The sequence below is a fragment of the Oncorhynchus masou genome, chromosome 13 (assembly GCF_036934945.1).
Source record: "Oncorhynchus masou masou isolate Uvic2021 chromosome 13, UVic_Omas_1.1, whole genome shotgun sequence".
NCBI lineage: Eukaryota > Metazoa > Chordata > Actinopteri > Salmoniformes > Salmonidae > Oncorhynchus > Oncorhynchus masou.
In genome coordinates, this window is record NC_088224.1 from 64,261,096 (window position 1) to 64,403,843 (window position 142,748).

A 142,748-nucleotide genomic window follows, 5' to 3' on the forward strand; every position below is an offset into this window, starting at 1 on the left:
GTGTCTGTCCTGACAGAGTGTGCACGGGAGAGATGTATTCTGACAGACTGGGTCTTGACTTACTTGACTTATTCCTTTCAGCTCCTAGTGGAGCAAAGAGCCTCGACGGTGCTCATCTCCAGCTAACTCTGTTCTGTTTTCTTGACCTCATCCCAGGCGCTTTTTGCCTTTTTCATCTCTTCCTCATTCATCCTCCTCCATGTCTTCTTTAGGCGGCCTGTGACTGTGTGTGGTGTTGTGGTATTCGGGGAGAGAGGTATGTAAACATGATCTGGTATATTGTTGCTGGCGGTGTCCCTGACATCACATGGGTGTTCTCTATGGTGTGGAACAGCTATGTGGGGTCAGGGGTGAAAGGTCATTAGAGTGCTGGGAGGCCAGTAGATTGTTATAGATGGTCTTCTTTTGGTTTGGTTAAAACAAATTCCCTGAAGATAAGTTGACTGAGAACAAAATATAATTTACTGCAACAACCTGGGGAAAAGATAGGCGAGAGGGAGAGGAGGGGTGATGAATGAGCCAATTCAAAGCTGGGGATGATTAGGTGGCCATGATGGAATTTTGCCAGGACACCGTGGTTAACTGTTACGATAAGTGCCATGGATCTTCAGTGACCACAGAGTCAGCGCACACCTGTTTAACATCCCACCTGAAAGACGGCACCCTACACAGGGCAATGTTCCCAACCACTACCCTGGGGTATTTGGATCTGTTTTCTGATTATTTTTACCAGAAGTAAGATTGACTGGCCCTCCAACACCACTTTCAGCAGCATCTGGTCTCCCATCCAGGGACCGACTGAGATTGACCTTGCTTAGCTTCAGAGGCCAGCCAGCAGTGAGATGCAGGGTGGTATAGAGTAAAGGCTTGGAATGCATCCCACATGGCACAAAACTAGAGCTTTGGTCAAAAGTAGTGCACTATGTAGGGAATAGGGTGCCATTTGGAATGTGAAGTAGAAAACACAACATGTGAGGTGAGGTGTTGACCAGCAGAAAATAAACAAACTACAAGTGGAGTGAAAAGAGAGCGACTTTCAACTAAGCAAATTCCCTCAGAGCAATTAAGTTTCTATTCTAATCCATTGTAATTGCATTTGTCTGTGTAAAAATAAACACGCAATTAAACGTTTCATAAACATTTTTTACGTTGTTTAATTAAAAAAATCTCGTCTCTGGAACTAAACTGAAGCTCAGTCCAGCCAGCTCTCTACAGCAGGTCTGGAGATCAAACCTGAGTCACATGGGCTCCTTCCCAAATGGCATCCTATTCCCTATATAGTGCACTACTTTTGATCAGAGCCCTATGGGGGTTCTGCTAAAAAGTGGTGCACTATATAGGAAATAAGGTGCCATTTAGGATGCAGGCATAGTTTTCAACCTTAAACACTAAGGTCATATAGAATAACATTACAGCCATTCAGACACACACAGCACTGTTAAAGCCCAGTAAAACCAGTTTACAGATTAGTACCGTATGAATTACAATAACAATGATGCAATGCTGGAATCAATATATAAGTTGTAGCATTAAGCCTTTCAAATATACAGTATATACAGCTAGTATGCTTGCATGTATGTTTTCACACACACAGATATATACAGACACAAGCGTGCACACACAGCATACCTAACATAAAGCATGACATTTTTACATGAATAAAATAACATACAGCTTCCCAGAAGCTTTGAAGAGCTTAAATGTCCTAGACATAACTGTAATACTAAATACTAAAGGACATTGGGAGCATCATTCTGTTCTCCTTTCGGTCATAATAATACAAATAATAATAATAATAGGTTAATTATAATAATTTTATAATAACGTCTTAATAACATCCTGCACCTAAGAAGGTCTTCTTGGGTCGTTGTGCAGAGAGTCCAGAGAAGCTCCATACTCTCTTCGGTCTCTGTGTTCTGGCATCACATGTCAAGACAGACCAACATGAGTGTTAGCCGTGCACAGTAACAGCAGATCACCTGCTGGGGTTCAACAAACGGTGGTGATTAAACATGTGGAATCGTCGGGAAATAAATAGAAAATGACTGATGTTCGGCGGTCAGATGCGATCGGGCAGCCACCCCCTGGTTTTAACCGTTCGTCAGCATGGTCTATTTTATTCTTTAACGCTGCAGCTCTGCCTATTGGCTTCAGGACTATGAATATATACTCCTCTAGCTCCAGACATGGTTGGCAGGCCATGGAAGGCATGGATGGGTCTAGCTCCAGACATGGTTGGCAGGCCATGGAAGGCATGGATGGGTCTAGCTCCAGACATGGTTGGCAGGCCATGGAAGGCATGGATGGGTCTAGCTCCAGACATGGTTGGCAGGCCATGGAAGGCATGGATGGGTCTAGCTCCAGACATGGTTGGCAGGCCATGGAAGGCATGGATGGGTCTAGCTCCAGACATGGTTGGCAGGCCATGGAAGGCATGGATGGGTCTAGCTCCAGACATGGTTGGCAGGCCATGGAAGGCATGGATGGGTCTAGAACTCCAGACATCATTCTCTAGTGTAACAGACGTCACTGTGCTTCCTTGGTATAGCTTCCTCACTCACAAATCCTTACTGGACCAGCATCTTGACAACGTCTTAGCCAACTTCGCTACCGAAAAGTTAGCAGTTCGATAGCACATGGAGACATTTCAAGCTGGGGAGTGAGGTTACAAATCCAACTCGGTTACACTAGTTCTAGGCTAAGCAAGGTTGGGTCTAGTTCCCTCCAGGTATGTGTGGGTCTAGCTCTATGGACGGAAGACTCTAATGTCAGATCTTGGTCTCTGGCCCCTCTGTGCTGATTGGTTGGAAGGAGTTGCGAATACGAGCAGCTTCAGCAGCACAGAGGTGACCAAAGGCCTTGTTGTACCACTCCGGACTCCTCCCCCTGGATCAACAACAACACATGGTCAGGTTCAAACAAAACCAACAACAACTACACAATCTTCTGAAAATAATTAACTATATTTATACAGTATATGCCAAGGTATGTTAGGTGTGGACTCACTTGAGGTCCACCCTGCAGATGTGAGTGAGTCTGGACTTCCCAGAGCCGCAGGGTTCTAGAAGGTAGTTGGACTCTAGAACCACGGCCCTCACCCCACCGACCCGGGGACAGTCCTCATGTTCTACAGACACACACATCAATGCGCACGTCCCCTTGGGAAGGTCAGTCCTCCACGACCTGACAGAAAGAGACAGAAAGAGAGACGGTCAGCTTCATTCAGTACAGACAGGTAGAACAGACAGGGCTTTATGTTGATGTGTGCTCTACAGAAACAACAAACATAGCATTTAACATGCTCTTGGGGATTCACCTTTCCTCTAAGTTGAAATGTAAATGTCAAACTTTAAATAGAAACACGCACACGCAAACCCACACACTCACCGTAGGACCAGGAAGTCTCTGCTGGGGTGTGGGGGCATGCGGTTGAGGACATAGTGGAACACCTCAGTGTGTCTGTCCAGAGTCTCAGCTACCTTGCACTGTAGCAGGTCCACATCCCACAGGTGGCGCTCTCGCAGCACGCGGTTCAACAAAACTGAGGGAGGGGCCTCCACTTCCACCGCCACACGCCACTGCCGCAAAGGGTTCCCATCACCCACCTTCTTACAGTAGAGCTCAGTGTTGTCTGAGCTGGTGCAGGACACCCAGCCCTTAGCCTTCTCTCTGGCCTCCTTCAGGAACTCCTGCAGCCTGCTCTCTATGTAGCTCTGGTACAGGTTCTGCGGTCTGGTCTCGGAGTGTGTCTGGCAGGGTCTGGCCTCTGTCTGGTAGGACGCATCGTCCTCCTCCTGCTGTCTACAGAGCTCCTCTAAGGTGGGAGTGTGAAGGTCCGCCTCCACGTACGAGTTCCTGGACTGAGTCACCATCTCGTGGGGAATCTGATTGGTCGGAGAAGAAAGATCAATCAGAGATCAGGTCGCTAAGGATAAGAGTGTCTGATAAATGACATAACATGTTTTTAAATGGTTCGATAACACATAAAAGGCAGAAGGAATAATGCTTCATATCTTACCTGTCAGCAGGTATGAGCCTTTATAATGTTTTATAATGAGACTCAGAACATTTTATGAAATCCAATGTATCTAAGGCATCTTAGTAGCATTGTTGATTAGTAATGAAGTATTCTATTCAGGTCTATTACCTCAAACAGTCGGTTGCACTCTATGATCATGTGGGCGAGTCCCTGCGTCGCGGCAAGGTTCTCATTCAGGTCCTTCTGGTCGGGCCGTCCTGTTGTGTACTTCCTCTGCATGGCCCTGAGGATCATGAATAACAGTTACTAACACAGCAGAGGACCATGGGTAATGAGACAATTATGAACACAGCAGCCAGAGTCCATCAGCCGAGGTAGTTAATCTCTTAGGTTGGGAGGGAGGTTAACAGAGTCCACCATGCAGCTGAGACACCCACTCGTCACAGCTCCTCGCCCTCTCTCTCTCCTGTCCATCGTCCTTCCCCGCCATCCTCTCCCTCTCTCTCCTGTCCTTCTTCCTTCCCCGCCATCCTCTCCCTCCCTCTCTCCTCTCCCTCCTCCCCACCACCACCCTCTCCCTCTCTCTCCCTCCTCTCCCTCCTCGCCGCCATCCTCTCCCTCCTCTCCCTCCTCCCCACCATCCACTTCCTCTCTCTCCTCTCCACCATCCTCTCCCTCCTCTCCCTCCTCTCCAACATCCTCTCCCACTCTCTCCTCTCCACCATCCTCTCCCTCCTCGCCGACATCCTCTCCACCATCCTCTCCACCATCCTCTCCCTCTCTCTCCTCTCCACCATCCTCTCCCTCTACCTCCTCTCCCGACTCCCCGCCATCCTCTCCCTCATCTCCCGACTCCCCGCCATCCTCTCTCTCTCCCTCTCCCTCCTCCCCACCATCCTCTCCCTCTCTCTCCTCTCCACCATCCTCTCCCTCTCCCTCCTCTCCACCATCCTCTCCCTCTACCTCCTCTCCCGACTCCCCGCCATCCTCTCCCTCTCCCTCATCTCCCGACTCCCCGCCATCCTCTCCCTCCTCCCCGCCATCCTCTCCCTCCTCCCCGCCATCCTCTCCCACTCTCCTCTCCACCATCCTCTCCCTCCTCCCCGCCATCCTCTCCCTCCTCCCCGCCATCCTCTCCCTCGCTCTCCTCTCCTCCCATCCTCTCCCTCCATCCTCTCCCTCCATCCTCTCCCTCCATCCTCTCCCCCCATTCTCTCCAGCCATCCTCCCAGCCATCCTCCCAGCCATCCTCTCCCTCCTCCCAGCCATCCTCTCCCTCCTCCCATCCTCTCCCTCTCTCTCCTCCCATCCTCTCCTCCCATCCTCTCCCCCCATCCTCTCCCTCTCTCTCTCTGCCCATCCTCTCCCTCTCTCTCCCCTCCCATCCTCTCCCTCTCTCCTCCCTGCCATCCTCTCCCTCCTCCCTGCCATCTTCTCCCTCTCTCTCCTCCCATCCCTCTCTCTCCTCCCATCCTCTCTACTCTCTCTCCTCCCATCCTCTCCCCTCCCATCCTCTCCCTCTCCCTCCCTCCCTCTCCTCTCCCTCCTCCCTGCCACCCTTTCCCTCTATCCTTTCCCTCTCATCCTCTCCCTCCCTCCCATCCTCTCCCCTCTCTCTCTCTCTCCTCTCCCTCTCCCCTGCCATCCTCTCCCTCTCTCCTCCCATCCTCTCCCTCTCGCTCCTCTCTCCTCCCTGCCATCCTCTCCCCCTCTCTCCTCTCTCATCCCTCCCATCCTCTCCCTCTCTCTCCTCCCATCCTCTCCCTCTCTCCCCTCCATCCCCCTCTCCCCTCAATCCCTCTCTCCCCTCCATCCCCCTCTCCCCTCAATCCCTCTCTCTCCTCTCCCTCCTCCCTGCCATCCTCTCTCTCTCTCCTTTCCCTCCCATCCTCTCCCTCCCATCCTCTCCCCTCCTCTCCCTCCCTCCTCCCTGCCATCCTCTCCCTCTCCTCTCACCTCCCTCCCATCCTCTCCCTCTCTCTCTCATCCTCTCCCTCCCATCCCTCTCCCCTGCCATCCTCTCCCCCTCTCTCCTCTCTCATCCCTCCCATCCTCTCCCTCTCTCTCCTCCCATCCTCTCCCTCTCTCCCCTCCATCCCCCTCTCCCCTCAATCCCTCTCTCCCCTCCATCCCCCTCTCCCCTCAATCCCTCTCTCTCCTCTCCCTCCTCCCTGCCATCCTCTCTCTCTCTCCTTTCCCTCCCATCCTCTCCCTCCCATCCTCTCCCTCTCTCCTCTCCCTCCTCCCTGCCATCCTCTCCCTCTCCTCTCACCTCCCTCCCATCCTCTCCCTCTCTCTCTCATCCTCTCCCTCCCATCCCTCTCCCCTACCATCCTCTCCCTCCTCTCTCCTCCCTCCCATCCTCTCCCTCTCTCTCTCTCTCTCTCTCTCCCTCTCTCTCCTCCCTCCCATCCTCTCCCCTCTCTCCCATCCTCTCCCCTCTCTCTCTCCTCTCTCCTCCCTCCCATCCCTCTCTCTCATTTCCCTCCCATCCCTCTCTCTCTCATTTCCCTCCCATCCTCTCCCTCTCTCTCTCTCGCTCTCTCCTCTCCCTCCCCCTGCCATCCTCTCCCTCCTCTCTGTCATCTCAACATCTCTCTCTGCATGCTGTCCCTTTGATCCTGTAATCCTTAAAGAATCACTTCCACCAGTTAGTTAAATGAGAGGTTTCTGTTTGTACACAGCGTGATGTCATAAAACACTGTTTTAAAGAGTACCCTGGAACTCCAGAACCTTCTTAATAAAAACAGGCCAGAACCAAATAGCCAGTCGGCTGTAGTTAGTTATTTCACTGTAGTTGACCCCTGATGCCTGAGCCAGACTCCCCCTGGTTAACATCAGTCTTCATAGTGACCTAGTTAGGAGGACATCATCACTGGCGAGTCTAAAAGGAGGGCATACTGTATATAGGATCATTATTTATTATAGAGCACAGCAACGTGACCCAAATACAAGACCCAGTGGGTTATAGTTGTATCAGTCTATTATACACACTTCTGGAGGAACAGTCCCTGGTGCCTCGTTTGGTCTTACTTTAGGGCTGATCAGGTGATGTGTGTGTGTGTGTGTGTGTGTGTGTGTGTGCGCGCACGTACCTGGGTGAGAGGTTGTCCTTCTTCAGGATGTTGAGGTGGAACAGGGACGGGGCCAGACACACAGCGATGTTCATGGGAGTCATCTGGTTCTCCTCCACAGAGGAAGTGACGTCAGACAGGAAGCAGAGCAGCATCTGGAGCACCTCCCTGTTCTCGTCTGACATCAGCATGATGGCCGTCTGCACAGCCTGCAACCGCTGGTCCTTAGGAACATCTGGAGGGAGGAGAGGGAGGAATCGATTGAGGGAGGAAGAAATAGAAGGAGAGGATAGGAGAGGAGAGAGAGGGAATGAGAGTGAGACAGAAATAGTGGTTGAAATGTCCAACCATGGGAGAGATACTGTAGTATGATTTGTCTGTGTGTGTCTGTGTGTATCAGCCCTTACACTGGTAGATGTGTAGGAAGGTCTCTCCCAGCTTGCTGGTCAGTAGAGGTTCAGGCAGGTCTCTGAAGAACTGTTTGACCATGTCTGCTACGTCGTACGCTGACTGGTCCTCGTAGCTGACATCATCAGGAGACGACTCATTCATCTGCCTCAGCGCCTGGATACGAGACTTCACACCAGACTTACGGAACAGACCCACCTACAGACAGAGTAGAGCAGAACATTTAGACAGACAGACCTGGTCTAGACACTGACAGACTGACCGGTTCTACGGAGAGAGAGACTGACAGTCGACACTCTACAGACAGTCTACCTGGTCTAGACACTGGCTCCTGAGGTATCGGAGGGCCTGCTGCAGACTGAGGGGGAGGGGCTGACCAGAGCGCTGGACGTGAACGATCAGAGGAACACCAAACACATTCTTGTCCTTGTAGTCTGGAACTTTCATCCTCTTCATGAACTTTGGAACTGACCTGACAGAGAGACAACACAGGATGAGTCCCATGTCTACTCACACACACAGGATGAGTCCCATGTCTACTCACACACACAGGATGAGTCCCATGTCTACTCACACACACAGGATGAGTCCCATGTCTACTCACACACAGGATGAGTCCCATGTCTACTCACACACACAGGATGAGTCCCATGTCTCCTCACACACACAGGATGAGTCCCATGTCTACTCACACACACAGGATGAGTCCCATGTCTCCTCACACACACAGGATGAGTCCCATGTCTACTCACACACACAGGATGAGTCCCATGTCTACTCACACACACAGGATGAGTCCCATGTCTCCTCACACACACAGGATGAGTCCCATGTCTCCTCACACACACAGGATGAGTCCCATGTCTACTCACACACACAGGATGAGTCCCATGTCTCCTCACACACACAGGATGAGTCCCAAGTCTACTCACACACACAGGATGAGTCCCATGTCTACTCACACACACAGGATGAGTCCCATGTCTACTCACACACACAGGATGAGTCCCATGTCTACTCACACACACAGGATGAGTCCCATGTCTCCTCACACACACAGGATGAGTCCCATGTCTACTCACACACACAGGATGAGTCCCATGTCTCCTCACACACACAGGATGAGTCCCATGTCTCCTCACACACACAGGATGAGTCCCATGTCTACTCACACACACAGGATGAGTCCCATGTCTACTCACACACACAGGATGAGTCCCATGTCTACTCACACACAGGAATAGGGTGCAGCCTTGACAGGCTTAGCTTGAATGATTGATAGTACTCACCAGGTCCATCCGTGTTTGTTGGACATGGAGTATTTCTCCATGATGGCAGTGAGGCGGAGGAGAGAGAACTTCTGCAGCAGGCTGAGCTGGCCTGCTGATTGGTTGGTGATCTGGAGCGAGGCCACTGAGTGGCTGAGCCGGTTGGACATCTGGAAGCTGGGCCATCGCAGACTAATGCCAGAGAGAGAGAGGACAACAGTTAGTATACGTTCCAAATTGCATCTTATTCCCTATATAGTGCACTACTTTTGACCAGATCCCCAGAGGAAAGTATGCAGGGAAAAGGTGCATTATGTAGTGAATAGAGTGCCATTTGGGATGCAATCTTGGACAATGATGTCAACTTGAAGATTTGTAAATGTATCAAACTACTGAAACTGGCCACAAATCATTCACTAGACTTCACCTCTAAAAGGCGGACGTTTTAAGTAAGTATTCAGCACTGTCAGTATGGAAATAAGGACAGGATAAGGATTTCTACAAGGAGCTAAAACCTGAGATGTTAATAATCATTTGAGGACTATGATTCTTACCGGTTGGGTCTGGTTAGTGATGCTCCCACCCCCGAGTCCCTCCTCTCTCTATGTCCTGTACAGTGAGTCTCAATGAGGGACACGCCGTCTCTGTCCACGTCACTCTGTCCACTCTGTCCCTCCAGAACGGACGTCCCCTCAAAGTCCAGCGTGATCTGGCTGGATGACTTCAGACCTGCAGGCTGGATCCCCTGTGTGTCCAGGCCTGCAGAGGGCAGAATGTTCTTGGACCAGCGGTCCACTATCTGCTGCAGGCCGTTGACGTGCTGCAGGATGTCATCCAGGTGGGGGAACAGGTCTTCCTTCTCCAGGTCCAGCAGGTCTCCAGTAGAGGCATAGAGGTGAGACCCAGGGACGTTGTCGTACACACTGATCCTACTGCCCCGTGGGCAGAACTGGGTGAGCGGACAGTGGTGGAACTCCCTGGGGTTGTAGGTAGGGTGGGGGTTGGGCTGGGGCTCCAGGGGGTTGATGTGGTCGCTGTGGCAGGGGACAGAGGCCCCCAGGATGGGGGAGAGGCTCTCTATGGACAGAGCCTTGGGGAAGGTGCCAGGCTTGTGGTCTTTGGGGATGTGGACCACCAGGTTCTCGTAGGAGCGGAACTCGTTACGCTGATTGTGTTCGGCCACGCCCCTCTTGCCCTGGGCCACGCCACCGATCCGCTGCAGGCTGGAGAACACGGCCAAGTCCTCCAGATACATGCCACTGCGCTTGGCGTCGGACCGGTCCGTCCGCTGGGAGTGGGGCTTCCTCTCCTGCAGACTGGGGGATGAGACAGTGCTGCCGCTGGAGTGGCTGCCCTCGCTGCTGGAGGGGCACTGGGGGTTTAGCCCTAGGATAGGTCCCCCAGTGATTACCTCCGCCCCCGACCTGTCCCCATTGGTGATCTCCACGCAGCGCAGCGTCTTCAGGGCCTGTGGCTCTGTCTGCAGTACCGGAGCACTGATCACCAGCTTCTTGCTATGCCCCCTACCCAGCGTGCCCCGGGAACGTAGGGTCTCCATGCGGTGCAGGAAGTCCTTGGCTCGGGTCCGTCTGGCGAGGCCGTTTTTGGCGGGCAGCGAGCCGTAGTAGGGGAGGTGCTTAGGGAGGTGTGGTAGGGTAAGGGAGGTGGAGTCAGGTTCAGGCATCGCTGCAGAGTCGTAGTAGTTCCTGTTAGAGCTGTCGGAGTCCTCTGTGCTCACAGCCTGGTGGCCACTCCCCCCACTGCTCTCACTGTGGAGAGATGAGACCTCTGGTTCGCTGAGGTCAGTTAGAACACTCTCGCTACTGGTGGTGGTCTGCAGGCCCTGCCCCTCCCCCTCCCTGGGACTATGCCCCTCCCCCTTTAGTCTGGACCAGCGGCGGCTCGTACACTCAAACGTCCATCTGTCACTGATGGCAAACAGGTCCTCCTCATCAGAGTCTTCACTCTGAATACACAGGAAGACAACACAAAATCAATTATCAACACATGATCACCTAGTCAGGTAGATATCTAAACCTGTTAACAGTTACATAAACACACTCATCCGAGTCTTCCCTCTGGACACACAGGAAGGGAGAAGACCCATAGCGCTGTCAGTACACCGTTATCAACACATGGTAACAAGATACGATCTGACTGATTGGTTGTAGGTATAAGCTGATGGGACAGCTGTATCTAGATATTTTGATTGTGAGATCTGTGAGGGTGTGACATCACAACCTGTCTGTATCTGTATCTGCTCCAGGAAGGAGAGGCAAATGTCATTTGCTTTTTTTCCAAACAGTAAAAAACGGAGCCAGAGGATGTGTCTGTTCAGTTATAATCACATTACAGTTCTATATCGATCACATAATCATTTTTATTTATTTCACCTTTATTTAACCAGGTAGGCAAGTTGAGAACAAGTTCTCATTTACAATTACGACCTGGCCAAGATAAAGCAAAGCAGTTCGACACATACAACGACACAGAGTTACACATGGAGTAAAACAAACATACAGTCAATAATACAGTATAAACAAGTCTATATACGATGTGAGCAAATGAGTTGAGATAAGGGAGGTAAAGGCAAAAAAAGGCCATGGTGGCAAAGTAAATACAATATAGCAAGTAAAACACTGGAATGGTAGATTTGCAATGGAAGCATGTGCAAAGTAGAAATAAAAATAATGGGGTGCAAAGGAGCAAAATAAATACATTAATTAAATACAGTAGGGAAAGAGGTAGTTGTTTGGGCTAAAATATAGGTGGGCTATGTACAGGTGCAGTAATCTGTGAGCTGCTCTGACAGTTGGTGCTTAAAGCTAGTGAGGGAGATAAGTGTTTCCAGTTTCAGTGCTTTTTGTAGTTCGTTCCAGTCATTGGCAGCAGAGAACTGGAAGGAGAGGCCGCCAAAGAAAGAATTGGTTTTGGGGGTGACTAGAGAGATATACCTGCTGGAGCGTGTGCTACAGGTGGGAGATGCTATGGTGACCAGCGAGCTGAGATAAGGGGAGACTTTACCTAGCAGGGTCTTGTAGATGACATGGAGCCAGTGGGTTTGGCGACGAGTATGAAGCGATGGCCAGCCAACGAGAGCGTACAGGTCGCAATGGTGGGTAGTATATGGGGCTTTGGTGACAAAACGGATTGCACTGTGATAGACTGCATCCAATTTGTTGAGTAGGGTATTGGAGGCTATTTTGTAAATGACATCGCCAAAGTCGAGGATTGGTAGGATGGTCAGTTTTACAAGGGTATGTTTGGCAGCATGAGTGAAGGATGCTTTGTTGCGAAATAGGAAGCCAATTCTAGATTTAACTTTGGATTGGAGATGTTTGATATGGGTCTGGAAGGAGAGTTTACAGTCTAACCAGACAGCTAAGTATTTGTAGTTGTCCACGTATTCAGAGCCGTCCAGAGTAGTGATGTTGGACAGGAGGGCAGGTGCAGGTTGCGATCGGTTGAAGAGCATGTATTTAGTTTTACTTGTATTTAAGAGCAATTGGAGGCCACGGAAGGAGAGTTGTATGGCATTGAAGCTTGCCTGGAGGGTTGTTAACACAGTGTCTAAAGAAGGGCCAGAAGGAAACAGAATGGTGTCGTCTGCGTAGAGGTGGATCAGAGACTCACCAGCAGCAAGAGCGACCTCATTGATGTATTCAGAGAAGAGAGTCGGTCCAAGAATTGAACCCTGTGGCACCCCCATAGAGACTGCCAGAGGTCCGGACAGCAGACCCTCCGATTTGACACACTGAACTCTATCATAGAAGTAGTTGGTGAACCAGGCGAGGCAATCATTTGAGAAACCAAGGCTGTCGAGTCTGCCAATGAGGATGTGGTGATTGACAGAGTCAAAAGCCTTGGCCAGATCAATGAACACGGCTGCACAGTAATGTTTCTTATTGATGGCGGTTAAGATATCGTTTAGGACCTTGAGCGTGGCTGAGGTGCACCCATGACCAGCTCTGAAACCAGATTGCATAGCAGAGAAGGTATGGTGAGATTCGAAATGGTCGGTAATCTGTTTGTTGACTTGGCTTTCGAAGACCTTAGAAAGGCATGGTAGGATAGATATAGGTCTGTAGCAGTTTGGGTCAAGAGTGTCCCCCCATTTGAAGAGGGGGATGACCGCAGCTGATTTCCAATCTTTGGGGATCTCAGATGACACGAAAGAGAGGTTGAACAGGCTAGTAATAGGGGTGGCAACAATTTCGGCAGATAATTTTAGAAAGAAAGGGTCCAGATTGTCTAGCCCGGCTGATTTGTAGGGGTCATGACGATATAACAGCACTTATCTGGTTCTACAGCCATAAATAAACCAATCGGAAACATCCTGAAGCCTAGAGGGTCTTCCCTGCACACTGAATGAAGAGGTTATGAGTGCGTCCCAAATGGCACCCTATTCCTTATACAACACTTCTTTTGATCGGGGCACTGGTCAGAAGTAGTACCGCCTTTAGGGAATACAACAATGGACAGATCTCACATATCACAGGATCTGAGTTAAAGGGATGGAAGGATAGAGGGATGGAAGGATAGAGGGATAGAGGAATGGAAGGATAGAGGAATGGAAGGATAGAGGGATGGAAGGATAGAGGAATGAAGGCTAGAGGGATGGAAGGATAGAGGGATGGAAGGATAGAGGAATGGAAGGATAGAGGAATGGAAGGATAGAGGAATGGAAGGATAGAGGAATGGAAGGATATAGGGATGGAAGGATAGAGGGATGGAAGGATAGAGGAATGGAAGGATAGAGGAATGGAAGGATATAGGGATGGAAGGATAGAGGAATGGAAGGATATAGGGATGGAAGGATAGAGGAATGGAAGGATATAGGGATGGAAGGAGGAGGAGTAGTTTTGTGTTGGCCAATATCTTCAGTATTTATTACCATAATACCTTAGAAAGGTATACATAATATGACTTGACTAAATTGACTAAAGCTGTTATACATTTATCACTGCGCAACTGAACAGGATCATAGCGGTCATAATATAGAATACTATAATAATAATTAAAACCTCGACTTACCTTTTTCTTAGGGAGGTTGACGTCTAGTTTCATAGAGGCACACTTGTTCAAGGTGTTGAGTCGCCTGGAAGAGAAACAAGCCAAATGGATGTAAACAATAACATCATCAGAGTTCATCCTTCTCTCCGAGAGAAGTCACCAGGAATAGACACAGTCAGCCAGTGGAGTTCGATCTGTTCTCCAGTCCAGGAGCTAAATGACTGTGGGGCTGACGACTACACAGCCAGGACAGTCCAAACCTAATCATGCCTGCTAACTGCGGCTAATAGCTTAATGGGCAGATGCTCTGGCCTCTCTCTCTATCTTCCTGCCTGTCTGTCTGCTTCTGGCCTCTCTCTCCCTGACAGGGACCTAATTGGTGAAGACTGCTGATGTCCTGAGGAGCTGAGGGTAGCCTGCTGTGGTAGTCATTAGTCTATTCGCCTGTGGTTCACAGAAATTCTCCAGCAACACCTAACGGACTAGTCTATGTTGCTTCCTCAGCTGCACACAGACTTCTTGTTCATGCTCCCTCTTAGTCCCTCTCTCCTTCTATCCAGTAGAATTCATAAACACAAAGGAAACTAAGTTCATGTTGATATTATCGGGGCTAACCAGCTCTAAACAGCTCCATAACTGTTAAAGTTGGTTTCAATTCAATCTCACCCACAAATTGCTAATGTAACAATGGGAATTTACAATATATCTCACAAACAGTAGGAGAGTATGGGCCTGTGGGACAGCTAGTCTGGCTGAGAGTAGGGGAGTAGGAGCCTGTGGGACAGCTAGTCTGGCTGAGAGTAGGGGAGTATGGGTCTGTGAGATAGCAAGTCTGGCTGAGAGTAGGGGAGTAGGGGGCTGTGAGACAGCTAGTCTGGCTGAGAGTAGGGGCCTGTGGGACAGCTAGTCTGGCTGAAAGTAGGAGCCTGTGAGACAGCTTGCTGGCTGACAGTAGGGGAGTAGGGGGCTGTGAGACAGCTTGCTGGCTGAGAGTAGGGGAGTAGGGGGCTGTGAGACAGCTTGCTGGCTGAGAGTAGGGGGCTGTGAGACAGCTTGCTGGCTGACAGTAGGGGAGTAGGGGGCTGTGAGACAGCTTGCTGGCTGACAGTAGGGGAGTAGGGGGCTGTGAGACAGCTTGCTGGCTGAGAGTAGGGGAGTAGGGGGCTGTGAGACAGCTTGCTGGCTGAGAGTAGGGGGCTGTGAGACAGCTTGCTGGCTGACAGTAGGGGAGTAGGGGGCTGTGAGACAGCTTGCTGGCTGAGAGTAGGGGAGTAGGGGGCTGTGAGACAGCTTGCTGGCTGAGAGTAGGGGGCTGTGAGACAGCTAGTCTGGCTGAGAGTAGGGGGCTGTGAGACAGCTTGCTGGCTGAGAGTAGGGGGCTGTGAGACAGCTTGCTGGCTGAGAGTAGGAGAGTAGGGGGCTGTGAGACAGCTTGCTGGCTGACAGTAGGGGAGTAGGGGGCTGTGAGACAGCTTGCTGGCTGACAGTAGGGGAGTAGGGGGCTGTGAGACAGCTTGCTGGCTGACAGTAGGGGAGTAGGGGGCTGTGAGACAGCTTGCTGGCTGAGAGTAGGGGAGTAGGGGGCTGTGAGACAGCTTGCTGGCTGAGAGTAGGGGGCTGTGAGACAGCTTGCTGGCTGACAGTAGGGGAGTAGGGGGCTGTGAGACAGCTTGCTGGCTGAGAGTAGGGGAGTAGGGGGCTGTGAGACAGCTTGCTGGCTGAGAGTAGGGGGCTGTGAGACAGCTTGCTGGCTGAGAGTAGGGGAGTAGGGGGCTGTGAGACAGCTTGCTGGCTGAGAGTAGGGGAGTATGGGTCTGTGAGATAGCAAGTCTGGCTGAGAGTAAGGGAGTAGGGGGCTGTGAGACAGCTTGCTGGCTGAGAGTAGGGGGCTGTGAGACAGCTTGCTGGCTGACAGTAGGGGAGTAGGGGGCTGTGAGACAGCTTGCTGGCTGACAGTAGGGGAGTAGGGGGCTGTGAGACAGCTTGCTGGCTGAGAGTAGGGGGCTGTGAGACAGCTTGCTGGCTGAGAGTAGGGGAGTAGGGGGCTGTGAGACAGCTAGTCTGGCTGAGAGTAGGGGGCTGTGAGACAGCTTGCTGGCTGAGAGTAGGGGGCTGTGAGACAGCTTGCTGGCTGAGAGTAGGGGAGTAGGGGGCTGTGAGACAGCTTGCTGGCTGAGAGTAGGGGAGTAGGGGGCTGTGAGACAGCTTGCTGGCTGAGAGTAGGGGAGTAGGGGGCTGTGAGACAGCTTGCTGGCTGAGAGTAGGGGAGTAGGGGGCTGTGAGACAGCTTGCTGGCTGAGAGTAGGGGAGTATGGGTCTGTGAGACAGCTTGCTGGCTGAGAGTAGGGGAGTATGGGTCTGTGAGATAGCAAGTCTGGCTGAGAGTAAGGGAGTAGGGGGCTGTGAGACAGCTTGCTGGCTGAGAGTAGGGGGCTGTGAGACAGCTTGCTGGCTGACAGTAGGGGAGCAGGGGGCTGTGAGACAGCTTGCTGGCTGACAGTAGGGGAGTAGGGGGCTGTGAGACAGCTTGCTGGCTGAGAGTAGGGGGCTGTGAGACAGCTTGCTGGCTGAGAGTAGGGGAGTAGGGGGCTGTGAGACAGCTAGTCTGGCGGAAAGTAGGAGCCTGTGAGACAGCTTGCTGGCTGACAGTAGGGGAGTAGGGGGCTGTGAGACAGCTAGTCTGGCGGAAAGTAGGAGCCTGTGAGACAGCTTGCTGGCTGAGAGTAGGGGGCTGTGAGACAGCTTGCTGGCTGAGAGTAGGGGGCTGTGAGACAGCTTGCTGGCTGAGAGTAGGGGAGTAGGGGGCTGTGAGACAGCTTGCTGGCTGAGAGTAGGGGGCTGTGAGACAGCTTGCTGGCTGAGAGTAGGGGGCTGTGAGACAGCTTGCTGGCTGACAGTAGGGGAGTAGGGGGCTGTGAGACAGCTTGCTGGCTGAGAGTAGGGGGCTGTGAGACAGCTTGCTGGCTGAGAGTAGGGGAGTAGGGGGCTGTGAGACAGCTTGCTGGCTGAGAGTAGGGGAGTAGGGGGCTGTGAGACAGCTAGTCTGGCTGAAAGTAGGAGCCTGTGAGACAGCTTGCTGGCTGACAGTAGGGGAGTAGGGGGCTGTGAGACAGCTTGCTGGCTGAGAGTAGGGGGCTGTGAGACAGCTTGCTGGCTGAGAGTAGGGGGCTGTGAGACAGCTTGCTGGCTGAGAGTAGGGGAGTAGGGGGCTGTGAGACAGCTTGCTGGCTGAGAGTAGGGGGCTGTGAGACAGCTTGCTGGCTGAGAGTAGGGGGCTGTGAGACAGCTTGCTGGCTGAGAGTAGGGGGCTGTGAGACAGCTTGCTGGCTGAGAGTAGGGGGCTGTGAGACAGCTTGCTGGCTGACAGTAGGGGAGTAGGGGGCTGTGAGACAGCTTGCTGGCTGACAGTAGGGGAGTAGGGGGCTGTGAGACAGCTTGCTGGCTGACAGTAGGGGGCTGTGGGACAACTAGCTAGCTGAGAGTAGGGAAGGCTGGCCTATTGTAGAGGTAAATAAGGCAGAGACACTCAGGTCAACAAGCTGCCCTGCCTAAAGCAACAACGACAACAACTACAGAGGAAAACATAACACATTCCTAACCAATCCCACGGAAAAAGGACAAAATAGTGCTCGATGGAAGATTTGTGGTATGATAGTCGTAACGTTTTACCACTCCAGATGCTGTCCCATGCAGGGTTCATGTGGATTCAGTGACAGTGAAAAGCCGAAGATGTGCATGTCAATTAAGGCAGCCCCCCGCACCTCTCTGATTCAGAGGGGTTGGGTTAAATGCGGAAGACACATTTCAGTTGAATGCATTCAGTTGTACAACTTACTATGTATCCACCTTTCTCTTTCCCTTTCCCAGATGTAGCAGAGTTAGACGAGGCTAGCCTCCTCCTGCTGCACTGGAGCCACCAGGATACAGTAGGGCTGGAGGTCTGTGTCCCAAATGGTACCCTTTTCCCTATATAGTACACTACTTTGACAAGGGCCCATTGAGCTCTAGTTAAATGTATGGCACTATAGGGAATAGGTTGCCATTTCAGGTTAGTTCCCATGGCCCTTACAGAAGCTTTTGGAGCATATAGAGCCTATAGAGAGTGTTGAGGGCCCCTAACTTCTTAAGACTAAAAAGCTTTGACTATAGAGCATAATAGAGCCTGAATAACCAGGGATCAAAGAGAAAACAGCAGTGGAGAATGTGACATACTGTATATATCTGTTCATCTCAGCTACCTGGTCAGTGTGAATGCAGGAAGTGTCACTCTGCTCACCACACAGTGACAGGCAGACAGCATGTTTAGCAGTCTCCCCTGGCTCCAGGTGACCATAAAGAAGAGTCAGGGATGGTGTATGGGGGTGACACTCACAGGGAGACAGAGTCACAGGGAGGTGGGAGCTGGGAGGCATTGTCTCCAGGGCTAGTTTGGAATGCAGATGAGTTGCTTAAGTGTTGTTTAGCGTCACAGTGTGTTAGGTTGTGAAGGCAGCCCTTCCCTCCTCCTACCTTGGTTTCATCCCAAATAGCACCCTATTCCCTTTATAGTGCACTATTTCGACAAATTCCTATGGGCCCTGGACAAAAGTAGTGCACTATATAAGGAATAGGGTGCCATTTCAGACGCAGACCTTCTCTCTGCTGACCGTCTCTGGGGAAAGTTTCCATAGCAATATAGGGCAACATGGGGAACTAAAGGGATGTTTTGAACCCAATCAGAGACAGTTAATGTCTTGGCATTGCAGAGGGGAAACAATGGTGAGGTTGAGCTTGACTACTAGTCTTGCCAGACAGAAGCAGGTTAAAATGGGCACAATTATAACTATTGACTTTCTGGTTCATGAGTCAATTAAACAATGCCTATTTCAATTTTATCTTACCATAAAATAAAAAGTTATTTCACTATATTTAAGTTAGCTGGCTAACGCATTGATCTTACTTTGCAGTGTACCCCTCTGGTCTGGCAGGTTGGCTAATCTGTTGTGTTGCTGTTTTTTCCTGTGACATCTGTTTAGTAAAGGACTCCTAGATGCGTGAGTGATGTGCTTGTTGTTCACAAGTGATTATCGCTCTGTCAGTTTCAGCGATGTAGATCCATTCCACGTCCCTGAGGCTCAAACACTCAGCTCTCTCTGGTGTTACCTTACTGACTGGCACACAATCTCACACATTCAATGTCAACTGAATGACACTGCAATCGGTATGGAAGCCATCTGGAAAATCCAACCAGGTTTAATCCAACTCACTAATCACCTGCAGAGAGGTTCCACCAGGTCGTTGTCCAGAAAGTCATGGTCTTTCTTCACAGGAGAGATGTCGATGGGAAACTGAGAGTCTGAGGAGGAGGAAACAGATTAAAGATTAAAACATTTCTCCTCTGTAGTTATCTAGCTCCTTAATAGGGCAGCAAGGCTGGAAACACGTGGCACTTTTTAACTCAGGAAGTGAAACAGAAGAGCTCTGCGAAGGAAAGCACATTGTTTCCAGAGAGCTATCCAGGGGCGAGAGAGAGAGAGAGAGAGTAATAAAGAGAGACAGGGTTTGCCCAAATAACGACGCTGAGACGTTGAGCAGTAGCAGCATTACGTCTGTCTCTGGGTATTGGCCTCCTGTTATGTAACACACAGCAGCGTCCCAAATGGCACCTCATTGCCCACATAGTGTACTACTTTTGACCAGGGCCCATAGTCCACTATGTAGGCAATAGGGTGCCATTTGGGATGCAGGCACAGATTCACTCCAGACCCTCCATATTACATTCCACTGCATTCATGTGGTACCATTAACTGTTTTATGAAAGCAACGTAGCGTAACGTCTGTCACATAAGGAGAAACACAGATATCAGAATACACTCAGACAGGTCTGGGTGCTGGGAGCCGCAGCCGGCAGGAATTTGGAAATGGTTTCAAAATGCAGTTATTTTATACTCAATATTCACGTCTACTCATCAGTGTCTACCTCAATACAACAGCTTCACCTGAATTGAAACACTACAGTCTTGGAAAACGTTGTTTCCTTTAGTGAGCAGGATGTATGGAGCTGAATACAGCTGAATACAGGGGGACAACATGTGGAAAGCACTTCTTTCCATACACACTTATCCAACCGCAGTAGTGGTGAGGAGAGCTGGCTGCTTCTAAACCATGATGATAAAACGTTTTCTCATGACCTCTTTGCTTTAGTGTGCTGGACATGTTTGGGTCGTAACTCTAGCCAGGAACTATCCAGACCAAAGCCCAGCCGAGTCTCTCTCTTTCTGCAGTCCCCATGTCTCTCTATCACTTCTCTCTTCCCTCCCTCCGTGAGAGGAAAGGAAATGAGGGGAGAGGACATGAGAGGAGCGGAGAGGAGAAGACATGAGCGGAGAGGAGAAGACATGAGAGGAGCGGAGAAGACATGAGAGGAGAGGAGAAGACATGAGAGGAGAGGAGAAGACAAGACATGAGAGGAGAGGAGAAGACAAGACATGAGCGGAGAGGAGAAGACAAGACATGAGCGGAGAGGAGAAGACAAGACATGAGCGGAGAGGAGAAGACAAGACATGAGCGGAGAGGAGAAGACAAGACATGAGCGGAGAGGACAAGACATGAGCGGAGAGGACAAGACATGAGCGGAGAGGAGAAGACATGAGCGGAGAGGAGAAGACATGAGCGGAGAGGAGAAGACATGAGCGGAGAGGAGAAGACATGAGCGGAGAGGAGAAGACATGAGCGGAGAGGAGAAGACATGAGCGGAGAGGAGAAGACATGAGCGGAGAGGAGAAGACATGAGCGGAGAGGAGAAGACATGAGCGGAGGGGAGAGGACATGAGCGGAGGGGAGAGGACATGAGCGGAGAGGACATGAGCGGAGAGGACATGAGCGGAGAGGAGAGGACATGAGCGGAGAGGAGAGGACATGAGCGGAGAGGAGAAGACATGAGCGGAGAGGAGAAGACATGAGCGGAGAGGAGAAGACATGAGCGGAGAGGAGAAGACATGAGCGGAGAGGAGAAGACATGAGCGGAGAGGAGAAGACATGAGCGGAGAGGAGAAGACATGAGCGGAGAGGAGAAGACATGAGCGGAGAGGAGAAGACATGAGCGGAGAGGAGAAGACATGAGCGGAGAGGAGAGGACATGAGCGGAGAGGACATGAGCGGAGAGGACATGAGCGGAGAGGAGAGGACATGAGCGGAGAGGAGAGGACATGAGCGGAGAAGAGAGGACATGGGAGGAGAGGACATGAGAGGAGAGGACATGAGCGGAGAGGACATGAGCGGAGAGGACATGAGCGGAGAGGAGAGGACATGAGCGGAGAGGAGAGGACATGAGCGGAGAGGACATGAGCGGAGAGGACATGAGCGGAGAGGAGAGGACATGAGGGGAGAGGAGAGGACATGAGGGGAGAGGACATGAGAGGAGAGGACATGAGCGGAGAGGAGAGGACATGAGCGGAGAGGAGAGGACATGAGCGGAGAGGACATGAGCGGAGAGGACATGAGCGGAGAGGACATGAGCGGAGAGGAGAGGACATGGGAGGAGAGGACATGAGAGGAGAGGACATGAGCGGAGAGGAGAGGACATGAGCGGAGAGGACATGAGCGGAGAGGAGAGGACATGAGCGGAGAGGAGAGGACATGAGCGGAGAGGACATGAGCGGAGAGGACATGAGCGGAGAGGAGAGGACATGAGGGGAGAGGAGAGGACATGAGGGGAGAGGACATGAGAGGAGAGGACATGAGAGGAGGAGAAGACATGAGAGGAGGAGAAGACATGAGAGGAGGAGAAGACATGAGAGGAGGAGAAGACATGAGCGGAGAGGACATGAGCGGAGAGGACATGAGCGGAGAGGAGAGGACATGGGAGGAGAGGACATGAGAGGAGAGGACATGAGCGGAGAGGAGAGGACATGGGAGGAGAGGACATGAGAGGAGAGGACATGAGCGGAGAGGAGAGGACATGAGCGGAGAGGACATGAGCGGAGAGGAGAGGACATGAGCGGAGAGGAGAGGACATGAGCGGAGAGGACATGAGCGGAGAGGAGAGGACATGAGGGGAGAGGAGAGGACATGAGGGGAGAGGACATGAGAGGAGAGGACATGAGAGGAGGAGAAGACATGAGAGGAGGAGAAGACATGAGAGGAGGAGAAGACATGAGAGGAGGAGAAGACATGAGAGGAGGAGAAGACATGAGCGGAGAGGAGAAGACATGAGCGGAGAGGAGAAGACATGAGAGGAGAGGACATGAGAGGAGAGGACATGAGAGGAGAGGACATGAGCGGAGAGGACATGAGCGGAGAGGACATGAGCGGAGAGGAGAGGACATGAGCGGAGAGGACATGAGCGGAGAGGACATGAGCGGAGAGGAGAGGACATGAGCGGAGAGGAGAAGACATGAGAGGACAGGACATGAGAGGAGAAGACATGAGAGGAGAGGACATGAGAGGAGAGGACATGAGCGGAGAGGACATGAGAGGAGAGGACAGGACATGAGAGGAGAAGACATGAGAGGACATGAGAGGAGAGGACATGAGAGGACATGAGAGGAGAGGACATGAGCGGAGAGGACATGAGCGGAGAGGACATGAGAGGAGAGGACATGAGAGGAGAGGACATGAGAGGAGAGGACATGAGAGGAGAGGACATGAGAGGAGAGGACATGAGAGGAGAGGACATGAGCGGAGAGGAGAAGACATGAGAGGAGAGGAGAAGACATGAGAGGAGAGGAGAAGACATGAGAGGAGAGGAGAAGACATGAGAGGACAGGACATGAGAGGAGAAGACATGAGAGGAGAGGAGAGGACATGAGAGGAGAGAACATGAGAGGAGAGGAGAGGACATGAGCGGAGAGGAGAGGACAGGACATGAGCGGAGAGGAGAGGACATGAGAGGAGAGGACATGAGAGGAGAGGACATGAGAGGAGAAGACATGAGAGGAGAAGACATGAGAGGAGAGGAGAGGACATGAGAGGAGAGGACATGAGAGGAGAAGACAGGGGGGAGAGGACAGGGGGAGAGGACATGAGCGGAGAGGAGAAGACATGAGCGGAGAGGAGAGGACATGAGCGGAGAGGAGAAGACATGAGAGGAGAGGACATGAGAGGAGAGGACATGAGAGGAGAGGACATGAGCGGAGAGGACATGAGCGGAGAGGACATGAGCGGAGAGGAGAGGACATGAGCGGAGAGGACATGAGCGGAGAGGACATGAGCGGAGAGGAGAGGACATGAGCGGAGAGGACATGAGAGGAGAAGACAGGGGGGAGAGGACAGGGGGGGAGAGGACATGAGCGGAGAGGAGAAGACATGAGCGGAGAGGAGAGGACATGAGCGGAGAGGAGAAGACATGAGAGGAGAGGACATGAGAGGAGAGGACATGAGAGGAGAGGACATGAGCGGAGAGGACATGAGCGGAGAGGACATGAGCGGAGAGGAGAGGACATGAGCGGAGAGGACATGAGCGGAGAGGACATGAGCGGAGAGGAGAGGACATGAGCGGAGAGGAGAAGACATGAGAGGACAGGACATGAGAGGAGAAGACATGAGAGGAGAGGACATGAGAGGAGAGGACATGAGCGGAGAGGACATGAGAGGAGAGGACAGGACATGAGAGGAGAAGACATGAGAGGACATGAGAGGAGAGGACATGAGAGGACATGAGAGGAGAGGACATGAGCGGAGAGGACATGAGCGGAGAGGACATGAGCGGAGAGGACATGAGAGGAGAGGACATGAGAGGAGAGGACATGAGCGGAGAGGAGAAGACATGAGAGGAGAGGAGAAGACATGAGAGGAGAGGAGAAGACATGAGAGGAGAGGAGAAGACATGAGAGGACAGGACATGAGAGGAGAAGACATGAGAGGAGAGGAGAGGACATGAGAGGAGAGAACATGAGAGGAGAGGAGAGGACATGAGCGGAGAGGAGAGGACAGGACATGAGCGGAGAGGAGAGGACATGAGAGGAGAGGACATGAGAGGAGAGGACATGAGAGGAGAAGACATGAGAGGAGAAGACATGAGAGGAGAGGAGAGGACATGAGAGGAGAGGACATGAGAGGAGAAGACAGGGGGAGAGGACAGGGGGGGAGAGGACATGAGCGGAGAGGAGAAGACATGAGCGGAGAGGAGAGGACATGAGCGGAGAGGAGAAGACATGAGCGGAGAGGAGAAGACATGAGCGGAGAGGAGAAGACATGAGCGGAGAGGAGAGGACATGAGCGGAGAGGAGAGGACATGAGCGGAGAGGACATGAGCGGAGAGGAGAGGACATGAGCGGAGAAGAGAGGACATGGGAGGAGAGGACATGGGAGGAGAGGACATGAGAGGAGAGGACATGAGCGGAGAGGAGAGGACATGAGCGGAGAGGAGAAGACATGAGAGGACAGGACATGAGAGGAGAAGACATGAGAGGAGAGGACATGAGAGGAGAGGACATGAGCGGAGAGGACATGAGAGGAGAGGACAGGACATGAGAGGAGAAGACATGAGAGGACATGAGAGGAGAGGACATGAGAGGACATGAGAGGAGAGGACATGAGCGGAGAGGACATGAGCGGAGAGGACATGAGCGGAGAGGACATGAGAGGAGAGGACATGAGAGGAGAGGACATGAGCGGAGAGGACATGAGAGGAGAGGAGAAGACATGAGAGGAGAGGAGAAGACATGAGAGGAGAGGAGAAGACATGAGAGGAGAGGAGAAGACATGAGAGGACAGGACATGAGAGGAGAAGACATGAGAGGAGAGGACATGAGAGGAGATGAGAGGAGAGGACATGAGAGGAGAGGACATGAGAGGAGAGGAGAGGACATGAGCGGAGAGGAGAGGACAGGACATGAGCGGAGAGGAGAGGACATGAGAGGAGAGGACATGAGAGGAGAGGACATGAGAGGAGAAGACATGAGAGGAGAAGACATGAGAGGAGAGGAGAGGACATGAGAGGAGAGGACATGAGAGGAGAAGACAGGGGGAGAGGACAGGGGGAGAGGACATGAGCGGAGAGGAGAAGACATGAGCGGAGAGGAGAGGACATGAGCGGAGAGGAGAAGACATGAGCGGAGAGGAGAAGACATGAGCGGAGAGGAGAAGACATGAGCGGAGAGGAGAGGACATGAGCGGAGAGGAGAGGACATGAGCGGAGAGGACATGAGCGGAGAGGAGAGGACATGAGCGGAGAAGAGAGGACATGGGAGGAGAGGACATGGGAGGAGAGGACATGAGAGGAGAGGACATGAGCGGAGAGGAGAGGACATGAGCGGAGAGGAGAGGACATGAGCGGAGAGGAGAGGACATGAGCGGAGAGGACATGAGCGGAGAGGACATGAGCGGAGAGGACATGAGCGGAGAGGACATGAGCGGAGAGGACATGAGCGGAGAGGACATGAGCGGAGAGGACATGAGGGGAGAGGAGAGGACATGAAGGGAGAGGACATGAGAGGAGAGGACATGAGAGGAGAGGACATGAGAGGAGGAGAAGACATGAGAGGAGGAGAAGACATGAGAGGAGGAGAAGACATGAGAGGAGGAGAAGACATGAGAGGAGGAGAAGACATGAGCGGAGGAGAAGACATGAGCGGAGAGGAGAAGACATGAGCGGAGAGGAGAAGACATGAGAGGAGAGGACATGAGAGGAGAGGACATGAGAGGAGAGGACATGAGCGGAGAGGACATGAGCGGAGAGGACATGAGCGGAGAGGACATGAGCGGAGAGGACATGAGCGGAGAGGAGAGGACATGAGCGGAGAGGAGATGAGCGGAGAGGACATGAGCGGAGAGGAGAGGACATGAGCGGAGAGGAGAGGACATGAGCGGAGAGGAGAAGACATGAGAGGACAGGACATGAGAGGAGAGGACATGAGCGGAGAGGACATGAGCGGAGAGGACATGAGCGGAGAGGACATGAGCGGAGAGGACATGAGCGGAGAGGAGAGGACATGAGCGGAGAGGAGAAGACATGAGAGGAGAGGACATGAGAGGAGACGACATGAGAGGAGAGGACATGAGCGGAGAGGACATGAGCGGAGAGGACATGAGCGGAGAGGACATGAGCGGAGAGGACATGAGCGGAGAGGAGAGGACATGAGCGGAGAGGAGATGAGCGGAGAGGACATGAGCGGAGAGGAGAGGACATGAGCGGAGAGGAGAAGACATGAGAGGACAGGACATGAGAGGAGAAGACATGAGAGGAGAGGACATGAGAGGAGAGGACATGAGCGGAGAGGACATGAGCGGAGAGGACAGGACATGAGAGGAGAAGACATGAGAGGAGAGGACATGAGAGGACATGAGAGGAGAGGACATGAGCGGAGAGGACATGAGCGGAGAGGACATGAGAGGAGAGGACATGAGAGGAGAGGACATGAGAGGACATGAGCGGAGAGGAGAAGACATGAGAGGAGAGTAGAAGACGAGAGGAGAAGACATGAGAGGAGAAGACATGAGAGGACAGGACATGAGAGGAGAAGACATGAGAGGAGAGGACATGAGAGGAGATGAGAGGAGAGGACATGAGAGGAGAGGACATGAGAGGAGAGGAGAGGACATGAGCGGAGAGGAGAGGACAGGACATGAGCGGAGAGGAGAGGACATGAGAGGAGAGGACAGGGGGGAGAGGACAGGGGGAGAGGACAGGGGGAGAGGACAGGGGGAGAGGACAGGGGGAGAGGACAGGGGGAGAGGACAGGGGGAGAGGACAGGGGGGAGAGGACATGAGCAGAGAGGACATGAGCAGAGAGGACAGGGGGGGAGAGGACATGAGCAGAGAGGACATGAGCAGAGAGGACATGGGGGAGAGGACAGGGGGGAGAGGACATGAGCAGAGAGGACAGGGGGGGAGAGGACATGAGCAGAGAGGACATGAGCAGAGAGGACAGGGGGGGAGAGGACAGGGGGGGAGAGGACATGAGGGAGAGGACATGAGCGGAGAGGACAGGGGGGGCAGGGCAGTGTAAGAGGGAGACAGACTATGCCAGATAATTTGCTCCTCATATAGAAACTCTACATTAAAGTTAAAATCAACAGTGGCTCATTTCACAACAGAGGTTACGTTTCAAAATAAAACTTCAGTTATTGTTTTATAGATGGTCTATTATGACTTTATTACCTTATTATAATGTGTCTGTTATGATCAAACTATTCTCTCCCACAATGATACATGACTGGAGAGGGGAGCTGACAGTCAAATGTGTGTGTGTGTGTGTGTGTGTGTGTGTGTGTGTACCAGTGTTGCATTGTTATGGTGTGTTATTGGCTGATTGAGTAAACTACCTTCAAAGAGCTGAGCGTATTGGGGGAATCCTGCCGCTCGTAGCCAATCACACGCCTCCTTTGCCTCGAGTTCTGAAACAGATGAAGATAACATGTCTTGTCAGTCAGAGTAACAGAAATAAACAGTATGTCCAACACAGAGTGGTGGGTAGGGGGTATTCACTGAACAATTGAACTTTTATGCACTCTCCATGGATGGTTGTTCTCTTGGAAGAACAAAAAACAGAAGCAGAGTTGAGATTGAAACCATAAAGCTGTTAGATAGTATGCAAGATAACCATTTCACTGTACTGAATGTGACAATAAAACGTCAACTAGTACTGAGGTCATAAATAGTTGGTCCCTCAGGTAGACCGAGATAAAACCTTATTATATGACTGTCTGAGGTCTGGTCTCTAAGCTTCTAACTCTCCTAGCTTGGATTATAGGGCTATAACCTGACCACAGAGCTCTGTGAGGGGCGGCAGAAATACAAGTCAGGATACACTGCTGGACAGCAGAGGGATCAGGACAGGAAGACATTGGATATACATTTCTAAAACTGCACCTTAAAAGTCATATCTATCATTGTTATCGTCTCAACACTGCATTTTTGTTGTGTGTTTATCTCAGTTTTACAAAATATTAGACTTGTCAAACAGAAGAAATCTACAAATCATGCTAAATATAGGTATCGTAGCAAACCATAGGCAGCAGATCAAACAGTCCTGGACTGACGGTCTTATGTTCTCTAGATACCTTTGTATAGTGTATGTGGACACCAATTCAAATTAGTAGATTTGGCTATTTCAGCCACACCTGTTGCTGACAGGTCTATACAATTGAGCACACAGCCATGCAATCTCCATAGATAAACATTGACAGTAGAATGGCCTTACTGAAGAGCTCAGTGACTCAACATGGCGCTGTTATAGGATGCCCCCTTTCCAACAAGTCAGTTGGTGCCAAATTTCTGCCCTGCTAGAGCTTCCCCAGTCAACTGTAAGTGCTGTTACTGTGAAATGTCTAGGAGCAACAAAGGATCAACCGTGAAGTGGTAGGCCACACAAGCTCACAGAACAGGACAGCAGAGTGCTGAAGCGCGTAAAAATCGCCTGTCCTTGGTTGCAACACTCACTACAGAGTTCCAAACTGCCTCTGGAAGCAACGTCAGCACAATAACTTTTTGTCAGGAGCTTCATGAAATGGGTTTCCATGCCCGAGCAGCCGCACACAAGCCTAAGATCACCATGCGCAATGCCAAGCATCAGGCTGGAGTGGTGTAAAGCTCGCTACCATTGGACTCTGGAGCAGTGGAAACATGTTCTCTGGAGTGATGATAGCCTGAGGCTGTTTTTCATGGTTCGGGCTAGGCCCCTTAGTTCCGTAGCGTTCCAGTGTACACTACAGCATACAATGACATTCTAGATGATTCAGTGCTTCCAACTTTGTGGCAGCAGTTAGAGGAAGGCCCTTCTTGTTTCAGTATGACAATGTTTAATTTAAGTATCCAGCCAGCCTCCTGACAGAGCAGCTGTCCTGTAATAGAGCAGCTGTCCTGTAATAACCCTAACCCTGTCCCCTACAGGTGACCCCTAGTTGTGACCCCTGTTGTGGGGTCATGACCTGACCCTGCTGACACCTGAGGGGTGACGTCCCCTCTCTGGTTCCGAACTCAACTCACAGGACAAGAAGCAGACAGACCTCTCACGTCTAACTAACAGAACAGACCCCTCTCTCTCTTCTCTCCTCTCTCACTCCACCCTCTCCTCGCTCACTCTCACTCCTGCCAATCCTCCCTCACTCTCACTTACTCTTGTCACTTCTCTCCTCTCTCTCTTCAACTTACACACACACACACACACACACACACACACACACACACACACCACTCTCACGATAGAATCGATAGGCTACTATAGCAAACATGGAGAAAGAAGATGACCTAGTAAAATTCAAAAACACTTTCCAATTCTCTCCCATCTACTATGAATGAAAATATTCTCACCTACCCGGGACTGGCACTACAGACAGGTCTGTTATAGAAGTCTATTCAGATCCCAAACCTGTCCTCCTGTTCCAATATGATCCCAACTCCACAGTGAAGCTGCGACAATAGCCTGGTGCATTGAAGCAGTATACTCCAGGCAAGTTGGTGTGTAGAAGGACTAGCTAGTGTTAATATCACAGCAGATCAACACAATAGGAACATCCTTCAGCCCATATCCCTCGACAGTCACCTCAACAATATGTCTAGTGTGAATAAAGAGGACAGAGGACCACTCCACTCAAGAGAGGTATCCCAGCATGTCTGTTCCCGCCCGTCTTTGTCTGACGCTCCGTGACGCACTAGTCATTTATCACAGTTCATCCCACCTGGGTCTCCATATAGAACTGTCTGTGACAGAGATAACCTTTCACTGTAACTTCATCTGTCCTGTCTCTACCCCACCTTTCTCCAGACCCCGGCCTGTGGCTATACTGTACCCCACCCCCTCTCTCCAACACAGTGACCATCTTCTCTGTGACTCACCTGTGTTGTGTCTAACCTGTATCATTACAGCGCTGTGTCCACACGTCAGTGACTAGGGACTTTGGTCCATAGACAGACAAGTCTGACCACCAATTGAATAAATATTAGCAGTTCACAGAGGGAGAGGGTATGCACCAAATGCCACCCTATTCCCTATATTTTAGAGCACTTTTGACCCGAGCTCTATGATTCCATATAGAACTGGTCAGAAGTAGTGCACTATAAAGGGTTTAGGGTACTATTTGGGATGTAGAGTGTCCTTGGATGACAACGTCCATGTTTACCTCTACACCCACGTCAGATCCCGGTTTACTCCAACGGCCTCCATAACAGGGTCACATCACAAGTTGAGTCAACATGGGAAATCTTCCATAGATAACTGACACTAACCAGGCCAACTGGACAGTTCTTAGTGGAATCAAGGATCCGCGTGCTCAACTCTATCTCAGTACAAGTCTTTGAGTGCAGTGTTGTAAGGATATATGATAGAAAAGGAAAACCTCCGGTCACTGTCAGTTCAGGTCTTCCTCTCTTTTCCCGACTAGCCTGTCCTGCCAGTTGTACATTGTATTGAGTACAGTAGAGTTCAGGTCTTCCTCTCTCTTTCCCGACTAGCCTGTCCTGCCAGTTGTACATTGTATTGAGTACAGTCGAGTTCAGGTCTTCCTCTCTCTTCTGACTAGCCTGTCCTGCCAGTTGTACATTGTATTGAGTACAGTAGAGTTCAGGTCTTCCTCTCTTTCCCGACTAGCCTGTCCTGCCAGTTGTACATTGTATTGAGTACAGTAGAGTTCAGGTCTTCCTCTCTCTGACTAGCCTGTCCTGCCAGTTGTACATTGTATTGAGTACAGTAGAGTTCAGGTCTTCCTCTCTCTTCTGACTAGCCTGTCCTGCCAGTTGTACATTGTATTGAGTACAGTAGAGTTCAGGTCTTCCTCTCTCTTCCGACTAGCCTGTCCTGCCAGTTGTACATTGTATTGAGTACAGTAGAGTTCAGGTCTTCCTCTCTCTTCCGACTAGCCTGTCCTGCCAGTTGTACATTGTATTGAGTACAGTAGAGTTCAGGTCTTCCTCTCTCTTCCGACTAGCCTGTCCTGCCAGTTGTACATTGTATTGAGTACAGTAGAGTTCAGGTCTTCCTCTCTCTTCCGACTAGCCTGTCCTGCCAGTTGTACATTGTATTGAGTACAGTAGAGCCATATTGTTCTCCTGCACCACATGGTGAGAGTGCCTCCATCTCCATTCTCGCCGGAGGTGGGACTGTTGGCAACAGAACAGGGAATACGATCTGGGAATTCCACTGTCCTGTCCTGGGCATTCTGTAACAGAATCTCGAGACATTCTGTTCCAACCGACGTTCCGACGTACCTTCTCCAGGGAGAAAAGGCTGGTCTGCATCCCAAATGGCACCCTATTCCATGTATTTTGCTCTACTTTTGACCAGGGCCCATCAAAAGTAGTGTACTATACAGGGAATATGGTGCCATTTGGGACGTAACCCTGGTCTGGCAACGAGTCAGGACGGGAACTGCTTGTTACTACACAACCATGGCTGTACAACTGTGTACAGTGTAATGTTGCATCGCAACAATGACATGAAACCCAGCACGGTGGAGGGACAAAGGTCCAAAATGCCACCAGCAGTACGTTTGTTACTAAGGTGAGGGTGTGCTTGTGTGTGGCCGACTAACCTAGCCCTACAGGGGATACGACTTCCTCTCCTTACGCAACATCATTCCCTTTATAGGAACATTCCCTGGCAGTGTCCCAAATGGCACTTTATTCCCTATATAGTGCACTACTTTCCCTATTGAATATATAGTCCATACATCGCTTTTTGGGACACAGTCAGTGCAGTAGGAACATTTTGTTATGGAACGAACATCAGATCTACGGGCAGATAGCTAGTGTCCTAAGGGGAAGTGATGGCACACTTGGTCTGTGTGCGTCTGAAGTGGCACCCTATTCCCTATAATATAGTGCACTACTTTTGACCAGGGTCCATAGGGATGCAGACTTGGAGAGTGGCTGGTGGAGGGTTGAGTTGAACCTGCTATTGCAAGCCCGAACCATAACCATAACCCTAACCCTGTCTGGCTGGCTGCCAACAACAATGCTAACTGGTTAACTGTTAAGTGCGTAGATCAACGCCTATATAACAGCATATAAAGAAACATGCTCCTTGTTAAAATAAATACAATCACTACACGTGTCTAAATTCTAAAGAAGTAGATTAAATTATCCCTATATTAGTCCAATCCTAAATATTAATCCGTAATGATGTAACAAACAGATTGTGGTTTACTCACTGGTTATCTTCATCATACAGTCATTAGGATGTACACATTCCAAAACAGTGGTTCTACAGACGTTCTACAGACGTATTAGAGACGTTTCAGAGTTTCTGGGCATCTTTCTCCTCTTCCCACGCAGCAGTAAGTAGCGTTAGACTCCCTCCAGTACCACAGCCTGCTGCTCAGAGATACTGATCTCTACTGATCCCTCTCACATCCAAACCTCCCTTCTCTCCCTCTCTCTTTCCATCTACCCCCAAACAGCCATGTGGCCACCCCCTGATATCTCTTCAACTCCACCCCTTTCTGGTGCTCCCCACTCTTCTCCCCTCCTTGTACCCCTTATCCCTCCACTACACCACCTCTTCCCCTCCTCTACCCCCCGGTACCCTCCTACCCTACTCTGCCCACTACATCTCTTTCAGCACATTTTTTGGCAGAGAACATCATGCCAGGAGCCAAGCAACAGGAGCCGTGTGCAATGTGGGACTTTTCTCTCCAAAGATGTAATCCCAATGAAACCTCATCGCTACAATCAAACGCTACATGAGAAAGAGTATAGTTTGGATCCGTGGCTTGAGAAGCCTTTACTCATCCCAGACCTTCCATCTTACCCCTCTACCACCTCCTCCCTGTCAAATGGCCAGAGAGCTGGACATTGTTTGCTTTATAGGGGGGAGTAAGTGAGAAGGAGGAATGGGAGGGAGGGAGGGAGGGAGGGAGGGAGGGAGGGAGGGAGGGAGGGAGGGAGGGAGGGAGGGAGGGAGGGAGGGAGGGAGGGAGGGAGGGAGGGAGGGAGGGAGGGAGGGAGGGAGGGAGGGAGGGAGGGAGGGAGGGTTTCTTGGAGTCCAGATGTTTTTCCATTAAATGGACAGAAAGGAAAAGCGTGGGCAGCTAAAGTGGGGAAAACCAAAGCATGACATAAAACCATGACATAAACCGTCAACAATCAGCAGCCATGAATCATACTGGCATCCTCAGGCAGCGTCTAACATGGCACGAGAGAGAGAGAGAGAGCGAGAGCTGTGGCTATGAAAACACGGGTTTGTTGCACTGCTCCCCTGCTGTCTGACTACCCTGGGGAAAGCATCAGGAGTGGCAGAAGCCTGGTTACAGACAGACGACTGCTGCACACAATGATGATCACACTACCTTACAGTAACAGCCCGAGGCAGACAGACAGGAGGAAACAGTGTGCCACTTCTAGTCAACCACAACCTCACGTCTCATGTCTGAAACAAGCCTACATTTCCTCCTGTCTCTGTCTAACATTTCCTTGTCTAACAGAGTTCAATTGTGCATGGACAATAGGAAGAGCTAAGTGAGGCTTCAATTATTGTCTATAAAGACTAGTCTGTAGCCTCAATGGAGAGAGCCTGAGTGACTGGTTGTACTTATGTAGTTGTACTGCACACAGAACCAGGAATAGGCAGTAGTAGGGCCAGTGAGAGCCTAGCAGAGTGCTGGCGAGGCAGTAGATGGATTAATAATATAGCCTAGCCGCAGGTTCTGCCGGTAGCCCTCACCCTCCTCCTGTGTCCCCTCCCACCCGTCCCCATACCCCCTACCATCTTCCAAGCCCCGGCTTCAGGCTCAGCCCCAAGTCACTCTGCCAGTGTCGTGGGAACAACGTGGGTCTATTTTTCCATTTCAGGTTTTAATTAACCTCCCCCCATGTCTCCATCATGGTCCCCTTGCCACCCTCAGGGCTACATCCTAAGACCTCTCCACCATCACTACACACAATATCCCCCTCATGCCCCCATACCCCAGCCCATACAATACCCTCTATCACAACCGTACCAGGAGGTGCCACTGCCACTTACTCGCTAATCCACCCAACACCATGTGTGGCGAGAGAGTGGAGTGGGAGTGAGATAGAGAGTCAGTGAGTGAGTGAATGAGTGAGAGATAGTGTGTGAGTGAATAAGTGAATGAGTGACAGTGAAAGGGTGTGAGAGTGAGAGAGAAACAGAGAGAGAGCTTATTGATTGTCAGTGTCAACAGCAGGATAACAGGAGGACATGAGCTACAAATCTGAAGGATGCAGGCTGCTGTTGTTGACCTGGTCTTGTCCCAAATGGCACCCTATTCCCCAAACTGTTAGAAAAAGATTTGCTATCTAGAACCAAAAAGGGTTCTTCGGTTATCCCCATAGCAGAACCCTTTGAAGAACCCATTTTGGTAATCCTTTTCAGTCCATGTAAAAACCCTTTCCACATAGGGTTCTTAATGGAACAAAAAATGATTTTTACCTGGAACCAAAAAGGGTTCTCCTATGGAGAGAGCCAAAGAACCCTTTTGGAACCCATTTTTCTAAGCGTGTATATAGTGCAATACTTTTGACCAAAGCCCTATGGACCCTGGTTAAAAGTAGTGCATTATGTAGGGAATATGATACCATTTGGGATGCATACCTGGCCTGAAGCCTGCCAACTGGGTCAGAAGTCAGTTTCTCTGAAGGGCCTGTACTGTATGTATGGAGCAGAGTATGTGAGCAGAGTTGAGCTGTCCCGCTCATTGCTCATAGAGCATGTCCTTTCCAACTGCTCCTCTAAAAACCGCTCCAACCTAACAGGGAAAAAGAACAGCCCCACCAAATCCGCTCTAGTCATTAAAATCACAATTCAACCAAAACCCATTATTTTCTGACTACCTAGCTCTACCATTTGGTTTTGAAGTATTGAAACCAAACCATATGATTTGAATGAAGAGTCGTTTAATAAACATGAAAGGGTAAATGTAAGAAGCGAACATCATTTCAAATAGGCTACATGTCATATTAAACAGCATGTGAACACTAAATAGGTCAGGAGCAAGACATTATTTAGGCTACAGTGCCTTGTGAAAGTATTCGGCCCCCTTGAACTTTGCGACCTTTTGCCACATTTCAGTATTAACTTAAGGGGGCTGAATAATTTTGCACGCCCAATTTTTCAGTTTTTGATTTGTTAAAAAAGTTTGAAATATCCAATAAATGTCGTTCCACTTCATGATTGTGTCCCACTTGTTGTTGATTCTTCACAAAGAAATACACTTTTATATCTTTATGTTTGAAGCCTGAAATGTGGCAAAAGGTCGCAAAGTTCAAGGGGGCCGAATACTTTCGCAAGGCACTGTATATGAATACAATTATTTCAAGGCTATTCCAGAAAGAAATATCCCCTCCACACTTGCAGAGCCACTGGGGATGTTTAACACCCTTTTGGCCACTCTTGACAGGCTGGGCAGAGATGCAGAGTTGTTGTTTTTATGTTCCTATAGGTAGGATTTTAGGCAAAATACCCAAATCAGTATGGAAAGCTCCTTGACAGTGGCAATATGCCAGGCCTATAGAGTCAAAATCAATTATGGCCTATAGAGTCAAAATCAATTATGGCCTATAGAGTCAAAATCAATTATGGCCTATAGAGTCAAAATCAATTATGGCCTATAGAGTCAAAATCAATTATGGCCTATAGAGTCAAAATCAATTATGGCCTATAGAGTCAAAATCAATTATGGCCTATAGAGTCAAAATCAATTATGGCCTATTGAGTCAAAATCAATTATGGCCTATAGAGTCAACATCAATTATGGCCTATTGTGTAGATAATAAAACAGAAATGAACGCAACATTTAAGAGATCTGATGTTTAGTTTATAAATACTTTGTTACAATGACACACTTATCTATCCACCTCGTTCTTTTCTTTAGAATGTGCACGTAGTTTGTACACCATCATGCTTCAGGATACCTTTCTCTTAAGATTCCACGATGGTTATTTAATTATGGACACTACATCACCTCACTCCCTCTCTTGTTCTTGGTCCTCATCTTTGTCACTTTGATTTAGTCACATTGCACCTGTGTGTTTGATCAGTTTCTTCATGAAAATATCTAGTGAACTCCATGACAGTAGCTAAAGCAAGGGGATATAGCAGCACACAAGTAGACTACAAATGCATGCTGGGCCGGGAATGTCCTGAGCTGGTGAGGTGAGTGCTACTGGAGACAAAATTGGAGCTGGCAAGAAGGCTGACGCTCCAGCCTTTAGGAATCTCGCTCCACTCCAGCTTCGCTAACATACTCTGGTATGGAGTTGAAAGAAGAACAGCTGTAGCAACACTGCATTCACCCTGTGGAACAGCTCAGAAGATCACCCAGAAAGACCAGCCTTTCATCACACAAGATAACAGCTCTTAAACTGACTCTATCTTCCAACATAGTCACCAACCCTTTCACCCAGCACAGAGAAGACCTCCAATGCTGTTAGAACCATAGCTACCTTAGACAACACAGTGACACATACTATGTCTCAACTACACAAGACACATACAACAACATACCTGGGCAGTCAGTCACACACCTACCACTCTCTACTATGACAACAGCACCAAAACATCCAGTGCCCACAGATATGTAAAAAACCCTTCTGACTGACTTCCCTACATGGCTGCTGCCCCTTTAGTGTAAACCCAGTGAACCTTCTAGAATGATGTTTCCTCAGGGGGCTAAAGACATGGGGTGTTACTTCAAGTTGTTTTCAAAACGCAGACATCACATATGTTCTAAATCAGTGCTGCTACACAGTGAAGACTGGTCCTAATCTCAGAGCTATACCAGGGCTTTCCATTTCCTCAACCACCACTGTGATTTACAGACCTGTTCCTGGCTGAGAGAAGGATGGGGCAGTGGTCTGGTCTCACAGGGTAGTGGTGTTCCTGTCTCCCCACTACTCCTGACAATAGTACTGCCCATATATAAACCTCACCCTGACCCACATGAACACATTTCTCACGTCCTGGAAGAGAGGCCTGTATCAGGAAACCTCATGACCCCAGGCAGGGCAGAGAAAACACCTCTACAGATCCTGTCCTTCTACACTCTCCACAGCCCCTCACACCTCTGCCCCACTCAGCCAGCAGCTCCAAACAGAACACAAATCAATCCGCCATGCATTCTAACGGAAGACATACAGTGATCACTCTCAAGCTTTAGCCCCCAGCTCCAGTGTTTTCCCCCCAACCTCAGCCCCAAACCCCAGCCCTCAGCTCCAGTCCATCCCCCAACCTCAGCCCCAAATTCTACATAAACACTTCCAGGCGCTGGAGCAGGACCATTTTCCCACACATGCTAAAGTTGTTTTGACAGCTATCTTGGAGGCCCTTCATGGAGGAGAGAAAAACAGCAACTCTGGCTTTTGGAGATTTCCTTTTTCATTTCAACAAGTCTGTCACCCCTCTCAACACACTGTGTACCAACACCACCCCTCCTCTCTGTTCAGGAATCAGACCATATGGCGCAAATGGCACCCTATTCCCTATATAGGGCCCATAGGGCTTTGGTCAAAAGTAGTGCACTATGTAGGGAATATGATTCCATCCGGGATGCATCCAGAGCGTAAGTTGTTAACGTTAAGAGATAATCTTAGTAGTTCAGCATGAGGACATAGAAACACTCCCATACCAGATGACTAAGTTCCAGAATAGTGACATAAGAACTAGCTTCTTAATGACTCAGTAGTTCTTCTCTCAGAGGAACAATAACATCAAACAGCCTTTTTACCTTCTGTTGTTTTTTGTCTACGAGACAAAGAGCAGATTTCTTCAACTGAACATCAGCATGACAAATCCACAGACCTGTGTGAGGCCAGAGAGATATAGAGTAGAGAGGTGTAATACCTGTGCCAGAGGTACTGTATAGAGCAGGCTGTAGAGAGAGAGAGAGTAGAGAGGTACCTGTTGGCATTGGTGGGTCTCTGGGTCCAGATACAGGGTGAGGAAACAGACTCCAGGCAGAGAGAGCGAGATGGTCCCCACACCACACCACCGCAAGCCTGGCTGTCCTCCTGCTACTGCTGCCACCACCACAACAGCCTTACTGACTGTCTCTCTCTCTCTGTTCTCCCTCTCTCTCCCCTCCTACCTTCCATCCTCAGTCCTGTCTGCTCTGGGATTTATCAGATGCCACTATCCCCCTATCCCTTTCCTCCCCCTCCAGTGCAGTCTGTAACACAGCTGGGTTCTATGTAGTTAGTAACCTTGTCCTCCTGCTAATGGACATGCATGTGCTCCACTTTGACAGCAGCCCTCTGTAAATCAGTCACCTATTATAAGCAGTGTGTGTGTGTGTGTGTGTGCGCACAAGGTAATATAATGTTTGTTTCTGGCAATACTGTTTCCCTGTCATAATGTAAGCCTGTATGCTGTAATTCTCCTGTCTTTGATTGCATAGCAAACACTGTCATTTGGTTTTCCATGCGCTGTGTAATACAACTGGAGAAAGATCATCATGAATTACTGACAGACAAACAGACTCTGTTAACTCTGTCCCAGAACCACAGCTATCACACAGACAGGGCTAGGAGGAGACACACACACACACACACACACACACACACTCTCCATTTGGTAGTGCAGTTACACATTAATACCAGAGGAGGGCAGCAGAAAGGATGAACCCAGTGACCTAAGGAAACCGAGTGGAACATTGATTACAGGCTACTGAATCACCAGGAGGCACAACCAATAACCTCTCATCTAACATATTATTCCACTCGAATTGCCATGAAAACACCATGTTTATTTTCAAACACACACAAATACAAACACACACTCCAGCTGAGGTTAATGTAAAGATCAACAGAGCTCTGGACTTCATTTTCAACAGACACAATCACAGTCCTCAGTTAATAAATAATCTTAATAAAGCCTTATTTCAATAACTGTTACTGAGATATGTGTTAATTATATACATTGTTATTGACTTGATTTGTGCCACTTTCTATTGGGGAATTATTTGAGCATTTCCCCTCAGGAATGTGATTGACCTTTGAGTTGAGCTGAGCAGTGAGAGTTTTCCAGCCTGGTTCTGTTAATATATGACTTGTGTGTATTGTTGCACTGGATGTCAGGTATGTAGTCAATCATTAGCCTGCTCTATGACTGGGCTGGTCTGCACATGACAGCTGTCAGGTTAGACACCCTGTCGGAGAGGCAGGACTGCTGCTAACTGGGACCAGGGTTATCATTTGGGCCGTAGCCTGTGCGTCACATCACTTTCCCTATAGAAATAGATAAGAAGTCCTGGGTCTGCCACCATCGGGGTCGTGTTGAGTAGGGCACAACGTAGGCTCTGTCACAGGCATTCATGTCCCCTTGGAAACCTGAGGGGCCCAAGGCTAGGCACATCAGCATCAGAGGCAGCACCATGCTCCACTATAGTCATGAGATCTGAATGTGACATCTGCATACCAGTGATGTGATCATACAGATTTACAGTCTGTGTCGTCACTAAGCAGCATGGAACATGATCCTCCCTGTGGGACAAAGACACTCTGAGGATAACGTGTTTAAAAGTTTTCCATGTTGATGGTCACTTAAATAGGTCCTCAGGGAATTTCCCATTAAACAGAACACATCTATGCTGTACCATGAACACATGTGGGAGTATTAGACCATGTGTACATGATCGAGCATTTCATCATGACTCTGGACCTCTGGGTAAACGTGGAGATGAAATAGGCTACTTCCTGCTAAGGTATCATTAATATGATCAACATGGCTGTATTTTACTGGGGCTCATCGGGGTGTCTAGCAGGCCGGGAGCCAGGTTCTATGATACATAATAACCCAAGTCATATTGCTGCTGTACACAACCACCAAGTCATGTAATGTACACAACAACCTTGCACCTTCAGTCCAGGCTGCTAGTTATCGCAGTCCTCCTGAGGAGACAGACAGATTCACTCCAGGATATTACAATACAGCTGCCAGGCTGTAACTCCTACAGTGTCCTGAGCCCTGAGACAGAGGGAGAGAGCTAATGGTCTTCACAGAGAGAGAATGGAGGCCCTGGCTGCAACAAGAGATTCGCCGGGGGGGTCAGAGGGCTGTTATGAAGGGTCACTAGAGGGTCAGGCTCGGGGGTCTGCTCGGAGGTCAGACTGAACAGGAAGACCCGTACCAAACATAGACCCCTCAGTGAAGACATGAAAACAAACGGTGTCAGCGAGCCAGCCTTTCGTCATGGTTTAGTGTTCTACCACAGTAAAGCACCATTTCAGCCAGTCTTTAAAACCCAGGCAGCCATCTACAGTATATCACCACTGCAGATACAGGTATAGATATAGACATAGGTAGAGATTTAAAGAGATAGAAATATGCAGACAGTTTCTCAGGAATTTAGTCTTGATTAACATACCAGGTCCAAAGCCCCAATGTCCACTACTCCTGACATGATCAACGCTAGAGATCTAACAATGACTGTTGCATTAGCTCTGACCTAGCAGTTGACCAATCTTCTGGTTTCCTCTCTGCTCTGTGGAGACAGATTATTTTAGAATGGGTTTGCCAGTAGAACAACCTCCAAGCATCTTGGAGTTAGTATGAAAATTACTTTGGGTGTTAGGCTGAGGAATTTAGCAAGGAATTCAAGTAAGCAAATCAAGAATCTAGCAGGAAATGTCCCTCCATGGTGGCATGAAAAGGTCATTGACTGTGGACAGAGGGTGTAGTGTGTACTGGCAGAGGGGGGGGAAAGGGGCGGACAAGCACGTGTGTGAGGGTCTGTGTGTGAGTACAGGGGAATTGGACACAGAGGGCCTATATAGTTACATTTGGGTGTGAAGTGTTGGGTTTTTCCACTGCCTTAGTAGCAGAAGCAGCAGATACAGGGAGAGATGCAGTCAGTCTGCTGTACAGATCTAGAGAGACAGAGTTGGGCTGCAGTAATATTGACAGGAAAGAGACACATTCCTCTAGAATAGAACCCAGGCCTCTTCCCTCATGCACATAGGCTGAGTTCCAAATCCTTCATCCTCACATCCTGCTGGAAAGAACCTGGCCTCATCCTCATTCCCTGCTGCAGTGAGGCTGGCCTCATCCTCATTCCCTGCTGCAGTGAGGCTGGCCTCATCCTCATTCCCTGCTGCAGAGAGGCAGCTTCATCCTCATTCCCTGCTGCAGTGAGACTGGCTTCATCCATATACCCTGCAGCAGAGAGGCTGACCTCATCCATATACCCTGCAGCAGAGAGGCTGACCTCATCATCATACCCTGCTGCAGCGAGACTGGCTTCATCCATATACCCTGCAGCAGAGAGGCTGGCTTCATTCTCATTCCCTGCTGCAGTGAGACTGGCCTCATCCTCATTCCCTGCTGCAGTGAGGCTGGCCTCATCCTCATTCCCTGCTGCAGTGAGGCTGGCTTCATCCTCATTCCCTGCTGCAGTGAGGCTGGCTTCATCCATATACCCTGCAGCAGGGAGGCTGGCCTCATCCTCATTCCCTGCTGCAGGGAGGCTGGCCTCATTCTCATACTCTGCTGCAGTGAGGCTGGCTTCATCCATATACCCTGCAGCAGAGAGGCTGGCTTCATCCTCATTCCCTGCTGCAGTGAGACTGGCCTCATCCTCATTCCCTGCTGCAGTGAGAGTGGCCTCATCCTCATTCCCTGCTGCAGTGAGGCTGGCCTCATCCTCATACCCTGCAGCAGAGAGGCTGGCCTCATCCTCATACCCTGCAGCAGAGAGGCTGGCCTCATCCTCATACCCTGCTGCAGAGAGGCTGGCTTCATCCTCATACCCAGCAGCAGGGAGGCTGGCCTCATCCTCATTCCCTGCTGCAGGGAGGCTGGCCTCATTCTCATACTCTGCTGCAGTGAGGCTGGCTTCATCCATATACCCTGCAGCAGAGAGGCTGGCTTCATCCTCATTCCCTGCTGCAGTGAGACTGGCCTCATCCTCATTCCCTGCTGCAGTGAGAGTGGCCTCATCCTCATTCCCTGCTGCAGTGAGACTGGCCTCATCCTCATTCCCTGCTGCAGTGAGGCTGGCTTCATCCTCATTCCCTGCTGCAGTGAGGCTGGCTTCATCCATATACCCTGCAGCAGGGAGGCTGGCCTCATCCTCATTCCCTGCTGCAGGGAGGCTGGCCTCATTCTCATACTCTGCTGCAGTGAGGCTGGCTTCATCCATATACCCTGCAGCAGAGAGGCTGGCTTCATCCTCATTCCCTGCTGCAGTGAGGCTGGCTTCATCCATATACCCTGCAGCAGAGAGGCTGGCTTCATCCTCATTCCCTGCTGCAGTGAGAGTGGCCTCATCCTCATTCCCTGCTGCAGTGAGGCTGGCTTCATCCTCATTCCCTGCTGCAGTGAGGCTGGCTTCATCCATATACCCTGCAGCAGGGAGGCTGGCCTCATCCTCATTCCCTGCTGCAGTGAGGCTGGCTTCATCCATATACCCTGCAGCAGAGAGGCTGGCTTCATCCTCATTCCCTGCTGCAGTGAGGCTGGCTTCATCCATATACCCTGCAGCAGAGAGGCTGGCTTCATCCTCATTCCCTGCTGCAGTGAGGCTGGCTTCATCCATATACCCTGCAGCAGGGAGGCTGGCCTCATTCTCATACTCTGCTGCAGTGAGGCTGGCTTCATCCATATACCCTGCAGCAGAGAGGCTGGCTTCATCCTCATTCCCTGCTGCAGTGAGGCTGGCTTCATCCATATACCCTGCAGCAGAGAGGCTGGCCTCATCCTCATACCCTGCTGCGGTGAGGCTGGCCTCATCCATATACCCTGCAGCAGAGAGGCTGGCCTCATCCTCATACCCTGCAGCAGAGAGGCTGGCCTCATCCTCATACCCTGCAGCAGAGAGGCTGGCCTCATCCTCATTCCCTGCTGCAGGGAGGCTGGCCTCATTCTCATACTCTGCTGCAGTGAGGCTGGCTTCATCCATATACCCTGCAGCAGAGAGGCTGGCTTCATCCTCATTCCCTGCTGCAGTGAGGCTGGCTTCATCCATATACCCTGCAGCAGAGAGGCTGGCCTCATCCTCATACCCTGCTGCGGTGAGGCTGGCCTCATCCATATACCCTGCAGCAGAGAGGCTGGCCTCATGCTCATACCCTGCAGCAGAGAGGCTGGCCTCATCCTCATACCCTGCAGCAGAGAGGCTGGCCTCATCCTCATACCCTGCTGCAGAGAGGCTGGCTTCATCCTCATACCCTGCAGCAGGGAGGCTGGCCTCATCCTCATTCCCTGCTGCAGGGAGGCTGGCCTCATTCTCATACTCTGCTGTAGTGAGGCTGGCTTCATCCATATACCCTGCAGCAGAGAGGCTGGCTTCATCCTCATTCACTGCTGCAGTGAGGCTGGCTTCATCCATATACCCTGCTGCGGTGAGGCTGGCCTCATCCTCATACCCTGCTGCGGTGAGGCTGGCCTCATCCATATACCCTGCAGCAGAGAGGCTGGCCTCATCCTCATTCCCTGCTGCAGTGAGGCTGGCCTCATCCTCATACCCTGCAGCAGAGAGGCTGGCCTCATCCTCATACCCTGCAGCAGAGAGGCTGGCCTCATCCTCATACCCTGCTGCAGTGAGGCTGGCCTCATCCTCATACCCTGCTGCAGTGAGACTGGCCTCAACCTCATTCCCAAATGCAGAGTCAAAGACTGGATAATTCCTTCACTCTGTGGGACAGGACAAACCTGATAGATATTGGACTACAGTCTCTGCTCTATAGGCCTACTCTGCCAAACATTTATATAATGCATAATGGATTTGGGAATGGCGTACACTGTAGCAACTCACTTGTATGGTATGGCTGCAGCAGTTGAATAGGACCCACACACACTCCCACAAAGCCGTAGCTGGAGTGTCACTGCAATGCCAGCAGATGGGAAGCATGACTAAGATCGCTGGACAAGCTTCCCTGGAATTTGGGGTGAAATTATACAAACTTCCAGTAACTCCCAGTCACTCCCTCCCACAGTCTGTTATACTACCCGTCTCTATGGCCGGGTAACCCCCAGACCTGGTTTCAAATAATATTTGCAATGTTTCCAATACTTTGAGCGTTTGTTCTAGCCTATATGATAACCTGCAAACCTTGTCTTTCTGCACTATTAGTCCATTAAGCCAGGTAAGCTCAATCAAGCACAGATAAAGTATTTTAAATGATTAAAATAGTATTTGAACCCAGATGTGATAGCACAATCCCTCCCTCTCCTCGCCTGCTATGTGAATGGAGCTGGTCAGCTGGAGACAGGCCACAACAGGGCATGGAGAAGGTCAGTTCACTGGACAGACTCTAACACCACTGTCTGTGACAAAAAGGTCAGTGCATTCATACTACCCCCAATGAAGAATCTCCATTGAAACAGCGTTTTAGTCCATGACTACGCTAAATCCATGTCCAGGAAACCAGCCCTATATGTTTGTAATGTGTGTTATGTAAAGCCCGTGACATCTCGATGGATCAATAAAGTTCAATGAAATTCCATTCTGGGGACAAAGTCAGACCTTTATGACGTACCGTGGGGACCGGAATTATTTGATCCCTTGATCATGAGGAGCAAAAAAACGGTATTTTTTTTGTTTTATGTTTTATTGTCACATACACTGGATAGGTGCAGTGAAATGTGTTGTTTTACAGCAGGGGTGTCAAAGTCAAATGGACGGAGGGCCAAATAAAAAATTTAGCTACAAGCCGAGGGCCGGACTGTTCGAATGTTCATTGAAAAATTTTTAAATGACGCATATAGTCTAGTGAACCTAATTGAACCTACTGAAAACCTAACAAATATATTCCAATATGATCAGATAAATAAAGCAATATTTTCTTATGGCTCTGTCAGTAATCTTTAATTTTCAACAGACACAAAAGACAAATTTCCTTTATATAAAAATCCCCATAACATGAACATTAAATGAAAGAAACCGGTATTCAAGGCACCATCAGTAGCCTATATTTTCTATTTTAGCAAAAGTGGGCTAAATTTACTTCAAAGAAAAAAACAATAATAGCAATTTTCTATCATCCACTCAACTGAAATATTTTTAAAATATAATTGGATTGAAATACAATAAAATAAAGTGCAAAAATCTATTAATCAAAAACAACACTTTGTTTAAGGAGAAGTAACATGCAGTGAAAACAAATATTAAACTTTAACTTTTAAACTTGAACTGTGTGATAAGGCAAATCACCATGCTCCGTTTCTAACTCCGTCAGAAATGCCTTGAACTGGCGGTGATTCAAACCTTTGGCTCTGATAAAGTTAACTGTGCGCGTGATGATGCTCATTACATGCTCCATTTTCAAGGCTTTACCGCACAACGCTTCCTGGTGTATGATACAATGATAAGCTGTCAGCTCACCTGTCGCGTTTTCCTCTTGCATCTTTTCCCGTATCTTCGCCACCAGTCCGCTCCTGTGTCCACACATCGCAGGTGCTCCGTCGGTTGTCAAACCCACGAGTTTTTCCCAAGGCAGCTCCATCTCATTTACACATCTTGACACCTCTTCATACAAATCATGCCCCGTAGTTGTGCCATGCATAGGACGTAAAGCCAAAAACTCCTCTGTCACGCTTAGGCTGGAGTCCACTCCGCGGATGAAAATTGACAACTGGGCAATGTCAGAAATGTCGGTGCTCTCATCCACAGCCAAGGAATATGCAATGAAATCTTTTCCCTTTTTCACAAGCTGCTCTTTTAGATTGATGGACAACTGGTCTACTCTCTCGGCAATGGTGTTTCTGCTCAGACTCACATTTAAAAAGAGTTGCCTTTTTTCTGGGCAAACTTCGTCACAAACTTTAATCATGCAGTTTTTGATGAAATCCCCCTCCGTAAATGGCCGGGCTGATTTAGCGATCTCTTCTGCCAAAATAAAACTGGCCTTGACAGCAGCCTGGCCTTGTGATTTGGCTTTTTTGAACAGAGCCTGTCGAGATTTGAGGCCTCGTTTTAATTCCTCTGCCTTTTGTAGCCTTTGTTCCATGTCCATATTCTTGTTTTTGTCCGCGTGTTTCGTTTCATAATGTCGTCTCAGATTATACTCTTTCAGTACCGCCACACTTTCTCCACACAGAAGACACACAGGTTTTCCAGCTACCTCCGTGAACATATACTCCGACTCCCACCTTGTTTGAAACCCCGGTTCTCAGTGTCCACCTTCCGTTTTGCCATTTTTGATGGGTATCTGAAAGTTAATTTTACTGTGATGCTGACGACTGCTGTGCCAATAAATATTGAAATGAAGCAGCCTACTGCTCGGTGCGTCACCGTTGCATTGTGGGAAATGTAGTATTGGTGCGTGTAAAAGATCTGCGGGCTGCCGGCTTGCTGCGGTCTGCGGGCCGGTTCTAATAATAAATCAAGATCATCCCAGGGGCCGTAAAAAACCTTCTCGCGGGCCGGATGTGGCCCGCGGGCCTTGACTCTGACATATGTGTTTTACAGGGTCAGCCAAAGTAGTACGGCGCCTTGCTCAAGGGCACATCAATAGATTTTCACCTTGTCGACTCGGGTATTCGACCTCAATTCCTGGACCAACGTTCTAACCGCTAGGCTACCTGCCGCCCACACTGCCTGGAGTTTGATAAAAGGCATTGGCACTTGGATCAGAACCGGTGCTGTGGTCAGATGACATGAAAATAGAGCTCTTTGGCCCCACTAGTGGTGGGTTTGGCGTTGCAAAACAGAATCATATGCAGAAAAGTACCTCAATACCTACAGTAAAATAGGGTGGTTGATTTTTGATGTTACGGGGTCATTTTGCTTCCACTGGTCTTAGGGCCCTTGTCAAGGTCAACGGCATCATGAACTTTACCAAGTGGATCTTCCAGCATGTCAATAACCCCAAGCTCTAATCAAAATCCACAAAGAAATGGTTAATTGACCACAAAATGTACATTTTGCTATGGCCATCTCAGTCCCCAGACTTGAACCCGATTGAAAACGTGTGGTTTTAATTGGAGAGGGCAGTCCATAAGAAGGATGAAGGATTTCAAGGATCTGGAAAGATTCTGTATGGAGAAATGGTCTAAGATCCCTCCCAATGTGTTCTCCAATCTCATAAAACATTAGAGAAAAAGGCTCAGCGTCGCTATCCTCACAAGGGGAGGATGCTGGACTATTGACAACAGGGGTGCCGATAATTATGACCCATATCTTGAGGTTCTTTTGTATTACTTTCTCTGGGTAATTGTATTAGTACAAAATAATATCATTTTCCATATTTTGTTTTCATACAGTATCAGTATTTGTTTTATTCATTTTATACATGCCTTACAAGCGAATAATAATGTGTGAGGTTTACAAAGGACAAAGCAAGTATTACATTTCTAGGGTTGGCAATCTATTCTTAACCCTAAGCCTAAGAATATGATTCCACAAAGTAAATGCCTTCTCCTATATGTTGAATTAAGATACGACAGGTGTTTATAGCAGGAACAAAATGGTTTTCTTCTTAACAGAGAGAACCTTTAAGATCCTTTCCATGACTGTGACAGCCATGAGTCATATAAGGATTAGACTTATGTTGACAAAAAGAAAAGTTACATCCAATACGACAACATACCATATTTTCTGCTATCATCGTCTCTGACCTAAATAGCTGACACACACACACCAGACAGCTTTGATCTGAGCAGTCAGATCCAGACACATGATTCTACAGGCCTCTTCCTCCTCTACCCAAGATCATCACGATACCTCCACATGAAACAGAGTCGGAAAATACCTCCACAGAACCACACAGTCTAGCTGCGTCAATCAGTCAAACAACAATAACTCCAGTGTCTCGCCTCTCTATCTGTCGATCTGTCTGTCGGTCCACAGAAACAGCTAAACATGAATCCACTGACTCCTCTGAGACGTTAGAGGCCAGCTGCCTATGTCTCGCTGAGAATACAGGCAGTGTATATTCTGACTCCTGCCAGGGACAGTGACTAAATGAGGACTAAACTCTTCCTGAGGCTTTACTGCTGACTGATGGAGAGTTCTCTGCTCTACTCTGAGGTGAAATGTGGCCAAGCTTCGATTCAGTTTCTGGGCCCACAGCCTGCCTTTCACACCTGCAGGGGGAGGAGGAGGAGGAGGGGAGACCCGCCTATATCACCTCTGCTGTAATGCATGCCCCCTCTCCCAAACATGCTCCAACCCCAGGTAAGCCATCCACAGCACTCTGGGCAAAAGACAAAAGGCACATGGAGGAACAGGGAAGGATTGCCGCTCCTCTCCTCTCAGGTCAAACTCTCTCTGTGGACTCATGTTGGACATAATAGAACCCTAATGACAGACCTGAAGGCAGGGCCAGGCCAGGGAACACACACACACACACACACACACACACAGTTGACTAATCCTGTGAGCAGATAACAGCAGCAGAGTAATGAAGGCTGAAGGTCAAGTCAGTCATTGTTTGACCATAAACTCATTCATATTGCTTACTGTGCTGGCTATCGCCAGGGACATTATCTTCTACGCACATATATCTTATTGCTTAATCAGTTTGTTAGTTCCTCTATTGTATTGCTACAGTACCTTCAGAAATTATTTTCTTGCCTATGCTGCTCTGTACCATCACTCATTCATATATATCCTTATGTACATATTCTTTATCCCCTTACACTGTGTATAAGACAGTAGTTTAGGAATTGTTAGTTAGATTACTTGTTGGTTATTACTGCATTGTCGGAACTAGAAGCACAAGCATTTCGCTACACTCGCATTAACATCTGCTAACCATGTGTATGTGACAAATACATTTGATTTGATTTATAAGCCTTGACCTATTCCACATTTTGTTATAGCCTGAATTCAAAATGGATTAGTTTTTTATTTCTCACTCACTTACACACAATACCTCCATAATGAAAAGTGAAAACATGTTTTTCAAAATGTTTGCAAATGTATTGAAAATGAGCTACAGAAATATCTAATTTACATAAGTATTCACACCCCTGAGTCAATACATGTTAGACAATCACCTTTGGCAGCGAGAATCAATCAAATTTATTTATAAAGCCCTTCTTACATCAGCTGATGTCACAAAGTGCTGTACAGAAACCCAGCCTAAAACCCTAAACAGCAAAAGCAATGCAGGTGTATGAGCACGAACAGCTGTGAGTCTTTCTGGGTATGTCACTAAGAACTTGGATTGTACAGTATGTATTATTCTTTAAAGAATTCTTCAAGCTCTGTCAAGTTGCTTGTTGATCATTGCTAGAAAGTCATTTTCAAGTCTTGCCATATATTTTCAAGCCGACTGAATTCAAACCTGTGACTAGGCCTCTGAGGAACATTCAATGTCATCTTGGTAGGCAACTCCAGTGTATATTTGGACTTGTGATTTAGGTTATTGTCCTGCTGAAAAGTGAATTTGTCTCCCAGTGTCTGTTGGAAAGCAAACTGAACCAGGTTTTCCTCTAGGATTTTGCCTTTGCTTAGCTCTATTCCATTGATTTTTATCCTAAACAACTCCCTAGTCCTTGCCGATGACAAGCATACCCATAACATGATGCACCCCCCACCATGCTTGAAAATATGACGAGTGGTACTCAGTGATGTGTTTTGTTGGATTTGCCACAAACATAACAACGTTGTTAATCCAGTCCCCATTGGCCTCATGGTGAAATCCCTGAGTGGTTTCCTTCCTCTCTGGCAAATGAGTTAGGAAGGACGCTTGTATCATTGAAGTTAATGGGTGTATTGATACAACATTCAAAGTGTAACTAATAACTTCACCATGCTTATTCAATGTCTGCTTTTTTTACCATCTACCATAGGTGCCCTTCTTTGCGAGGAATTGGAAAACCTCCCTGGTCTTTGTGGTTGAATCTCTGTTTGAAATTCACTGCTTGACTGAGGGAACTTACAGATAATTGTATGTGTGAGGTACAGAGATGAGGTGGTCATTCAAAAATCACGTTAAACACCATTATTGCTCACAGAGTGAGTCCATGCAACCTATTATGTAACACGTTAAGCAAATTTTTACTCCTGAACTTATTTAGGCTTGCCATAACAATGGGGTTGAATACGTATTGACTCAATACATTTCAGCTTTAAATGTTTAATTAATTTGCAAACATTTCTAAAAACATAATTCTACTTTGACATTATCGGGTATTGTGTGTAGGCCAGTGACACAAAATCTACATTTAATCCATTTTAAATTCAGGCTGTTAAACAACGAAATGTGGAACAAGTCAAGTGGTGTGAATACTTTCTGAAGGTACTGTAGGTCAGCTATCAGGGTTCAGGTGGGGCTGATAAGGAATAGCGTGTCATGCTCCCAACACACTGCACTTCCTGTGCTGTTGCCTTAACTTGCGTATTTTATTTAGGATCAATACAACAACACAGCTACCACACCAAATGACACATTATGTCTTACATACCTAGGGAATTGTGCACATAGTCAACCCTCTGGTATGTAGGAACACTGTGGTGTGCTAGTCTAAAACAACAATATTATTATTATTTACACAGCTTGCTAAATGTGTTATTACGTTAAGCAACACTAGAGTTACTTCCTGGCTGACAGAGTACAGCACCTTGCCATGTCCTTACGCACTGACAGACTGACAGACACTAGCTAGCGTTCATGCCCTCACACACACTAGCAGAGTAGGGCTGCTGCTAGATCAAGCTATAGGCTGATTAGATAACCATGACAGACTATGGCTCCCTGTCGCTGAACTTCACAGAGGAACAAGGAACTATCTGATTGTCCTTCACAATGTCAGTCTACACCAGCCTTCATATGGTCAACATCCACCATCATAATACCATGAGTGTCCAGAAGTTCTCATACTTAGAGTTTCCACCACCACTCCTACTACAGTATCTACTCAAGTAGCTCTAGTCCTGGATGTTATGTGCTGCTTGCTGAAGCTTAAGGCTGTCAGCAAACAGTACATAACACCCTGAACCAGAGCTATCACTCCTCCTCCTACCTCCAGCTATCCTCCGGAGTAGCTGTTGCCGGGCAATGATGCGTCCCAGGCGGTATCCGGAGCGACGGTGGTGGTGGTCCATCCTTAGATAGATATCCTGGCTCTCTTGGGTCATACTGCCCAGACAGTCCTGGCTGTCTTGACTCATACTGCTGCCCATACACTCACTGCCTGGCCCCTGGGGCTCAGAGTCTCTGTCAGACAGATCCCTGTACATGACTACTACTACAGCACTGGCACTGCTAGATTGACTGACAAACACTACACTGGCCCCTGACCGATAAACACACACTCTCAGACAGGATCCAGCAGCAGAAGGCTTCACATCCAGGCGCTAGCAGCCCAGTGTGATCTGAAAGGCTCGGGCTCGGAAGGAGAGCTGAGAGGCTAGAGGGGAGGGAGGAGGAGTGCCAGCACAACACTACACCTCTCCAGATCAGGTGACCGGACAGCAGCCAGTGGCAGATCAGTACTTGGAGTACTGCCCACCTTGCTGAGCTCTATCCAGTGTCTGTCTGTGTGAGTGAGGGAAAGGAACCGACTGAACGCTGGTCTGGAGGGAAATATAAATACCAGAAGAATGCCTGTGAACTGAGTAAGCACAGAGAGGAGGGAGGCAGGAGGACAAGACAGAGAGAAGGAAATGGGAGGGCTTAGAAAAACAGTACTGTCAGGACCCGCCCTGCCCAAAACAATCATACGCTGTGGAGAGTGGACCTGCACACAGGTGCCAAGTTTAGTCAGGATAAGGGAGTCTCTTTGCCATGCTGAGTAGACAGAGGAAAAAGAATGAAGAAAGTGAAGAGAAGGAGAGAGATGAACGAGAGGGAGAATGCTAATATCTCCTCCCCACCCCCACCATTCCACAACAACCCCCTCTCCACCCCCAGGCCCCTTCCCACACCCATACTCCAACACCACTCCCCACCCGTCTCCATTCACAGTGGGGCTCAACAGGACAGGAAGCCTGTGGCACCTTGTGAAGAAGAAACCATTGAGCCTAAACACCTGGATTATAATGAATCTCAACTCTACACTGGTTAATACAGACCCGAATAAGGTGGTTACTGGTTAATACAGACCCGAATAAGGTGGTTACTGGTTAATACAGACCCGAATAAGGTTGTTACTGGTACTGGTTAATGCAGACCCTAATAAGGTGGTTACTGGTTAATACAGACCCTAATAAGGTTGTTACTGGTACTGGTTAATACAGACCCTAATAAGGTGGTTACTGGTTAATACAGACCCTAATAAGGTGGTTACTGGTACTGGTTAATACAGACCCTAATAAGGTGGTTACTGGTTAATACAGACCCTAATAAGGTGGTTACTGGTACTGGTTAATACAGACCCTAATAAGGTGGTTACTGGTACTGGTTAATGCAGACCCTAATAAGGTGGTTACTGGTACTGGTTAATACAGACCCTAATAAGGTGGTTACTGGTTAATGCAGACCCTAATAAGGTTGTTACTGGTACTGGTTAATACAGACCCTAATAAGGTTGTTACTGGTACTGGTTAATACAGACCCTAATAAGGTGGTTACTGGTTAATACAGACCCGAATAAGGTGGTTACTGGTACTGGTTAATACAGACCCTAATAAGGTGGTTACTGGTTAATACAGACCCGAATAAGGTGGTTACTGGTACTGGTTAATACAGACCCTAATAAGGTGGTTACTGGTTAATACAGACCCTAATAAGGTTGTTACTGGTACTGGTTAATACAGACCCTAATAAGGTGGTTACTGGTTAATACAGACCCGAATAAGGTGGTTACTGGTACTGATTAATACAGACCCTAATAAGGTGGTTACTGGTTAATACAGACCCGAATAAGGTGGTTACTGGTACTGGTTAATACAGACCCTAATAAGCTTTCTGGTTCATTAAAACAGCCCCACTACAATAGCCCGAGTGTCAGACTGTTTCTGCTCTCTAGAGCACTAAACAGATCTTGGACCAGGTTACCGCCACAACACTTGAGAATGAGATATGATGATAAGATACAGTTGTCAACAGTGAAGTTTAAACTAAATAGTAATAAAAGTATATCTTGAGACTTGATAACTTTTCAGTAGTGTTTTTGCGTTTGGAACAGGATGGAACAACAGAAGTCATCATTCACATTTAAAATAGAGTCCACATCCTAACAGAGCAGACCCACTCACTCCCCGTCACATCGGGCCACTCTGGTGGTTTCCAGCCTCTCAACACACAGCCTGCCTCTGTGTAACCTGCAGCACAGGGCTCCACATGGGACTGGAACAGGACAGGGGTAGGAGTGGGACTGGGGCTGCTAGTAAGCACACCACCAAGATAAACAGCCTCCCAAATGGCACCCTATTCCCTTTAGTGCTCTGGTCACAATTAGTGCACTATATGGGGAATAGGGTGGCGCCATTTGGGATGCAGCCAAACAGTCAAACAGCCCCTGTCCCTCTGGCTGGTAGGACCCTCCCAGGGCAACAAAGACCACCATTCACCCCTAGCTCACTTCAGAGCCCCCCAACCCTCTGCATGCTTTCATGCACTACCTCTGGCTTTGACTGGCTACACCAGGAGCTGTGACACTGTGGTACTGTGGATAAGCTGTTTATTCAGGTTGACTCCATTGTTAAACACACACCACACACACCCAGTGAGGGGGTGGAGGTCCCTGTCTCTGGTGTGTTGGGTGGCTGCACTGTTCTGAGTGTTCCTGTAGTCTGAGCTACGTGGTGATAGGTGCTCTGTGGTGATAGGTGCTCTGTGGTGATAGGTGCTCTGTGGTGATAGGTGCTCTGTGGTGATAGGTGCTCTGTGGTGATAGGTGCTCTGTGGTGATAGGTGCTCTGTGGTGATAGGTTGGAAGTAGTATTACTAGGTGGCTGAAACCAGGACTGATCAGAGAATAGAGTCAAATGGGTAAATGTTTAGGCTCTGGTCTGGTTTGATGTGGCGAGTGACTCAGAGATAGACGCTGGTAGCCCTGCATGGCTCTGGCTTTGGTCTGGCTCCTGTCCTATGGTAGCCTCAGAATGACGGATGAATTCCACCCCATGATCTAAATAATCAACCCTTTAGACTGGGTCTGATGCTGGGCTGCAGTAGGAATGTCCTCTTCGATTCTAAGAACTGAGGACATTTCAAAGAGAGAAACCCTAGGACAGATATGACTGTAGCAGGTGCTTTCACTTTGAGGACACAGCAAACACAGTCTTGTCTGGGAGTCTCTTATTCATGCCAAGCACATGTTCTAGAGCAGGTGCTAACTGAAGAGAGCCTATATCCCTCATTATAAACTGGGTGGTTCGATCCCTGAAGGCTGATTGGCTAACAGCCATGGTATATCAGACCAAATACCCCCTGTATGACAAAACAGCTCTAATTACATTGGTAACCACCTCGGGGAGTTGTGATATATGGCCAATATACCACGGTTAAGGGCTGTCCAGGCACTCCGCATTGCATCATGCATAAGAACAGCCCTTAGCCGTGGTATATTGGCCATATACCACACCTCCTCAGATCTTATTGCTTAAACGACCCTCAATGTCAGCCAGGTCTTCTCATGGAGCTGGATTATAGGACATGTAACAGATGTTAGAATACCTCCTCAGTAAAAACACAACCAACAGGCATCTCTATGACCAGACCATTGCCAAAGAGGTGCTTGTACTCAGTGGTCTCATAGAAATGTAATAGATGTATTAGAATTATGACTCATTATGACAGTTAAAAGCAATAGACCACCAGTCAGCAAGGTCTGATCGACGCATGCACACACACAGGCCAGACACTCAGCTGTATCCAGCCAAGCCCAGCCCACAAACGGCCCCTCATTGTTTAGAGTGCTTCTAAACACACAGCAGGCCAAGGCTAGGAGGAGGTCCAATGGCTGGGCAGCTAGATGCATGGCACCATGGCATATCACCAGGATACAAATATGGAATAGAATGTTGGATTCATGTGTCCACCTTTCAAACAACGCAGCAACAATGAAGCAACAATGCAGCCACAGGGCTCTAAAGGCAGTTAAATCAGAGAGGTGTCTCAGTACTGCACAGTTGAGATGGAGTGACAGGGTTTAAACAACATTAAATACGCAGAAACAGAGATAGACATGCTTCTAAAACAAGGACAATATTGTGAAGGATGATCACACATAGCACCTACAGTATATAGTGTAGCAATAAAATATGCTTATAGCGGAGGTTTCCCGGACACAAATGAAGCCCAGTCCTGCACTAAAAACCAAACTCTTATGGAAAATCTCCATTGAAAATGCTATATAGTCTAGGACTGTGTCCAGGAAACCCAGCCCATAGTGATGCAATAAGAAAACAGAACTGACACCAATCTGATTCAATTACAATCTCCAGGGACAGTTGAGGGCAACTTCCATCACATAACATAATTATAACAGTGAAATACAGATGGAGAATGGAATCCCTCTCAGATATTTCATGACCTACGAGACTACTGGGCTGTCCTACTGTATGGATAATTTGACTGGCACCACCTAGTGGTGTACTCGGCTCACTACACACACAGACCAAGCTTCAGGAGCTCCTTAGAAAATACAATATCATTCTCCCAGCAAGCAGCTCCAGCCATATTTTAAATCTCTGACAGAAAGGTACCTGAAGGAAATAACGCTCAGTGGATGTCCCAAATGGCATCCCATTCCCTGTATAGTGCACTACTTTTTTTTTACCAGAACCGTATAGGCCCCTGGGTCAAAAGTAGTGCACTATATAGGGAATGATATTTGGGATGAATAATCTTCACATTTGAATTATGAGGCAAACTAATCGAGGAAACATCCTATAACCATTAAGTACAGCCTTCAGCAGCAGTGACAGTAGGGGGTCTGGACTCTAACTCACAGTTTCAAACCTCACCTACATGCTTAGCTTCAATTCACATTGGGATAATAATGGGTCTTGCTTTGGAGCTACACGTGAGAACATTACTCACATATTTTGTGATATTGTTTTAATTTCATCCAAATGAATCAATAAAACCAACCAGCAGTGAATAAGAAGTCAAACTGTATTATAACTTGTTTTGGGAAATTCTAATTATTATTGTAAATTAGAAGATCTTTAAACGAATAATTAAGAGGGAGGTAAATCCCATGTGACACTAAGGTAAGTACACCTGGTGGACACGTGTTAATGGGTATGATTATTGTAGAAGACTAATTATGAGGACAACTGTGCAGAATGTATTCTGTACACATAGCCTGCGTTTACACAGGCAGCCCACGGATGCAAGGACTGACCATCCATGATATCAATTATAGTTGTAACCATGTTTTTAGGCTATATCGTTTTTGTTGACATTAACTTTGTTAACAGACATTGCCGTAAAACAAGCCTATATGTTGGGTTCTGATGCGGTGTGGCAGTTGAACAAAGCTTATATGAGGCATTTATAAGATACATTCTTCAAGAGTCAATGAATCTAACAACTGTTGATTTCCCCTTTACATTCTCTTGGTTCATTGTGATTAGAAAATTAACTACAACGGCCAGATTTGTAATTTAGTGGGCTTATTAAACCACTTGTTTAATAAAACTATGTTAGAAACCGTTCTGTGCTCAAATCTGTCAAATATATATTTTAAATATAACAAAATTAAGAATGGGTATTTTCTTACAACAAATAAAATCAAATAAATATTGTGTGTATTCAATACTACACCGATACTTGGAGACTGACCTGCGAGTCTTCGATCCCTGACATTTTTCCATAGTAGATCCCAGGCTTTCGACGTGGAATCGCGCAGCGTCTCACTGAAACACCGCCGCAGCTTCAGTTTCATCGACTTGCTCTTAGTTGTCATAGTAAATCCGTGAGTCCACCATAATAAATCAAATCCCGGTCCTCATGAACCAATTATTGGTTCATTCACCTGGATTTACCACCTGCGCTCGCGGCGATGCTTCCTCGCCTGATTAGTACTGAGTTACTGCCACAGAGTGTAACCATTAATTAACCAGCCATACATTTAACCAACGAACAGATGTTCCGTATTAAGTATCCATCTTTGCCAAGTCATTCAGTTAAACGATATTTAACTCACTCCCTAGAAAAAGGATCGACCGGACGATTCGGCAGCCCCCGTGCCAGACAAAGCTAGGAGCAGATGTGTGGCTGTTTGAAGTTTCCACCACGGTGACGGTCAGTCTGTATGCATAGATAGACTATACTAGCTGCTCTCTCTCCCTACCTCTATCTTTCACCCCTCCACTTCCCCCCCCTTCCTTCTTCCCTCTCACTCACCAGGCTACTCTCACTTTCACTACACTTAACAGAGCATTCACTCTTGTGACTAATAGGTAATGACCATGGAATGTTACAGGACAATTGGAATTAGGGCTACATCAAAATGGATTCATAAAGATGTTGGGTTTTATGTATAAATACAATTTAAACAAGTGAGTTAAAATGAAGTGTCTTTTTGTTTCTGATACACAAACCTATCAGAGGTCAAACCCGCCTGAAGGAGAGGAAAGGTTAACCTTATTGACTTTGCTGTGTCAATACCACACCAGACATCATAGTGACTTTGCTGTGTCAATATCACACCAGACATCATAGTGACTTTGCTGTGTCAATATCACACCAGACATCATAGTGACTTTGCTGTGTCAATATCACACCAGACATCATTGTGACTTTGCTGTGTCAATATCACACCAGACATCATTGTGACTTTGCTGTGTCAATATCACACCAGACATCATAGTGACTTTGCTGTGTCAATATCATATCAATTTCAACTCCAGATATTATTGTGACAGAGGACAGGGAGCAACAACCTGTTCAGTCTGTAGTAGAGTACTCCATGTGTCTTCAATAGCTTTCATATACAAAAACATAAACCGCTTCATGGAGTTAATGGCCTGGGGCGCCATGAGTAAGTACAGTGTAAAAGTAGTGTAATAACTGTCTTATTCCCTGTTAAGCCTATGTCTGACCTATCATATAATGGCAACCTAGCTAAACCTCAGCAGGCAATGATACAGTAATAAAATTCTCTCAGATATATAATACACAATGACCAGCTGAAAACTGACAGACAGCTTCTATAATGGATAGTTCTGACCTGGCATGGAAAACATGTTTACATTGCCAAAGAAAGTGAAATAGATAATAAACAAAAATTAAATAAATAATGAAATATTAACAGTAAACATTACACTCACAAAAGTTCCAAAACTATAAAGATATTTAATATTATGTCTATATATAGTGTTGTAATTATTTTTTTTCCCGAATTCTTTGAAATATGTGTCTCTAATATGGTCATACATTTGTCAGGAGGTCAGGAAGTGCTGCTCAATTTCCACCTTATTTTGTGGGCAGTGTGTGGTCTTCGGCTGCCTTTCTCAATAGCAAGGCTATGCTCACTGAGTCTGTACATAATTAAAATATTTCCTTTAAAAATTTTTTTTTTTTTTAATTTTACCTTTATTTAACCAGGCAAGTCAGTTAAGAACACATTCTTATTTTCAATGACGCCCTGGGAACAGTGGGTTAACTGCCTGTTCAGGGGCAGAACGACAGATTTGTACCTTGTCAGCTCGGGGGTTAGAACTCACAACCTTCCGGTTACTAGTCCAACGCTCTAACCACTGGGCTTAATTTTGGGTCAGTAACAGTGGTCAGGTATTCTGCCACTGTGTACTCTCTGTTTAGGGCCAAATAGCATTCTAGTTTGCTCAGTATTCTCTTTTTGTTTTCTCACGATTTGGTTTGGTCTAATTGTGTTGCTGTCCTGGGGCTCTGTGGGGCCTGTGTGTGTATGTGAACAGAGCCCCAGTACCAGCTTGCTTAGGGGGTTCCTCTCCAGGTTAATTTCTCTGTAGGTGATGGTTTTTTTATGGAAGGTTTGGGATTCGCTTCCTTTTAGGTGGTTGTAGAATTTAACGGCTCTTTTCTGGATTTTGATAATTAGTGGGTATCAGCCTAATTCTGCTCTGCATGCATTATTTGGTGTGTTACGTTGTACACAGAGGATATTTTTTGCAGAATTCTGCATGCAGTCTCAATTTGGTGTTTGTCCCATTTTGTGAATTCTTGGTTGGTGAGCAGACCCCAGACCTCACAACCAAAAAGGACAATGGGTTCAATAACTGATTAAAGTATTTGTAGCCAGATCCTAATTGGCATGTCACATTTTATGTTCCTTTTGATGGCATAGAAGCCCTCACTCAGATTGTTCACAGCTTTGTGGAGGTTAACTGTAGCACTGATGTATTTTTTTGTTTAATTTCATATTTTTTTTTACCGTCGTTCTGCCCCAGTCAGTCAGTCAGTTAAGAACAAATTCTTATTTGCAATGACGGCCTAGGAACAGTGGGTTAACTGCCTGTTCAGGGGCAGAACGACAGATTTGTACCTTGTCAGCTTGGGGATTCGAACTTGCAACCTTTCGGTTTCTAGTCCAACGCTCTAACCACTAGGCTACCCTGCCGCCCCATGTTAAGGCCAAGGTATGTATAGTTTTGTGTGCTCTAGGGCAACGGTGTCTAGATGGAATTTGTATTCGTGGTCCTGGCAAATGGACCTTTTTTTAAACACATTTTTGTCTTACTGAGATTTACTGTCAGGGCCCAGGTCTGACAGAATCTGTGCAGAAGATCTAGGTGCTGCTTTAGGCCTTCCATGGTTGAGGCACCAGATCATCAGCAAACAGTAGACATATGACTTCAGATTTTAGTAGGGTGAGGCTGGGTGCTGCAGACTGTTCTAGTGCCCTCACCAATTCGTTGATAGGGTGGGGCTTAAGCTGCATCCCTGTCTCACCCCCCGGCCTTGTGGAAAGAAATGTGTGCGTTTTTTGCCAATTTTAACCACACACTTGTTGTTTGTGTACATGGATTTTATAATGTTGTATATTTTTCCCCCAACACCACTTTCCATCAATTTCAATAGCAGGCCTTCATGCCAAATTCTCAAAAGCTTTTTTGAAATCAACAAAGCATGAGAAGACTTTGCCTATTAGGGTGTGCAGGATGAATACGTGGTCTGTCGTACTGTAATTTGGCAAAAATCTAATTTGTCATTTGCTTAGTACATTGTTTTCTCGTACATTGAAATGTACGAGTCTGCTGTTAATGATAATGCAGAGGATTTTCCTAAGATTGCTGTTCACGCAAATCCCATGGTAGTTTTTGGGCTCAACTTTGTCTCCACTCTCTCTTTCTCCCTCTCTCCGCGTCCAGCTGGGATAACATTACTTAATTTCCACCAGGATATTCACTGCTCATTTCTCTGCCCTGGTATAGGGTTCAGGCTGATTGACACTGCAGGGTCAGCTCCAGGTCCAGGCTATATCTTACTGGAGAACAACACACTGCAGAGTCAGCACCAGGCTATATCATACTGGAGAACAACACACTGCAGGATCAGTACCAGGCTATATCATACTGGAGAACAACACACTGCAGGGTCAGCACTAGGCTATATCATACTGGAGAACAACACACTGAAGGGTCAGCACCAGGCTATATCTTACTGGAGAACAACACACTGCAGGGTCAGCACCAGGCTATATCATAATGGAGAACAACACACTGCAGGGTCAGTACCAGGCTATGTCATACTGGAGAACAACACACTGCAGGGTCAGCACTAGGCTATATCATACTGGAGAACAACACACTGCAGGGTCAGTACCAGGCTATGTCATACTGGAGAACAACACACTGCAGGGTCAGTATCAGGCTATATCTTACTGGAGAACAACACACTGTTGCTCTCTCTTTGAAGGTGAATAACTATGCAATGCATGGAACTCCTCAGCAGTGACCTGCTTGTTACTATTTTCAGCTCCACTTGTTCAGGCCCCATTGGGCAGAATGCCACCTGCAGGAACACACACACACACATGCACACACTGAATTGACCCAAACCTTGGTTTGAAACCCTCTACCACCCAGAACAAAGGTTGTTGTTATCTCTGTAGAATATTATGGGTAGACTGAGACAGAGAGCGATTGTAGGGGTGGGGGGAGTGAGGGAAGCAGGGAAGGAGGAAGATGCAGGCAGAGGAAATATCAATCATCAGGAACAGGGCTTCCCCCTCTCCCCTCATCTCCTCTCTGACTCACTCAATGTTTGTTTTGGACAGGCCATTTCACAAACCACTCACTTCTCATCTCGTTGAGAAACTGGCAACTTCTTAGACAGCTAGTTTACTTCTTTGCTCTCTCCCTTTCATTCGTGTGTGTGTGTGTGTTCGGAATGTTGTCCGATCGGCACGGTGGGAAAATCCCAGATGTGGGGAAGCTGATTTTGCTCTGAGATTGGATGATGAGGTCCCATGCCACACCCCCTCAATAGTCGGGGGGATTACACTCCCAACCGAATGGAAACAAGACGCACCAGGGAACTCACACACCCCCAACTCTCCCCTCACCGCACTCTTACAGGCCCGTCTCAATCATGCACTGTACATTTCCTGAACATATATTCCCAAGATGCTATTTTTCCAGAGGAGCAACTTGTCGTCTGTATGTAGGTTAAAATGAGGAATTAGGGGTTAGAGAGTAGGAGCAGGGTTCTCCAGAGAGAGCCTACACACACACAAAGACACACACATACCATTAGTTTTGGTATTTTATTAGGATCCCCATTAGCTGTTGCAAAAGCAGCAGCTACTTTTCCTGGAGTCCACCAAAACATGAACAGTATGACAGTAAGTCAGCCTGCTGCTAAAGTATGTAACATTTAGTTGTACTAGACTGAATAGACTGTTAGTTTCAGGATTGTAATAGTGACTTTGAGTGACCACTCAAAGGCCTACAAAGTGGCCTCGAGAGAGAGTGTAACTGGCAAGCCAAGCTAACATGACTATTGTTTCTTCACTGTTAAACAAGAGGAGAATGACATGGCATGTAATGTTGTCAAGCCTGGATCTGTTAAGGCTCTGTTAGGCACTATATTCCATGGGAACCCATTTACTGTCTGCACCTCCTGGCTTTTATTAGCACTGAACCCCCCACCCCCCTATCCCAACACATGCACGCAGACGCACATATGCAGCATACACACACCTGGAGTGGTGAGAACAAGTATTTGATACACTGACGATTCTGCAGGTTTTCCTACTTACAAAGCATGTAAAGGTCTGTAATTTCTATCATAGGTACACTTCAACTGTGAGAGACGGAATCTAAAACAAAAATCCAGAAAATCACATTGTATGATTTTTAAGTAATTAATTTGCCTTTTATTGCATGACATAAGTATTTGATCACCTACCAACCAGTAAGAATTCCGTCTCTCACAGACCTGTTAGTTTTTCTTTAAGAAGCCCTCCTGTTCTCCACTCATTACCTGTATTAACTGCACCTGTTTGAACTCGTTACCTGTATAAAAGACCTGTCCACACACTCAATCAAACAGACTCCAACCTCTCCACAATGGCCAAGACCAGAGAGCTGTGTAAGGACATCAGGGATAAAATTGTAGACCTGTACAAGGCTGGGATGGGCTACAGGACAATAGTCAAGCTGCTTGGTGAGAAGGCAACAACTGTTGGAGCAATTATTAGAAAATGGAAGAAGTTCAAGATGACGGTCAATCACCCTCGGTCTGGGGCTCCATGCACGATCTCACCTCATGGGGCATCAATGATCATGAGGAAGGTGAGGGATCAGCCCAGACCTAGACGGCAGGACCTGGTCAATGACCTGAAGAGAGCTGGGACCACAGTCTCAAAGAAAATCATGAGTAACACACTACGCCGTCATGGATTCAAATCCTGCAGCGCACATAAGGTCAAGCCATGCTCAAGCAAGGGCATGTTTGCCAATCACCATCTGGATGATCCAGAGAAGGAATGGGAGAAGGTCATGTGGTCTGATGAGACAAAAATAGAGCTTTTTGGTCTAAACTCCACTCGCCGTGTTTGGAGGAAGAAGAAGGATGAGTACAACCCCAAGAACACCATCCCAACCGTGAAGCATGGAGGTGGAAACATCATTCTTTGGGGATGCTTTTCTGCAAAGGGGACAGGACGACTGCACAGTATTGAGGGGAGGATGGATGGGGCCATGTATCGCGAGATCTCGGCCAACAACCTCCTTCCCTCAGTAAGAGCATTGAAGATGGGTCGTGGCTGGGTCTTCCAGCATGACAACGACCCGAAACACACAGCCAGGGCAACAAAGGAGTGGCTCCGTAAGAAGCATCTCAAGGTCCTGAAGTGGCCTAGCCAGTATCCAGACCTGAACCCAATAGAAAATCTTTGGAGGGAGCTGAAAGTCCATATTGCCCAACGACAGCCCCGAAACCTGAAGGATCTGGAGAAGGTCTGTACGGAGGAGTGGGCCAAAATCCCTGCTGCAGTGTGTGCAAACCTGGTCAAGAACTACAGGAAACATATGATCTCTGTAATTGCAAACAAAGGTTTCTGTACCAAATATTAAGTTCTGCTTTTCTGATGTATCAAATACTTATGTCATGCAATAAAATGCAAATTAATTACTTAATCATACAATGTGATTTTCTGGATTTTTGTTTTAGATTCCATCTCTCACAGTGTACCTATGATAAAAAATTACAGACCTCTACATGCTTTGTATGTAGGAAATCCTGCAAAATCGGCAGTGTATCAAATACTTGTTCTCCCCACTGTATGCACGCACGCACGGACACTCACACAGACAAAGAGAAAGAGATGGAAGAGGAAAGGGGGTGGATTGATAATGTTTTGTGAAGGATAGATTACATACAGTACCAGACAAAACTTTGGACACACCTACTGATTCAAGGGTTTTTCTTTATTTTTACTATTTTCTACATTGTAGAATAATAGTGAAGACAAACTATAAAAAAAACACATATGGAAACATGTAGTAACCAAAAAAGTGTTAAACAATTCAACATATAATTTATATTTCAGATTCTTCAAAGTAGCCACCCTTTTCCTTTCATGACAGCTTTGCACTCTCTTGGAATTCTCTCAACCAGCTTAACCTGGAATGCTTTTCCAACAGTCTTGAAGGAGTTCACACATATGCTGAGCACTTGTTGGCTGCTTTTCCTTCACTCTTAGGTCCAACTCATTCCAACTCAAACCATCTCAATTGTGTTGAGGTCAGGAGATTGTGGAGGCCAGGCCATTTGATGCAGCACTCCATCACTCTCCTTGGTCAAATAGCCCTTACACAGCCTGGATGTGTGTTTTATGTAAATGTCCTGTTGAAAAACAAATGATCGTCTCACTAAGCGCAAACCAGATGGAATGGCGTATCGCTGCAGAATGCTGTGGTAGCCATGCTGGTTAAGTGTGCCTTGAATTGTAAATAAATCACCTACAGTGTCACCAGCAAATCACCCCCACACCATCACACCTCCTCCTCCATGCTTCACGGTGGGAACCTCACATCTCTTCCCGTACTCTGCATCACACGGCGGTTGAAACCAAAAATCTCAAATTTGGACTCATCAGACCAAAGGACAGATCTACACCAGTCTAATGTCCATCGCTTGTGTTTCTTGGCCCAAACAAGTAACTTCTTCTTATTGGTGTCCTTTAGTAGTAATTTCTTTGCAGCAATTTGACCATGAAGGCCTGAATCACTCTGAACAGTTGATGGTAAGCTGCAATTTCTGAGCCTGGTAACTCCAATGAACTTATCCACTGCAGGTAACTCTGGGTCTTCCTTTCCTATGGTAGTCCTCATGAGAGACAGTTTCGTCATTGTGCTTGATGGTTTTTGCAACTGCACTGCACAAGTTCTTGAAATTTTCCAGATTGACTAAAATATATTTTTATTTGTTTAACACTTTTTTGGTTACTATATCAAATCAAAATCAAATCAAATTTTATTTGTCACAATTCCAAAACAACTACCTTATACACACAAGTGTAAAGGGATAAAGAATATGTACATAAAGATATATGAATGAGTGATGGTACAGAGCGGCATAGGCAAGATGCAGTAGATGGTATCGAGTACAGTATATACATATGAGATGAGTATGTAAACAAAGTGGCATAGTTTAAAGTGGCTAGTGATACATGTATTACATAAAGATGCAGTAGATGAGAGTACAGTATATACGTATACATATGAAATAAATAATGTAGGGTATGTAAACATTATATTAAGTAGCATTGTTTAAAGTGGCTAGTGATATATTTTACATCAATTCCCATTATTAAAGTGGCTGGAGTTGAGTCAGTGTGTTGGCAGCAGCCACTCAATGTTAGTGGTGGCTGTTTAACAGTCTGATGGCCTTGAGATAGAAGCTGTTTTTCAGTCTCTCGGTCCCAGCTTTGATGCACCTGTACTGACCTCGCCTTCTGGATGATAGCGGGGTGAACAGGCAGTGGCTCGGGTGGTTGTTGTCCTTGATGATCTTTATGGCCTTCCTGTAGGTGTCCTGGAGGGCAGGTAGTTTGCCCCCGGTGATGCGTTGTGCAAACCTTACTACCCTCTGGAGAGCCTTACGGTTGTGGGCGGAGCAGTTGCCGTACCAGGCGGTGATACAGCCCGACAGGATGCTCTCGATTGTGCATCTGTAGAAGTTTGTGAGTGTTTTGGTGACAAGCCAAATTTCTTCAGCCTCCTGAGGTTGAAGAGGTGCTGCTGTGCCTTCTTCACGATGCTGTCTGTGTGGGTGGACCAATTCAGTTTGTCTGTGATGTGTACGCCGAGGAACTTAAAACTTACTACCCTCTCCACTACTGTTCCATCGATGTGGATAGGGGGGTGTTCCCTCTGCTGTTTCCTGAAGTCCACAATCATCTCCTTAGTTTTGTTGACATTGAGTGTGAGGTTATTTTCCTGACACCACACTCCGAGGGCCCTCACCTCCTCCCTGTAGGCCGTCTCATCGTTGTTGGTAATCAAGCCTACCACTGTTGTATCGTCCGCAAACTTGATGATTGAGTTGGAGGCGTGCGTGTCCACGCAGTCGTGGGTGAACGGGGAGTACAGGAGAGGGCTCAACGCACCCTTGTGGGGCCCCAGTGTTGAGGATCAGCGGGGTGGAGATGTTGTTACCTACCCTCACCACCTGGGGATGGCCCGTCAGGAAGTCCAGTACCCAGTTGCACAGGGCGGGGTCGAGACCCAGGGTCTCGAGCTTGATGACGAGTTTGGAGGGTACTATGGTGTTAAATGCTGAGCTGTAGTTGATGAACAGCATTCTCACATAGGTATTCCTCTTGTCCAGATGGGTTAGGGCAGTGTGCAGTGTGGTTGAGATTGCATCGTCTGTGGACCTATTTGGGCGGTAAGCAAATTGGAGTGGGTCTAGGGTGTCAGGTAGGGTGGAGGTGATATGGTCCTTGACTAGTCTCTCAAAGCACTTCATGATGACGGAAGTGAATGCTACGGGGCGGTAGTCGTTTAGCTCAGTTACCTTAGCTTTCTTGGGAACAGGAACAATGGTGGCCCCCTTGAAACATGTGGGAACAGCAGACTGGGATAGGGATTGATTGAATATGTCTGTAAACACACCAGCCAGCTGGTCTGCGCATGCTTTGGGGGCTCGGCTGGGGATGACATCTGGGCCTGCAGCCTTGCGAGGGTTAACACGTTTAAATGTTTTACTCACCTCGGCTGCAGTGAAGGAGAGTCCTCATGTTTTGGTTGCGGGCCGTGTCAGTGGCAATGTATTGTCCCCAAAGTGGGCAAAACAGTTATTTAGTCTGCTTGGGAGCAAGGCATCCTGGTCTGTGACTGGGCTGGTTTTCTTTTTGTTATCCGTGATTGACTGTAGACCCTGCCACATACCTCTTGTCTGAGCCGTTGAATTGCGATTCTACTTTGTCTCTATACTGACGCTTAGCTTGTTTGATTGCCTTGCGGAGGGAATAGCTACACTGTTTGTATTCGGTCATGTTTCTGGTCACCTTGCCCTGATTAAAAGCAGTGGTTTGCGCTTTCAGTTTCACGCGAATGCTGCCATCAATCCACGGTTTCTGGTTTGGGAATGTTTTAATCGATGCTATGGGAACGACATCTTCAAAGCACGTTCTAATGAACTCACTCACCAAATCAGCGTATTCGTCAATGTTGTCTGACGCAATACGAAACATATCCCAGTCCACGTGACGGAAGCAGCCTTGGAGCGTGAATCAGATTGGTCGGACCAGCGTTGAACAGACCTCAGCGTGGGAGCTTCTTGTTTTAGCTTCTGTCTGTAGGCAGGGAGCAACAAAATGGAGTCGTGGTCAGCTTTTCCGAAAGGAGGGCGGGGGAGGGCCTTATATGCATCGCGGAAGTTAGAATAGCAATGATCCAATATGATTCCATATGTGTTATTTAATAGTGTTGATGTCTTCACTATTATTCTACAATATAAAACCCTGGAATGAGTAGGGTTGTCCAAACCTTTTACTGGTACTGAAGATTTGGTCATTCATTTTTATAATGATGTGGATTTCCTGGCCATGCTCATGGTTTTATCCAGGATAGGAGTCATCAGAAGTAATGTGGCATTTTAAATGACAAAAGTTTAAATACAATGTTACTAATGAAGGTTTCTAGTTGTAGTTTCTCACATCTTCTCCCAGGCCTAATGAAGAATAGTCTCTCTAATAACTGCATATTTAGGAGAGAGTCTTTTTAAAACCTCGGACAGTTTTTCCTCTCCTGTCAAACAGTCTGGCTGGTCTGTGGACTCAGGAAACCACAAGTTATTTTCCATCTTACCCTGTGTGGAATGTTTCATGCTCTGGTCAGGAGGAGTTCTTTATAAAGCTACACATGACGACTGGCTAGTAAATATAACACATGATGTCATAGATCGGACCGTGCTGGCCAATGAGAGGAGGGGGAGTGAATAACAGTATAATGACATGGAAATAGGTTTTCCAGGAGTTCCAAGTTCTGAGTGCGGCCACTACTGACACATCAACACAGTCCAGACCTGCTGTCTATTATAGCATTTTAAGGTCGCTAAATGGATCAAAATGCTGAATGTCCTGGTCACATTCCATGGAAAACACAAACGAGCGCACACAGTGCCTTTACTGAATATAGGCCACCTTGGAGAGAACACCTGTTTTCTATTGAGGCCACAGCAACAATATCTTCATCCAGTCAGGATCCTTCACCCACTTCACCCATTGCACTATATTCTCCTATGTAGGGCACTACTTTTAACCATGGCCCATATGGCTCTGGTCAAAAGTAGTGCACTATGTAGGGAATGTGTCATGTAGTTCTGTATAGAATCTATAGATCTGTACTGACATCCCTGTTTCCTGATCTGTTGCAGGTCATCTTCTCTGACCAGCTATCACTTCACTCCCTAACCACCCTCACTCACACACACCCTCTACTAGACTTCCCCTTACCTCGGACAGAAACCATACATAGATGTGATCATGAACACATCAGTAAGATAGGGACTGTCTGATTTCAACATGCTCGCCCTCAGACTAAGTTCTGCCTCTGTTTACAGTTCTACAGGTGATACCCCATTCTCCCTCATCATCGTGTGTGTGTGTGTGTGTGTGTGTGTGTGTGTGTGTGTGTGTGTGTGTGTGTGTGTGTGTGTGTGTGTGTGTGTGTGTGTGTGTGTGTGTGTGTGAGTGAGCCTGGGAGCATTATAGTAAAATAGTAGAGAGGCTGTTGTCTAAGGTCACTGGCAGAGGGCAAAGAGAGGAGAAAAGGGTTGAGGGTGGACGAGCAAGAGAGAGGTTGGGGAGAGTAAGAGAGCGAGACAGAAAGAGTGAGAGGGAAGACGGAAGGGGCCTAGGTTTGGGAAGGCAGCTGGGAGCGATGTGATGTGCCTAGGGTGGAACAGAGATGAGTTAAACAAAGACAGAAAAAAGACAAATCTTCTGGATGATTACCAGCAGCCTGGCCTGGAGTTATATAACAGGCACTGGAGTCATCTGGACCCAGGACCCATAGCAGTGATTTAGAATACTGTATATACTGACTGAGCCAGCACAGACCTCGTTTCACACCAAGATGAATGATCACACTGACTACAGCCATGTTATGGGAGTCTGGGGAGAAGAAACAGCTTGGCAGAATGCAGAACTTCACAGCAGTATTATTCCACATTATCTCTGATAATCTCTGATTTGTCACGTTCTGACCTTAGTTCTTTTGTTATGTCTTTGTTTTAGTATGGTCAGGGCGTGAGTTGTGTGGGTTGTCTATGTTAGTTTTTCTATGATTTGCTATTTCTGTGTTTGTCCTGGTATGGTTCTCTATCAGAGGCAGCTGTCAATCGTTTGTCCCTGATTGAGAACCATATTTAGGTAGCCTGTTTTCTATTGTGTTTCGTGGGTTATTGTTTTCTGTATTCTGTTGTGTGTCTGCACCAGCCAGAACTGTTTTCGGTCGTTTCTCTTTGTTATTTTGGTGTTCATTTAATAAATATGGACACCTACCATGCTGCACCTTGGTCCTCACCTTCTTCCAACGGCCGTTACATGATTATCTTATTTAACCTTTATTAAAGGTGAGGGCCCTCGGAGTGTGGTGTCAGGAAAATAACCTCACACTCAACGTCAACAACACTAAGGAGATGATTGTGGACTTCAGGAAACAGCAGAGGGAACACCCCCCCTATCCACATCGATGGAACAGTAGTGTAGAGAGTAGCAAGTTTTAAGTTCCTCGGCATACACATCACAGACAAACTGAATTGGTCCACTCACACGGACAGCATCGTGAAGAAGGCGCAGCAGCGCCTCTTCAACCTCAGGAGGCTGAAGAAATTCGGCTTGTCACCAAAAGCACTCACAAACTTCTACAGATGCACAATCGAGAGCATCCTGGCGGGCTGTATCACCGCCTGGTACGGCAACTGCTCCGCCCTCAACCGTAAGGCTCTCCAGAGGGTAGTGAGGTCTGCACAACGCATCATCGGGGGCAAACTACCTGCCCTCCAGGACACCTACACCACCCGATGTTACAGGAAGGCCATAAAGATCATCAAGGACATCAACCACCCGAGCCACTGCCTGTTCACCCCGCTATCATCCAGAAGGCGAGGTCAGTACAGGTGCATCAAAGCTGGGACCGAGAGACTGAAAAACAGCTTCTATCTCAAGGCCATCAGACTGTTAAACAGCCACCACTAACATTGAGTGGCTGCTGCCAACACACTGACACTGACTCAACTCCAGCCACTTTAATAATGGGAATTGATGGGAAATTATGTAAATATATCACTAGCCACTTTAAACAATGCTACCTTATATAATGTTACTTACCCTACATTATTCATCTCATATGCATACGTATATACTGTACTCTATATCATCGACTGCATCCTTATGTAATACATGTATCACTAGCCACTTTAACTATGCCACTTTGTTTACATACTCATCTCATATGTATATACTTTACTCGATACCATCTACTGTATCTTGCCTATGCTGCTCTGTACCATCACTCATTCATATATCCTTATGTACATATTCTTTATCCCCTTACACTGTGTATAAGACAGTAGTTTAGGAATTGTTAGTTAGAATACTTGTTGGTTATTACTGCATTGTCGGAACTAGAAGCACAAGCATTTCGCTACACTCGCATTAACATCTTCTAACCATGTGTATGTGACAAATAAAAATTTGATTTGATAAAGACTGCCTACCAAAAGGCCTCCTTAGGTGACGGGGGCTAAGATTAAAAATAGAAAAATAAAATAAAAATATAGGACAAAACGCACATCACAACAAGCGAGACACCACAAAACATAGCATGGCAGCAACACATAACACAACATGGTAGCAATACAACATGGCAGCAGCACAACATGGTAGCAGCACAAAACATGGTGCAAACATTATTGGGCACAGGCAACAGCACAAAGGGCAAGAAGGTAGAGACAACAACACATCACGCAAAGCAGCCATAACCGTCAGTAAGAGTGTCCATGATTGAGTCTTTGAATGATGAGATGGAGATAAAACTGTCCAGTTTGAGTGTTTTTTGCAGCTCGTTCCATTCGCTAGCTGCAGTTAACTGGAAAGATGAGCGGCCCAGGGATGTGTGTGCTTTGGGGACTTTTAACAGAATGTGACTGGCAGAATGGGTGTTGTGTGTGTGTGTGGAGGATTGAGGGCTACAGTAAGTATCTCAGATAGGGGGGTGAGGCCTAATGTTCTTGTTCTAGTGTTCCCTAGTGTTCTAGGAATGGTCCTTGTGGCACCATCGATTGACTCCAGTCAGCTTCAGCCAAGTTCATATTAATGGAGCAGAACTCTATATTTTTTTTATTTTACCTTTATTTAACTAGGCAAGTCAGTTAATTAAGAACAAATTCTTATTTTCAATGACGGCCTAGGAACAGTGGGTTAACTTCCTGTTCAGGGGCAGAACGACAAATTTGTACCTTGTCAGCTCTGGGACTTGAACTTGCAACCTTCCGGTTACGAGTCCAACGCTCTAACCACTAGGCTACCCTGCCTGTAAATCCCATATAAACAAAACAGGACAGTTAGCATCTATAAGAAACCTCAAAAAGGGGCCTCCCGAGTGGTGCAGAGGTCTACGGCACTGCTTCACAGTGTTGCGGTATCACTACAGACTGGGGTTCAATCCCAGGCTGTGCCATTACCGGCCGTGTTTCCTCCGACACATTGGCTCGGCTGGGTTAAGCGAGCGGGTGTTAAGAAGCACATTTTGGCGGGTCATGTTTCGGAGGACGTATGACTCGACGTTCGCCTCTCCTGAGCCCGTTGGGGAGTAAAATTACAATAAAATAACAGAAACCTCAAAAAGATTGTCTACTCACAACTATTTGCTATTTATGACTAAACCAGGGTATGGTGATCTCACGTGAGGATGACATGTTGGGGGTGTAATCATGTAGGGCATGATGAGGAGGACTCCTCCATGGTTAACCAGTGAGTCAGTACTCTGTAGAGTTGATCAAAGCAGCAGCCTGACAGTAGAGTCAATAGATCCAGCAGGATGCCTCAAGTCCTTATTATAGCAAGGTGAAATTGAAGCGTGAAGAGGAAGTAAACTAAAGAAGAAAGACAGTTGTACAAAGAGTCTTAAAGACGTGTCTTTTTTCCTGTTGAGGGAAGTCAGCCAGGTTGTTGAATGCTTTGCCCTGGAGTCATTCCCAGAGAGGTGTGAGGAACACAGTGTCTTAATAACCCAATGGAGCCTTCAGACACAGAGAGGTGTGAGGAACACAGTGTCTTGATAACCCAATAGAGCCTTCAGACACAGAGAGGTGTGAGGAACACAGTGTCTTAATAACCCAATAGAGCCTTTAGACACAGAGAGGTGTGAGGAACACAGTGTCTTGATAACCCAATAGAGCCTTCAGACACAGAGAGGTGTGAGGAACACAGTGTCTTGATAACCCAATAGAGCCTTCAGACACAGAGAGGTGTGAGGAACACAGTGTCTTGATAACCCAATAGAGCCTTCAGACACAGAGAGGTGTGAGGAACACAGTGTCTTAATAACCCAATAGAGCCTTCAGACACAGAGAGTCTTATTAAGAGAATGAACCCTTTCCACACAGCTCTTCCTTTGTTTTCACAGAACCACAGAATAACTGGCTTTAGATTGCACCAGTCAACACAGATTAGAGGATAAATTCAGAGAGGAGATCTGTTTGCGTGTTTGTTTGTATGTGTGTGTGTGCGTGATTGTGCGTGTTTGTGTGTGTGTGGTCTAGGACAGTGATAGACAGTCCCCTCACTGTGAGAGAGCAGGTCAGCCAAGATGATATTACAGACGACTGTAAAAATGTTAGTTAAATGTTCTAACAATAAGCTGTTGGATTTGTCCCTGAGCCTGTCCTTCTGGGAGCTGAGGGAAAACAAAAAAATATTCTGGGTTTTAAAAACATTCTAGTGGAGCAGAAAGGTCTGGGTTTTAAAAACATTCTAGTGGAGCAGAAAGGTCTGGGTTTTAAAATCATTCTAGTGGAGCAGAAAGGTCTGGGTTTTAAAATATTCTAGTGGGGCAGAAAGGTCTGGGGTTTAAAAATATTCTAGTGGGGCAGAAAGGTCTGGGTTTTAAAATATTCTAGTGGGGCAGAAAGGTCTGGGGTTTAAAAATATTCTAGTGGGGCAGAAAGGTCTGGGTTTTAAAAACATTCTAGTGGGGCAGAAAGGTCTGGGTTTTAAAACATTCTAGTGTGGCAGAAAGGTCTGGGGTTTAAAAATATTCTAGTGGGGCAGAAAGGTCTGGGTTTTAAAAACATTCTAGTGGGGCAGAAAGGTCTGGGTTTTAAAATATTCTAGTGGGGCAGAAAGGTCTGGGGTTTAAAAATATTCTAGTGGGGCAGAAAGGTCTGGGTTTTAAAACATTCTAGTGGGGCAGAAAGGTCTGAGCTTTAAAAACATTCTAGTGGGGCAGAATGGTCTGGGTTTTAAAACATTCTAGTGGGGCAGAAAGGTCTGGGGTTTAAAAACATTCTAGTGGGGCAGAAAGGTCTGGGTTTAAAAATATTTTGAGTCGGACAGAAAGGTCTGGGGTTTTACCATAGATGCTTCAAGTTTCCTCTCAACATCAAATAAAATAGAATCCAATTGTATTGGTCACATACACATATTTAGCAGATGTTATTGCAGGTGTAGTGAAATGCTTGTGTTACGGATACAGTTATCCTGTGTGTGTGTGTGTATCCTGTGTGTGTGTTTCTTTTCTCTCCTTCTCCCCTCACAGGTGAAAATCATCACTCCCCAATCAGTCAACAACCAATCATCAATCAGAAGACACACCTCCTCCAATTTCCTAACCTATCACAGTTCTTTCCCCATGGTTTAAAAACCCCATCATTTGTTTGTTCTAGAGCCCAGCTCAGCTCAGCTCAATCTCTCTGTAAATGCCATGTCTGTAGGTCTCTGTGTTTCACTCTCGCTTTGTGTCGTAACCTCTCTTTTGTTTAAGCACCTCATAGCACTTTGTCATCACCTGTGAGTATTGTTTTTGGTTATGGTGTTTGTGTTTGATTGCTGGTGGAAAAGGGGGAAACCAAGACAAGTCGCCCATGGGCATACACTACCCGTAGGTGAACTTTGTTAAATACACTAGTTAGAACTGGGCGGACCACCCACTGTATTTTTGGTTAGTTAGTTAGCTGTTGTTAAAGTAGGCTAGTCTAGCTTAGGGGTGTTTTTGAATACTTATTGTTTCTTTCCTTGGGTCCAGCTCAGCCCCTTTTCCTGCTCCCCCCATTACCGTGTGTTTATAAATAAACCTAGAGTTTGACGGTAGATTTCAGTTGTCGTGCTTATTTCGTTCACACTTTTCCTTTGTCACAATAATAATTTGCATGAGTTATGTTACGAGTCTCATTACCATCCCCCCTAGACTGTCGGGCCAAAAGGGATTCGTAACAGCTTGTGAGAACATAGCAACAGATATACAACAGATATACCGATCGGTATAGAGTTTAAAGGCCATAAACTATGGACATCACACATCAAATACAGTCAGGCCACGTTTCAAAGAGATGAGGATTCAAGTTTCTGTCTGACTTGTGATTCTCCTCACCTCTACCCCAGAGAGCTGGCCACCCTAACCTCTACCCTAGACAGTGCTCGTTTGTGGTGTGTGTGTACGTGGTGTGCTTAGTCACATGCAGGGCTATTTGGGATACTGACCCAGAGAAGTTTCCTCGGCTGGACTATGTCACTATAAAGAGGTGAACTGGTGGTTATGATGACTGCCCATAGGGCCCAAATGGCTCTGGTCAGCAGTAGTGCATTATATATGGAATAGGGTGACATTTGGGATGCATCCATAGATTCTGCAGACCATCTGGTCCAGTAACATGACATCATACAGTCTCTACAGTTTCCACGGTACAGCTGTCAAGTATAGGCAGAGAATATCAGAGCTCAGTTAGCTTCATCTCTTTACGTCATCATCCTACTCACAGGTATTACCCTGACTGTGTGTGTCTCAAATGGCACCCTATTCCCTGTATTGTGCAGTACTGTTCACCAGAGCCCCATATATGCTATGGTCAAAAGTAGTGCACTATATAGGGAGTAGGGTGCCATTTGAGACACAGCCTGTGTTTCTATTGAAAACAGATGTTCTGGTAACTACGGTTCTCTTTCTGTTAGTGATTCTGACCACATCACATTGACTTTGACACTGACTTTGGTCTGGCTTACTTCAGCCATGATATGGTTCTAAAAGGGAAACGGCATGTCGAGAGTCTCGTGGTTAAATATACTGTACACTACGAAAGCAGCATGGTAGAAACACACTGTACTAAAATATGACATCAGCAGGACCATGGGGAAGGAAATGTCTTGGTTGTGTTGACAAACAGTTACTGAAGTCATCGACAAACTAAACACTACATAAAGTCCATAGATTTACAACCATTACTCTAGGGTTAGCGTGCTGTAGCTGTGAGCAGTGATACGTCACTCTAGATTACCCTGGTGTGAGTGGTGTTCATTCACAGAGCTGTAAAGTTGTCTGTTAAGAGCGCGTCATATTACAGCCAGACCACACAGCATACATTCCTACCTATAGGGGAAAGTGATGGAATGTGAACAGGGTCTCCTGTACATTATTGACATACCACCCCCCCCCCCCGCTCATAGAGTTCATGTGAGGGTGGAACCTGAGACAAAAATGGCATCGCCCATCGCCCCCAGCTGCCCCCAGGGCCACTTCACGACACGATAAATAGTTCCCTCAGCAGTAACTATGTAGTACTAGTAACAATGGCATGCCTCCTAATTTTAACTGCGTCCTGCCATGCCATGCATAAATAGGCCTTTAAAATAAAAGCCTGACCGGCTGTGTGTTGGGAGGGACATTCTCTGGACATTCTCCAGACACTCCTGAGGAGTGAAACCTGGACCCTGGCTGGTACACCTGTCCCCATCCGTAACTCACAACCACATTGTTTCAGAGCAACAGCCGTACCATCCTGTGGAAGACAAGCCTTATGTGATTGACTGGTTTTGAAACCGTGCGGGTCTTATGCATGCTAAAATACAGTGTTAGCCCGCTGAGCTAAAGTCCAGGCATTGGCTCAGGGAGCTAATGCAAGACTTCAGGTCTCATGCAAGGTTACTCATCACCCGAGAATGGTTCACCGAACCACCTCTGTTAAACTTGGAATGCTACCTGAAAGACCCTGGTCTAACAGAGCAGACCCTGGACTGACAGAGCATACCCTGGACTAACAGAGCAGACCCTGGGCTAACAGAGCAGACGCTGGGCTAACAGAGCAGACCCTGGTCTAACAGAGCAGACCCTGGACTGACAGAGCATACCCTGGACTAACAGAGCAGACCCTGGGCTAACAGAGCAGACGCTGGGCTAACAGAGCAGACGCTGGGCTAACAGAGCAGACGCTGGGCTAACAGAGCAGACGCTGGGCTAACAGAGCAGACGCTGGGCTAACAGAGCAGACCCTGGGCTGACAGAGCAGACCCTGGGCTGACAGAGCAGACCCTGGGCTAACAGAGCAGACCCTGGGCTAACAGAGCAGACCCTGGACTAACAGAGCAGACGCTGGGCTAACAGAGCTAACCAGGGCTGCTAAAGACAATATAAAGACAGTGATTATGTCCCAAATTGCACCATATTCCATATATAGTGCACTACTTTTGAACTGGGCACATAGGGCTCTGGTCCAAAGTAGTGCACTATGTAGGGAATAGGGTTCCATTTGGGTCACGTCTCAGATTCAACACACAGCATGGTGAAACACGTACACATAAAAAGCCTTACCTGCTCCTGCATTGGTCATCTTACTGCACATCTGCAAACAAAGAGAAACAGACAATGGTTCGTCAGACAACAACAGAGTGTACTGCAGCCCTCAATACCGCTTTAACTGCATGGTAGTCTTAAACAAACAACAAAACAGATTGGTTGAAGAATACACAAACAACTTTTCAAAATGTTAGAAATACTACAGAGAGTCAGGTATCAGTGGCATCCTAGTAATGTCACAGAGGATATATTCAGAGAGGAGAGGAGTAATGAACTAAATTGTATCCTAGTAATGCCACAGCCATAAAGAGTTAAGGGTTAATGACTGATCTATCAGGCTGCTGCCTGCTTTACTGTGTTACCATAGAGACCTGATGGCTGGTTCAATATGGACAGCTGGCTTATGTTTGTACATCACTTAGGTATTTATAACATCCTCTGTCTGGTGTTATTAGACCAACTTCGACTAAACACATGGCTATAATCCCAAATGGCATCCTATTCTCTATAAAAGTGAAATACTGTTGACCAGGGTGCACTATAATATGGTGTTTTACATTGAGACTTACCCACACACCAGTGAGTCGCCAGTGTTTAATGTTAATGAAGCTCTAGCGTTATCATCAGGAGTGTGACACTAACGACTTGTGGTGAGCAGAATCAACAACCTCTGCCTCATTCAAGACTTTTGCTGTATGAGAAGGTGTTAAAGTTCACAGTTAGCGTTTGTTATGTAAATGCCTGTTGAAAAGTACCAGTGGCCTGGGCTTGGCCCCAAGTCATGGCAGGTCCCCCGGAGCCATGGCCCAGTGAGACACGGGTGCCGGTCCACATAGGTAGAAACAGAAGGCTGAGTATTTTGGGTAAAACACCTGGTTAAATCCCCATTGGACACTCACCATAAGTAATTAGGCCTGTGTGTCTCCAGAGACAATACGTTGTGATTTTAGAGGTCAGTTGGTCGTTGTGGATCTCCATGTGTGGCTGGACAGGATCTTTGCCACAGCCAGAATAGTGCACTATAAAGGGTATAGGGTGCCATTTGGGATGTACACATGGTAGAGCAGCCTACAGTATGAGGAAACACATCTTTTACAGAGAGTAGTCTCGGTCCAACAGCAGAGGAGTGAGGTGGTTAACAGGTGGAGACATACAGGAAATATTCGGTCTCAGGCAGAACACTATGAGGTGAAGGGACTGATGTTGTTACCCAAGTATCCCTGCTTATTGACTGTGAGATTCAGCATAACAGGGTCAAATTTCATTATTACATTTCTGTCCTCTTCAGTCATAGGGTTGGAGAACAGAAGCAATGCTGTGTCTCTCTCAGCTCTCTGCTCTAACCAATTATCTCATCTCATTCTGCAGACAGAGGAAACTAGGTGTGAGTACCAAATGGCACCCTATTCACTATATAGTGCACTACTTTTGACCTGGGCCCATGGAGCTGTCGAAACTCTAAACTGACATGTGTTAACATAATAGATCTAATAACAGGCTCTGACCCACAACTACAAATAAAGCTGTGATGAAAATTAGCCTTCTAGAACTGACTGAATGGCCCCATTGGAGATACCGGTCTGTCTTTTACTCACAGGGGCTTCAAAGATTGTCCTAGACTTCTGTCTGTCCCTCGACAGCCCATATAAAGTCCTGTTAGTGTCCTTCCATTATCCTCTTCATTGATATAGTTATACCCATAGACTTAGATAGACATCACATCATTGTGTATGTCCCATTATGGCGTCTGTGAGAGCATGGGCAGCACACCATTGAGTTCATCTCCATTTTGAAGAGGTACATTTTCTTCTTCTACAACTTCTATAAGTTGGCAAACAAAGGGTGTGTACTGCCACCTGGAATGTGTTGTTTGAACAGGTATAAAGCCAAGGTTGGCGATTTACTGCCACCTGTAGATATGGAATATTTGCTCACAAGTATAATGTGATGTCTGATCCCTCCTGGTGACCTGGATGGAATTATGTGATCCTTCCACAAACCATAGGAAGTCTCACCTAGTTTACTACTTCAAAATACTACCTCAATAGCGCTGCCCATGCTAAAACAGGCCTTTGGACACTAGAATGGTGTCTATGGTTATACCACACCACCTCAGTTCTGAGCATCCACCACATGTCGGGTTATGGGTTAGAGGTCAGGGGTCAGGTGACAAGACACAGAAAGAAGACAGCCCTATCAGGAAGCTCCCTCTGCTACAACAACCAACATTTTTATATGGACTGACATGTCTGGTCTTTAGTGATTGGTAACTGGTCTGGTCTACCTGTCTGCTGCATTGACTAAATTTAAAAAACTAGTTCAGAAAAAACAAGTGGAAAACATTCCTAATCTAACAGGCTATGGGACATGTCCATTCTCTACAATAGTACTATCTGAGATGCTGCTATACATTGTAGCTGGCAATGGGATGATGTACAAAGTTCACACGAGATCTGGAAGGAATTACATAATTCCCATCATGCATTTCTTTACATTCTTTTTCCTGCGTTTCCCAACTCCCCCCTTCCCCCACGTGGTCTATGTAGAGTAAACACCCAGCCCCACACAGAACCCTGTGGTCTATGTAGAGTAAACACCCAGCCCTACACAGAACCCTGTGGTCTACGTAGAGTATACTCCCAGCCCCACACAGAGCCCTGTGGTCTATGTAGAGTACACTCCCAGCCTTACACAGAGCCCTGTGGTCTATGTAGAGTACACTCCAAGCCCTACATAGAACCCTGTGGTCTATGTAGAGTACACTCCCAGCCCTACACAGAGCCCTGTGGTCTATGTAGAGTAAACACCCAGCCCTACACAGAACCCTGTGGTCTACGTAGAGTATACTCCCAGCCCCACACAGAGCCCTGTGGTCTATGTAGAGTACACTCCCAGCCCTACACAGAGCCCTGTGGTCTATGTAGGGTAAACACCCAGCCCTACACAGAACCCTGTGGTCTACGTAGAGTATACTCCCAGCCCCACACAGAGCCCTGTGGTCTATGTAGAGTACACTCCCAGCCCTACATAGAGCCCTGTGGTCTATGTAGAGTATACTCCCAGCCCCACACAGAGCCCTGTGGTCTATGTAGAGTACACTCCCATGCGTCCAAAATGGCACAAGTAGTGCACTATATAGGGAATAGGGTTGCATTTGGGATCGATTTAACAGTCCTGAACACTCCCAACCCCACAAAATGAAGTCTGAGGTTACTCCACCAATCATTCATTGTGTTTAATTTGGCATGCGCAAATCACATTTGCTAACAGAAACAGGCAGAGAACCCCCAAACCAAAGTCTGATCATATAAAACCAAACCTATAGCTGTATATGGCTGCCTCCAAAATGGCATCCTATTCCCTAAATATTGCACTGCTTTTGATCAGAGCCCCATGGGCCCTAGACAAACGTAGTGCTCTATATAAGGGGGAATGAGGTGTCATGTGGGACGCAGCCTATGTTATAAGGAACGATCCAGGCCTCTCATCATAGCTCAGGGCAGGGTAGGATGGATGACGTCTCTCCACAGCCATTACTCTTCTGTGGCTTCTAACAGCCGTGCTCTAGAGACTCCCTCTGGGCCTCTACACCAAGGCATAGCCATGATCCACAACCCCTAACTCATAACACGTAACTACGGGCTGAAACTCACAGGACTGAACCCATCTCTCTCCACAACATTCAGAAATTTGTCTCGGTTGTAAAATAAAATCTATGTCCCTGGGAAAATAACCCTAGTTTTACTCTCAAAGTCTAAGAAAAAATAAGGGCTAGAAAGAGATCGTTGGGCGACCTAGAAGGTGTCCCAGTAGGCCAGCCAGTAGACCAGTAGTCCAGCCAGTAGACCAGTAGACCAGCAGACCAGCCAGTAGACCAGCTAGTAGACAAGCCAGTAGACCAGTAGACCAGCCAGTAAACCAGTAGACCTGCCAGTAAACCAGTATGCCAGCCAGTAAACCAGTATGCCAGCCAGTAGACCAGTAGAGCAGCCAGTAGACCAGTAGACCAGCCAGTAGACCAGCCAGTAGACCAGCAGACCAGCCAGTAGACCAGCTAGTAGACCAGCCAATAGACCAGTAGACCAGCCAGTAAACCAGTAGACCTGCCAGTAAACCAGTATGCCAGCCAGTAGACCAGCCAGTAGAGCAGCCAGTAGACCAGTAGAGCAGCCAGTAGACCAGTAGAGCAGCCAGTAAACCAGTAGAGCAGCCAGTAAACCATTAGAGCAGCCAGTAAACCAGTAGGCCAGCCAGTAGACCAGTAGACCAGCCAGTAGACCAGCCAGTAGACCAGTAGACCAGCAAGTAAACCAGTAGACCATTCGACCAGCCAGTAGACCAATAGACCAGCCAGTAGACCAATAGACCAGCCAGTAGACCAGTAGACAAGCCAGTAGGCCAGTAGACCAGCCAATAGACCAGTAGACCAGCCAGTAGACCAGTAGACCAGTAAACCAGACAGTAGACCAGCCAGTAAACCAGTAGACCAGTAGACCAGCCAGTAGACCAGTAGACCAGCCAGTAGACCAGCCAGTAGACCAGTAGACCAGACAGTAGACCAGTAGACCAGACAGTAGACCAGCCTCATCCCTCCCCTCCTCTATCCAACCCCTGGACAGATGGGAAAACACCTGGCTATATTTAGAACACTTCCTCAATGGGTCACAAAAAATAAGAAGACTTTCTTACCGGGGGCAGCTGGGGGATTACGGGGCTATGCCATTTTTGTCTCAGGTTGTGTGTTTGTGTGTGTGTGTCTGTGTCATTTGATGCTTTGACCCTCTGTCTGCCAGGGCCATCAGACCAGCTCCATCCTGCCAGGTTCTGAGGAAGAACTATCTGTCTCTGTTAGAAGTGTCAGGTCTCAGGGCACACGTGGAATGCTGCAGTTGCAGTCATGTTGAGACACACAGGAACACAGCAACATGTGCTGCAGGACATTCCAACACAGAACACCTGACGGTCTCACCCTCACGTATCAAACACGTAGCACATACCTGGCGGTCTCACCGTCACGTATCCAACAAATAACACACACCTCACAGTCACTATGCATTGGGTTCAGGTGGAGATGGAACCAGAATGTTAAGAATAAAATACCCTTCTAGCAAACCATTGTGGATGGGAGCTGCATGTCAATACAACAAGGGCCATCTTGAGACCACCTTAAAAATTGTGACCCTAACCTAGAGACCGGCAGGGTCTGGGAGGACAGCCATAACGACGTCCTGTCAAAAGCTGACTCCAAACATTCTGTAAGCGTTCCTAATGCCACCGTATTCCCTATGTAGTGCACTGCTTTTGGTCAAAAGTAGTACTCTATATAAAGAATAGGGTGTAATTTGGGACGCAGCCTCTCTATCAGCTCATAACCTTCCAGTCACATGACATGCTGCAGTAGTTAGTTACCATGGTCAGATTATCCTGAGACCCTCAACATGACAGCAGCAGCTTAGGCTCTAGCATCACATTCTCTCTCTCCACTGCTTTCACACCCACTCCAGAACCCTCATGTAAGAGGCTGAGGGGTGTGTGCATGCGGTAGGGCTGGTCTAGATTCTGGAGTCAGCCATGGGGCTTGTAGAAGAGGAATCCTTTGCTTATCATTAACCCTGGCCTGAGGTCAGTGTTACAGAGCATGGCGTGCACACAAACACACACACAAGGAGACACAGTGTTCCCCGGCCAGACGTTGGAACCATTGTGCAGTAATGTGACAGTGGGTTAAAGTTAGAACATTGTGTACGGTGTGAAGGTGGTCTCCATGCAGCCTGTCTGTCTCTGACTCAGACCTTGGTGGTGTTCCGCAGCTTTCTGACTCTGTAATCTGCTCTGAGACTCTGAGAAGCAGACTGCATCAGGACTAGAGAGCACAAAGCCACATCGTTCTGTTCCCACCAATATAATTAGTCATTCCCCTGTCGAATCTGATCCTCATCCAGACGTGGTACCTATACAGACACAGGCCGTTAGCAGGGTTTCCCCAAAGCCGCCACAAAACATACCTAGCCCCACCTCTCCATTGTTTCCCTTGCTAAACCTGTCTAATAGGCAGACTAACACCTGACCTGGGGACAGTAAACCACTCACACACACACTTCCTGTGTACACACTGTGTCAAACAAGGAAGAGAAGAGGATACAACGGACAGCTCTGCTATGGACTTCTCATTATGTCCAAAACAGTGCCATTCTTAGTTTATCAATTACATTTCACAGCTAATAAGAGGAATGCTGTTTAAGTTAGCAGACAGAAAATCTATTTAAAATACTTTCTGTAGCTAGCTGAAGGCAGCCTAAATATAAAATGTATTAAATTGAGCTTTTATGCCACTGGCCTACACACAATACCCCATAATGTCAAAGTGGAATTATTTTTTGAGAACTTGAGTCATTAATTATTCAGCCCCTTTGTTGTGCCAAGCCTAAATAAGTTCAAGACTAGTGTTTAACATGATATTTGAATGACTACTTCATCTCTGTACCCCACACATACAATTATCTGCAAGGTCTCTCAGTTGAGCAGTGAATTTAAAACACAGATTCAACCACAAAGACCAGTTTTCCAATATCTCGCAAAGAAGGGCACCTATTGAGCATGGTGAAGTTATTAAGTACACTTTGGATGGTGCATCAATACGCCCAGTCACAATAAAGATACAGGCGTCCTTCCTAACTCAGTTGCCGGAGAGGAAGGAAACCGAGATTTAACCATGAGGCCAAGGGTGACTTTAAAACAGTTAGAGTTTAATGTCTGTGAAAGGAGAAAACTGAGGATGGATCAACAACATTGTAGTTACTCCAAAATACTAACCTAAATGTCAGAGTGAAAGAAGGATGCCTATACAGAATATAACATACTTCAAAAAACACGCATTCTGTTTGCAACAGGGCATTAAAGTAAAACTGCAAAACATGTGGCAAAGAAAGTTACTTTATGTCCCTGAATACAAAGTTTTAGGTTTGAGGCAAATCCAACAAAACGCATCACTGAGAACCACTCTTCATATTTGAAAGCATGGTGATGGCTGCATCATGTTATGGGTATGCTTGTCATCGGCAAGGACTAGGGAGTTTTTTAGGATAAAAATAAACAGATTAGAGCTAAGTACAGGCAAAATCCTAGAGGAAAACCTGGTTCAGTCTGTTTTCCAACAGACACTTGGAGACAAATTCACCTTTCAACAGGACAATGACCTACAACACAAGGCCAAATATACACTGGAGTTGCTTACCAAGATGACATTGAATGTTCCTGAGTGGCCTAGTTAAAGTTTTGACTTAAATCGGCATGAAAATCTATGGCAAGACTTGAAAATGGCTGTTTTATAAATTATAATGTGAAACTTACCCAGAAAGACTCACAGCTGTATTCACTGCCAAAGTGTTTCTAACATGCATTGACTTAGGGGTGCAAATACTTATGGAAATGAGATACTGTATTTTTGTATTTCTTTTTTTTATACATTTAAAAAAAAATCTAAACATATTTTAATTTTGTCTTTATGGGGTATTGTGTGTAGATGGGTGAGATATTTTTTTAATATTTTTTTATTTATTTTACCCCCTTTTTTCATGGTATCCAATTGTTTAGTAGCTACTATCTCACTGCTACAACTCCCATACGGGCTCGGGAGAGACAAAGGTTGAAAGTCATGCGTCCTCCGATACACAACCCAACCAAGCCGCACTGCTTCTTAACACAGCGAGCATCCAACCCGGAAGCCAGCCACACCAATGTGTCGGAGGAAACACCGTGCACCTAGCAACCTTGGTTAGTGTGCACTGCACCCGGGCCACCACAGGAGTCGCTGGTGCGTGGTGAGACAAGGACATCCTTACCGGTCAAACCCGGACGACGCTGGGCCAATCGTGCGCCGCCCCACGGACCTCCCAGTCGCGGCCGGTTACGACAGAGCCTGGGCACAAACCCAGAGTCTCTGGTGGCACAGCTAGCGCTGCAGTACAGCGCCCTTAACCACTGCGCCACCCGGGAGGCCGATGGGAGAGATATTTTTCATTTTTAATCTATATTGAATTCAGGCTGTAACACCACAACATATGGAATAAGTTAAGGGGTATGAATACTTTCTGAAGGCACTGAGAATTCGCTTATGATATCTAAATCACATTGTTTCACCCAGACCCAGACAGACAGGTACACAGGCACAGAGTAAGCAGGAGTCAAAAGGACGAGGGAGAGTCTCAGAGAAACTTACGACTGTCTTCTCGGTCCTGGCTCTGGTTCCTATGGCTGAGATACGAGGGGCCGTGGTCTTGTGTTGGTCCTGTCTGGGACATTCTCCTGTTTCTGGTTCCCCTCGCTGCAACAGTGTACTGTCCTTCTCATTAAGAGATTGGTTTACTGCCGTCCCAGACACAGCTCCACACTGCAACAACAGCACAATAACAACCGTCAACACTGGATCCTTGCCTGCCTGTCTATCTGCCAGTCTTTCTGTCAGTCTTTCTGTCAGTCTGTCTCTGGGATGGTCAGAGGCAGGGTACGCCGTCTTCAGCTCAATTTCTATCGGACAGACAGAGACAGACAGAGACGAGGCAGCATGTTAATCGTCCACTGAAAGGACAAAGTGTGTCCTTGTCAAGTCCCTCGAGTAAAGATGTCGTGTGGTCTCCTAGGGGCTGCCTGTCGTTAGTTAAAGCTGTCTTTCTGAATGTGTGTTATGGCTGCTGATGGGATGCCTTCAGGCATGTGCCCCTCTGCTAACCACTCTGTAACCATTCCTAATGTGCTCAATCATACAAACAACCTCCTCTACCCACACAACAAGACCTCTGTGCTGATCACATACAGAACCATACAGGCCTCTTTCTGTTGTTGCCCTCTGCTAACTAACTGCTGGGGTATTTCATCATGCAAGCCTCCATGAGAGGAGTCTTATGTAGGACCAGAGCTACAAGGTCCCGGTAACAACATCTCCACACAATGGCTGTCTGTCTGTCTCCGCCCCGCCTGGCCCACCACCCTGGCCAGACTACTGCTAGACACACCACACTATAGCAGCATTTCTAACAGCCAGTTCCCTCCTCTCCCATCATAAAATAGACGCCTGCAGCATTCAGAGAAGCAGAATCAAAGACAGCCTGATAATGGCCATAGTGTCCCAGACAGACAGCTTCCACTATATGACAACATGCTGTGTATGTACAGTATATCAACATATATCACAGTTATCCTTAAGGCTTATGACGGAACAGTCCTTCCCAGACCTACAAGCTTCTGAGGCTGCATCCCAATGGCACCTATAGGGCTTTGGTCAAAAGTAGTGCACTATAAAGGGAATAGGATGCCATCCTGAGTCTAGTATGTTTCCTAGATTAAATGTATGTTAGCTAGGTGAATGTATGTGTATTGTAAAGTACATGATTTAGCAGCATGGTCTTAGAGTCCTGTTAGACACCTGTTGAATGACTATAATAATAATCCATCAGGATTTCCTCTTCACAAAGCTCAGTAAATTGATTATAGACAGCAGAGAGCATGAAAAAGCATGTTGCATCATGATAGGCTGCAGAGGAATGTATAGATTTCCCAAATGTATCACTGGTTAGTACATGGCTCGCATTTCAGTCAACATGGTCATGTTGCCGTGTGTGTGTGTGTGACCTGTTGTCTGCGCGCTGTGCAGGGTGTGTGTGCAACTGACCTCTTGTCTGCTTGCGGTGCAGTGTGTGTGTGTGTGTGTGTGTCTGACCTGTTGTCTGCGTGCTGTGTAGGGTGTGTGACTGACCTGTTGTCTGCGTGCTGTGCAGGGTGTGTGTGTGACTGACCTGTTGTCTGTGTGCTGTGCAGGGTGTGTGTGTGACTGACCTGTTGTCTGCGTGCTCTGCAGGGTGTGTGTGTGTGACCTGTTGTCTGTGTGCTGTGCAGGATGTGTGTGTGACTGACCTGTTGTCTGCGTGCTGTGCAGTGTGTGTGTGTGTCTGCGTGCGGTGCAGGGTGTGTGTGTGACTGACCTGTTGTCTACATGCTGTGCAGGGTGTGTGTGTGACTGACCTGTTGTCTGTGTGCTGTGCAGGGTGTGTGTGTGACTGACCTGTTGTCTGCGTGCTGTGCAGGGTGTGTGTGTGTGTGTGACTGACCTGTTGTCTGTGTGCTGTGTAGGGTGTGTGTGTGTGTGACTGACCTGTTGTCTGTGTGCTGTGCAGGGTGTGTGTGACTGACCTGTTGTCTGCGTGCTGTGCAGGGTGTGTGTGTGACTGACCTGTTGTCTGTGTGCAGTGTAGGGTGTGTGTGTGACTGACCAGGTGTGTGTGTGTGTGTGTGTGTGTGTGTGTGTGTGAGACCTGTTGTCTGTGTGTGTGTGTGTGTGACCTGTTGTCTGCGTGCGGTGCAGGGTGTGTGTGTGACCTGTTGTCTGCGTGCTGTGCAGGGTGTGTGTGTGACTGACCTGTTGTCTGCGTGCTGTGCAGGGTGTGTGTGTGACTGACCTGTTGTCTGCGTGCTATGCAGGGTGTGTGTGTGACTGACCTGTTGTCTGCGTGCTATGCAGGGTGTGTGTGTGACTGACCTGTTGTCTGTGTGCGGTGCAGGGTGTGTGTGACCTGTTGTCTGCGTGCGGTGCAGGGTGTGTGTGACCTGTTGTCTGCGTGCGGTGCAGGGTGTGTGTGTGACCTGTTGTCTGCGTGCGGTGCAGGGTGTGTGTGACTGACCTGTTGTCTGCGTGCGGTGCAGGGTGTGTGTGTGTGTGTGACTGACCTGTTGTCTGCGTGCGGTGCAGGGTGTGTGTGTGTGTGTGTGACTGACCTGTTGTCTGCGTGCGGTGCAGGGTGTGTGTGTGTGACTGACCTGTTGTCTGCGTGCGGTGCAGTGTGTGTGTGTGACTGACCTGTTGTCTGCGTGCGGTGCAGGGTGTGTGTGTGTGACTGACCTGTTGTCTGCGTGCGGTGCAGGGTGTGTGTGTGTGACTGACCTGTTGTCTGCGTGCGGTGCAGGGTGTGTGTGACTGACCTGTTGTCTGCGTGCGGTGCAGGGTGTGTGTGTGTGACTGACCTGTTGTCTGCGTGCGGTGCAGGGTGTGTCCGAGGGGGAGGATGATGCACTCAGAGCCTCCTCTATGTCCAGGTTGAGCTGGTCCAGTTTCCTCATCAGCTGGCTCATAGACTCACACCACAGGGTCTGAGGCTGGACCAGGGGAGACTCCTGGGGGAAGAGAAAGGTAGGGGGGAGACAATTATTAGACAACACTGGAGGAACCTATAGATTCTGCAGAAATAGACTATTGTGACACCATGTACAAAGCCGGAGCATGCAGTGTCAGGAACAAAGGTAAATGAATTAGGACGACAACAATCACTACTCCGTAGTTGGACAGGAATAAAACAAGATCATTCAGAGAGCTACGATATAATTCCCTGGATAATAACGTTGAAATCGTTCGGATAGTTGGAGAAGGTTATGAGCACCAGGTGACAACTAAAAACTAAATACATTTAAGAGATCATTAGAGGAGCAGAAAAATACTTTTATAAATGTCAGAGTGAACGTAAACAGTACAGACCAGCATAGAGGGAAATGTGATATCTTCACCACCTAGTTCTTAGCAGTCTTCACGCAGTATCACAGATCTTAACCTACAGTCCAGATCCTCTAACACAGCTCATGTTTGTCTGTGTGTGTCCCAAATGGCACCCTAGTCCCTTTATAGTGCACTACTTCTGACCAGGGCCCATAGGCACTATATAGGGACACATCCAGAGACAAACATGTTAGAAGATCTGGAGGTTAAGGTCTCTCTCTCTCTCACACTTTGAGACCCTTGTTGCGCAACAGTGTGACTCAGAAGTCAAGCAGCTGACACAAAGCCATTCATTAATTTCCTGGAATTAAACTGCGGAACTGTTGTCTGTGTTCTGAGTGTGTCTGTCTGTTGGAGTCCTGGCCCCCTGAAACCCCCTGGCCCCTGGCTCTGTGTTCTGTCTGTTAGTGCCCCCAGGAGCCCCTGTGCGCCCAGCTCTTTCTCCATGCTGCATTAAAACCCCTCTCCTCCAAACAATCATCCTATTGATGAGTGTGTTCTCTAGAGGACCTACTGTAGTAGTGCTGGTGTCTGAGCCATGGGTGTGACCCTCCCATTGGCCTCCTGTTCTTCCTGCTTCAATGTAGAGGCATTGAGTCTCAGTCACAACATACAGTAAAAAGGCTTGATTTTCCCTCACTATTAAAATCGTGATACTTTTTTAATCTAGTTAAAGCCATGACGTTTTGGCTGCCAACGGCCTTCATCAGAATGAAAACAAAATGGGAATGGACAAGAAAACATAGGAAATACAGTTCAGGAGAAACACTAATCTATGTAGGGACAGGGAACTAGAGGTGGTAATGCATCTAGAGAGTTCCTACAACATAAAGGTGTTACTAGTAGTGATCAGAGCAGAAGTCAGTCCACCGAGGGTCAGCTGGTTCACCTCTGACAGGGGAAACGCCTCAATCTGTCTATCTGTCTGTCTCCCTGTGCTATATCTGGAACACACTAGAACACAATGTCTCCGACTGTCTCTCTTCTCTCTGACAGCCACACACAGTGCTGCCTGCCCGCCTCGGAATGCTGACACTTTTTCTCAGAATGAGTGGAATTTCAGAGAAGGCTTGAAGCTGAGAGAGACTACCCATGATTCCTTTTACCTCCTCTTTCTGGCCCCATAAATAGTGAAAAACACTGATGCCATGGCAATGCTGTCGGCATGAGACAGACAGTGGTGTTATCTTCAGGGGAAAACTAAACGTGAGAGGGACGATATCTTTATCAGGGTAAATTGGCTACATTGTAAACCCCAAGGCCGGGTCTTTGACATGACAATGAGGAATGAAGTGTGTGAGCTCTGGGCACAGTGCCTGGACCATACCACCCACTGAGAGAGGCATAGATTACCAGGCAGGGAGAGGGTTGTTTCGATTGATGATTGGGGTAGAAATGGAGCAGGGTGGCATGTGAAAGGGAACAACGGCTAGGCTAATAGGTTACTCAGCTGAAAAATAGTTCAAACCCATTCTCTCCTAACTTTCTAGGAGTTACCTGCTAAGTTCCCAGGTCTATCCCTTGGTGAGAACAGGCTTCTACTCTGCACTGAGTCACACCGTAGAATCTTTTCACTTCTAAACTAGATAAAGATAAACAACATCACAGAAACATGTATTTTTACAGTATACACAAACATACCATAACCAACTGATTGATGCAGAGAGAGAGAGGGAGAGAGAGTGGGAGAGAGAACGAGAGAGACGTGTGCATAGGCCATGTAGGATTACTATGTAGCAATGGTGCCCTCAGATGGCGAGCATGAAAAGCTGTAGTTCAAACAGGAGTGTTGCCTGTCAGAGCCCCTGGTTGCGTCCCAAATGGCACCCCGTTTCCTATTTAGATCAAGGCCCAGTGTAAACCAGTTCCAGGTATTTAAAGCACTCCTCCTCCCTTTCCCCAAACAACCTTTATGCTCACAAACAGCCCATTCCCAGTGTTGTGTCATACAGTCTGTAAAGCCTGCCAGGGCTATCAGCAGAGGCAGTGGGAGTGTTCCCTAACCTCTCCCCTCTGTTTTATGTTCTAATCTCCAGGGTTAGGGTTGCTATTTTATTATTCTTGGGGCGTCAGGTTGCCTAATGGTTAGATCGTTGGGCCAGTTACTGAAAGGTTGCTGGATCGAATCCCTGAGCTGACAAGGTAAAAATCTGTTGTTCTGCCCCTGAACAAGGCAGTCAACCCACTGTTCCCCGGTAGGCCATCATTGTAAATAATAATTTGTTCTTAACTGACTTGCCTAGTTAAATGAAGGTTACATTATATGTCGGGTTAAGCTGAGGAATGACAGCTATGCACTGTCAGAGATCTGGTGTCCCTGACACAGGCAAACCATAGGTGTATGATGTAAACATGATTCATCAACGTCCAGAAGAGACTTTTAAAGTCCAGTAAACCTTGGAAGATGGGGTCACTCACAGTCTGGTAACTACCATTAAACCTGGAGGGATGGAGTCACAGTCTGGTAACTACAATTAAACCTGGAGGGATGGAGTCACGGCCTGGTAACTAGTAAACCTGGAAGGATGGAATCACATTCTGGTAACTACCATTAAACCTGGAGGGATGGAGTCAGTCTGGTAACTAGTAAACCTGGAAGGATGGAGTCACAGTCTGGTAACTACAATTAAACCTGGATGGATGGAGTCACGGCCTGGTAACTAGTAAACCTGGAAGGATGGAATCACAGTCTGGTAACTACCATTAAACCTGGAGGGATGGAGTCACAGTCTGGTAACTACAATTAAACCTGGAGGGATGGAGTCACGGCCTGGTAACTAGTAAACCTGGAAGGATGGAATCACAGTCTGGTAACTACCATTAAACCTGGAGGGATGGAGTCACGGCCTGGTAACTAGTAAACCTGGAAGGATGGAGTAACGGCCTGGTAACTAGCATTAAACCTGGAGGGATGGAGTCACAGCCTGGTAACAACCATTAAACCTGGAGGGATAGAGTCACAGTCTGGTAACTAGAATTAAACCTGGAGGGATGGAGTCACAGCCTGGTAACTACCATTAAACCTGGAGGGATGGAGTCACAGTCTGGTAACTAGCATTAAACCTGGATGGATGGAGTCACAGCCTGGTAACTAACATGAAACCTGGAGGGATGGAGTCACAGCCTGGTAACTAGCATTAAACCTGGAGGGATGGAGTCACAGCCGGGTAACTAGCATTAAACCTGAGGGATGGAGTCACAGCCTGGTAACTAGCATTAAAACTGGATGGATGGAGTCACAGCCTGGTAACTAGTAAACTTGGAGTGATGGAGTCACAGCCTGGTAACTAGTAAACCTGGAGGGATTGAGTCACAGCCTGGTAACTAGCAATGAACCTGGAGGGATGGAGTCACAGCCTGGTAACTACCATTAAACCTGGAGGGATGGAATCACAGCCTGGTAACTACCATTAAACCTGGAGGGATGGAGTCACAGTCTGGCAACTAGCATTAAACCTGGAGGGATGGAGTCACAGCCTGGTAACTAAGATTGTACCTGGAGGGATGGAGTCACACTCTGGTATATACCATTAAACCTGGAGGGATGGAGTCACAGCCTGGTAACTAGTGAACCTGGAGGGATGGAGTCACAGCCTGGTAACTACCATTGAACCTGAAGGGATGGAGTCACAGCCTGGTAACTAGCATTAAACCTGGAGGGATGGAGTCACAGCCTGGTAACTCCCATTAAACCAGGAGGGATGGAGTCACAGCCTGGTAACTAGTAAACCTGGAGGGATGGAGTCACAGTCTGGTAACTACCATTGAACCTGGAGGGATGGAGTCACAGTCTGGTAACTACCATTGAACCTGGAGGGATGGAGTCACAGCCTGGTAACTACCATTGAACCTGGAGGGATGGAGTCACAGCCTGGTAACTAGCATTAAACCTGGAGGGGTGGAGTCACACTCTGGTAACTACCATTAAACCTGAGGGATGGAGTCACAGTCTGGTAACTAGTAAACCTGGAGAGATGGAGTCACAGCCTGGTAACTACCATTAAACCTACAGGGATGGAGTCACAGCCTGGTAACTAGTAAACCTGGAAGGATGGAATCACAGTCTGGTAACTACCATTAAACCTGGAGGGATGGAGTCACGGCCTGGTAACTAGTAAACCTGGAAGGATGGAGTAACGGCCTGGTAACTAGCATTAAACCTGGAGGGATGGAGTCACAGCCTGGTAACAACCATTAAACCTGGAGGGATAGAGTCACAGTCTGGTAACTAGAATTAAACCTGGAGGGATGGAGTCACAGCCTGGTAACTACCATTAAACCTGGAGGGATGGAGTCACAGTCTGGTAACTAGCATTAAACCTGGATGGATGGAGTCACAGCCTGGTAACTAACATGAAACCTGGAGGGATGGAGTCACAGCCTGGTAACTAGCATTAAACCTGGAGGGATGGAGTCACAGCCGGGTAACTAGCATTAAACCTGAGGGATGGAGTCACAGCCTGGTAACTAGCATTAAAACTGGATGGATGGAGTCACAGCCTGGTAACTAGTAAACTTGGAGTGATGGAGTCACAGCCTGGTAACTAGTAAACCTGGAGGGATTGAGTCACAGCCTGGTAACTAGCAATGAACCTGGAGGGATGGAGTCACAGCCTGGTAACTACCATTAAACCTGGAGGGATGGAATCACAGCCTGGTAACTACCATTAAACCTGGAGGGATGGAGTCACAGTCTGGCAACTAGCATTAAACCTGGAGGGATGGAGTCACAGCCTGGTAACTAAGATTGTACCTGGAGGGATGGAGTCACACTCTGGTATATACCATTAAACCTGGAGGGATGGAGTCACAGCCTGGTAACTAGTGAACCTGGAGGGATGGAGTCACAGCCTGGTAACTACCATTGAACCTGAAGGGATGGAGTCACAGCCTGGTAACTAGCATTAAACCTGGAGGGATGGAGTCACAGCCTGGTAACTCCCATTAAACCAGGAGGGATGGAGTCACAGCCTGGTAACTAGTAAACCTGGAGGGATGGAGTCACAGTCTGGTAACTACCATTGAACCTGGAGGGATGGAGTCACAGTCTGGTAACTACCATTGAACCTGGAGGGATGGAGTCACAGCCTGGTAACTACCATTGAACCTGGAGGGATGGAGTCACAGCCTGGTAACTAGCATTAAACCTGGAGGGGTGGAGTCACACTCTGGTAACTACCATTAAACCTGAGGGATGGAGTCACAGTCTGGTAACTAGTAAACCTGGAGAGATGGAGTCACAGCCTGGTAACTACCATTAAACCTACAGGGATGGAGTCACAGCCTGGTAACTAGTAAACCTGGAGGGATGGAGTCATAGCCTGGTAACTAGTAAACCTGGAGGGGTGGAGTCACAGCCTGGTAACTAGTAAACCTGGAGGGATGGAGTCACAGCTGGGTAACTAGTAAACCTGGAGGGATGGAGTCACAGTCTGGTAACTACCATTAAACCTGGGGTGTTGGAGTCACAGCCTGGTAACTAGTAAACCTTGAGGGATGGAGTCACAGCCTGGTACCTACCATTAAACCTGTAGGGATGGAGTCACAGCCTGGCAACTAGTAAACCTGGAGGGATGGAGTCACAGCCTGGTAACTACCATTGAACCTGGAGGGATGGAGTCACAGCCTGGTAACTAGCATTAAACCTGGAGGGGTGGAGTCACACTATGGTAACTACCATTAAACCTGGAGGGATGGAGTCACAGCCTGGTAACTACCATTAAACCTGGAGGGATGGGGTTACAGCCTGGTAACTACCATTAAACCTGGAGGGATGGAGTCACAGCATGGTAACTACCATTAAACCTGGAGGGATGGAGTCACAGCCTGGTAACTACCATTAAACCTGGAGGTATGGAGTCAAAGCCTAATAACTAGTAAACCTGGAGGGATGGTGTCATAGCCTGGTAACTAATAAACCTGGAGGGATGGAGTCACAGCCTGGTAACTAGCATTGAAGCTGGAGGGATGGAGTCACAGCCTGGTCACTAGCATTAAACCTGGAGGGATAGAGTCACAGCCTGGTAACTAGAATTAAACCTGGAGGGATGGAGTCACAACCTGGTAACTACCATTAAACCTGGAGGGATGGAGTCACAGTCTGGTAACTACCATTAAACCTGGAGGGATGGAGTCACAGCCTGGTAACTAGTAAACCTGGAGGGATGGAGTCACAGCCTGGTAACTACCATTGAACCTGGAGGGATGGAGTCACAGCCTGGTAACTAGTAAACCTGGGGGGATGTAGTCACAGCCTGGTAACTAGTGAACCTGGAGGGATGGGGTTACAGCCTGGTAACTAGTAAACCTGGAGGGATGGAGTCACAGCCTGGTAACTTGTAAACCTGGAGGGATGGAATCACAGCCTGGTAACGAGTAAACCTGGAGGGATGGAGTCACAGCCTGGTAACTAGTAAACCTGGAAGGATGGAGTCACAGCCTGGTAACTAGTAAACCTGGAAGGATTGAGTCACAGCCTGGTAACTACCATTAAACCTAGAGGGATGGGGTTACAGCCTGGTAACTACCATTAAACCTGGAGGGATGGACTCACAGCCTGGTAACTAGTAAACCTGGAGGGATGGAGTCACAGCCTGGTAACTAGTAAACCTGGAGGGATGGAGTCACAGCCTGGTAACTAGCATTAAACCTGGAGGGATGGGGTTACAGCCTGGTAACTAGTAAACCTTGAGGGATGGAGTCACAGCCTGGTAACTAGTAAACCTGGAGGGATGGAGTCACAGCCTGGTAACTACCATTGAACCTGAAGGGATGGAGTCACAGCCTGGTAACTAGCATTAAACCTGGAGGGATGGAGTCACAGCCTGGTAACTAGTAAACCTGGAAAGGATGGAGTCACAGCCTGGTACCTACCATTAAACCTGTAGGGATGGAATCACAGCCTGGCAACTAGTAAACCTAGAGGGATGGAGTCACAGCCTGGTAACTACCATTGAACCTGGAGGGATGGAGTCGCAGCCTGGTAACTACCATTGAACCTGGAGGGATGGAGTCACAGTCTGGTAACTACCACTAAACCTCGAGGGATGGAGTCACAGCTTGGTAACTAGCATTAAACATGGAGGGATGGAGTCACAGCCTGGTAACTAGCATTGAACCTGGAGGGATGGAGTCACACTCTGGTAACTACCATTAAACCTGGAGGGATGGAGTCACAGCCTGGTAACTAGTAAACCTGGAGGGATGGAGTCATAGCCTGGTAACTAGTAAACCTGGAGGGATGGAGTCACAGCCTGGTAACTAGTAAACCTGGAGGGATAGAGTCACAGCCTGGTAACTACCAAGACCAGAGGGACGGTTGGGAGAAAAACACCACAGAGCTGCTGCAGTATGGCTCCCTATTCCCTATAATGCATTACTTTTGATCAGAGCCGAGGAATGCACTTTTGACATTATAGGGGAGAATGAAGCTGAATAAAGCTGTAGATACTGTTGGTTAAGACAGTACAGACACGATGATGCCTGTGTAGGAGCTCTGACAAAACAGGACTGGAGGGAAAGCAACAAATGTTTAAGGATGTCTGCATTCCTGCAATGCCTGCTGGGTTTTGTGTTTTAAAATTCTGGGGAAAATGCTAGATTTTCAATGTACTCCTACAAACTCATTCCAATAGAGTAATATCTCAGAATGCAATAACAACAAACAGTGGGGAGCAGACTATTGAAAGTGTTTGTATAGCAAAGCACTGTGTTTGTATTGAGCCTAAGTGGAATTAAATAATGGAAGACATCTGGGGCCTTTTTGTATCAAGCATCTCAGAGTAAAGGAAAGGGGATACCTAGTAGACTGGGTCTTCCACATTTAACCCAAGAACTGCTCATAGATCAGCACTCCTACTCTAAGACCCTTGATACATATGGCTCCTGGCCAGGAGGCAGGAAATACACAGCCTGGGGGAGCAACAGTCACGTCTCCTCATTGAGAGAACAGGCTGGATTATATTAATATAAAATAGATTCATGTATATTAATATACTGTATCTAATGGTGTTAAACTACAATTAGTACACAGTCCCTAAACCTGACATAAACTATCAAACACATCTCTACTGAACCATTCAACAAGGACATGAATATTACATCAATATGTGAGGAATATAGGTGGGACTATCTTTACAGTTGTGTCTCTAAAATACTGTAATGTCTGTAATGACTGTCAACAAACAGTAGCCTACCTCTGTGCTGCTGGTCTCAGTCTCTGCCTCGTAGCCGCCGTGGTTCTGGTTTTTGGAGGAAGAAGAGGAGGAGAGGTGGGAGCTGGCTGAAGTGTTGGTTGTAGAGCTGACTGGTGCCTCAGCCTGGGGATTCAGAGAACTTCTCTTCTGAACTACGTTGTCTGTGTTGCTGCTCCTTTTCCTCCGACTGACCAGGAACTCCCTGCTCTGAAGCAGCTCTGGGAATATGTCGTCATCATCCCCATCTTCATCAACATCACCTTCATCATCCTCCTCTGAGGAAGACTCCCTGCAGTCGGAGCTGTCATTGATGAAGACACTGTGGTCGGTGCTAGAGTGACAGGTGGAGGAACTACAGGTGTAGTCTGAGAAGGTGATGGAGCTAGGTTTGTGTTTGATGATGCGGGGGTGATCGCAGAGGCCTAGCTCCGCCAAGGGGGCCTCAGAGAGGGCTATGGGGAGGGAGGGTGGTCTGAAGGGATCCATGTTGTTGTCCACACTGACCACTAGAGAAGGGATGGAGTTAAAAGTCTCTGATTGGACCATAGAGATAGTGACATGGCTGACCTCTGCCTCTGATTGGACCAGAAGGGTATGGATATGTCCTAGAGGGAATGGCACATGGTTGTCTTCTGTGTGTTCCAGATCAGTAGGGACATGTCCGTTATCCATAGGCCCCTCTGAGTGGTCCTCAGGCTGGCTGTCTGTTTCTGTCCATCTGGGTGACTCCTCCTCTAGCTCCATGTCGCTCTCTGTCTGGCTGGGCGAGGTATGCCCCAGCTCCATGTCCTCTAGCTGACCAGAGAGGTTAGCATCCAGGAAATGCCCTGATTCTACAGGTCTGTCACTGTCCTCAACCTCCAGGTTTCCCTCTATCTTAGGAGCAAGAACATCCACATCTCCCTCTATCCTAGGAGAAGGAACATTGGAGGCAAGGCAGGGGTCCTCAGCTGGGGAAGTACTGTGTAAATCCAATCCATTGTTATTGGCATCATCAGGCGATGGTGATGTCACACTGCCTGGCTCACTGAGAAGACCCTCGGGACAGACGATCTGGAGAGGGTCTAGAGGGTCAGGAGGGGAGACATCAGAACCAGACTCTACTGGTCCTGCTGGCCCTCCAGTACTAACAGCTAGTTTTCCCTCTATCCCAGGAGCTCCAGTCCTGTTATAGTCACTGCTTAGTGGTCCAGTCAAACAAACATTCTCACCTCTCTCTGTGGAGCTGTCGTCATCATGAGAAGACTCTGAAGCACATTCTGAGGAGGACTGGTGTGTCTGTGTCTCTGCTTGTGTCTGTTGCTGTGCCTGTGTCTGTACCTGTGTATGTGCCAGTGTCTGTGGTGAGAAGATCCTACCAGATGATGCTGACATGACCAGAGACTGTCGCTCCTCCAGAGTAACCATCAGAACTGTGTCCATGTTGTCTCTACAGTCTGTTACAGTCTGTTACGGTGTATTACTAGGGAACAGGTAGTCTGGTTGTGTGACTGGTGGTCAGGTAGATCCAGAGGGACTGCTGTCTGATGTAAGAGCTATATGGATTTGCCATGTTCCTCTCAGACGACCTCAGCACCTGGATCAGCAACAACAACTTTCAAACCGATCAAACAGCAGATCCCCTGAAACAAGATACAGCATTAAAAACTAAGAAGATACAGTATTAAACAAAGAGAGAAGATAACGTTACAACATTAAACAAACAGAGAAGATACAGCAATATAGAAGATACAGCATTGGAGAGGATACAGAGCAGATACAGAGAAGATTCTGCATTATAAAATATACTGCATTAGAAAAGATGTCGCATTAGAGAAGATACAAAGAAGATATGGCATTAGAGAAGACACAGAGAAACTGCATTAAAGAAAAATACTGCATTAAACAAACAGACAAGAAAATGCATTTGTTTCAAGCCATAAACATCTTACAATGACATTGCACAAAGACTGCCTGCTGTCCTCGGGTTCAGATCCATCACACACATCCATTTCAACTAAAAGAATAATAATAACTTTACCTTTAAGCACAGATATACCAAGCTAGTATTCTGTAAGTGTGTTTCTTCTTGCCCCTTCTGACTCTCCTACTAGCAGTGAACTAACTACAGCTGGAGTGAAGCCAGCCAAATGTCTCCCTATTTCCTATATATTGACCTACTTTTGACCAGTGTCCATAGGGCTCTGGTCAAAAGTTGTGCACTATGTAGGGAATAGGGTGCCATGTGGGACATAGCCCCTAGAGAGGAGCTGCTAGCTGTGAATCTGAACATCTGGTTGCAGTCGCAATGTTCAAGTCTGGATCTGTTTCAAACACTACAGCAGTGACATCTCTGCACACAGGAATCTAGCTATTCTGCCCAGCAGCTGATGCACACACACACACACACACACACACACACACACACACACATTCCATAAGCACTCCACTCTGTGTCGGGGATAACCATCTGTTCAGGGTACAAAGGGAGGCTTTTCTCAGACTGCTCTTTCCAAACAAGCTGACAACAAAGTTACATCAGTAACTGCATTCCCTACATTTCACAGATAGATACACTAACCCCAACTGTGAGGTCTTGGTACAGCTTAAACACAGTCATGAATGCCTTTGCAACTGTCCTTCAATTCCCTGGAGAATAACTTTGCCTTCTGTATGTATGGAGAGGTTGAAGTCTATTGATTAGTATGGTTGATCTTTATGGTGTAATGGATGATTATTGATGAGTATGATTGATCTGTATGGTGTAATGGATGATTATGTATTAGTATGGTTGATCTGTATGGTGTAATGGATGATTATTTATTAGTATGGTTGATCTGTATGGTGTAATGGATGATTATTGATTAGTATGGTTATCTGTATGTTGTAATGGATGATTATTGATTAGTATGGTTGATCTGTATGGTGTAATGGATGATTATTGATTAGTATGGTTGATCTGTATGGTGTAATGGATGATTATTGATGTATGGTTGATCTGTATGGTGTAATGGATGATTATTGATTAGTATGGTTGATCTGTATGGTGTAATGGATGATTATTGATTAGTATGGTTGATCTGTATGGTGTAATGGATGCTTATTTATTAGTATGGTTGATCTGTATGGTGTAATGGATGATTATTGATTAGTATGGTTGATCTGTATGGTGTAATGGATGATTATGGATTAGTATGGTTGATCTGTATGGTGTAATGGATGATTATTGATTAGTATGGTTGATCTGTATGGTGTAATGGATGATTATTGATTAGTATGGTTGATCTGTATGGTGTAATGGATGATTATTGATTAGTATGGTTGATCTGTATGGTGTAATAGATGATTATTTATTAGTATGGTTGATCTGTATGGTGTAATGGATGATTATTGATTAGTATGATTGATCTGTATGCTGTAATGGATGATTATTTATTAGTATGGTTGATCTAAACCCAATATGAATCCAGCCTCAAACCATACAGCCTCATACAAATAGGATGACACACACAATAATACACAGTATGTTCACATGGAGGGAGAAGAACACAGTGACACCAGCACATGTGTGCAGGGTTTTCTTCTGCCGTTGAAATCCTTGGGCGGGTTGCCGAACGTTGTGTTTTTCAGGTCGCCCAAACAGTGCTTAACATTTTTTTTACTAATTTTGTGGATTAAAAAGCAGTTCAACAACTAAAAACAGATATAGAGTATGTAGAAAAGATAATGGACCTGTATATCTTTAAATCATTTAATCTTTGAGAACTAACAATCACCAAAATAAAAGCTAGACAGAATTGAAAATTCCCAAAACAATGAATTTAGTGGTATTGATTTTGTTATTATGTTTGAGCAAAATAACACAGCATTAGCCATGGCAAAATGCATAGAATGACAGGAAATAAGCTTTACAACTGCAAACATTTCTCTCAGCTCCATGGAGACATTTATAGAATAGCAGGAAATTGGCTTAAAAATTAAAAAACGTCTCTACACTGGCAAGATGGGGGGCCTCTAAAATGCTCTCTAAAATTCAGCTGTGCTGACAGGCAGACTGCGTTCCTGCCACGACCCCTACCACACCCCTGCCACGTCCAGGTTACCGAGATTTACCAGGATTTACCGCCAAAACTCATTCCCTTTTTCTGTGATAAATAACTGAGAGAAACCAGTAAATTAACGTAAATTATTTCTATGAACAATGTGATGTGGAATGGAACTGTTAAATGATCTATTTTGGCTATGGCCTTCTGATCTACTATCTGCATGATCAATAATCAACGCTCAGGACAGGTGTGTATTTGTAGCCTACCGTAATTACTTCCACAACAAATGTGCCATTTATTCAACGCGCGCACATTCTTTATGCTGAAACTGTACACGCGACCTTGAAATGCATGGTATGAGCTTCATGCTCCTTTCCAATAGATGCAGAGGGTCTTATTCTGGTGACATGATGATCGATGCCTGATTGCCATTTTGACAAATAGTGGTTAAAATGCGATGGAAATACAGTGCATTTGGAAAGTGTTCAGACCCCTTCACTTTTTCCACATTTTGTTACGTTACAGCCTTATTCTAAAATGGATTTACTCAGTACTTTCTTGAAGCACTTTTGGCAGCGCTTACAGCCTTGAGTGTTATTGGGTAGACCCATATTTGGAGAGTTTCTCCCAATATTCTCTGCAGATCCTCTCAAGCTCTGTCAGGTTGGATGGGGAGCATGGCTGCGCAGCTATTTTCGGTCTCTCCAGAGATGCTAGATCGGGTTCAAGTCCGGGTTCTGGCTGAAGCCACTCCTGCGTTGTCTTGGCTGTGTGCTTAGGGTTGTTGTTCTGTTGGATGGTGAACCTTTTCTCCAATCTGAGGTTCTGAGCCTTCTGGAGCAGGTTTTCATCAAGGATCTCTCTGTACTTTGCTTTGTTCATCTTTCCCTCGATCCTGACTATTCTCCCAGTGCTGACAAACATCCCCACAGCATGATGGTGCCACCACCATGCTTCATCGTATGGATGGTGCCAGTTTTCCTCCAGATGTGACGCTTGGCATTCAGGCAAAAGAGTTCAACTTGGTTTCATCAGATCAGGGAGTCTTGTTTCTCATGGTCTGAGAGTTCTGTAGGTGCCTTTTGCTGAGGAGTGGCTTTCGTCTGGCCACTCTACCATAAAGACCTGGTGGTGCTGCAGAGTTGGTTGTCCTGGAAGGTTCTCCCATCTCAATGGAGGAACTCTGGAGCTCTGTCATAGTGACCATCGGTTTCTTGGTCCTCTCCCTGACAAAGGCCATTCACCTCCAATTGCTCAGTTTGGCTGGGCGGCCAGCTCTAGGAAGTGTCTTGGTGGTTCCAAACTTCTTTCATTCAAGAATGATGGAGCCCACCGTGTTCTTGGGGACCTTCAATGCTGCAGAAGTTTTTTGGTACACTTCCCCAGATCTGTGCCTCGACACAATCCTGTCTCAGAGCTCTACGGACAATTCCTTTGACTTCATGGCTTGGTTTTTGCTCTGACACGCATTGTCAACTGTGGGATCTTATATCGACAAAAAAAAAAAAAAACATATATAGACAGGTGTGTGCCTTTCCAAATCATGTCCAATCACAGGTGGATTCCAATCAAGTTGTAGAAACATCTCAAAGATGATCAATGGAAACAGGATGTACCTGAACTAAATTTTGAGTCTCATAGCAAAGGGTCTGAATGATTATGTAAATAAGGTATTTCAGTTTTTTATGTTTAATACATTTGCAAAAATAATCTAAAAAACGTTTTTTGCTTTGTTATTATGGAAAATTGTGTGTACATTGATAGGGAAAAAATATATTTAATCTATTTTTGAATAAGGCTGTAACCTAACAAAATGTGGAAAAGGTGAAGGGGTCTTTTATGTTAAACGTGAAAATTGAACATGAAAATGTTAAGCTGCAATATGGAACTTTGGCTGACTGGCTGACTGTCACGTTCTGACCATAGAGAGCCCTTATTTTCTATGGTAGAGTAGGTCAGGGTGTGACTGAGGGGTTTTCTAGTCATTATTTTTCTATGTAGGGTTCTAATTTAGTTTTTTTATGTTGGTGTTTGGTGTGATTCCCAATTAGAGGCAGCTGGCTATCGTTGTCTCTAATTGGGGATCATATTTAAATAGCATTTTTTCCACCTGTGTTTGATGGGATATTGTTTTGAGTTAGTGTATGTTACACCTCTTAGTTACGGTTCATTGTTTGTTTAGTTCTTTCTTTGTTGTTTTGTGCATTTCTAATAAATAATATGTGGAAACCATATCGCACTGCAGCTTGGTCCGATAATTATTCCAGCGAACGTGACACTGACCTGACAAAATTCACATAGAAATGAAAGCAAGTCTAAGAAGCGTTAGATCTGTTCTATGTGTTATATTTCTATGCTTCCCGCTTTATGTTTAATTTTTGCATCTGTTACTTTCTGTTTTGTACACCAGCTTCAAACTCCTGAAAATACAATATGTTTGGTTATAGAAAATATAGTTCATAGTGATTTGGATGGTACAATGACTTTCTACACTATACTTGCTTGTTTTGCCACATAAACTGAAATTAGTACTGAGTCAAAGTGCAGGGGTATGCGGTAATTGAGGTAGATATGTACAGTACATATAGGTAGGGGTAAAGTGACGAGGAAACAGACATACGCAGAAGCGTATGTCATGAGTCAAAAGTGTTAGTGCAAAAGGGCTCAATGCAGATTGTCCAGGTAGCTATTTGGCTAACTATTTAGCAGTCTTATTGCTTGGGGGCAGAAGCTGTTCAAGGTCCTGTTGGTTCCAGACATGGTGCATCGGTAACGCTTGCTGTGCGGTAGCAGAGCTATCAGTCTCTGACTTGGGTGGCTAGGGCCTTCCTCTGACACCTCCTGGTATAGAGGTCCTGGATGGCAAGGAGCTCAGCCCCAGGAATGTACTGGGCCACACCCACTATCCTCTGTAGCGCCTTGTGGTTGGATGCCAAGCAGTTGCCATACCAAGCGATGATGCAGCCAGTCAAGATGCTCTCAATGGTGCAGCTGTATAACTTTTGAGGATCTGAGGGCCGATGCCAAATCTTTTCAGTCTCCTGAGGGGGAAGAGGTGTTGTTGTCCCCTCTTCATGACTGTGTTGGTGTGTCTGGACCATGTTAATTCCTTAGTGATGTGGACACCGAGGAACTTGAAGCTCTCAAACAGCTCCACAGGCCCGAGCATGCCCCCAATGTGGAAGGGGGCATGCTCGGCCCTCCTGTTTACTGTAATTCATGATCAGCTCCTTTGTCTTGCTGACGTTGAGGGAAAGGTTGTTATCCTGGCAGCACACTGGCAGGTCACTGACCTCCCTATAAGCTGTCTCATCGTCGTCGGTGATCAAGCCTACCACCATCGTGTTGTCAACAAATGTACTAATGATGATGTGGGAGTCGTGCACGGCCATGAAGATGTGTTGTTGCCTACACTCACTACCCGGGGGTGGCCTGTCAGGAAGTCCAGGATCCAGTTGCAGAGGGAGGTGTTCAGTTCATGATAATGGAAAATAAGAATCCCAGGAGCTTGACTTCTTTATTTAATTTCATTATAAAGTCCAGGTTTGTGTAGCCAGAGGTCTCACGATTCATTCATTTTATTCTGTGACAAAACATTTTAAAACAAGACCTTGACCATTGACTGACTAGAAATTGCTAGAAATATTATTGATTTTTAGGCTAACGAATGTTAATGAATGCAATTAGAAAATGTTCTTTTATGTCAAATATATTCTATGTTAGAAAGGAACATAATGCATGGCTTATCTGTTATCTGCAATGCAGAGCTTATCTGTTTGATTAGCGGAGAATCAGATATGTTCTTTCTAACAAAATCACCACAATAAGATAAGCGGGTTATCATAAACAGCTAAAACTTTCCCAAATTCCCCAGATAGACAGGTGCAAGGGGAGAGAAAATGATAAAGATGCATATTTCAATCAAAGGTAGGCTAAAATCATTGATTTGAATCAATACCAGAACAACAGCAAAGGACCTTGTAAAGATGCTGGAGGAAACCGGTACAAAAGTATCTATATCCACAGTAAAACGAGTCCCATATTGACATAACCTAATAGGCTGCTCGGCAAGGAAGAAGCCACTGCACCATAAAAAAGCCAGACTACGGTTTGCTTCGCGTTGGAGTTCCGGATCTTGGCCGCTGGTGCGGGGTCGAATGACAGGGCCATGATGGACCACTACTGGTGCAGCCTCCGGGAGGACGTCCGCAGAGACCTAGCTTGTCGGGACACCACACTCCCCCTCAACGAACTCATAGACTTGTCGATCCGGCTGGACAACCTGCTAGATGCCCGCAGGTGTTCAGAAGGGGTCCTGTCAGTTCCACCTCCCAGCCCTCCTGCTCCAACTCCGATGGAGTTAGGGGGGGGCTGCATCGAGGGGGACCGGAAGAGGAGGCTCCTCCTGCACCAGCTGTGGTCAGAGAGGACACACTTCCGACCAGTGCGAGGAGCTCATCTGGGAGTTGAGATGGCAGGCAGAACACTTCTCGGTCACCCCAGGTGAGTCAGCACCAAACTCACCCAGAGCTCCCTGTTTGTCACATGTTTTTATATATTTCTTTCCCTGCATTTTCTCCCTCTCTCCAGCATAAGGTGCTTGTCGATTCAGGCGGAGCTGGGAGTTTTATGGATCGCGGATTCGCCCATATGTTGGGGATTCCATTGGTGCCGATAGATCCGCCCTTCCCCGTGCACTCCTTAGATAGCCGACCATTAGGGTCAGGGCTGGTCGGGGAGGCCACGGTTCCACTGGACATGGTAATGCAGGGGGATCATAGGGAGCGGATCAGTTTCTTCCTTATCGATTCACCTGCATTTCCAGTGGTGCTGGGGGTTCCCTGGCTGGCCAGTCACCATCCCCGAATTTTCTGGAAACAGGGGGCTCTCCAGGGGTGGTCAGAGGATTGTTCAGGTAGGTGTATTGGAGTTTACATCGGTGCCACGTCGGTGGAGAGTCCAGACCAGGTTACCACTGTGCGCATTCCCTCAGAAAATGCTGATTTGGCTATCGCTTTTTGTAAGAAAAGGCCAACCAAATTACCATGCCATCGACGGGGGGATTGTGTGATAAACCTCTAGGAGAACGCTGCACTTCCCAGGAGTCACGTGGACCCATTGTCACAGGAGGAGACGTTGGCTATGGAGACATATGTCACGGAATGAGACAGAGACCAGGGTACATTCGGCCCTCCATGTCACCCGCCTCCTCGAGTTTCTTTTTTGTGAAAAAAAAGGGGGGAGGTCATGCGTCCGTGCCTTGATTATCGAGGTCTCAATTCAATCACAGTGGGGTTTAGTTATCCGCTACCTCTCACCGCTACGGCGGTGGAATCATTCCCCGGAGCGCGTTTTTTCACGAAACTGGACCTCAGGAGCGCGTATTGGTGCGTATTCGGGAGGGAGATGAGTGGAGATGAGTGGAAAACAGCATTTAGTACCACATCTGGCCACTATGAGTACCTTGTCTGGCCGTATGGGTTAAAGAATGCTCCAGCCGTCTTTCAATCCTTTGTAGATGAGATTCTCAGGGACCTGCACGGGCAGGGTGTGGTGGTGTATATTGATGACATCCTGATCTATTCCGCCACACGCGCCGTGTATATCTCCCTGGTGCGCAAGGTACATGGGCGACTGCTTGAGCATGACCTATACATCAAATCTGAGATATGTGTGTTCTCCAAACGAGCCGTTTCCTTCCTGGGTTATCGCATTTCCACCTCGGGGGTGGTGATGGAGTGTGACTGCGTTAACGTTGTGCGTAATTGGCCGACTCCGACCACGGTAAAGGAGGTGCAGCGGTTTTTAGGGTTTGCCCATTACAACCGGAGGTTTATCTGGGGTTTTGGCCAGGTGGCAGCTCCTATTACCTCACTGCTGAAGGGGGAGCCGGTGCGGTTACGGTGGTCGGCCGAGGCGGACAGAGCTTTCAACCGGTTGAAGGCGCTGTTTACTGACGCTCCCGTGTTGGCGCATCCGGACCCCTCTTTGGCATTCATAGTGGAGGTGGAGGAGTCCGAGGCTGGGGTTGGAGCCGTGCTATCACAGCGCTCGGTCACACCACCGAAGCTCCGCCCCTGTGCTTTTTTTTCAAGAAAGGAGTAAGGCTCCTAGGCACCTGCCTAGAGGGAAGCTACAGCCCCTCCCTGTTCCACAACGGCCCTGGTCTCATCTGTCGGTGGACTTCCTTACCGATCTTCCCCCGTCTCAGGGGAACACTACGATCCTGGTCGTTGTGGACAGGTTTTCTAAGTCCTGCCGTGTCCTCCCGTTGCCTGGTCTCCCTACGGCCCTACAGACTGTGGAGGCCCTATTTACCCACGTCTTACGGCACTATGGGGTGCCGGAGGACATAGTTTCTGATCGAGGTCCCCAGTTCACGACCCGGGTTTGGAGGGTGTTTATGGAGCGTCTGGGGGTCTCGGTCAGCCTGACCTCTGGTTATCACCCTGAGAGTAATGGGCAGTTGGAGAGAGTGAACCAGGTGGTGGGTAGGTTTCTGCGGTCGTATTGCCAGGACCGGCCAGGAGAATGGGCGAGGTAAGTCCCATGGGCGGAGGGGGCCATTTAAAGTCCTGAGGAGGATAGACAAGGTGTGTTATAGATTACAACTTCCCTCTTACTATTGTATTAACCCCTCGTTTCATGTGTCTCTCCTCAGGCTGGTGGTAGCTGGTCCTCTACAAGAAGGTGAGGTGCCGGAGGTCCCTCCACCCCCTCTGGACATCAAGGGGTCCCGCCGTACACGGTACGAGCTGTTCTGTACTCGAGACACTGAGTGAGGGGCCCGCAGTACCTCGTGGACTGGGAGGGGTACGGTAAGGAGGAGAGGTGCTGGGTACCTGTGGGGGACATTTTGGATCCATCACTACTAAGGGATTTCCATCGCCTCCATCCGGATCGCCCTGCGCCTCGCACTCCGGGTCGCCCTCAAAGCCGGGGTCAGCGCGCTGCGGGAGCCGCGCATCAGACGGGCGTTACTGTCACAAATCCCACCGAAGGTGGTTTCTCTTCCTGTTCGGGCGGCGCTCGGCGGTCGTCGTCGCCGGTCTACTAGCTGCCACCGATCCCCCTTTCTGTTTCAGTTAGTTTTGTCTGATTTGTTACACCTGTTTCTTGTTTGGGTTTTGATTTGGTCTATTTAAACCAGGTATGCCCGCCTGCTTTTGTGCAGGCTTGTTTTTCTGTTCATGTGGTGTGTATTCTCGTGGACTATTTTCTCTTGGTCCTGCTTTTGGGCTGGTTTAAGTGATGCGCCTTAGTGTTTGGCGTTAGCATTACTTGTTGTTCTGGATTAAAAGATCACGATTGAACTATCTCTGCTCTCTGCGCCTGACGTCTCCACCCACTACTCCTAGAAGCCGCGACAAGGGGTGACAGCATCATGTTGTGGGGGTGCTTTGCTGCAGGAGTGACTGGTGCACTTCACAAAATAGATGGCATCATGAGGATGGAAAATTATGTGGATATATTGAAGTAACATCTCAAGACATCAGTCAGAAAATTAAAGTTTGGTCGCAAACGGGTCTTCCAAATGGACAATGACCACAAGCATACATTTACATTTACATTTAAGTCATTTGGCAGACGCTCTTATCCAGAGCGACTTACAAATTGGTGAGTTCACCTTATGACATCCAGTGGAACAGCCACTTTACAATAGTGCATCTAAATCATTTAAGGGGGGGGAGGGTGAGAAGGATTACTTTATCCTATCCTAGGTATTCCAGCATACTTCCAAAGTTGTGTCAAAATGGCTTAAGAACAACAAAATCAAGGTATTGGAGTGGCCATCACAAAGCCCTGACCTCAATCCTATAGAACATTTGTGGGCAGAACTGAAAAAGTTGGTGTGAGCAAGGAGGCCTACAAACCTGACTCAGTTACACCAGCTCTGTCAGGAGGAATGGGCCAAAATTCTCCCAACTTATTGTGGGAAGCTTGTGGAAGGCTACCCGACACATTTTGACCCAAGTTAAACTATTTAAAGGCATCGTTACCAAATACTAATTGAGTGTATGTAAACTTCTGACCCACTGGGAATGTAATGAAATAAATAAAAGCTGAAATAAATCAATTCTCTCTACTATTATTCTGACATTTCACATTCTTAAAATAAAGTGGTGATCCTAACTGACCTAAGACAGGTAATTTTTACTAGGATAAAATGTCAGGAAATGTAAAACTGAGTTTAAATGTATTTGGCTTATGTAAAGGTTTATGTAAACTTCCGACTTCAACTGAATATATATATATATATATATATATATATATATATATATATATATATATATTTGCAAAAAGATGTATTTGCAAAAAGATGTATGAGGGATTGGAAGTCATGCAAACAATTACATTGATGGAAGCTACAATCTATCTGCAATAAATAATAATAATTTAAAAATAATAATTTAATAAACTGTCTCAAAGGGCTATGAAAACAAACGGACAGAGAATGGAACCCTATTCCCTTTATAGTGCACTACGTTTGACCCGGGCCGATAGGGATTGGTCAAAAAATGTTGCACTATATAGGGAAGAGGGTGCCATTTGAGATGCAAGTAGAGTCTTACCTGTTAGGTGGAGAATAGTCATGTTTGTTGTCTGAACAGACAAACTGAGATCATAGCAACAAAACACTGGAGAGAGACAGTCCTAGTGGAACCAAAGTTCTCTTAAGACACAAGAGAGAGCAGGAGAGAGAATGAGGGACTAGGAGATTCTCTCAGAAGAGACAGAGGAGCGAAAGTAAAAGAGAGAGAGAAGAGAGAAGTGAAAGAGTAGAAGAGAGAGAAGAGAGAGAGAGTAGAAGAGTCTCCTGTCAGAAGTGCAGCCACTGTGTTTCCAGTCAGCATGTCAAGCAGGTCTTCCTCTGCAGGGCAACACTGTCATCTCAACTATCCCTCTATCTGTCCTCCCTCAAGCTAGTGGAGGTTAGCGCTGGCTATCTCTATGCATGCCGCTAGCGCTCTGACTAAGCCATTCAGAATATGCGTAAGGGCATGGAGTGTGAGAGTGAGTGAGTGTGTGTATTTGTGTGGGAGGTGGAAAGGGGAGGAGAGAAGAGATACTGTAGGAGAGAGAAAGATGAAGTGGGAGTGAGAGAGGGAGTAAGGGAGAGGAGCAGTATTCGGTATTTAGCACCGTAAGAGAGCAAGGTAATATGTGGTTCCAGCTAACACAACATGTTCGGATGTGAAGACAGAGTGACCTCATGGCTGTATTGTCACTGGACTCAGAGTGTGTGTGTGTGTGTGTGTGTGTGTGTGTGTGTGTGTGTGTGTGTGTGTGTGTGTGTGTGTGTGTGTGTGTGTGTGTGTGTGTGTGTGTGTGTGTGTGTGTGTGTGTGTGTGTGTGTGTGCGTGTGTGTCATCCTATATGGACGCAACAGCATGGTAGTCATTCCTGAGGCGCAGTAGAGCAGATTACTACTAAGGAGGAGCGGCACTCTGCCTTGATATCCAGCGTTAGCTGGTTAAAATATAAAGACACAGATAGCACAGATAAGGAATTCCAAAGGATCCTCTCAGGGTCAAAGATGTGCTGCTATGTTGTAGGGGAAAGTGTCAAACCGAGATATAATAAGGTATGTGAAGTATTTGCCATAATGATAGTGCCTTGTTTGTGCCCCCCAAAAATTGTTAAAATGTGAAGTTAGTCATAACTAATCTACTTTATGCTATTCATTACTGAATCACAGACTGGAGTCATTGATGGCAGCTCTGCACGACATCAGACAAGCAAGGGAAGGAGTCTGAACTTACCTGACCTCTGATCCAGGGAAGTCCAGGGGGAACAAAGCTCTGCCTGCACTCAGTAGGATTTAGATTCACTCTTAGAACTAACTAGAAGCCTGTCATATAGAGCTCCTCAGAGGGTGATATGAAGAGTAAACACACTCACACATTAGTTGGGGTATGCTACTGCTGCTGTCTGCTGATTGGCTGAGTGTGTGTTGTTTGCATTTATGAGGGGCCTTCTGATAGGCTACAGTAGCTAAGGAAGAATGCCAAAGGAGCTCACTTTCTGTAACTCACCCTGGAATCCATGAGAGAGAGAGAGAGAGAGAGACCACTCCTCACCCCCTCTCCCTGATCTTCCTAACCCATCCTCCTCCCTCATCCTCCCTCCTCCTCTCTCTCGAAGCCATCATCACAAATCAGCCCCTGCTGCACTCTGACCTCCTCCCAGTCTTACTCTCATTCATAAAAAAACTCTGCTATCCGCCCATGGCTATCTTTCTCTGTCAACAATAGTTTCCAGCCATCTTCTTTGAAAGCTGTTCTATGCCCTGCTGTTGTCATGACACTCCGTACATCTAATTTAAGGTGTTTTGAGCAACCAGCCCTGCCTTAACATACTAGTACATCTAAACATCAGAGAACAGTTGTCACGCCCTGACCTTTAGAGAGCCTTTTTATTCTCTATTTGGTTGGTCAGGGTATGACTAGGGTGGGCAATCTATGTTGTATTTTCTATGTTGGCCTGGTATGGTTCCCAATCAGAGGCAGCTGTCTATTGTTGTCTCTGATTGGGGATCATACTTAGGCAGTCTTTTTCCCACCTTAGTTTGTGGGATCTTGTTTTTGTATAGTTGCCTTAAGCACTGCAATACTGCACGTTTTGTTATATTCTTTGTTGTTTTAGTTGTAAGTTTCACTATTAAATAAAATGTGGAACTCTACACACGCTGCGCCTTGGTCCACTTATTTCAACGAACATGACAGAAGATCCCACCACCAAAGGACCAAGCAGCGTGGCCAGGAGGAGCAGAGATCCTGGGCCTGGGAGAAAAGGGAGTGGAGGACATCATGGACATGGGAGGAGGTTATGACAGGAGACAAGACCCTGCCATGGAAGCAGGCGGAGGCCGCGAAAGAGGATCAACGATGACTCCGCGGTTCGCAACCACGACGGAAGCCCGAGAGTCACCCCCCCCCCCCAAAAGAATTGGGGAGGGCACACGGAGTGGTCGGCGGAGCCGAGGGGTGAACCAGAGCCTTGGTCCACTCATGTCAACGAACGTGACAACAGTCATAAACACAGGAAACACTACTGTTACTGTATGCTTGCACAGTATTGTCATATCTACATTAAATGTGCCATAGTTGTAAGGAAAAAAGACACTTAGAAAAAAGGGTTCTTCGACTGTCTCCATAGGGGAACACTTTTTTATTCCAGGTAGAACCGTTTTGAGTTCCATGTAGAATCCTCTGTAGAAAGGGTTCTACATGGAACCCAAAAGGGTTCTACCTGGAACCAAAAGGTTTCTACCTGCAACCAAAAAGGGTTTGTGAAAAGGTTCTCCTATGGGGACAGCCGAAGAACCCTTTAAGGTTCTAGATAGCACCTTTTTTCTAAGAGTACATAGTAAAGGTTAAGATGTTTTCTTTGGGTAAAATAGTTCATACAGTGCCTTTGGAAAATATTCAGACCCCGTTGACTTTTACCAAATTCTGTTACGTTATAGCCTTACTCTAAAATGGATTAAATAAATTTTAAAAAACTCAGCAATCTACATACAATACCCCATAATGACAAAGCGAATGTATTCTGAATAAAAAACAGAAATACCTTATTTACATTAGTATTCAGAACTTTTGCTATGAGACTCGAAATTGACCTCAGGTGCATTGTCCGTAGAGCTCCGAGACAGGATTGTGTCGAGAGACAACTCTGTGGAGATGGGAGAACCTTCCAGAAGGACAACCATCTCTGCAGCACTCCACCAATCAGGCCTTTATGGTAGAATGGCCAGACGGAAGCCCCTCAGTAAAAGGCACATGACAGCTCACTTGGAGTTTACCGAAAGGCACCTAAAGACTCTCAGACCATGATTAACAAGATTCTCTGGTCTGATGAAACCAAGATTGAGCTCATTGGCCTGAATGCCAAGCGTCATGTCTGGAAGAAACCTGGCACCATCCCTCAGGTGAAGCATGGTAGTGGCAGTATCATGCTATGGGAATGTTTGTCAGCCGCAGGGACTGGGAGACTAGTCAGGATCGAGGCAGGGATGAATGGAGCAAAGTACAGAGAGATCCTTGATGAAAACCTGCTCCAGAGCGCTCAGGACCTCAGACTGGGGCGAAGGTTCACCTTCCAACAGGACAACGACTCTAAGCACCCAGCCAAGACAACGCAGAGGAGGCTTAGGGACTAGTCTCTAAATGTCCTTGAGTGGCCCAGCCAGAGCCCGGACTTAATCGAACATCGATGGGGAGACATGAAAATAGCTGTGCAGCAAAACTCCCCATCCAACCTGACAGAGCTTGAGAGTATCTGCAGAGAGGAATGGGAGAAACTCCCCAATTACATGTGTGCCAAGCTTGTAGTGTCATACCCACTAAGATTCGAGGCTGTAATCGCTGTCAAAGGGGCTTCAACAAAGTACTGAGTAAAGGGTCTGGATACTTATGTAAATGTGATATTTTTTAAATATTTTTTTTACCAAAAATGTCTAAATACCTGTTTTTGCTTAGTTTTTATGGGGTATTGTGTGTAGCTTGATGAAGGGTGAAAATAATTTAATACATTTTAGAATAAGACTGTAACATAACAAAATGTGGAAAAAGTCAAGGGGTCTGAATACTTTCCAATGGCACTGTATAGCGATTGTCCTGGGTTGTTTCACATACAATAGTGTTCAATGGCGATTGAAACTGAAGCCCTGTGTGGCTCAGTTGGTAGAGCACGGTGCTTGCAATGCCATGGGGGGGGGGGGTTGTGGGTTTGATTTCCACAGGGGACCAGTGTGAAAATGTATTCACTCACTACTGTATGTCGGTCTTGATAAGAGCGTCTGGTAAATATACAGTGTAACTAGAGAGATATGGAGCGAGTGTACATTAGATAGAATGGTCCCCTTTTGGTTCTGTTGCGTGCTGCTAGGTTGAATGACATTCCTTAGTGGCCTTGGTGGTCCTATCTGTGTTTGCATTGGCTTTGTTGTTGTCTGAACAAGCAGATAAAAAGCTCACAGAATGCATAATACATTGCTTTTGTTTACTACAGTGTCTTATACGGTCTGCTATAATAGACTGTAGTCTGAGTTCTGACCTCTGTGTGCAGAAGGGCATGACTTTGGAACGAGACAAAAAGCAGGAAAACTCCAACCAGTTCAGTAGCCTGCTACTAAATAAATGGAGCTACTCTCCCTGAACTATACTGAACAAAAAATATAAATGGAAAATGCAACAATTTCAAAGAATTTACTGAGTTACAGTTCATATAAGGACATTTCTAAGAATTTATCGAGTTTCAGTTCACATAAGAAAATCAGTCAATAGATATGAATTCATTAGGCCCTAATCTATGGATTTCACATGACTGGGAATACAGATATGCATCTGTTGGTCACAGATTCTTAAAAAAAGTAGGGGTGTGGATCAGAAAACCAGTCAGTTTCTGGTGTGACCACCATTTGCCTCATGGAGCGCGACACATCTCCTTTCCATAGAGTTGATCAGGCTGTTGATTGTGGCCCATGGAATGGTGTCCCACTCCTATTCAATGGCTGTGTGAAATTGCTGGATATTGGCAGGAACTGGAAACTGGCTGTTGTACACATCGATCAGAGCATCCCAAACATGCTCAATGGGTGACATGTCTGGTGAGCATGCAGGCCATGGACGAACTGGGACATTTTCAGCTTCCAGGAATTGTGTAGTGATCCTTGCGACATGGGTCTGTGTATTATCATGCTGAAACATGAGGTGATGGTAGCGGATGAATGGAACAACAATGGGCCTCAGGATCTCGTCAAGGCATCTCTGTGCATTCAAATTGCCATCGATAAAATACAATTGTGTTTGTTGTCCATAGTTTATGCCTGCCCATACCATAACCCCACCGCCACCATGGGGCACTTTGTTCACAATGTTTACATCAGCAAACCACTCGCCCACACATCATGGTTGTGAGGCAGGTTGGACGTACTGCCAAATTCTGTAAAACAACGTTGGAGGCGGCTTACGGTAGAGAAATTAACATTAAGTTCTCTGGCAACTGCTCTGGTGGGCATTCCTGCAGTCAGCATGTCAATTGCATACTCCCTCAAAACATGAAACATCTGTGGTATAGTGTTGTGTGACTATACTGCACATTTTAGAGTGGCCTTTTATTGTCCCCAGCACAAGGTGCACTTGTGTAATGATCATGCTGTTTAATCAGGTTCTTGATATGCCACACCTGTCAGGTGATTGGATTATCTTGGCAAAGGAGACGTTTATGCACAACATTTGAGAGAAATAACCTATTTGTGCGTATGGAACATTTCTGTGATCTTTTATTTCAGCTCATGAAACATGGGACCAACACTTTACATGTTGCGTTTATATTTTTGTTAAGTGTAGAAGAAGGAGAGGGAGAGGAGAGGAGAAGAGGGGGGAACTCATTCTTCCCTTTGCCAGCTCTTATGAACAACATTGGGGCAACAGTTGGAGGAACACGTTGAACTATTGCCTGCTTTAATGAAAGGCTGCCTTTATCTTCATCTGGTCTCATCTGGCTCAGCTGCTGAGGTGAAGAGGTCCTGGTTGTGTCCAAAATGGCACCCTATCCCTTATATAGTGCACTACATTTGGTCAAACATAAGACATAGGGAATAGGGTGCACTTTGAGACACAGCTGGGTTAGGGTTAGGAGGTTAGGAGTGGGAACAGCTCTAGTCAAACATATCTGGATGTTTCGAAAGGAGACTTTCGCTGCCCCGCTGGAAAACAGACTTGTTTGTTTCCCACGGAGAAAGAGAGAGGGAGAGTGAGAGAGGAGGAAAGACTAAATGACAGAAAAGAGGGAACCTGGTCTGAAAAGCAGTTGAGTCGAGCCGTGCTATGCGGAGCTTGGTTTAGACTCTGTCTGCGTCCCATATTGCACACTATTGGGCTATAGTCAAAATAGGGAATAGGTTGCCATTTGGGACATTGCCATAGAAGCCATAGAATCTGCAGGGTCAGTCAGCGAACTGAACATGACCTGACATAAAGACACAGTCACACTGAGCACTAGAGACTAAATACATCAAACACAAGAGCTTATTTAATTGTCTCAATCCTAACTGGCTAATGTAATGACAGGACCTACTTTCTAGCCGTGAACTAAAATCTTACAACAACTGTGTATGTGTGTGCGTGTACTTATGCATGTGTGTCAGTGTGTCAGTGTGTGTGTGATTCAGGAGGCAGAGTTGATGGGATATTGCTCTGCTGGTGAGCGGTGAGCAATGTAGAGCCGTTTCCCCATATCGCAGGCTGCTACGACAGCTATGTGAAGGCATAGGGCCTAGGAGAGGCTGCCAAAGACAACCAACAGCTACAGATGCAAGCATGCCAGGGCCAGAAACAGGAGACTGCAGTTTCTCTATAGTTGATTACAATGTTTCTACTGGGTATTTCTATTTCATTTTCCTTTAAGATGTGTTTTTTACTATTCGTCTCTTGTGGAATGACAGCAAACATTTCATTGAACAATCTCTGTTGACTGTTGACCAATCACAGACGAAAGGGCGTAGACTTCGGCTACTGACTTCGGCTTGCCTTGAGAAAAAATGTGTGCCCAAACAGCAGAAGAAAACCTTGCCGAAACAAACAAAAACGTCACAAAATGTTGTCGTAATATGTGCACAAACTGTTCTGAACTGTTTCGGATGGGAAGCATGCAGACGCTTTTAGGGTCTGAGATGAGGGCTCATTCAGTAATAAATCTCTCAGTAAACTGGGACACCACTCTTAACACTGCATGCTAACCACCAGCTAAATACTGCTATTACCACAAGGCTGCACAGCATATTTTCATCTGTCAAGAGCATTGCCTTTCCTCTATATTCTCTCTAATCAGTGGAATGAACCAGACTGACTGTCAGGACAGGAGAGGAATGTCAAAAGACTGTGGTTCCTGTAGAACAGAGAGGGACAGAGGGGGGGGGGGGGGGTTCAACCATACAGCCAGCTGCAACATGTGGCTGTATGGTTGAGGGCCTGCTGCCTGCCAACAACAAAACATGTTATTGTTGTGCTCAGACTTCTCTTCACTTAACTTCAAACTTGTGTAAAACCTCTAAGATCACCTACCCAAACAAGACAATAAGCATATCTGGGGCTGCATCCATAGAGCTCTGGTTAAAATTAGTGCACTATATACAAAATAGGGTGCCATTTGGGACGTTGCCTGGATGTCAGACATTACATTTCAAATGATACTCTTACGCAACAGTCACAATATTTACACCACCCAAGGACAATGAATAAAATACCACAATGAGACAACGCTCTTTTGTAGAACATTGCAGCAATACCTCTGGCCTTGACTCAATATTCTGATTCCATTCCCATTCCTTTTATATTCTCCTGCAGATTCCCAGCATTCCAGAGAGCATGGACAGATGTTCTGTGTTACGCCTCCTCCCAACAATCTCTCTCTCTCTCTTTCTCTATCTTCGGAGGGGGGGGGGGGGCTCAGAGGAGGATTTTGTGGTGTTATGAAAATAAATTAGTTGTCACAATAACTAAAAATACAATTCTAAAGTCTGTTTCTCCTCCCTGCTACAACCCCCACCCCATCCAGAGGTGTAAAGTACTTAAGTAAAGTACTTGAAAGTACTACATTTGTGGAGGTATCTGTACTTTATTTCACTATTTATATTACATTACATCCTTACATTTTCCCTGACAACCAAAAGTACTCGTTACATTTTGAATGCTTAGCAGGACAGGAAAATTGCCCAATTCACACACTTATCAAGAGAACATCCCTGGTCATCCCTTCTGGGTCTGATCTGGAGGACTCACTAAACACAAATGCTTCATTTTTAAATGACATCTTAGGGTTGTAGTGTGCCCCTGGCGACCTGTAGAAAAAAATAAAAAATACAATTGTTCGGTCTGGTTTGCTTAATATAAGGAATTTAAAAGTATTTTTACTTTTACTTTTGATTCTTAAGTACATTTGAAATCAAATACTTTTAGACTTTTATTCAAGTAGTATTTTACTGGATGACTTTCACTTTTACTTGAGTCATTTTCTTTTAAGTTATCTTTACTTTTACTCAGGTATGAACATGATGTACTTTTTCCACCACTGCGCCATCTCTGCATCTCAATCTCTCTTTCTGTCTCTCTCTTTTCCGTGCCCTCTCTCTCTCCTCTTTGCCATTGCCTCTGTATCCTGATCCAGCATCATAAATTGCTATCTTCATATTCAGAGACAGATAACTAGTACACTGTAATGGAAAACTGTAATTTATACAGTAATTTGGGGTATTACCAACAGGAAAATATTGTGAAATTTTACTGCAGCATACTGTAAATTATGGTCCATTGTGGCAAAATGTTGTTGGCAGGGAAAGAATTGCTTTATTTCGAATGGTACAGTAATTTCAACCCACAGAATGCAGTACCATATCATATTTCTAGAGCACCAAAAACCAATTGACCACTAGTAGGTGCATGGTATTGTTGTTTCTGGCTCATTAACATATTTTGAGGTGTGCCTTGTAATTGGCTGTATTTGTTGCATCCTTTAATGAGAAGGCTGTACCAATTTAACTTGTGTGGTTATAGTGCTCCATCAACTTCAATGGTATAGGGGACAGATTGGAGTGACAGCGGGGTTGAGAATTTTGCTATGTCCTTTTGGTATTTTTTTGCCCTGTGGTCGCTGCCAGTTTGGAAGCCTTTGTTAAGTCTCTAGAAGTGCAAGTGATATAAAACACCAAATATTCACTGTAATGTGTTGTAATGTGTAAACATAGTACTACCAAACAGCCTGCTTGCAGCAATACCATGTAATTACAGCAAAATACTGTGAAAAACAAACCCCATCTCCCCTCAACAAATTTCATTCATTCAACCATCCATTATGATTACAGTAGCATTTACTTTTTTACAGTCGATTACAGTACATTTACAGTATTGTAGTGTGTGTCATTACACAGTGCTTGCTTTGATACTGTATTTAGATTACAGTAGATATACTGCAATATGAAATACAGAAATGTACTTACCAATTAACTGCCTATAAATTACTGTCAAATTCACGGCAACCCCTTTACATTGTAGCCTACAGTGCTACAGATGGTTTACTGAAACGTTTGATTTACCTCAGAGAGAGAGAGAGAAAAAAGTCTTTGAGGGATGTGAATGTGATTCAGAAGAACCAGGCTGTCTCAAATGGCACCATATTTCGTATATAGTGCACTACTTTTAACCAACCTATAGGACTCTGGTCAAAAATGTATATAGGGAGTAGGGTACCATTTGGGAGGGCCCCAGAAGACAATGGAGGAGAGGCTTGGCTAGACCCTCCTCCTTCTCCCCTAGGGACCACAGATTATCAATACAGGTGCGTCCTTAGATGGCACCATATTCCCTATTTAGTGCACTACTTTGACCAGGCCTATTGGGATTGAGCCATAGTGAATTAATTGTTCTAATCTTCAGAGTGCAGTTAACTGTTATCCTTTGGATACCCAGGAGACTGGACCTGCATCTCATTTGGTTTATCTGTGGCTAACAGCAGCTGGTAGCATCAGACCTAAAACAGAGATTACTACTGAAGACTAGCTTTTAATCTTTAGATGGAAAAACAGAATTGAATCTCATTATGCTTTATTGCAATGTGTCACCCTTATCTTTGAGAACAGGCTAGGCCTTGAAAGAACTCACACATGTTGTAGTGTGTTGTGTTAGATATTACACTGTGATAAGAGATACTTTTGCATATAAACTGGTGCATAAACTAGTGCTGACATGAACAAATAATTACAGACATTGGGGTCTTCCCAACAATCTAAAGTAATGTCAGACTCTTTATCCCGGTCAGGAGAGAAGGAAGAACAAAGATTACACATAGTTTGCATCCCAAATAGCACTCTATTCCCTATATAGTGCACCACATTGGCTCTGGTCAAAAGTAGTGCACTACATAGGGAATAGGGTACCATTTGGGGTGTATAGGAAAATAGTTAATACACCATAACAACAGGACACCTCCATCCCTGAAATCACAACCTAAACAACTTCCCAAACAACTTCTCAAACATCCAGAACTATGTGTGAGTGGAGATGATCAAGGCACTAGTTGAAATGACAATGGAAAAAAAGGGGTTGACCATGACCTGAAATACTGCTATATTAGACCACTGTCTGTCTGTCCCATTATCAAGCATGTCATTTCCATGCTGCTGCTCTGTGATTAGGGTGAGGTAGAGTCAGGCAAGCGGGTGAGCAGCTGGCTGCTCACACACACGCACAGGCACACAGACGTGCACATGCACAGGCACACACACACACACACATACACAGGCACACACACACACATGCACAGGCACTATACACTGGAATTGTACTGTGCTTTCAGAAAATATTTATACCCCTTGATTTATTCCACATTCTGTTCTGTTACAGTCGGAATTCAAAATGGATTTAACACAAAACCTCATAATGACATAGTGAAAACGTGTTTCAATAAAAAACTTCACATTTATTGAAAATGAAATACAGAAATACAGTGGCAAGAAAAAGTAAGTGAACCCTTTGGAATTACCTGGATTTCTGCATAAATTAGTCATAATGTTTTTTTATCTGATCTTCATTTTAGTCACAACAATAGATGAACACAGTCTGCTTAAACAAATAACACTCAAATTATTGTATTTTTCTTGTCTATATTTAATACATCATTTAAACATTCATTTAAACATTCAAACAACATGTAGGTTGGAAAAAGTATGTGACCCCTAGGCGAATGACTTTTCCAAAAGCTAATTGGAGTCAGGAGTCAGCTAACCTGGAGTCCAATCAATGATACGAGATCATACATTTCCAAGATGGTGTATCAGTCAGATGTCTTTGTCCTTCGTCTTGTCGTGTTCCATGTATATATCTTTTTATATTTTTTTCTTCACATATCTTTTTTATGTTTTTCTAAACCTCAACTTCAAAATACTCTCCTGCAACCCGCCTCAACCAATGTGGTGTGGATCTGTTTTTCTAAAGTATCTTTCTTTACTTCAGAACCGGAATCATTAGCTACTAGCTAGTAGTCAGCTAACCACTGCTAGCGGTCATCAGCTAACCTTTAGCTCCGAAAGCGCTCGTCAGTTTGTACAACGCAACTCAAACCTGTCAGGATTTGGCCAGGGTTGTTCCGGGTTTTTGTCAGTAGATGTCCCCATTGTGCTTTTTGTCCCTGTGTTTTTCCCTTGATCCCCATTATTGTTTGCACCTGTGTCTCGTTTTCCCTGATTGTATTTAAACCCTTTGTTTCCCTCAGTTCTGTGCTCTGTGTTTGTATGTTAGCACCCTGCCCTAGTGTTCTGTGTGCTCTTGTCGATTCCGGGTGACGTTCTTGTGGTATTCTGTTTTTTGTTTTTGTTTATTTTTGGTGAGTTTCTTTTGAGTTCTTTTGTGTTTTACCTACCACCTTTTGGATTTGCCATTTTTGTATTTTAGGATTTTTTCTTTATTAAATACACCGTCTTAAGTACTGCTGTGTCTGCCTCATCTTCTGGGTTCTGCTGTCTATTCGTGGCTCAGTTGGTTAAGTGACTGTTTCTCACTCCGGAGACCCAGGTTCGAAACCGGGTCCTGACAGAAACACAGAGCCAAAAATGAACCCAGAGGCAGCCAGTTCCCAGGACCTTTTTGCCACGCTGTCCCACCACCAGGAGACTGTCCAACGTCACGAAGCCGCCCTGGTTCAGCAAGAGGCCTTAATGGCTAGACATTCTCATCTTCTGTCAGAGATGCTGACTTCCATTAAGCAAATATCTGATCGACTTACCCCGGCAACAGTTCCCGTCCCAGTACCTCAAGTTCACGTACCCATGGCAGTTAACCCCCTGGCTGAACCTCGTCTTCCACCTCCCCAACGGTTCTCAGGTGATCCAAGTGCTTGTAAAGGGTTTCTCACTCAATGTTCTCTCTCCTTTGAGCTGCAACCCTCGTCGTTTCCCACCGACCGGTCTAAGATCGCATATATCATCACCCTGCTGTCGGAAAAAGCCCTGGCCTGGGCTACTGCTGTGTGGGATGCCCATAGTTCCTGCTGTGCCAGCTACTCTGCCTTTGCTGAGGAATTCAAACGAGTGTTTCAAGGCCCAAGCAGTGGTTCTGACTCAGCCAAACAGCTCCTGACTCTCCATCAAGGTTGGCGCAGCGTGACGGACTATGCCATCCAGTTCCGCACGGTGGCAGCAGCGAGTGGCTGGAACAACGAGGCGCTCACGGTGTGCTTTCTGAAAGGCCTTTCCGACACTATCCAAGATGAACTGGCCACTCGGGAACCACCGGACAATCTCGAGTCCCTGATCAAGTTGGCCTCACGCATTGACCAGCGTCTGAGAGAGAGAGAACTCAACCGTAGACCTCTAGCTCCTATCAGTCCCAGCTCCGAGTCCCCACCTTTATCATCACTGGCTCCACCGGAACCCATGCAGATTGGACGCATCTCCCAGGCTGAGAGAGACCGCCGGATGAGGAGCGACGCTGTCTATATTGCGGCAAACCGAGCCATTTCCGTTCCACGTGTCCCGGGCTCCAGGGAAACGCTCTGTCCCGTACAGACCGGGGGAACTGTAACGGGAAACATAACCTCCTCCCATCCGTCCAACTCCCGTCTGCTCATTCCAGTCACCCTCTCCTGGGACAACCACAAGCTTCACCTTCAAGCCTTGGTAGACTCTGGAGCCGCAGGTAACTTCATGGATGGTGTCTGGGCGAAGGAGAATGGCGTTCCCTCTGAACTTCTAAGTGACCCCATGAGGGTTACTACATTGGATGGAAGCCCTTTGGGATCTGGACTTGTCACTCATGTCACTACCTCCTTGAGACTTTCAGTTTCACAACACCAGGAATTGATGAACTTTCATTTGATCTCCTGTTCCGAGTTCCCTCTCGTCCTTGGATACCCCTGGCTTCACAGCCATAACCCTCACATCGACTGGTCTGTGGGCACTATCAAGCAGTGGGGTCCTACGTGCCAAGCTACTTGTATTTTCCAGAATTCCCGAGTTCTACTCCCGAGTCTTTAGAATCCATCGACCTGACCCGAGTTCCCGAGTGTTACCATGACCTCAAACTGGTGTTTAGCAAACAGAGGGCCACCATGCTACCACCCCATAGATCTTACGATTGCCCCATCGACCTGTTTCCGGGCACTTGCCCCCCAGGGGTCGGATCTTTTCCCTATCTCCACCCGAACGAGCTGCTATGGATACCTACATCAAGGACTCTCTGGAAGCAGGCCTCATGCGTCCATCAACCTCCCCGGCGGGAGCAGGGTTTTTCTTTGTGGCCAAGAAAGATGGTGGGTTACGTCCTTGCATCGACTACCGGGGACTCAATGACATAACCGTCCGTAACCGTTACCCGCTACCCCTTATGGCCACAGCCTTCGAGCTGCTCCAGGAAGCAGTTGTTTTCACTAAGCTTGACCTGCGGAACGCATACCATCTTGTGCGGATCAGACCTGGTGACGAGTGGAAGACCGCTTTCAACACGCCTACTGGTCACTATGAATACTTGGTGATGCCCTTCGGCCTGACCAACGCCCCAGCGGTGTTCCAAGCGCTCATAAACGATGTGCTTAGGGATATGCTTAACATATTTGTGTTCGTTTACTTGGATGACATCCTCATCTTTTCGAGCTCCCTTCAAGAACACACTAAGCATGTCAGACAAGTACTCAAACGCCTCCTGGACAGCCATCTGTACGTTAAGCCGGAAAAATGTGAATTCCATTCATCCCGAGTACAATTCCTGGGATTTGTAGTGGAACCCGGTCGAATCCAAATGGACCCTAGGAAGGTAGGGGCGGTAGCGGATTGGCCCACCCCCAAATCCGTTAAGGATGTTCAGCGTTTCCTGGGCTTCACAAACTTTTACCGCAAGTTCATCAAGAACTTCAGTTTGGTGGCAGCTCCTCTCTCAGCTTTAACCAAAGGTGGCAATGCAAGGTTTTTTTGGGGAAGAGAAGCTGAGACGGCCTTCCAAGGACTCAAGCAGCGCATCCTCTCTGCTCCCATCCTGATACTACCGACTACGGATGAACCATTTGTGGTGGAGGTAGACGCATCAGAGGTTGGTGTTGGAGCTGTCCTGTCTCAGAGGGGTGAAGACAAGAAGCTTCATCCGTGCGCTTTCTTCTCACACCGGCTTACCCCGACTGAGAGGAACTACGATGTGGGGGATCGTGAACTCCTAGCGGTTAAGATGGCATTGAAGGAATGGAGACACTGGCTCGAGGGGGCTTCTCACCCGTTTCAAGTGCTTACGGACCACAAAAATCTGGAGTATATCCAGCAGGCGAAGCGATTGAACTCTAGACAAGCTAGATGGTCTCTTTTCTTCAATCGATTCCAGTTTATCCTCACCTATCGGCCCGGGTCGAAGAATCTCAAACCGGATGCCCTGTCCCGAGTCTACGCTCCTGCCATTCGAGATGACACGGACATGCCTGTCCTTCCTGCTGCTAAGATTGTGGCTCCGATCTCGTGGCAAGTTGAGGATACCGTGAGACGTGCTCAAGCTAGCGAACCGGACCCTAAAGGAGGCCCTGCCAATCGGTTGTTTGTCCCCAAGGCAGTGAGGACTCAGGTCCTTCTGTGGGGGCACTCCTCTCGCCTCACCTGTCATCCGGGCGTAGGTCGCACCTTGGAGTTCATCCAGCGTAAGTTCTGGTGGCCTACCATAAGAGAAGACGTTGCCACTTTCGTCAATGCCTGCCCCGTGTGCTGCCAGGGCAAATCTTCTCACCTCCGCCCTCAAGGACTCCTTCATCCTTTACCTGTTCCCCACAGACCCTGGTCCCATATCTCATTGGACTTTATTACTGGACTTCCTCCATCCCATGGCAATACTACTATCCTAGTCATAATCGACAGGTTTTCAAAGGCGGCCAGGTTCGTCCCTCTGACTAAGTTACCTTCTGCCAAGGAAACGGCTGAGTTGGTAATTAATCATGTGTTCCGAGTCTTCGGCATTCCTCAAGATGTGGTTTCTGACAGAGGTCCCCAGTTCGCCTCAAGGTTTTGGAAGGCCTTCTGCCAACTCATGGGGGCTTCTGCCAGTCTATCTTCAGGGTATCATCCGGAGTCCAACGGCCAAACAGAGAGGATGAATCAAGAGCTGGAAACCACCCTCCGATGTATGACTCGTGACAACCCGTCCACATGGTCATCCTTTATTGTTTGGGCCGAATACGCGCACAACACCTTGCGCTCCTCCTCCACTGGTATGTCCCCGCACGAGTGTCAGTTTGGCTATGCTCCTCCATTGTTCCCGGACCAGGAGGCAGAAGTCAGAGTGCCTTCAGCCTTGAGGTTCGTCAGACGCTGTCGGCTTATGTGGAGGAAGACCCGTCTTAATCTGATGCGTTCCTCACAGAGGTATCAACAACAAGCCAACAGACGTCGCCGTCCCGGGCCTACCCTGCGCCCCGGCCAGAGAGTCTGGCTTTCCACAAGAGACTTACCTCTACGGGTGGAGTCTCGCAAGCTGTCCCAAAATACATCGGTCCCTTCAAGGTTGCCAGGAGAGTTAACCCAGTTTCTTATCGCCTACACTTACCCAGATCCCTTAAGATTAATCCCACATTTCATGTGTCATTGTTAAAACCTGTTGTTTTTTCTCCCCTTGTCCCGGCAGACAGACCTCCCCCTCCGCCTCGTGTCATTGGAGGCCAGCCGGCTTATACCGTCCACCGGATACTGGATTCCCGCCGGGTGCAGCGGTCCTGGCAGTATCTGGTGGACTGGGAAGGCTACGGTCCTGAGGAGCGCTCCTGGGTTCCTGCCAAAGACATCCTGGACCCTGACCTCATTCGTCAGTTCAGGGTCCTCCACCCTGAGAGAGCTGGTAGGAACGTCAGGAGCCGTTCCTAGGGGGGATTCTGTCAGGATTTGGCCAGGGTTGTTCCGGGTTTTTGTCAGTAGATGTCCCCATTGTGCTTTTTGTCCCTGTGTTTTTCCCTTGATCCCCATTATTGTTTGCACCTGTGTCTCGTTTTCCCTGATTGTATTTAAACCCTTTGTTTCCCTCAGTTCTGTGCTCTGTGTTTGTATGTTAGCACCCTGCCCTAGTGTTCTGTGTGCTCTTGTCGATTCCGGGTGACGTTCTTGTGGTATTCTGTTTTTTGTTTTTGTTTATTTTTGGTGAGTTTCTTTTGAGTTCTTTTGTGTTTTACCTACCACCTTTTGGATTTGCCATTTTTGTATTTTAGGATTTTTTCTTTATTAAATACACCGTCTTAAGTACTGCTGTGTCTGCCTCATCTTCTGGGTTCTGCTGTCTATTCGTGGCTCAGTTGGTTAAGTGACTGTTTCTCACTCCGGAGACCCAGGTTCGAAACCGGGTCCTGACAAAACCAGAGCATACCGAGCCTATTTTCTCTCCATATCCCCGGATTCCTACCGCAAGCTCTGAACCTTTTCACTTGGTTCATCGCAGCTGCTATCCGAGTGACTACTCCTGGCTAATGTCTGTCCCGAAGTAAGCACCAATTAGCCTGGAGCTAGCCCATGCTAGGCCCATTCTCCCGGCTAGCTGAAGAGGCCCATCAGCCACTCCTGGGCTACAATACCCGGACCCCTTCTACTGCCGGTATGGGGCACGGGACCCCGCTGATCCTTCACGACTGGACTACGACGTAATCTGATCGAGGGGGTACTCAACTGGCCCCTATGTAGCAACGTCCCCTGAATGCCCACTAGCTGCTAGTCGAGGCCCGCTAGATGTCTAGAGCATATTGGACTGTTCGCTGAATAGATCCATCGGCCAATTTCTTGGGCCACTATACCTATTTTGCCAATTGGACTTGGACTCCTCTGCTACTCGGAACCCTACTAATCCATCATGACTGATCTATCGATGTCACCGCAAGCGGAGGCTAAAACAGACTTTCTAAGTCCCTTCTGCTAGCTTGCTAACTGCCTGCTAGCTGTCTGAATCGCCATGTCTCCAGCCAGCCCAACCACTCACTGGAACCCTATGATCACCCGGCTACACAGGCCTCTCCCTAATATCAATATGCCTTGTCCATTACTGTCCTGGTTAGTGATTATTGTCTTATTTCACTGTAGAGCCATTAGCCCTGTTCAATATGCCTTCACCAACCATTTAGTTCCACCTCCCACATATGCGGTGACATCACCTGGTTTAAATGTCTCTAGAGACTATATCTCTCTCACCATTACTCAATGCCTAGGTTTACCTCCAATGTACTCACATCCTACCTTACCTTTGTCTGTAAATTATGACTTGAATCTATTCTATCGCACCCAGAAACCTGCTCCTTTTACTGTATGTTCCGAACGTACTAGACAACCAGTTTTGATAGCCTTTAGCCGTACCCTTATCATACTCCTCCTCTGTTCCTCTGGTGATGTTAATCCAGGTCCTGCAGTGCCTAGCTCCACTCCTACACTCCAGGTGCTCTCATTTGTTGACTTCTATAACCATAAAAGCCTTGGTTTCATGCATGTTAACATTAGAAGCCTCCTCCCTAAATTTGTTTTATTCACTGCTTTATCACACTCTGCCAACCCGGATGTCCTAGCCGTGTCTGAATCCTGGCTTAGGAAGACCACCAAAAACCCTGAAATCTCCATCCCTAACTACAACATTTGCAGACAAGATAGAACTTCCAAAGGGGGCGGTGTTGCAATCTACTGCAGAGAGAGCCTGAGTTCTGTCTTACTATCCAGGTCTGTACCCATTTAACATTACATTTAAGTCATTTAGCAGACGCTCTTATCCAGAGCGACTTACAAATTGGTGAATTCACCTTCTGACATCCAGTGGAACAGCCACTTTACAATAGTGCATCTAAATCATTAAGGGGGGGGGGGGGTGAGAAGGATTACTTATCCTATCCTAGGTATTCCTTGAAGAGGTGGGGTTTCAGGTGTCTCCGGAAGGTGGTGATTGACTCCGCTGTCCTGGCGTCGTGAGGGAGTTTGTTCCACCATTGGGGGGCCAGAGCAGCGAACAGTTTTGACTGGGCTGAGCGGGAACTGTACTTCCTCAGTGGTAGGGAGGCGAGCAGGCCAAACAATTCGAGCTTCTACTTTTAAAAATCCACATTTCCAGAAACAAGTCTCTCACCGTTGCCGCTTGCTATAGACCACTCTCTGCCCCAAGCTGTTCCCTGGACACCATATGTGAATTGATTGCCCCCCATCTATCTTCAGAGCTCATGCTGCTAGGTGACCTAAATTTATCAATGAACTCACCAGGTACAACCCCAAATCTGTAAACATGGGCACCCTCATTGATATCATCCTAATCAACCTGCCCTCTAAATACACCTCTGCTGTTTTCAACCAAGATCTCAGCGATCACTGCCTCATTGCCTGCATCCATAATGGGTCTGCAATCAAACAACCACCCCTCATCACTGTCAAACACTCCCTAAAACACTTCAGCGACAGGCCTTTCAACCTGGCCCGGGTATCCTTGAAGGATATTGACCTCATCCCGTCAGTAGAGGATGCCTGGTTATTCTTTAAAAGTGCCTTCCTCACCATCTAAAATAAGCATGCCCCCTTCAAAAAATGTAGAACCAGGAACAGATATAGCCCTTGGTTCTCTCCAGACCTGACTGCCCTTGACCAGCACAAAAACATCCTGTGGCATTCTGCATTAGCATCGAATAGCCCCTGTGATATGCATCTTTTCAGGGAAGTTAGGAACCAATATACACAGGCAGTTAGGAAAGCTAAGGCTAGCTTTTTCAAGCGGAAATGTGCATCCTGTAGCACAAACTCAAAAAAGTTCTGGGACACTGTAAAGTCCATGGAGAATAAAAGCACTTTCTCCCAGCTGTCCACTGCACTGAGGCTAGGAAACACTGTCACCACCGATAAATCCACTATAATTGAGAATTTCAATAAGCATTTTTCTACTGCTGGCCATGCTTTCCACCTGGCTACCCCTACCCTGATCAACAGCCCTCCACCCCCCACAGCAACTTGCCCAAGCCTTCCCATTTCTCCTTCACCCAAATCCAGATAGCTGATGTTCTGAAAGAGCTGCAAAATCTGGACCCCTACAAATCAGCCAGGCTAGACAATCTGGACCCTCTCTTTCTAAAATAATCTGCCGAAATTGTTGCAACCCCTATTACTAGCCTGGTCAACCTCTCTTTCGTATTGTCTGAGATTCCCAAAGATTGGAAAGCTGCCGAGGTCATCCCCCTCCTCAAAGTGTGAGACACTCGAGACCCAAACTGCTACAGACCTATATCTATCCTACCCTGCGTTTCTAAGGTGTTCGAAATCCAAGTTAACAAACAGATTACCGACCATGTCGAATCCCACCGTACCTTCTCCGCAAGCAATCTGGTTTCAGAGCTAGTTATGGGTGCACCTCAGTCCTAAACAATATCATAACCGCCATCAATAACAGACATTACTGTGCAGTCGTATTCATTGACCTGGCCAAGGTTTTCGACTCTGTCAATGACCACATTCTTATCGGCAGACTCAACAGCCTTGGTTTCTCAAATGATTGCCTCGCCTTGCTCACCAACTATTTCTCTGATAAGAGTTCAGTGTGTCAAATCGGAGGGCCTGTTGTCCAGACCTCTGGCAGTCTCTATGGGGGTGCCACAGGGTTCAATTCTCTGGCCGACTCTCTTCTCTGTATACATCAATGATGTCACTCTTGCTGCTGGTGATTCTCTGATCCACCTCTATGCAGACGACACCATTCTGTAAACCTCTGGCCCTTCTTTGGACACTGTGTTAACTAACCTCCAGACGAGCTTCAATGCCATACACCCCTCCTTCCGTGGCCTCCAACTGCTCTTAAATGCAAGTAAAACTAAATGCATGCTGGTCAATCGATCGCTGCCCGCATCTGCCCGCCCATCCAGCATCACTACTCTGGATGGTTCTGACTTAGAATATGTGGACAACTACAAATACCTAGGTGTCTGGTTAGACTGTAAACTCTCCTTCCAGACTCACATTAAGCATCTCCAATCCAAAAGTATATCTAGAATTGGCTTCCTATTCCGCAACAAAGCATCCTTCACTCATGCTGCCAAACATACCCTCGTAAAACTGACCATCCTACCGATCCTTGACTTCGGCGATGTCATTTACAAAATAGCCTCCAACACTCTACTCAACAAATTGGATGCAGTCTATCACAGTGCCATCCGTTTTGTTACCAAAGCCCCATATACAACCCACCACTGCGACCTGTACGGTCTCGTTGGCTGGCCCTCGCTCGTCGCCATACTCGTCGCCAAACCCACTGGCTCCTGGTCATCTACAAGTCTCTGCTAGGTAAAGCCCCGCCTTATCTCAGCTCACTGGTCACCATAGCAGCACCAACCCGTAGCACGCACTCCAGCAGGTATATCTCACTGGTCACCCCCAAAGTCAATTCATCCTTTGGCCGCCTTTCCTTCCAGTTCTCTGCTACCAATGACTGGAACGAACTGCAAATATCACTGAAGCTGGAGACTCATATCTCCCTCACTAGCTTTAAGCACCAGCTGTCAGAGCAGCTCACAGCCCATCTGTAAATAGCCCATCCAACTACCTCATCCTCATATTGTATTTATTTATCTTGCTCCTTTGCACCCCAGTATCTCTACTTGCACATTCATCTTCTGCAGATCTACCATTCCAGTGTTTAACTGCTATAGTGTAATTACTTCGCCACCATGGCCTATTTATTGCCTTACCTCCATTATCCCATCTCATTTGCTCATACTGTATATATACTTTTTCTACTGTATTATTGACCGTATGCTTGTTTATTCCATGTGTAACTCTGTGTTATTTTATGTGTCGAATTGCTTTGCTTTATCTTGGCTAGGTCACAGTTGCAAATGAGAACCAGACTAGCTGGTTAAATAAATGTGAAATCAAATTTAAAAAATAAAAATTGGAGATGTTGGTTCAAGCTACCTTGTCCTATAAAAAACACTTACAAAATTTGAGTTTGCTATTCACAAGAAGCAATGCTTGATGTGAACCATGCCTCGAACAAAAGAGATCTCAGAAGACCTATGATTAAGAATTGTTGACTTGCATAAAGCTGAAAAGGGTTAAAAAAAGTATCTCTAAAAGCCTTGATGTTCATCAGTCCACAGTAATACAAATTGTCTTTAAATGGAGAAAGTCCAGCACGGTTGCTACTCTTAGGAGTTGGCGTCCTGCAAAGATGACTGCACTCTTGCAGTGCAGAATGCTCAGTGAGGTTAAGAAGAATCCTAGAGTGTCAGCTAAAGGCTTACAGAAATCTCTGGAACATGCTAACATCTCTGTTGACGAGTCTACAATACGTAAAACACTAAACAAGAATGGTGTTCATAGGAGGACACCACAGAAGAAGCCACTGCAGTCCAAAAAAACATTGCTGCACGTCTGAAGTTCGCAAAAGAGCACCTGGATGTTCCACAGCGCTTCTGGCAAAATATTCTGTGGCCAGATTAAACTAAAGTTGAGTTGTTTGGAAGGAACACACAACACTATGTGTGGAGAAAAAAAGGCACAGCACACCAACATCAAAACCTCATCCCAACTGTAAAGTATGGTGGAGGGAGCATCATGGTTTGGGGCTGCTTTGCTGCATCAGGGCCTGGACAGCTTGCTATCATTGACGGAAAGATTAATTCCCAAGTTTATCAAGACATTTTGCAGAAGAATGTAAGGCTATCTGTCTGCCAATTGAAGCTCAACAGAAGTTGGGTGATGCAACAGGACAACGACCCAAAACATAGAAGTAAATCAACAACAGAATGGCTTCAACAGAAGAAAATGCGCCTTCTGGAGTGGCACAGTCAGAGTCCCGATCTCAACCTGATTGAGATGCTGTGGCATGACCTCGAGAGTGGTTCACACCAGACATCCTAAGAATATTGTTGAACTGAAACAGTTTTGTAAAGATGAATGTTCCAAAATTCCTCCTGACCATTGTGAAGGTCTGATCCGCAACTACAGAAAACATTTGGTTGAGTTTATTGCTGCCAATGGAGGGTCAACCAGTTATTAAATGCAAGGGTTCACATACTTTTTCTACTCTACACTGTGTAAGTTTACATGGTGTGTTCAATAAAGACATGAAAACGTATAATTGTTTGTGTTATTAGTTTAAGCAGACTGTGTTTGTCTATTGTTGTGACTTAGATGAAGATCAGATAAAAATGTTATGACCAATTTATGCAGAAATGCATGTAATTCCAAAGGGTTCACAAACTTTTTCTTGCCACTCTCATTTCTAAGTATTCACACCCCTGAGTCAATACATGTTGAATCACCTTTGGCAGCAATTACAGCTGTGAGTCCTCATGGGTAAGTCTCTAAGAGCTTTGCACACCTGGATTGTACAATATTTGCACATTATTATTTAACAATTATTCAATTTCTGTCAAGTTGGTTGTTGATCATTGCTAAACAGCCATTTTCAAGTCTTGCCATAGAATTTCAAGACGATTTAAGTCAAAACTCTAACTAGGCCACTCAGGAACATTCAATGTTGTCTTGGTAAGCAACTCCAGTGTATATTTTGCCTTTTGTTTTGGGTTATTGTCCTGCGGATAGGTGAATTTGTCTCCCAGTGTCTGTTGGAAAGCAGACTGAACCAGGTTTTCCTCTAGGATTTTGTCTGTGATTAGCTCTATTTATTTTATCCTAAAAAACACCTTAGTCCTTGCTGATGACAAGCATACCCATAACATGATGCAGCCACCACCATGCTTTCAAATATGAAGAGTGAACTCATTGATGTGTTGTGTTGGATTTGGCCCAAACATAATGCTTTGTTATTCAGGGCATAAAATAAAACAAAATTGACACATTTTTTGCCAGTTTTACTTTCGTGCCTTATTGGAAACAGGATGCATGTTTTGGAATATTTTTAATTCTGTACATGCTTCCTTCTTTTTACTTGTCATTTAGGTTAGTATTGTGGAGTAACTACTATTTTTTTTTATTTTTTATTTTACCTTTATTTAACTAGGCAAGTCAGTTAAGAACAAATTCTTATTTTCAATGACGGCCTAGGAACAGTGGGTTAACTGCCTGTTTAGGGGCAGAATGACAGATTTGTACCTTGTCAGCTCTGGGATTTGAACTTGCAACCTTCCGGTCACTAACCACTAGGCTACCCTGCCGACCCTACTATGTTGTTGATCCATCCTCAGTTTTCTCCTATCACAGACATTAAACTCTGTAACTGTTTTAAAGTCACTATTGGCCTCATGGTTAAATCCCTGAGCAGATTCCTTCCTCTCCGGCAACTGAGTTAGGAAGGACGCCTGTATCTTTATTGTGACTGGGTGCATTGATACACCATCCAAAGTGTAATAAATAACTTAGCCATGCTCAAAGGGATATTCATTGTCTGCCTTTTACATTTTTTATCCATCTACTAATAAGTGCCCTTCTTTGTGCGAGGCATTGGAAAACCTCCCTGGTCTTTGTGGTTGAATCTGTTTGTGAAATTACAGATAATTGTATGTGTGGGGTACAGAAATGAGGTAGTCATTCCAAAATCATGTTAAACACTATTATTGCACACAGAGTGAGTCCATGCAACTTATTATGTGACTTGTTCAGCAAATTCTTACTCCTGAACTTATTTAGGCTTGCCCTAACAAAGGTGTTGAATACTTATTGACTCAAGACATTTCATCTTTTCATTTCTAATTAATTTGTGAACATATCTAAAAACATAATTCCACTTTGACATTATGGGGTATTATGTGTAAGCCAGTAACACACAATCCCAATTTAATCAATTTTAAATTCAGGCTGTAACACAACAAAATGTGAAAAAAAGTCAAGAGTTGTGAATATTTTCTGAAGGCACTGTATTCACCTGAACAACAAGCTCTGTCCCACCTGCTGCAACATGCTCTGCCTGCTTTGCAATCAGATGGCAAATTCCTTTCTTCCGAGGTGAGAGGTGGGACAGAGAGACAGGAGGAGAGGAGGAGAGATGGGGGGGAACAGGGGAGGGAGAGGTGGTTAGGAGAAGGCGGATCGATGTTATAACGGCTGTGCCATTAACAGGTATGTTTGAATGCTCAGCGTGATGTCAGATCCCACCTTCCCACCCCTCTACAGTACAGGTCAGACAACAAACACTTGAGGTTGCATCCCAAATGGCACTCTATTTCTAGTCAAAAGTAGTGCACTATAGGCAATAGGGTGCTATTTCGGATGCACTCGCTATTCACCCAGACAACTGTTACTATCTACACAGTGTAGTTATCTCAGGCTTGTGGTGTTAAACATACTGTAAATCCTGATAACATTCATTTTGCAGTTATATGATCTCTGTGTGTAGACTTATCGAACTCAAACACTGGCTGAATAGTCTGTCTGTGGACAGGCATAGGCACACGAACAGGCACACACTGACACACACACACACACACAGTCTGTCTGTCTGCAGGAGCTGTTGACATTACTCTCTGCTATTGTCACACCTGCTCCCGCCTCACCTCTCTGGTGCTCGAGGGCGCCAGGCTGCCCTTCATTGCGCACACCTGTCACCTTCATTAAGCACATCTGCACTCATTGGACTCACCTGGACTCCTTCACGTTTTGATTGCCTTCCCTATATCTGTCTGTTTCCTCTGTTTCATCCCCTGTGTCAGCATTATTGTCGTTTTTGTTTTCCCCTGTTCAGACGCTGTCTGTATTCTGTTCCTGTCCATGTTTCATTAAATGTTCACTCCCTGTACTTGCTTTTCGTCTCCAGTGTCTGTCCTCACAGAATGCTGACACTAATATTCAAAGCATCAGGGATGTTTTTGTTGTTGGTGACGTCGGGTCCGGGTGTTTTTTGCCATCATTGTAAGCCTGCCACACACACACTATACAATAAATGTATTAAACATTAGAATGAGTTTGAGTTTTTGTCACAACCCGGCTCGTGAGAAGTGACAAATAAAACCTTATTTGTTCATTGTAAATTGTGAATAACTCCCCACGGGTTAATGAGAAGGGTGTGCTTGAAAGGATGCACATAACTCTGCAATGTTAGGTTGTATTGGAGAGAATCTGTTTTAAATCATTTTCCACACACAGTCTGTGCCTGTATTTAGTTTTCATGCTAGTGAGGGCTGAGAATCCACTCTCACATAGGTACGTGGTTGCAAAGGGCATCAATGTCTTAAAACCTGTTAGAGATCGGGCTACTTTTTTCAACATTCTGTTAAAAATCGCGCAACATTTCAACGTCCTGCTACTCATGCCAGGAATATAGTATATGCATATGATTAGTATGTGTGGATAGAAAACACTCTGAAGTTTCTAAAACTGGTTAAATGATGTCTGTGACTATAACAGAACTTGTTTCGTGGTCAAAATCGCAAGGAAACCTGATCACAAAATCGACGAAGAAAAAATCAATCCGCCAGTCTCTGTATTGTCTATTGCAAGGTATAATAGATAGCGACCGGCTTACAGTTCCTACAGCTTCCACACGATGTCGCCAGTGTTGTGATTTCTATGCAGGTAAATCCTTGGTCATATGAGTAATAGGCACATCCTCTCGTCGGGTACACAGCAGGAAGAAATGGAAGGGGGAAAGTGGACTACGTTTTCCAAACTTGCTCCTATTGAATACAGATCGCTCCGTGATCAATTTGATCGTTTATTAACGTTTACTAATACGTAAAGTTGTATTACAGAAGTAGTTTGAAGTGTTTTGTCAAAGTTTATAGGCAACTTTTTTCATTTAAAAAAATAACGTTGCGTTTAGAAACGGTGTTTTTCCTGGATCACACAGTCTTCATAAATGGACATTTTGGGTATACAATTTAATCGAAAAAAAGACCCAATTGTGATGTTTATGGGACATATAGGAGTGCCAACAAAGAAGCTCGTCAAAGGTAATGAATGTTTTATATTTTATTTCTGTGTTTTGTGTAGCGCCGGCTACGCTAATTCTTTTGTTTACGTCCCCTTCAGGTATTTCGGGGGGTTGCATGCTATCAGATAATAGCTTCTCATGCTTTCATCGAAAAGCATTTTAAAAATCTGACTTGTTGGCTAGATTCACAACGAGTGTAGCTTGAATTGAGTACCCTACATGTGTGTTTTAATGAACGTTTGAGTTTTAACGAGTGCTATTAGCATTTGGCATAGCGCATTTGCATTTATTGTTGGCAAGGTGGGACGCTAGCGCGTCGGGTTGCCCAGAGAGGTTAACAGCGCGATTTGCAAAGGCAGGAAACTCTGAGCTAAGCCAAATCCAGAAATCTGGCAGTGGCTTCAGATTAAATTCAATTTTCACAGAACCGCTTGCTGCAATTTCGATGAGGCTCACTTGTTCAGATATCGGTAAGTGGACTGGAGGCATGGCATGAAAGGGATAACGAATCCAGTTGTTTGGGTCATCCGTTTCGGGAAAGTACCTGCGTAATTTCACACCCAACTCACTATTTCACATTTGCCATTGTCCGTAAGCTTGAGGTGATTTGCACACAAAAAAATCAAACAATGATGGAAAGACCTGTGTGTTGTCCTTGTTAATGTAGACAGAGAAGACCTCTGTCTATAACTTGATTAACTTCTTAATCATGGCCTCAATTTTGTCCCGCACATTGAATATATATTTGTATATCTATTTTTTTTTATTGGACATATAAAGAAATACAAAATACAAATTGAACAGATACATCCTTTACCCCCTATACTTATTGAACCACCTCCCTCCCTTTAACAACAAAAGCAGCATAAACACAAAAATAAAATACATTTACGATTGCAAATAATATATAAATATGCGGGGCGGCAGTGGTAAGAGTGTTGGAGTTGTAACCGAAATGCTGCAAAATCGAATCCCCGAGTTGACAAGGTAAAAATCTGTCATTCTGCCCCTGAACAAGGCAGTTAACCCACTGTTCCTAGGCCGTCATTGTAAATAAGAATTTGTTCATAACTGACTTGCCTAGTTAAATAAGGGTATAATAATAAAAAATGCACACAAACACATCATTTTTTTGTTGAACCTTTATTTAACTAGGCAAGTCAGTTATGAACAAATTCTCTCAGAAAGTCTAAAATGTTGACGATTTGCATGACCAGATAAAATGACTGATGAGCCTATCCAACTTGGTAAAAACTTATTTCGGCAGAAAGATCGGAAGACATTAAAAAAGGTATAGAAACAGATTGGATTCTGCCAGCTAATGAGAGAGGCAGACTATCCCATCGTTGTAAGCTTGCTTTAACTCGGTTGACTTGCAAAGTTAGTTTTATGGAGGGTAGCCAGAGAGTGTGTTATATTCACACCAAAATAGGAAAAACCAGAGGGCGACAGACGGAAAGGCAGGGCTCCAAGGGGAATATGCTTGGCAGCAGGGTTGATCGGAAAACATTCACTTTTCTGAATGTTCCATTTGTAACCTGAAAATGAGTCAAACGTGTTTAAAATATGCATTATGTTATAGACAGCGTTCACAGGGTTAGTGATATATAATAGCAGATCATCTGCATACAGTGACACTTTGTGCTCTTCGCCATCTTGGTTGATTTCAGTAAATGATGGTGATCATTTTAAGGCCATGGAGAGTAGTTCTATCGCTTTCCATGGCAAAAAGAAGCGGGGACATAGGGCACCCTTGACGGGTCCCTTTGGAGAGGGGGAAGTGTTTTGAATGTTGAGAATTGGTGTGTTCGCTATCCATAGGAGCAGAATAGAGCAGACTTATCCATGAGATGAAATTGGACACAAAACCAAATCTTAAATAAATAATCCCACTCCACCCGGTTGAAAGCCTTCTCCGCATCAAGAGAAACAGCAATTTTGGGGTCTGGAGAGAAAGAAGGAGAGAGTATAATGTTCAAAAGCCATCATACATTGGAAAAAAGTTGTCGCCCTTTGATGAAACCTGTACGATCATCAGATATGACATCCTGAAGGCAGGGTTCCAACCGGCAAGCTCGAACCTTAGCTAATAATTTTACATCAGCGTTCAAAAGTGAAATGGGCCGATATCCACCACATTCCGATGGATAAGTATAAGTGAGATGAAGGCTTGGGTTCTACCTGAGAGATAATAGGAGAAGCTGACTGGCGTTTAAGTTGGTGTGCCAAAAGGCGGCTGGCCTTGTCACCATATTTGTAGTACGTCCCCTTTGTTTGTTGCAACAGAGACTGCTTTATCAGTAGAAAGCAGATTAAATTGAGTTTGAAGTTTCAGCCTGTGTATAATTTAGGGGATGGTGAAGTTGAATATTACCGGTGTATTGCCAGGATTGAGTCCACCAGTTCCTGATGTTTCAGCTTTCTTTGTTTGACATAATGAGCATTGTAAAAAAGTATCTTTCCCTGTAAGACAGCTTTGAAAGTCTCCCAAAGAAGAGAAGGGGAGGTGTCCTCATTTTTATTTGTTTGATTGAATACATCTATGTTGATCGAAATAAAGTCACAGAATTCTTTGTTAGACAATAGTGTTAAAATTCGATTGTTTGTTTGCATTCGAAGTAAGTGATAAGTCCAGAATATGGGGGGAACGGTCCGAAATCAGTATCGCAGAATATTCTGTAGTTTTAACTGAGGGGAGAAGGGCTCTATCTAAAAATAAAAGTAGTCTATGCGCGAGTAGGCTTGATGAACATGAGAAAAGCAGAAGTCTTTTGTGACCGGCTGGAGGAAGCGCCATGGATCAACACAACCCATTTGGGTCATGAATGTAGAAAGAGCTTTTACCATCCCGGAAGGAGTAAGTGTTCTGGAATTAGACCGGTCAAGTCTTGGTTCAGTAACACAGTTAAGGTCCCCACCGAAGATGAGGTGGTGGGTGTCAAGATTAGGGAGTCTAAAAGAGATGTCATAAATCTAGTGTCATCCCAGTTAGGGGCGTAAACATTTGCAAGTACTACAGGGGTTTGCTGTATAACATCCTCCAGGATCTGAAATGATCTGTGAGGGTGAAAACTGTACTCATTTGTGAATCACTATTGCTGTTCCCATGGCTTTGCCATTAAAATTACAATGAAAAAACCTGTCCAACCCATGCTTTTCGCATTCTAGTATGGTCGTTAACACGTAGGTGCGTTTCTTGAAACAATGCGATATCAGTATTCAGCCTCTTCAGATGTGAAAATACTCAGGAGCGCTTAATTTGCCCCCTACAACCGCGAATGTTCCATGTCACCAGTCTGACTAGAAGCCTAAAAGTACCATTCTGACTTGTTGTTTTTTACTAGGTTTAAAAGTCAGGAATTGTGAAAAACTGAGTTTAAATGTATTTGGCTAAGGTGTACAGTTGAAGTCGGAAGTTTACATACACCTTAGCCAAATACATTTAAACTCAGTTTTTCACAATTCCTGACATTTAAACCTAGTAAAAAATTCCCTGTCTTAAATCAGTTTGGATCACCACTCTATTTTAAGAATGTAAAATGTCAGAATAATAGTAGAGAGAATGATTTATTTCAGCTTTTATTTATTTCATCACATTCCCAGTGAGTCAGAAGTCTACATACACTCAATGAGTATTTGGTAGCATTGGTTTTACATTGTTTAACTTGGGTCAAACGTTTCGGGTAGCCTTCCACAAGCTTCCCACAATAAGCTTCCTCCTGACAGGTCTCATTTATAGCTTCACGGTCGTTATTTGTTTATTGTTTTTGTATAGTTTGTATTCAGTGTTCAGTGCTTTCTTTTACTAAATACTCATCATGAACACATACCACGCCGCATCTTGGTCCTCCGATCCTTCTCGCCTCTCCTCTTCAAATGAAGAGGAGGACGACCGTGACATAATGTGATTGGATGTTAATTATTTGACTAGGCTACCTGTATTTGACATTGTGTTGTTATTTCGCTGAACACTAGATGGTTTAACTTTACTTTTGGCAGTGAAACGATGCAACTCAGGCAACAAAAACAACTCACCCAAATGTATAGCCCCGTTGGAAAATATAAATGGACTGTTTGAAAATGTGAAGATATTTTGTTATTATTTAAAAAAAAATGTGAATCACATTTTTATTTGTCGTACCCCCCAACGGCATTTCACGTACCCCTGTTCTAGAGAATAGACCTAGTTCCTGTATTATATAAATATGTCACACCACACAGAAGTTTATAAAACGAAAAACACAGTCAAACAACAAAAGAAAAGCCTTAGAATGTATTACATTTCGCCACAAGGAACCACAAGTCAACTCACCACCACAGGAACAAACACAAGTCCCTTTAGTCATGCTGCCTGCCAGGTGAGGACAGAAGAGGACCTGAGGTTTTGAAGAACAATAATAGTAGATATAGTCACAGTGAGTCAGAGAGAGAGAGAGAGAACCAGAGTACGCGGGTTGACTCATAGCCCGCGGTTTCCGCAGTTAGGCATATACCAATGGGGCGGAGGGTTTAGGGTCATTAAATATTGTGTGGATCAAGGGCAGGTTGAATGAATAGAACACAATACCTATAAAAAATCTGTACTATGGCAAACTGTACACACTCCAAATAGCCTACACACCAATTGTCAAATGCTTTTGGAAACGGGCAAAAACTTCAATCCAAAAGAACAATGTCAGAGTTTAGTTCAATAAGAGAAAATCTGCTAAAGGAGAGTTGAAAATAAAGAGAAGGGAGGACCAGAAAAGTAATGTTTGGGAACAGCCTGGTCTCATAGACTAGACGTAACCAGCAAAAGATTTGGTGAAGTGGTAAACGAGGATGATAAGTTATGTGTGATGATTGTGAGGCACTATGCAAATTCGACAGTCACTCCGACAAGGACTTCAAATAGGACAATGGCAGGTCAAGGGAATGGTAGCCTACTGTTCACATAGGTTCAATGGAAACTGAAATCTGGACACTGACTGTCGGTCAATAACCTCTCACATAGCCTTAATATTAACCCCTGCACAATTAAGCATTTCTTGCAGTAAAATCATACACAAAATGTAGGCAACATTTTGACTAGGGAACAGCAGTGGAGAAAGAGACTATGATTTTTTTCTTTCAGTGTCTTGACAGAATGAAAATGCACCATTTGATACCATTTGTACAGGTGTTTATCAAGCACATAAAAGATTCATCCAAGCCAAACTAAAATCAGAAACATGTTGGGCCATTTTCACAGCTTGCGCATGTATCTAATTATAGACAAACTGACTAACAAATAGCCTACGAAATCTGAAATTACAAGCAGAAACATATATAAAGCCTGCAAAAAATCATTGCGCCGTCTTTGACTATAGCGCATTGTCTATGTTTGCGGGTTAGGGTCGGGGGCGGGATTCAGATTTTCACTTTATCACATAGAAGTCGGGCAGCTGCGAATGGGTTATTTAAGCAATAAGGCCCGAGGAGGTGTGGTATATGGCCAATATACCACAGCCAAGAGCTGTTATTATGAACGACGCAACACGGAGTGCCTGGATACAGCCCTTAGCTGTGGTATATTGGTCATATACAACAAACTCCTGTGGTGCTTTATTGCTACTATAAACTGTTTACCTACTTCATTAGAAGAGTAAAAATACATGTTTTGTCATATCCGTGGTATACGGTCTGGTATGGCACGACTTTCAGTCAATCAGCATTCAGGGCTTGAACCGCCCAGTTTGTAATGGCAATTGCGAGTGGGTGCAGGTGAATAAATAGCTGATCCGCACATCACTAGACCAGAGGGTTTTGTAGAACAATACAGTGAGTCATAGGTTGCATCCCAAATGGCACCCTATTTCCTACGTAGTGCACTACTTTTGACCAGAATCCCCTGGTTTTGTCCTGTATAGGAAAAAGCGTGCCATTTGGGATGCTGACAAGCTGTAGTGTGGGCTTGCCAGACAGTTCTGTAGCCTCACAGTGGGAGAGACGTTGATGTTCAGTGTGTGTGTATGTGTGTGTCTTTTATGGGATTAAGGAAACCATGCCAAGCTGCTGAGCAGTTGTCTCAACGCCTGTCTCTCCCATTGTCTCTGCTAATACACAGACCACACCAGACATGCACCCATACATACATACATGCACGCACACACACACACACACACACACACACACACACACACACACACACACACACACACACACACACACACACACACACACACACACACACACACACACACACACACACAGTGCAGGGAGCAGTCAGACCGGAATATCTGCACCACAGGAGAGGGCAGCTGCTCATCCTACTGTACATGTTGGTGCCAATAGAACTTCCTGTTTCACTGTGACACCATATAGTCCATGTGTACCACAGATCCACTGTATATGATAACTGTCCACATCCATGAGGTGTTGTTCCACTTCCATTGTTGTTGTGGTGTTACACTAGAGTAAGTCAGTGTCAAGACAAAACAACACAGCAGAATGATTTATAATTGTCAGCCATTTCCATCCCCTTGCCCACAGCCATGCATCCTATAGGGTGCCATTTGGGACACAGCCATAGGCTTGTGTCAATAAGCTGATGTGATTAATCAATAGTGAGGTTATCTTGATCCGGTTAAAAGCCCTGTGTCCTACAGGCCTGCAGTAATTGAATTGCTCAATGAAGCCCTGAACTGAACTCTGCCATCGATTCTGTCTAATCAGCTCTCTGCTACACCTCTGCTGCACCTGAGACCAATGCAGCTTAATCTCCTCCTTACTCCTTTCTCCTCCTCTCTCCTCCTCTCTCCTCCACTCCCCTCTTTTCTCCTCCTCTTCCCAGAGCACCGGTCTCCCACAGCAGGCGTAGGCATAATAATCTGTCTGACATGCACACACACAGACATACTTGCACACACACAGACATACATGCACACACACAGACATACTTGCACACACACACCTACTGTATTTAACCCCCTAATACCAGGCTTTAAGTACAGCCTTGTGGCCCACAGTAAACCAGACAGCCAGTGATCTTGACCTAGCAGTCGTCTTCCAACAACCCAAAGACAGACATGTAGACAGATAGGTGGAGAGACAGAATTACCTAAAGTACTCACTGTGACAACAGTAGACTGAACAACTAAATTGGTTGAAATCATCAGATTAAAACATTTATTAAAATAATTCTTGAACTGTTCAGCAAATAAGAGTTGTAAAATTTGCCAAATATAATAACTCATCATCGTTACTTACCCATCCCAATCTCCTCCGTCAGTGTGCAGTGTGTTTGAGAAGGACAGTGGGCAGTGAATGTCCTGTCCTGTTGGTACGACTGCAGTGTGAAATCTGTATGAAACACTGTCACTGTCCTGTCAGCTGGTGACAAAAGCGACCATCCCCCTTCAATCAGACACACGTATAAGCACACGCACGCGCGCACGCACACACACACACACACATATACACATACACACCAGCTTAAAGGGAGGGGTGTAGGGGAGGACGGGGACAGGGGGTTGAGGAAGCTCCAGTGGTGAGCTAATTACATCACATTAACTATTCCAACTGCAGCACAGTCCAAATGCGGTTCTTCCAACTGATTTAAAATATACAGAAGAATCTGGAAAGAGAGTGATAGAGACGGAGAGGGGGAAGAGGGAAGGAAATGAAAAGAGGGGTCCGAAGAAAGAAAGAACTGAATGACTGACAGCTTCATCTCATTTACATGCACTGACAGGGGCCCCTAGCCCTCTACTCCCTCACTCCAGCCCTACTCTCCATCCCTCCAGCCCTCCTCTCCCTTCCTCCAGCTCTCCTCTACCCCCTCCAGCCCTCCGATCCCTCACTCCAGCCCTCCAATCCCTCACTCCAGCCCTACTCTCCCTCCCTCCAGCCCTCCTCTCCCTCCCTCCAGCCCTACTCTCCATCCCTCCAGCCCTCCTCTCCCTCCCTCCCTCCAGCTCTCCTCTACCCCCCTCCAGCCCTCCTGTCCCTCC

The 142,748-nt window shown here is 46.5% G+C and overlaps 1 protein-coding gene across 8 annotated transcripts; it reads right to left on the reverse strand.

The window, feature by feature from the left end:
- Nucleotides 1-1,136: 1,136 nt before the first annotated feature.
- Nucleotides 1,137-108,927, reverse strand: LOC135552822 (stAR-related lipid transfer protein 13-like). Of its 8 annotated transcripts, XM_064984690.1 has the most exons (17): nt 108,514-108,927; nt 95,916-97,537; nt 87,195-87,344; nt 84,400-84,570; nt 76,197-76,227; nt 26,988-27,059; nt 18,996-19,077; nt 13,764-13,827; nt 9,284-10,695; nt 8,751-8,921; nt 7,774-7,933; nt 7,461-7,659; nt 7,075-7,288; nt 4,148-4,262; nt 3,388-3,884; nt 3,007-3,183; nt 1,137-2,886 (listed from the first exon to the last, which is right to left on the reverse strand). In XM_064984690.1, the coding sequence occupies exons 2-17, from the start codon at nt 97,335-97,337 to the stop codon at nt 2,769-2,771; spliced, it is 5,055 nt and encodes a 1,684-aa protein (XP_064840762.1). In that variant the 5' UTR covers nt 97,338-97,537; nt 108,514-108,927; the 3' UTR covers nt 1,137-2,768. The 8 variants fall into 8 exon arrangements, with proteins under 8 accessions (XP_064840762.1, XP_064840769.1, XP_064840767.1 ...); XM_064984697.1 differs by lacking the exons at nt 87,195-87,344; nt 95,916-97,537; nt 108,514-108,927 and adding an exon at nt 86,517-86,538; XM_064984695.1 differs by lacking the exons at nt 76,197-76,227; nt 84,400-84,570; nt 87,195-87,344; nt 95,916-97,537; nt 108,514-108,927 and adding exons at nt 37,341-37,414; nt 37,514-38,021.
- Nucleotides 108,928-142,748: the final 33,821 nt, after the last annotated feature.

What these genes read in the sequence shown, in the direction of transcription:
- LOC135552822 (XM_064984690.1), bottom strand. Translation starts at nt 97,337, where the DNA reads ATGGACACAGTTCTGATGGTTACTCTGGAGGAGCGACAGTCTCTGGTC. An exon ending in GATGACCAATGCAGGAGCAG is followed by an intron (nt 27,060 to 76,196) that starts GTAAGGCTTTTT and finishes CATCTGTTTCAG; the next exon opens with AACTCGAGGCAAAGGAGGCG. An exon ending in AACAAACACGGATGGACCTG is followed by an intron (nt 7,934 to 8,750) that starts GTGAGTACTATC and finishes TCTCTCTGTCAG; the next exon opens with GTCAGTTCCAAAGTTCATGA.